Below are 133,506 nucleotides of genomic sequence, written 5' to 3'. Positions count from 1 at the left end.
TTTCCTACAGTCCCCTTGATTCCAGTGAAATATTTTCATGTTTATAGGAAGAGTTTTTCTCTCCATAGAGAAATAAATTTCTGTCCATTCCCATGAAGACTCCCTTTGTAAAGGGAGTGTGTAAAAGCACAAGAAATAGAAGCGCTTGGTCAGCCTGTGGTCTACCTTCTGCTCAGCACCCAGTGTGCTTCTGAACACTCAGGAGGCTTTGGCTATACATCCTTGTCTCTTCCAAAAGCGCTCTGCTGGAGTGGAGAGAAACTAGCCTGATGCAGGATGTGCTGAAGGTACACAAGACTGGCAAGAAATTAGTGTTGGCATTTTTATACAATTAAAGCCTGAATAGAACAGCATTCCTGGTGCTTCCAAAATGTTGTAAGTAGGAAACCACCCTGTATACGCTGGTGGCATGACCAGCATCCCCCTTCTGTGTCCTGGCTGAAGCCATCCTTGTTTCTGCATCGTGAGTTTGAAGCATGCAAGTCATTGCTGTTCATGGGTGATCTCTTTTTGGTCTGATTGATTTTTAGGAGAAGTCTATGTTGTTATAGGTATAAGGTCACTCTTAGTTCAGAAATGGTGTCTTGAACACTTTGACTTCCTGGAAGCTTGAAGTTTGAAGTGAGGTTGCAATGTAACTTGGTAACGGTACATTTGCAGAAGAAAAATGGGAGTTTTGATCAGACTAATAATTTGATGCACAAAAAAAAGGTGGAGGGCAATGTGAATGACAAAGGGATGGGAGAATTGAAGGGAAAAGTAGAAATTTTTTGGCTGCTTGGGGAGTAGCAGGGAGAGGCTGAAACATTCTATTTTAATATCCTAACAGAACTTCTGGCTTCTTCTTTGGTATTGGTTGTTTTTAATCTGACTTTAACCTTTTTGTTTAATCTCTAGATACTCAAAACAATTCACACTTATGTTGGTTCTTTTTATTATTCAAAATTACTCAAATTTAATAATTTATTCGATTTATCTAAATTTATCCAGATGTAAATCTGATTTTTTTTCCCCTAACTCAGTCTTGGCAAGGAGAGCTGCTGAGGGGTACTGCAGCAGGCTGCAGTGCAAGTAATATTCTACTTCAGAGCTGCTCACCAGATGAGACCCTCTCAGTTCTTCACATTGTTCAGCATAGCTGTGGGAAGCAGCGGTGCTCCTGGGACTAGTCATAGTCTAGCATTTAAAAATGTATGTGTTGATAACAGTGCGGTAGTCTGAACTATTTTGGGAAAGGGACCAAATGTCCTATTGCATCTCCTGCTGGGCCAGGCAAAGAAACACCTAACACACACTCTTCAGAGTGTTTCAGGTGAAGTTTTGGGAACTTAGAAGAGACACAGTAACCATAAAGGCATGTTTCTCTTGTTATCTTTCAGTCCTCAGCTCCAGACTACTGATTGCTTTGCAAAACGGTGGAGAAAACGGGTAATAAAAACATGCTGGGTGCTCCACCTGTGTCTGTGCCGGCTGGGATCTGTCCCCAGGCCTTTGTGGTCCATCCTTGGTGTGTGCTCCTTTGGGTGTGACTTTTAGCTCCTTGATTTGCACAACATGCCTTTCTACTCTGTGGGGAAAATTGTTGTCATGTTCTTAAAATGCAGGAATGGCAGACCAAGAACTGGTGATGATTTTTTAAGTGTAGTAAGAGATATTGGAGATATCTGGAGATATCTGGAGATATTCAGAACTTAAGTGCACTCAGGGACCATAAAGGATGCCAGCTGGGTCATTGTGAGAAGATATCTGCAGAAAAGGTTAAGCATGGTCTGTGTACCCAACTAAATGTGTTTCTCTGGTGCATGAAGTTCTGATGGTGTGCACAGAATTTCAGCTTTCATTGATTCACTTAAGTGTTCCTTTAGTTCCCTTGGCTTCAAAAAGCACCTAGAGTACCAAGCCTTATGTACCCAGTGAACAGGCTGAATATGCAGGTGGCCTGAAACAGCAACTCCCTGTTTCTTGCTGGCTGGCATGCCAGTCCTAAAACCTGGTGGTGTTGCTTTGTTGTCAACACTCAGTTCTTTCCCAATTGGTAAGTACTAGTATGAAAAGGGGAGATGATCAGAGTGAAATGCTGAGGTTGGGGCAGGGATAGACGTATTTCTGGGAAGTTATATTCCTCAGGGGATGAGGTAAAAAAAAAAAAAAAATCTAAGTAAGTGCCTTTATTAGTTCCTCTGTAAAGGCTGCATTGTCTCCTTGATCTTTCCACAGATCTCTTGAAGGCAGTGATAGTTGAGTGTGACATTTGCACTGTCGAAATTTCTTCTCTAGACTGAAATATGTGGTTGAATACGTTGCAGAAGCTGACTTTTTGAGAGAGTCTGTTACTGATACATCACTGATGTGTACTGGGAGGAGAGGAGAAACTGGTGGAGAGAGTAGCCAAGGCCCTGGAGTCCCATGTGAGTTACAGGCATCATTTGCTGAGGCCTCTGATAGTGAACTGCTGAAAGGAGTTTAGTATGCAATGTTGTGCCCAGGTACAGGAGCTGATGTCACTGTAACACTCAGGAGAGGAAATGACTGATTAGGCAAGGTGATCTCATGTAACTTTGAGGCCAAAGATTTGTTTTCTCCTGAGGACTGAAGATTACAGCCTTAATTGCATCTGATAAGAAATGCTCTGAACATCAAAAATAGTGCTTGCTGAGTGGAGCTCCAAGTGTCATCGCATTATAGCTGTTGAAAGATTAGAGTAGACTCTCCTGTACAAATCTTCCTTCCATTAAACTCCCCAGTTAGCTCGACTCTTTCAGTTGCAGGATTAGCACCTCCTAAGAGTGCCTGCTCTTGTTCCTCTTGTCATCCCTCTAATTGTCAGTCCTTCCTTTTGTTATCCTATCTCAGTTGCTAGAGCCAAATAAACAGTGTCATTTAAAAAATGACTTTTAATGATGTTTTGTATGATAGTGCTGTATTATCTTGAAGAGAGGGGAGGATAAGGGGGTCTCAGCTGCTGCAGCTATCTCGACTTCAATGTTTTGTATTTCTGTAGTCCAAAAGGGTTTAAAGTATGGTTTCATAGGGATCAGTTCCTGCTCACTATGTGAAGTGAGAAAAGGCTGACAGCATAAGGGAAGTGTATGTGTGTGCAAGAAATCTTCATTCATTAGCGATGTGGGGGAAACGATACTGAGCAACTGTGCAAGCACAACTCTGATGTGTACCTCTGGGGAAGTACTCAAGTGTAGCCCTGTAATCTCCTTTTAGAAATATGAATACAGCTGCAAGCGAGGAGAAGTCTTTAAACAGCTGCAGATATCTTCCCTTGCTTCCAAGATCTTGCCAAAGTGGGCCTCTAGGAGTTGTCATAGTGTTTTATATAAGTAACGGTTGCCTTTGTGTCTGAACTATCTTGTAGCATCTAGAGTGGATTTTGTGGAGTTTTGGTGTCCCTCACTCACCATTTACCATTGTGGGAAAAACAGACCTGATTTGGGGAAAATGAATTTAATTTAGTGCCAGTTGAAAGAGATTTGGAAGAGATTTGGATGGTGAAAAACGAAGGCAAAATTAAAACACCTCCCTCCCTACCCTGCCTTTTTCTCAGACTGAACTCCATTCCTGACCACCCACTGAGTGGCCTTGGGGAATGGGAGTAGTTTTCTCCTGCTCCACTGTGGGTTATTTGCAAGGGCTGCAATCTCTGTACCAATGGATAAACCTGCTCCTCCATGGGCCCACAGCTTCAGGAAAAATGCAATCTCCTCCACCGTGGTCTCTTCTCTGTGGCCGGCAGGGAAATACTGGCTCCAGCGTAGTCTCTCCAGGGTCTGCAAAGGAACCTCTGCCCTTGCGCCTCGTCCCCTTCCTCCTCGTCTCACCTTGGTGTTCACAAGGCTGTTTCTCACACTTTTTACTTCACTGCTGTGCAGTGTTTAACCCTTAAGTAGTTTTCACAGAGGCTCCATTGGCATGGCTGAGGGTCTCAGTTGTGCCCTGGGGTGGGGCCATTGGAGCCAGCTGGAACCAGCTGTGTCCAGCACAGGGCAGGCCTGGCCTCACCTCACAGAGGTGGCCCTGCAGCAGCCCCCTACAGATGCCTCACCACAGGTTCCTGTTATGTCCCCCAGGAGTATATACTAAACAAGTGCTTAGTTTCTTGGGAAAATTCATTAACCGGTTCAGTTTTGCTTTGTCTGATCTTCAGAGTGTTTCCAGCCTTGTTTTGGACTGCTGGCGCAAAGAAATCCATTGGGCACCTCATGTACACAGCGCAGCCGGTCCCAGCCTGTGGAGGAGGGTAATGTATGTCCTCTGTACACTGCTTTTTCTGTTTCCCATATGGGAAAGGACCTGTTCGTGTGGCTGGTTTGGGGTATAGGTGCACAATTTTTGAAAAAGTTTTACTGAGATTAACTCCTTTTTTTTTTGGGGGGGGTGGCTTCAAGCCACTCTCTTACAGGGAGTTGGGTATTAGGTAAAAAGGGATGGATCTGGAGCTGAAGGTCTCAAGTCTAATCATCTGACTGAAAAATAAGAAACAGCCTCCTCAACAGTTGTCCTTATCCCTTACATGACTCTAGTTTCCTGCTCATTCCTCCTTTTCCAATCAGTCCTCAAATAGCCTCTCCAAAGAGCTTAGTGTTTGTATGCTGAACCCACAAACCTTTGCTGAGTACCCTGAAACAACCTGGTTATGTATTACTGAGTTTGTCTTTATATGACTTGCTTTGCTAATTATAGTTCAAACATGAATGCATGCTTCCTCACCTCTGATGTTGGAGCATGTACCTGTTTTTGGAGTTGTTATTGTTACCTGTTAGTATTGTCTACAAAGCTGGAGGAGGTATTTATAAATAAGCTATTGATTATGGGGCTGCAAATGCATGTGAAATCAGCTCGTTGAAAATCAGACAGAGGTTTGTAAAAGGAATAAATATGCAGCTAATTTATTTGGCTTGTTTCGCAGAGGTCAGAGATGAGGGGTGCTTAGTCATGAATATGTGGATTGACAGACTGGATTGTTTTTAGGTAAACTGTTTTGTTCAGAATCCCATCTCTGACAGTCTGGACTCGATATTTTAGAGAAAGGCACAAGAGCCCTGCAGTGAGCAGACACAGTATTTCATCCTAATGGAGGGCATAAACCCAGGTGTAATCTATGCTTCATAGTGCCTTATGTGAGCCATTTGTAAATTTATGAGTTAAATAAGACTTCAGGTTGCCCAGGGGATGTGGTTTTCAGTCACACCTCTGTTCAGGTCCTTTACACTCCCTAATCCCCTCCTTGAAAATTCAGATACTCAAGGAAAAATGCAAATGAACATGGCCCTGACCTGTTGAGGCTCTTCTCTCTCTCAGTGGAGTCATCCAGACTGCAGACTCTCTTTAAATCAACATTATATAAGCTCTTATTTACACAGCTTAAAAAAAAAAAGTAATGGCCAGATGTGAAGCAGGATAAGACATTGACTCCTATTTGAAAAAAGGAGGTAGAAGACTGTGCATGGAAATATATTTAACTATTTAGTGCCATGTAAGAATCTGAATGCTTTGCAGTTTTTGGGAAGGAGACTTTGACAGTACATTAAATGTGTTGGAAAGATTTTGTGATGAGCAGGCAATGCAGCATGGTGGTACTTCCTTTTCTCTCACTCCCTTCACCAAAATACAATGGATTTGTCATATGGTCATGTTGCCTCTAATCTGGGACCCGGTCTATCATCATGTAACCTTCCTATTGCATCAAACCAAAATCCAAACAATGCAATAATGGGCTGAAAGTTGTTACTGCATACTTCCTTTGCTGCTTTCCAGCTCAATACGGTTTGTATTTATACAGCTGTCCCTCGGGAGAGGCAAGTTTCAGTTGGCTGCTGATGGACAGGCATCAATTTACTCCTTCACCTCTCTTGTTGAGATATGCAGCTGCCTGGGGCTCATTGCCTGGACCTGGCCATGAGAAGCAGTTTCCTTGTGTGCATGCTCGTGAAGGTTACAGGGAGTGGGCTGAGGTGGTGGGAGAAGCTCATGGGGGCTTGGGGGTGTGGAATTGTGGTCTCATGTTCTTCCAGAGGCTGAGGACATGGGAAACAGATGCCTTCTCCAGTGTTATCCAAGCAGTGGCAGGGCCCCTGAATATCTGTGTAGCAGGACACACAAAACCTGTGTGCAGATATGCCTTCTTCTGTAGCAAATGACTCCTTTGTCCTTGCTCTCAGGGTTACTGAATGTCCCGTGATGAAAAAACAATAGAGCAGGCTGAATCAAAGAAAGGTTTACTTATGTTTTTGCGAATCATAGAATGGCTCAGGTTGGAAGGAACCTTAAAGATCATCTAGTTCCAACTCTCCTGCCATTGGCAGGGATGCCACCCACTGGATCAGGTTGCCCAGGGCCTCATCTAACCTGGTCTTGAACACCTCCTGGGATAGGGCATCCACAACTTCTCTCTGGGCAACCTGTGCCAGTGCCTCACCACCCTCTGAGTGAAGAATTTCCTCCTAACCTCTAATCTAAATCTCCCCTCTTTTAGTTTAAAACCATTCCCCCTCGTCCTGTCATTGTCTGACTGAGCAAAGAGTCAGTCTCCTTCTTTTTCATAAGTCCCCTTTAAGTACTGAAAAGCCACAATGAGATCAGCCTGGAACCTTCTCTTCTTTAGGCTGAACAGCCCCAGGTCATGTTTGTGGCCCTCCTCTGGACCCTCTCTAAGAGGTCCACATCCTTCTTGTGCTGGGGGCCCCAGACCTGGACACACTACTCTAAGTGGGGCCTCACAAGGGCAGAGCAGAGGGGGACAATCACCTCTCTTGACCTGCTGCCCACTCCTCTGTTGATGCAGCCCAGAACGCAGTTGGCCTTCTGGGCTGCAAGCACAACTGCTGGCTCATGTCGAGCTTTTTGTCCACCAGAACCCCCAAGTCCTTCTCTGCAGGGCTGCTCTCAATGAATTCTTCTCCTAGCCTGTACTCATGTCTGGGATTGCCCTGACCCAGGTGCAGAACCTTGCACTTTAACTTGTTGAACCTCTTTCAACAAGTCCTTCTTTCTACTCTTTTTAAAAATGGGAGTGAAGTACATGATCTCGTGATATCATTGGGGAAGAGCTGTGTTGTAATCATTGCAGGAGTTCTTTGCCTGAGCTGGTTTGTTCAGAAATCACAAAGATTCAAGAATTTTAGTACAGGCAATTGCTTTCTGAAAACTCAAACTGAAATGTAGTTGTAATTCAGGGTTTGTTTTCTTTCTTTCTTTCCTTCTCTTTCTTCTTTTTTCCTATGTTGTTTACTAAGGAAGCAGAAACAATGCCGTATGACTTGGGTGCCCACTTTCACGTGAATGCAAAGGCAGCAGTGCGGTGAATTATTCCAAGAACAATTGTTCACTCATCTGAGTATTGCTTCTGTGAGGAACTTGGAAAATATTTGCTAATAATCAATTTCTATGTGAAAATCAGTATTGGTTTATAGTTAGCAAAATGAGCTATTTGTCAGCTAATTTATTCACAAGCGTTAAAAGCAAAGCTTGCTTTATAGACAAATATGTCAATATATATAGTTTTGCTGTAAGACTTGAGAGCTCAATCAGCCATTACCTGAACCAGCAGCTAAGTTAAAACTTTACTGAAGTGTCTCCTCTGTTTAAATATTAATAAGTAGTATTAAATAGGTATTGAGAGAATTATATATGTTTTTGTTTAAAAACAAAATGAGGAAATGATCAATACAGTTCTGAACTCTGGTTGCCACTGAAGGAAAGTGAGGCAACCATAGGTAGCCTTTTCCTGGAAAAGTGGCATGTGATGTGCAAAGCCTAGATGAGGTAATGTTCCTATACTTAGGTGTAGGTATATTTAATGTATAGAGCATATTTGTTTGTATTTACTGCTTTCTCTTCCCAAAAGATGTCAAGTTTTGCAGTCATGTACAAAATGTTATCTAATTTTTGACATAGTAGTGTTTCCTAGAATAATGTTTCTTACTGAATTGCTCGTCCTACTTCCTGATGCACTTCCAGATTCTCCTCCAAGAATCTTTCCAGTCTAGTTCTGCTTAATTAATGAGGTCTAACGAGCTCATAGCCTGGGGTGGAAGTGCTATGGACAAATTGCCTGCACAAGTCAAATAAATGCCAATCATAACGTGTTCAAGTGTACTGCAAAATTCTAACTAACAAATTAGAGGGCCAATAGCTGTATTTATCAGTGACAAAATGTGAATCTCTGGGAAGGACAGATGTCTAAGTCTCACAGTCTATGACAGCTGGTGTGTGTTATGGGACATGACAGAATTAACAGGGTAGATACATGCGTGACACCAGCAAATGGCTCCCTTTGTGCTGGTTTGGTGGCCTTATTGCTTAGTCTGTGCTATTAGGATGTGAGTTATAAGGGCTGTACGTCAGTGCAGCTACATAGCCACCAACCGCCTGGTTATGGATAATGAAAATAACCCCTCTACAGTCCTGAGGATTAGTCTAGAGATGGTTTGTGTCACTCAGTCTACGTGCAAGAAACAACCTATTGGGATTTGTTTTGGTTGTGACTAGTACCATGCTGCCTTTAAAGCAGAAATGCCCTGTGCGTTATGACGTACGTGGCACATACAGAAAGTACATCACATATCCATAAGGCTGAAGCAGCTGATGCCACCTTGTGTCTTTTGCTGTCTTGAAGCAAAGCAGCGGGTTGCGAATTCTGGTGTGGCTGTGAGGAGCTGCTGCCTTATTTCCCTCCATTTAAGCAAGAACACTGGCAAGATGCCTGCCCTCCCCTGAGAGCCTCATCCTCCAGGTTTGTTTGCACACTGCTTGCCAAATGCCTAAAAAAAGGAGCCAATGAGATTGCGTTTACCTAATACGTTAATGAATCTGCTTAGGTGTCTTCAAGTCCAATTTCTTAGTGAGTGGTGACAGTTTAATGCCTTGGGACTGAATTGCGGAGGAGAAGTTGAGGGGTGATGGATTGCCAGAGGAATGCTGAAACCTGAGGACTTTATCATGCCAGGTCCTTCAGCCCAGAGTTTTAAACTTCTCTGGGTACTGATGGAAGCATGTAAATAAGAACAAAGATGAAGGTAGGAGATGAAGGTAGGTCTCCCTTATTGTCATTCTTGCAGCAAGCATTTTATTTGCTTTGCAATTAATGTTGTTTGCCAAAGGAACTCAAGCTCCTTGGCAAGCTGCGTGGCAGTAGATTTTACTTATTAGTGTTTCCTTGAGTCATAGTTTCAACAATTTTTTTTTAAAGGATCCCTTGGTAAGGCGGGATTATAATAGCCTTTATTATTCCTAGCAAAATGCATGGGAAAAACAGATTCAATCCATGCTAGCTCCTTCTCTGCCTCCTGAAGTGATGTACCAATGGCTCTTTACCAGATGAGTTTTATGCGTAAGGGCTGGTATGCAAAATTCTGACGCTTCTGAAAAAGCAGTCTGTAGCTCTGACTCTCAAAGCAATGGTGTAAGGCATTTCTCTTCACCCTGGGAAGACCACTCAGCTGGATACTGAAATGAGGAGCAGTTGCCCTTTTGGCCAGCGTAAGGTGGGTGGCTGGGTCTGTCCGAGGAACACATCTGTGGTTTCACCGCAGCACGTGCAGCTGGATTTGTTTAAAATGCCCGGTGTATTGGACTTCACATCTCTGCAGCTAGCTTCTGTGTTTACCCTATTGGTGGCTGAACCCGTGGCACACTTTGGTCTATCCCGGGAAAAACTCTGTTGCTGAATGCTGTGCCGGTCTGGATTGCAGGAGTATGTACAAGTCTTCTGAGCACAGTGCCCCTTCCACAGCTCCTGTGGGGCTCTCCTTATGGCTTCTTTGGGTAACAGTGAGATCCCAGTGGGCCATTCCAGCCATCCCTTTGCTTTAAAAATAATAAAGGCTGAGAACTTCCTCTCTAAGGTTTAGATTCACTGGAAAGTTTCTAAAACTTTAGACTTCTGACAAAAGCACTGTTTTTTTTTTTGTGTGTGTTTGTTTAGTGGAAATTTAAGAAGACGAACATTTAAAATAAAAATGAGAGCTGTTTATGTTTCAGATGGTTGTATGGCTGTGTCAAATGATTTCAAACATCTCTGTTACTGTTCAGCTGGAAACTGTTTTCATCCTTTTTTTTTTTTAACCTGTTTTGTGGAAAATAAAAGATCACGACCTAAGTGTGTGTTTGGAGAAAAAAATTATTTTAATTAAAAATATATTTGTAATGGAGGTTTTTATCACATCTTTAAAAAATGCACAGACAGCAGACTGCATGAAGAAGCTTCGTTCCATGTTTTAGTCCGTGTGCTGAGGGTTTTTCCCTGACAATTAAAATCAATTACAGTTTTGCTATTAGCACTGATGAGAATGAGATAGGACCTAAACTGTCATCTCTTCTCATGGTTTCTTGTGACTCCTAGGGTTTAAAACCCAACAACAACCAACAACATGAAAAAACTTGAGCAGCCTGAATCAATCAGTCCTAGGGATGATCATAATTTCATGGCAAATGTTTGCCCCACAGACTCAAAGCTCTTTGGCAGCTCTAGAGAGGAAAATGGACATGCCTGAGTCTCCAGAGGAGCCTGTCGCAGTATTAAGCATTCCCTGAGACTCAGATTTCAAGGACACATCCTTGTTGGGATGCCTAGCTTGGTACGAGCTCCTAGGTACAAGCAGTGCAGACCTCCACTGTCTTTCAATAACTGCTCAAACCCCATCAAATTTGGCATTAAGAAATACTCTCATTGATAAGGAGCAGCACTTGATGCCCAACAGCAGAGCAAAATTTTATTCCATTTAGGAACCTCATCTTTCAGTCATCTCATTAGCTTCGGAGGCAGCATATATTTATTTTTTTTAAACAAACAAACAAAAAACAACACAAAGAAACAAAAGAACCCTCACTAAACTCTCAGAAACTGTTAACTAGACAATGGGTTTTTATTTTGGAGAAAAAAATAGTGAACTCCTGGCTTTGCTTTAAGATAATGGTACAACTTCTGACATGATCACTGCCACTCAGATGAGGAATTGAATGACACAGTGTAAGATGTATGAAGAAAGCTTTGCTTCACTAGTAGCTGAAGCTGTCATAGTGGTTTCCAAACTATCTCAGAACTGAGCTATGGGAAATCAGTGACCACCAAGGCTGAAACCCAAGTTCTGTATGTCAGTTTCTCCATGTGCAAGGAACGGATAGCCCTACATGGCTAGGTTATCAAAATTCTTTGTTTTCTGTGGCTGAATGCTTGGAATTTTTTAGAGAAAAACATGCAGTGGAGACAAAGTACATGCTTCTTAATGTCCTGAGGAAAACCCTGCAGGAAGGTTCTTTGGTGTCTGCTTCAACTAGCTTTCAGTTTACACAGGCAAGGACATCAAAAAGGTGAGAGAAAGAAGATACTATAGCAGCCAGAATGCAGAGAGGATACAATAAGGCAAATCACAGCTCTCTGTTGAGGTGCTGACCCTTGTTCTCAGTGAGGCTTTGTGGGACCTAATTTGCAGGGCCATGAGGAGCAGCTGGCTTGCAATCCACAAGCTGGTTAGCAGCCACCTGTATGCAAGTCATAGTTCCACGTGAGTTTTTCTTTCTGCCCCCAAGTTCTCCTTTTATTTTTTGGCACTGAAAAGGTCTCTTCTAGATGTACTGATTTTTCATTTACCTGCCTGCCTCCGGGTGCAGTCATGAGGCCTAATGCTGCATGGAGGCTTGAATTGCTTTGAGCTCTGCCAACATGGGATTTATGGCGTTTCAATATACTCATTGTTTGCCTCTTGTCATGACCAAACTCCAGCTCATACTGAAGGCTCCGTACACAGCTACCAGCCTGATGAAAAATGCCATCTGCTAAATGAGCTGTTCCCACCGTGCTGCTGCCACCTTGGAGCAGGCAGGGGCTGATGCCATTCATCCTTGGCTTTCCCACCAGTGCGCTAAGCCCACAAAATTCTCCCATACTTCATTTCTGGCATCTAGTATGAATGATAGCTTGGCTATTTTTCATCCTTTATTATTGTCTGCTGTAGGCTAGTGACTGGAAATCATTTTCCACCCAGGACTGACAGGGATAAAGTGATCTGGAAGAGGAATCATTTCTCAAAATGCCCATAGGCTGGGCACAGTGGCTGCTTGATTTTAGTGGGGTCACACTCAGTCCTCTAATTTCTACTTTTCTTTTTTTTTTTTTACCCCAGCAGGCTCAATGAAGGGTAAAGGAGATAGAATTGCATCCTGTACGGTTTTATTTCAAGAGCAGCTACATAAAAGAAACAGCAACAAAAAGCTACCATCCCTTTCACACACATTAAACTCAAGGTAGCCATGAAAACTATAATGGAGCCCTATAGGTACAGAGTTTGTTTGAAATAGTGACAAAGGGAACTTACTCATCTACCACAGCAGTCTCCTCCATGATTTTGTTGTGGTATGTAAATACTTAGTTTTTGTAATTATTTGAGAAAAATCTACTAGCCTGTGCCTATTTTTCCTTTCTATAGAGCTCAAGCAGCTAATTTCTGGAGCTTTAGAGAGTTTGAATGGAAAGCCATTAACAAGGAAATTGAGTCCTTTCTCATCTTGACTCAATTTGTCTCATCTGTGTGTTTATTTTGGTGATGTTCTCTGATCTGGGAGAGTTAGGGTGACTTTTAGGAAGTTTGGGTATCCTCCAGCTCACAGGACGTTCTCTGCCAAGCTCTTATCAGGGATTGATCGAAGTTGAAAGTGGTTTCAGGACCTCTTCGAAGTTGCTGGTGTGTAAAATAAGTTTCAGGCTTAATTTCTCTTCTCTTTATCTCCAGTTCAAGTCTCGGTCACCTTTATTGTGTGAATTGTTCAATAGCCTGAACAAATCTTTTTCTGCTGGTATTTCTTTTACTCATTTTCCCATCCAAATAATTCCACTGTTTCCTCTTTCAGAAATGAGTGAAACAGAGTATTTTCTTGCTGTTTATAACACTTATAGAAACAACAAAGCTTTTCTGTGTCAGTTTTCCTAAAGCGCCCTCAGGAACACCCACTTTCTGACCTGTGCTGTGTTACAGAGCATTACTGAGAACACTTAGCAGATCCTGTTTCCTGAAAATGGTTTGGTGGCTGCCAGCTGGTAAACCATGTGGAAGTAACATGGGCTCCTGCATATACCTGTTGTACACCTTCATCTCCATCTTCTTCACTGCTGTTACCAATGAATGTACCTGTTGTTTTACAGATGTTGAAGTTATGCATTCTCTGCTTGTGATCTTTGAGAGCCCTTCAAATCAGAGATGCAGTCCTGAAACCTCAGTCCTGCACCCCAAGCCGGGCAGACAGATTTTCTGCTTGGCAGATGAATGGTAGGAGGGGAAAACAGGGCTCTTAGGAAAGAAACAACTAATCTTTCTGTAGGAGCAGAGGGATTTTAAAGTCTGAGGCCTGAACTCTGCATCACTGGGGCTTGATTTCTGGTTCTTTCTAGGCTTTAATGTGACGTTGTGGAAAAGCATTTAATTTTTTGTGCAGCTTTGATGTTATTCAGCTGCCTCAGTGTGTACAGTAGCTAGCCAAAGCACATAGAAGCAAGTTATTGGGGCTTGCACGCACTGCAGCTGTACTTCAAGGCAGCAGCACAGGTATAGCAGGGCTGCAGTTAGGGTTGTGTATTGCTCTGCAATAAAGGTTTGTGGTGTGGCATTAATGGAGCTAACAGACTTTGCCCGCCTCCTTAAAGGTGCACCAACCAAGGTTTGCCTCCAACAGACAGGTACCAATGCTCTGACTCTTCAGTTCAGGATCTGGGTTCAGTTTTCAAAATGATTTATGCTAAATTCTCATAAACTTGGGGAGAGGACAGGTCTTTTTAGTCATGTCTTACCCTCAGGAAAATCAGAGGTGCATTTGCATACGCATGGTTAGCAGACTGGCTCGTGTGCCCTTCTTTTGACATAGCTGCAAAAGAATCAGGGTCATAGGGAAGTCTGCCCCCACACTTTGTTTGTGAAGGGTGACCTGAGTTGCTTTTTTCATTGTTCCCCTGTTATATAATAACCGTTCTGTTATGATAAATCGAATGCAATGCAGACTTGTGCTAGACCGCAGCTGCTGACAGCTGGTTTCCCTGCATCCCCAGATGAGGTGCAACTTCATGTGCTTGCTGACTTTTTGGGTAGCCAGAATGAACAGATGGCGAGTTGCTACATTTAGTGGTGAGTTAAAGCCTGCAATTAGCCAATATGCAGTTAGCTAGATTAGCAACATAGGGAACCGAGTGGGCTTAATTTAGGACCGTATGATCCTAAACGAATTAGGTTGGAAGGCATCATGTGTGTACAGTGCCTTGAATCACCAGAGGGTGTCTCAAGGTCTGGTCTGGAAACATGTCTTTGGTAAGGCAGGTTTTCACTCCTTAGAATTAAGGTTACTCAGAATAGAGATAAATTTATCTCCATTTTATTTGATTGAGGAATTTGAGGAAAATATCAAGCATTCATTTCTAAAACTTATTTTTTTTTCACAGAAATCATTGAAACAAACACTTTTTCACAGATCACATCAATTTTGTGGAATTGTTGTTTTCCATCAAAAGAATTTGGCAAGCTGCAGCCAAGATACTCTATCCATCAGTCTGAAAGTCCCTGATCCCCACAGGATAAATCTCTGGTAAAGCTTAGTTGGCAGCTCTTAATATAGCACCTCTGTAAATGAGACTAGTGCCCTTAAACCCTACCTTGTTTTAGTCATTTTTTAAAAATGTCTCAGCATTTTCTCCTCGAGATGACCCAATCCCAATCGTTACCCTGTCACAGACAGCTGTCACTGCATCAAGAGAAAACTTATTTTGCTGGTGTCACTGCAGTTTATTTACTCTGAGGCCATGAGTGCAGTTAGGAGTGCTCTTGCCTGCCTCAGTGTCCCCATATATTTTTACACTGCTTGAATCACCTCAAAGAGTTGAGTGCCACTTGTGGGAGCACAAACTGCTTTGGGCTCATCAGAGAGAAGTTGCAATGTAGTTATAAGACTGAAGTATTACCAAAAAATAAAAAGTCTTCATACCCAGCCATCTTTTCCCTGTGTTGGTATTTCAGCTTGCATTGATTTTTATCATTGGAAGAGGATTTGGAGCACAGCTTGTATTTGTTAGTGAAACTCAGCTCTTTCCTACCAGTTTGCAAAGCTTCATTGGCACCTCCAGTACTAAATTAATAACCTGCTTCTGCTGCTGTAGGTCATAAAATCAGAAGGTCTGTATAAACTTGCTGGCTTCTGACCTGTCTGCTGGGCTAATTAATGCCGTGGGCTTGGGCTGTTTCCCTCACCACCTCAGATGCTGAATCAGTGTTGATTGCCCATCCCCAATGCACAAATGAGGTTGCAATGGGGAAAGCCCAAGGACTCCTAAGCCAGCAGAAGCTCCTGTGAGCAAAAAAGAAGCGGTATGCATGCTGTGAGGCTGCTGCAAAGGATCACGCTGCCAAGAAAGTGCACCATGTGAAAGAAAAAAGGTGAAGAGGAATAAATAAGTAGATTTCTGATTACAGCTGCAGAACATAGCATTAATTCTATCCCTGCTCTAGATGGCAGAAAAAGCCCTGCTCAGCCTCACGCTCCTGCCTGCAGTGCCCCGAGGCTTCCCTGCTACTATAGGAAGATGTAGCTTGGGAGCAGGCAGCTGGTCAAACAGAGAGTACAGAGGTTTAACCAAATACGTCCAAGGTGTATTTGTTAAAATGGAGAGGCCATGCTTCACTTTTAGAGAAAGGGGGTTTCAAGGTTTTATTTTGTTATCCTACCCTGAGGGGTGTTTGGTTTGTTTTCTTTCAGGTGTGAACTGGTGGAGATGCTTTGGTTTGCTACAGACAGATGAGATAGAGGGTTTGATCTAGTAGCATGTTTTACCCCTTGGCTGCTTTGAGGGACAGTGTTATGACCAGGTTCGTGACCAGCTGTTACCAGGTTCATTTCCAGGGTGCCTGTGTGTCAATGGACTCTACTCCTTCCCTGTGTAACATACTGATGCATCATTACAGGGTGTGCAGGTGGCATCAGAGTGTGTCCGTGTGGGTGGTGCTGCCCCAGATGAAATGCGTCTGACACGAGGTTCAAGACGGAAGGCACTCTTTTCTCCCCATGACGGCTGCAATGTTTTTCTTCCTTTCAGGAAATATGAAATAAAACTTTGGCTTACTGTTTTTCAGGCTAAGTGTCTAGGCTTTCAGGTTTCTCATTGATTGAATCTGCCCCATCAACATCAATATTACTGAGCAAAAATAAAGGAGGAATATGTGCAGGTACTTGAGGCTGGAGACTGGACGTTAGGTGCTCCCAGCCAGTCTTAGTCTGACTGACTGACAACCTTTGCTTTACTTTTGACATTTTTGGTGATTTGATGAGGGCCACGCTTTTCATCTTTGCTAGTGCTGTTTCCCTGAAGGAGTGCTTGTTTTGAGATACACAGGAGCTTACATTTTTCACAAGAGCTGAGCTGGTAGTTCATTGCTGTCCCCTTAATTAAAGGGAACAGACAACACTGTATCAGGGAAAGTCCTTTGAAGAGCTGGTACCACTGCTATTTTACGGTATTGTCCCTAACTGACAGGTGGGCCTACTCTGTTAGATAACGCACGCCTGTAGAAAGAGACAATTCCCTGGCTTGCAGGGTTTATTGTCCTAAAAGAAAACATGGAGAGAGGTGAACAAGCAGCATTTCTGCTTTGCTTTCTTTACAAGCAGGAGCTGTAGCAGATTAAATCTTGCCTGAAGCCTGCAACACAGCTGAGGCACAACTTTCCTAGTGTCTCTGAAGGTCTAAAGCAGTGCTTGAGTCCGAGGGCAGTCCTCTGCCTCTTGTTTGTAGGAAAGGGAAGAGGCCTTTGGAGAGAATTCCCCTGTTTCAAGCAGGTAATGTCACAGCAGGAGACCCATAACTGTGGTTGGCTCATTTTCTGCCATTCTGCAATATATAGTGTTGTTATTTTCTCGTGTATCTGATTACTCAGCTTCAGAGAAGCTGAGAGACTCGCATGATTTAAGGTGACTCATTGTAAGGCCAAATCCTTTACTCCTACGTTGCTGGTACCAGTGGGGTGGCTCAGCAGTGGCAGGAAGATGCTTCTCTTTGGCTTTGCTGCTGCTTTTACCAAGTGAGGTGCCAGTCATCTCCCCAAATCACAACAGGGTGGGTATGCTGCCTGTACTATTGACAAATGATTGCTAACTCTTGCAGATATTTGGTTTTGTTTGTTTTCCTCTAAGAGCTGAATTACTGCACATTTTTCCAGCTAAAAAACTCTTTCTCTTTCCCTGTTTGCTTGCAGATTGGGCACAAGAGCTCATGAATCAAAGCTTGGAGAATTTCTTTCGTCATATCTTGTGGACACAGTCCATTCAAGTTGTTGTATAGACAGACTGAGGAGTTGTTCAACAACTTGTTATTAACAAGTTGTTACCAATAAGTGTTAACAGAGAATAGTATTGAACATTTGCTCAAAATTTCTCTCTATTTCTGTTTTTGTCCTTAAAAAAAAAAAAAAAAAAAAAAAAAAACAACAGCCAGAAGTGACTTTGTTATGGAAGATTTCAAAACTAGCCATGGAAATGTTGAAAAAAATCATTATTTTCCATTTGAAAAATAACTTCTGCTCTACATACTTCTGTGCAGCAGAGAGGTTTGAAGTATTTGCAGTGGTGGTGATGGAAAACTCCTGTTCGGTAGCAGTTAGTGGAGATTGCAGTAAGTGTGGCCATGCTGCATGAGAGAGAGCCAGTCTGAAGGAATTAGTTCTCCTCTTTTGCTAATCTTGCCCAGGTAGGATGCTTTCTGTAGGACTAGTGTGGATTTACACCAGTCTAAACAAGAGGGGTTCCAAGCTCACGTCGCCTATCCAAGCAATTTACCGCGGCAGGAAGTTGTCAAATACTTTATCCTGCAGAAAAGGGTGTGGGAAACTTCCCCTTCCTTTTAAAAGTTTCTATCAGGTGCATGCTTTGCTATTTGTTTGGGCACTGAGCAAAGCTTTAAGGATGATTCTCATGCAGCACTTGTGGGGGGGGACTCGGAGCACGCTGCATCTCAGAGGTTGTCCCTGCCTGAAGGCTCGGGTGCTGCTGAGCTCCCTGCCGCAGTGTCTAAGGAGCTGGCTGCCAGCCCTGCAGGCAGGAGATATTCCTCGCATCTCACGCTCAAGATTTCTTCAGAGGAGCGGTTGCTATGCAGCCGTGTTTATTTCTGGCATGTGACACTGGTTGCTTGTGGAGCTGTACACCTGGACGGGGGAGCCTGCTGTCCTGGAGAAGGGGGCTGGCTTGCCAAATGGCTGTCCCTGCTTTCAGCTTGGGAAATACAAGTTCTGGAGCACAAGAAATCCTCGTTTCCTCGTGGGACTCGACCTGCAGCAGGGCTTTTGCCTCGCGGGGGATTACAAGCTTAACAGCATGGAGCTAGGTTTCCGAAGTGAAGGACACGCGTGCTTGTGAAGGAGGTTGGTGAACAGCCCTGTCTTGGGTGCTGCCGCTTTTTCAGCAAGGCGGTGCTCCACTGGGGCTGGCAGGAGCTGTGCAGAGGGGCTGCTGTTACTGGGCTCTGGTGGAGGTTGCTTGATGCAAGTGTCTTTCCCAGAAGGCAATAAGCTCTGCAAGAAAGACTTGCATTTATTTTTTTATTTTTCTTTTATTATTTTTATTTTCTTTTACTTTTTTTTCTTTTTTTTTTTTTTTCAAAACATTGTTTTAGGAAACATTACAACAGCACAAGGGAAGTTTCTGCTGGGTGACTCCAGCTGTGTGCCAGATTTTGTGTGTCATTTAAAGGACAGACACCCCTGAGAGGTGTAGCAGAAGTGGGGTGACAGATGAAGGAGAGGAGGTAAGGACAGGCAGGAGATGCTGAGCACCTGGGGATTTTCTCTGGCACACCATGGGAGCAGAGCAAGAGCTCCCACCTCAGCTCAGTCACTGCCCTTGGCCTCCCAGGGTCCCTTTGTTGCTGTGCACAGGGAAAAGGACAAGTCCCTGCTCAGCTCCTGCTCACGCTCACCTTGCTCTGACTGGGTCAAAAAGCAAAAACTGCACTTTGGGTCTTTTTCTGGCTCATGCTGTTGTTTTCCTGGTAGAACCAAAGAAGATCTAAATCAAACCAACTTTCTGAATCAGCCGCTGCTGAGGTTTAGGTCAGGGTTATGTGGCTCCACCATGAGCCTGTTCATCCCTGCAGGATGGTAATCAAGTCTGCTTTTGACAGTGGTTTAAATTGCTGTGTTTCGCTAAGTTTAACCTTGGCACCCCACTCCAAATGATGTGGGGGAAAAGTAGAATTGTTTTTTATTCCAAGTAAAGAGAATCTTTGTGAGCTTACAGGCTCCCTGGTACATAAGTGCCTGGTCCCAAAGCAATATCACTCTGACAAGCAAACTTGCCTTCAGGATAGACTCTGTTTTCAGAGAGGTTTATTATAAGAAGTACAAATCTCTGAAAAATGTATCTGGAAGTGATGTAGGAGAATGAGGAGGGAAGATCCACAGTCAAATCCATTTTGAATTCTTCTTGGTGTGCGGAGATGCCAGCCTGCCACAGCTGCAGAGGGAGGACAAACCAAACTCTCTGAAGGATTGAGATTCAAGAACTATCTGCTGATTATCACAGGTGTTTGCAGGTTACTTTCTCCCTCTGCTTCTCTCTCTCTCTGGAGAGAATCTTTGCTTTTTTTTTTTTTTCCCTTTCTTTCTGGTAATATCTATGTTCCCTCATGCCCCTCAGTTCAGCAAGCTGGGGCTCTGCTGCAGGAACCACTGCCATAATGACAACAGTAACCACACTCACATTTGTGTAGTATTTGTCACCCCCAGGATCTCTGAGAGCTTTGCAAAGCTTCCAAGCATCATTCTCAATTTTCAGTTGGAGATACTGACCTATAATAAACTAAAGTTGACTTATTCAAAATCTGTGGTGTGCAGAGGTCAAGTTTATATGCTCTGGCCTTAAGATTTATGTTTTGCTGCAGGCCAGGCAGTGAATTGGCAGCAGAGCTGGTACTGCTCCGGCACAGTTTTCATGCTGTTCTTCAGCTTCGTTCACTTTCAGACCTCAGAAGTGGTGGTGCCTGGGATACGTGGTGTTTTCTGTCAGGTTATTAAGCCAGACTATTGCAGGGTTTGGTCAGCCATCTCTACTGTGTTGCATGCTCATACCTGGCAGCTCTTTTTTGTCCACATCCCTGTATGTACTGCATCCCTTTATGCTGCAGTATAGGATGATTAAAGGCCATCCTATTACTCCTTTACCTCTTGGTGGCCTCCAGCTCACCCAGGGCAGAGGCTGCCAGCAGATAGGTACTAGAAAATAGGCATTTATCTGCCTTGCATGCAGGTTGGCTCCTCTGGGCAGAATGGTGTTGGGATCCGAGCAGCAGCTCGGAGGCGAGACAGCAGCAATGTTTAGCAGGCATCAGCATGTGGAGGCTTGGCCTCTCTGGGTATTTAAATGTCCATGGGGTTAGGTGATATCTGATAGCTTAGGTGAATGGAAGCTTAAAAAAAAAATCAGTGATGCTTGAGTGGTGGACTTAGGTCCTGAACAAGACAGAGAGATGCTGAAAGGACTAGAGAATAAATTCTGAGCTGGGAACTGTTGTATTTCAAGGTTCATACTACAGTAAGAACAGCACCAGGACTAAGCAGAATAGATATAAGAGTAATAAAACGGGCAATTAATCTCATCTCATTAGAGGATATGCTCCTGCTTTTGCATGTCAGCCCTGCACTTTGTGCTCCCAACGCTTGTTACCCATAATGAAAAATTTCAATACATAACTCAGATTTCATGATGCATCTCAATGAAATTGTTGCAGACCACTGAGAATTTCTTTGTCTGGTGATTACACAGGAGCAACACAGAGCCCTTAGGATGCTCACTCAGAGTTATTTTGGATTTTTGCAGGTGTCTGTGAAAACCTGCTATAGTCAGAGTACTAGCAGTTGTTTTGTGCCTTTGTGAAAGATGCGTGGGACAGTATGTGAGGCCTCACCAGGAGAAAACTACGGGCCTGGGGGTGTTTAAGGAAAGGTTAGATGTGGCACTTATGGACGTGGTTTAGTGGGTAATATTGGTGGTAGGGGGATGGTTGGACTAGTTGGCCTTGGAGATCTTTTCTAACCTTAATGATTCTGTGATTCTGTATTGTAGAAGCCCTTCACACAGGAGCACAGGGTAGGAGAACTCTCTCCTTGGGGCAGCTGAGGGGAAGGAACTGAGGAGACAAGCCTGATATTTCTAAGGAAAATACTGTCACAAGAAACTAATGCAAAGCTCCCAGGGAGCATGTAAGCTGAAAAACCACTGTATTAATGTTTTGAGACGTGGGACGTTGGTTGGATTTGCTCTGAGTGTATGTTCAATCAAAGTGATGATCATGACTTCTGTACCCAAGACTTGAACACTGGGCATGTAGAGCCTTTCACAGAGTCCTTCGTGGAAGAAATCCTATGTGCCCTGTCAAGTCCTCCTCTTGGAAGGAGAAGCAGCAGCCGACTGTCGTGTATTTTTTCTGGTGCTAGCCCCCACAGCTGTACTGTTATCAGCTGAGTTATGTTCATACAGCATTAGTACCTTGAGGCCCATGATGGTGGGGACCCCTCTCCATGAGGTGTTCTGCAAACCCCTGCATGGGCTCAGGACCTTGCAGGTCCAGAGTTCTGTTCAAGGGGCACCCATAGGAGGAGAAAGAACCCTTTCAGTGCTTTTGGTCAAGGCAGGGTTATGCTCAAAGCAAAGGTGCGTCAGTGTACTTGGCTCCTCGTTGTCCCACTGTGTCCAGCAGCCGCAGGAGCCAGCAGAGCGATCGATCACCTGCTACTGGGGAATGAATGCCCTTGGCCACAGCTCCAACAGGGACCGTCACAGCGCTCTGTGTGCATTTGTGTACAGTACTCAAATAGCTGCGGTGTCCAGCAAAACACATCATTAGAGCTGTAATGAGGGTTTGTTCGACCCCTTTTTGAAGGGGCTGATGAGGTTTGGCATTCAGATGCGTTTATTCCTAGCTCTTGGTTTGCTGCCCTGGGTGAGCTGCTGCATGTGGTAACTCTTGTTTCATGGCTGAGCAGCCCTGTTCTTCTGAGAAGCAGCCATTGCAGGAGCTTTTCATAGAGGCATTGAACTTTAAGGTCTTTCAAATAAGAGACAAGGACAGAACTCATAAAAAGAGCGTCACATGGGTCACGTGGAATTTTTAACATGATTTCCTTTGTCTGTGTTTCTTGCCATGCACAGTCAATGTCTGAGGAAGCAAGTTTACTGATTCAAAAACTCCTCAAACCAGTAACTACAATGGTAAAAGAAAATAGATTTTGAATGTGTAATCTCAAGCGCTAATGATCGGATCATTGTGGTGAAAGAAACGGGAGCACTTCTTGTGAGCTGTACGTCTAGCTCAAGTGGTTTAGATACCAAGAACTTGAAGTGGAGGAGGAGGTGCAATCTGTAGCTCAGGGTTCTGCCTTGTCATTCTCCTACACGCCTGGGGGAACTGCTCAGTTCAACTGGTCAATGACTATCTACTCTGTGAAAACTTCATGCTACAGCTGCATTAGGGTCCTATAAGCTGAAATCCAATGGCAAAAAAAAAAAAATAAAAAAAAAAATCCTGTCATCAGTTTCATTGCATCCTCACAATCAGCCTCCAGCTGTTGAAATATTGGGTACAGCCTCCATCAGCTCCAATCCTGATGGGCTCTGTAGGGTTGTTGGTGTTGGCATTGACATCTTTCACGTAGCGATACTGTGTATTTGTTGCACTGGGAAGCCACCAGAGAAATAGCTTGTTAGTTGGGGCAGACAGTAACGATGGTATTAAATAACCTCTATTTTCATTTACTGGGTGCTAATGAGCCAGAGAAGCTGAACATCCCGGAGGATGTTTCCTTCGGATTAACCCATCAGAATGGCAAGACGTGCAGTTACTGTCTAATGAAACATCACCAGGGCCTGGAGCTGTTCATAGGCAGTTGTGTTCCTTTTCTTTTTTCTTCTTCAGAAAGCCATTTTCTAACCTTTTTTATTTTTTTTTTTTATTATTTTTTTTCCCCACAAAGCACTGAACCATTTGCACTGTTCTCCTCCGGACAGGGAATGGCACCAACTCATTTTGTGCTTCTCTCAGCAGTGGCAGGAGAAGATGAATCCTGCACACCCAACGCTTCCTATAGACTACAGGAAAATTTCTTCCCATTACCATTCCAGTCTCAGTGCGATCTTCTGTCCTTTTTCTTCCCTTAAGAGAAAGGGGTGATCCTACATAGATGTACATTTGGGGTTTTCTATACCATGTAGTTGGCCTGAATTAGGAACTCGGCCCTGAACTGAGGCAATTATACCTTTGGGGTCACGGAGATGCCATAAGTAATAGCCTTCCTAATTATGCTTTGTGGCATACTAGGACAGCCTGGCAGAAGTATAAAACTGAGGCATGGAGAGACCGGCCTTGTGTTAAGTCAGTTGCATTACAGTCAGTGGCAGAGGTAGCCTTCTGTCCTAGCTACAAGATGCACTCATTTCTGGTACTTACTGCTTCCTCTTGAACATTTTAATACCTTAAGCAACAAGGCATGCTCAGCTTCGTTTAGGAGGTGATAATTTTAACCAGCCAAAAGTGCCAGTGGCGTATTTCTTGGATATTTATCCTATGCAACAAGACCAAAGAAATTATGCCTTAATCTCTGTTTTAAGCCCTAGTCCCACTCTCAATGATATCTCTCATTCCTTGTTTTAATGTACATACTCTCAACTAGACCTACATTTGTATTTTAGGGATGTTTAGTGCCTGACTTTCACTGAAAACAGTGGGAATTAGGCTCTAAAAACCCTCTAAGCATTCATGTCTTGACTTTAACCTGTCTCTTTGAATTTATATAGACTAACAAAAAAGGGTTAAAGCCAGAAGTGGGTTAACTGCCTGAGCTAACTCCAGCCTATCTGAAATCACTTGCTTTATTCCAAATGGAGCCTTTGACAACTTTTGAGAAGAGTTAAACCTTTTTGCCAGGGGGTGGAGCTATAGGGCGTTGCTGCAATATGAACATGTTCTACTGTAATTTGCTTGAGGACACCATTTTACCTGATTGTAAGCTTGATTGATAGTAGGGTGCCTAAACTCCTTGCACAGGCATTCTTTGTTATCTGTTTTAAGCTCACAGAACACATTAATAGGTACCTGCTTTTTCTTCTCCTTCTGTAACAGTTTAACTGTATGTAATTGATCCTTCTGGCTGCACTTAGCTACCATGTGATAGTCATTCTTTTTGCAGAGCTTTATAGGTACCTATGAGTGGCTTTTCAAAAGCAATTCACATTTGCATCCTTCTGTTCCCACTGACATTTATAGGAATTTTAGTGTTGACTTACCATACTGACCTCTTATCCTGAAGTATGCTTTGCAAAAAACCCTCTTAGGCCAATACATTAAAAGAAGTCAAGGCTTTGTATGGTGACTGAAGCCTCTGTCAGAAGATGAAAAGAAATATCCAGAGTTTTGAAGTGAAAGCAACCAAATCAGTAAGGTAATAGACCACAGGGGCTGAAGCTGAAAAATGTCATGTTTTTTTAAAGCACTAAACGAGAAGGCTAAGCATAATTCTTTTTTTTTTTTTTTTTTTTTACCCTCGTATATCCTTCAGACCACTTCACTGTCCTAGTAGTCCTGTGGGCTGTGCATTCACTGGTGGGAGCATGGCAGACAGTTTCTGGATAGCTGGCATCCCTAAATATGTCATATTATAGGCTCAGGCTTTCTGAGGTGCCATAAGAGCTATAGATGGCTCAGCAACACTAAAAATGCAGACAATTTAGCTACAATAGCAGTTGTTTCAACTGCTTTTCTCTTTCCCAGCAGGTGGCAGATTTAGAAGTATTTGGCTTGTGGCTTGAATTGTGCTTCAGAATTACTCATGAATGTATCACAAAAGCTTATCTTCCCTTTTCTACAGAAAAAAAATCCTGCGCACTGGTGGAAAGTGACAAAGACAGCTTTCATTTATCAAGCCAGACAGGGGTTACAAACCAGTCTGCAGTATTGATGGCCAGGCACCCCACCTTAAATGCAGGTATGCTTGTATTAAAAAGGGGAACTATTCCACGCCTCATTTTTTTTTTTTTTTGTTCTTGGTTGTTATTGGTGTGTATCAACCTTAACACTACAGTTCCTTGTTATCAGACACGTGCAATATGCTCCTGCTGCAGCAGCAGAGATAAGTTCTGTGGAACCAGCTCCAGTGTGCTGTGCCAGGTCCAACAGCAGTGAGTGCAGTAAGAAACTTGTCTTGGCTGTTGTGCCCATCCAGCCATGGAGACAGCAGCTGCTGGGGTGGAGCTACACTTCCCCTGTTATGCAAGCCAACAGTTTTCCTTCAACATTTGGACTTTCTGGACATATTTCTGTAAAATGTGGAACATGCATAGCTTGATTGGATTTTTATGGTATTTTAACACCACCTGGCGTGAGCAGTTTCTACTACTATGTTCCACCCATGAACCTTGTGGCCAGGGCAATGCCAGGGACCTATTGCTGTCACCTGCATTAGCGGCGTTATTTTTCCATGCAGGCTCCTGATGCTGCAAGGGAACCCACCGGCAGCTGCGTCGGGCCCAGCAACGGGCAGCACAAGTAGCCTCTCATCTTGGCAGAGCCCATCATCACCCCATGGCAACAGAAGATGATTTTGCAGCAGGTAAAGGGCTGCAGCAGATCAGAGACCCCTTTACCTTTAGCACTGCAGCCAGGGCTTGTTGCAATCCTGTTCCTGCAGCCTTTGCCCAGAGGGTGTTTGCCCAGAGCAGAGATGCATGATCCCAGGAATGCTGCTTGGTTCAGGGAGGCAGAGCGTGTACAAAAGCTGCATTCAAAGCACTGATCACTCAGCCCTAGAGGTGCTGGCTCTGCTGGCAAGAGTAATTCTGTAAGAATGAGAGCCTGCATTTTCTCTTGTTCTTTAGGAGTGAGAGCTTGGCCTTGGAGGCTGGGTAATGGGAAAGATACTGGCCAGGATAAAGGACAGGGAAACATGCTGTACGTGACTTTGAATTTTCAGGAATAACTAAGATCAAAATTTTTTTCTGAGCCAGGCCATGTTTCTGTTGGGGTGTGGGAGGGTGCCTCTGCAGTAAGGAAAGCGGGGAATAAACTCCTGTAACAGTGAAACAGAACAAAGGAGAATGTTTGGATAGACAATTTGCATCCTACAGATACAGTAACCAAATAATCCCACTGAATATTGGGAATACCTAGTGCAGAGTCCAAACCTTCTCTTAGGTATAACATTTGGTGATTGTTTGTTTCCTAGTAATTTCTTTGTTGTGGATGGAAATAGAAACAACCAACAAAATTGATTGGGATTTAATGAAAACAAAAGACTTTTGAACCAGTTTTGGAAGCCACCTACTTATTAGATTATTATTATTACTACTACTTGGAGGTATTCAAAAGACATGTAGATGTGGTGTTTAGGGACATGGTTTAGTGTTAGACTTGGCAGTGCTAGGTGAGTTGTTGGACTTGATGATCTTGGAGATCTTTTCCAACTTAAATGATTCTATGATACTATGGTTATTATTAGATGCAAATTAGAATTTCCGAATTCTAGAGACCTATGCAGGTTGTCTACCCCTTGAAAGGACATGAAGAAATTCCATAGTCTTGGATAGGCAACTAGTAAAACACATGTAATTTTGCAGAGCATTCAGCTGTCAAAATGCTGGAATGTAAGTGCCTCACTAGACAGCATGGCATAAAGATACCAAGGCCTTTGAGGTCAGGGCTGTAGGTTAATACTGATGTGTTAGTCCGATACAGAATGTGGATATCTTTTTTTTTTTTTTTCCTACTCCTTTTCAAAAGCTGCAAATTTGTGTCATTTGTACTGTCTTTATTTTAAAGCTAAGTACCATGCCCCAGTTGCTGTCTACTGTGGGAGCATCACAAAAGATAAACCCAGATGCAGAGCTCTGCGAGGTGGAAGCATTGATTCAAACTTGCACCTTTGTGGCAGCAGATGGACCACTGAAGAAGAAGGTGAGGATGGAAGGGGGTTGAATACATGATGGCCTCAGCCCAAGAGAAATCTTGATATCAGGGAGAAATGGTCCTTGAAGGTCAGTCCTCATGTTGGCTCTGTGTCAGAGTAGGCAGCAGACAGAGAGATGCAGATGAACCTGCCCTCCTCCAGCGGTGTGCCTGGCATCACATCTCTTTATCATTAGTACATTATGCTTTATACTTCACCTGCGGTAGCCGAATTGCCCACCATGACAGGGACTGTGGCTTGACTAGTTATTAATTGAGCACTGTAATGAGATATGAGTTCTGTATCTATCCTTGCTATCAGTGTGTGGTCTCACCACAGGTAAATTCCAAGTGCTTTCTCTGCTTGCTCATCAGATCTGATGTTGAGGACAGGATGGTGCTGCAGAAGCACTGATAAGGTTTGCGTGCTTGCTAAGATGTCTTTCTGCTTTGCAGAAATACTGGTAGTACCATGAAGGTCTTTACTGGTAGCATTGACTGAAGCCAAGGCCTGAAATGGAAATCTTTTTCCCCCCCTTATTAGCAGGGCCTTTGGCCTGTCTCTCCTGGCTTGCTAGCTCAATGCTGTTCATAATAATTAAACTGATGCTAGTTTTATGAAAAACAACAAAATGATCTTCTGAATTATTAAAACAACAACAACAAACCTTGAATGCCTTACTCCTTAGGTAGGTTGATTGTAAAACAGTGAGGTTAACTAACTCACTTCCTTTTTTTGTCTGATTTTCAGCTTCTCTTCAGTCTATGTTAACAACCCAGATGAAGAAGCAGCAGCCTTGTTTAGAGGATGGAGATGGGGAACCTCCACAACCAAGGGCCGTCTCTTCCCCGGAGGACAGAGACAGCAAGGCTACTGTGCATGACCTCAGTGCTAGGGCTGGAGGAGTTCTCTCCCATTTTCCTCACCCAGCCTTGACACAGGACCCCCAAGACAGGGAGGTGAGCAGTGCTGCCCTGGAAACTACTCAGATCAAGGACAAGCTGAAGAAGAGAAGGATGTCTGAGGGCTTGTTAACACCACAGAGAGGTAAGACTGGAGCCTGCACACTCTTCTGCAGGAGGCAGGGTCTGTCCCAGGCTAGAGAGTTAGCACACATTCTCAGTGAACAGATACCTGCTGAATATGCCCCCCTGCAATAACCTTCCTTGCTCTGTCCCCTGCGTAGCCCTCCTGTCCCTTGTAGGGGTGTACTGCTGTGGCACAAGGACAGGAGTGGCTGTGTGTATGTGCAGGTGACTTATTCCAAGTAAACACAGGTCTGTAGGCTCCCTGCTGTCTTGATGGGAGCCCAGAGGAGCAGGGTGTTCCTCAGGTGGCTCTGTGGAAATGCATAGGTGTTGTCCACTGGCCTACTTCAAGTGGCTGCCAGCATGAACACTGTGCAGTTATTTACAAATTTCCGATAAATCTTTCAAATGCAATACCTAGTTTCAGATGCTTTGGGCTTGAAGTTCTGCTTCTCTTACACTTTGCATCCACTTTGTAGGTGTGACTGACAGCAGCGACTCCAAGGGGATTACTCTGAAGCCAGCAGTTTCCAGGTCTGCTTCCCAGAGGCTCCTGGCAACCTCCAGGCCCATGCCTCCCATCCAGAATAGACTTCCTTCCCCAGAGCCCAGCTGGACAAGCAACAGGGAGCAGGAGCATGAGGAGAATGGCACAGGATGTGGTGGCAGTGAAGGGAACCACAAGGAATTGATGTCAGAGGTAAAAGGGTGTAAAGTAAAGAAAACAAGCTAAATCATATATGGTGAGTTTTCAGTTGATTCTTGTAGGCAGACCTCTGAGATCTTTTCCCCATGGTGTGAGCCCAGGCTAGCAGCTGAGCCAAGGAAGAACTCAGCTGGATGTTGCATTTTCATCTGTCTTTGCAGTGTGCATATAGCAGGCTTTATGTCTCCAGTGTATATGAATAAGAGAATACTTCTTCAAATAGTTTCTGTGCTCTCTAAGATCTCCTGTTGTGTTTTATGACAAAGAAAAACACCAGCAACCACACAGAGCAACCAAATGCGTTTAATCTGGCCAAGCATATCCTTCCACAGTTAGTAAAATACAAGTATCTGTGAACCATCTGTGCTGTGTACATGGCTGTTACTGTTGCAGACATGCCAGTGTATTGGTGTCTTTTTATACCAGCTCTGTCTGGTCTAGACGGAAAAAAATGTTTGCTGGAGTGGACAATCATGCAAACTGAACTTTGAGGTCCAGGTACAGCCATGTCCTTCTGCACAGTTACTTCTAACAATATTTCTAGAGTTCAGTGGCCCCTGTGCAGCTTCATCGCCTTCCATGGGTCTGCCCAAGGTTAGTTGGTGGGAACTGGCAATTCAGACCAGGGGGAACGGAGTCCAGAGCCCATCCACATGGCTAGTTTTGCAGGAGGGACGGGAGTTGCAGTTGTTTTGATTTTTCCATGATGAGCAGGAGAAGGCAGCTTTTGTAAACAGGAAAACCAACAAAAGGCTAGTGCATTTTATTTCATCCCTGCAGGGTCATATGTATCCCTGACATTAACTTGGTTGGTTTCACTGGAGTTCGAACAGGTCCTGATTTGACTCTGGCTATGAAAAGAATGGTGGGATACTATGGAAAGGTGTGTGTCTGCTCTGCTCCCTCAACTGCCCTTCCTAGTCATGCTGTGGGGAACCTAAAGGGTGGCATTGCCAAGTGAAGTGATTCAGCAGGCAAAGAGACCTTACAGAGAGCAGTGGGGTAGAGAGCTCTGCTGAACCTAATAAACGCCAGTGAACCTGCAGTGATGAATTGTGTGGGAGCTGGAGAACACCAAAGATCTGGAAAGCACATCAGCATCTGGGCCAAAAGACTGATGGGGAACTGTTGAAAGGGCAGCAGTAGAAAAAATTACAGGCTTGAGAAAACCAGACTTTGACAGGGTGCAAAATGACTTTGTGAGGACTTGGCTGGGATTCAGCAATGGCTGGTAGGAGGCTTCGGACAGCGAGGGGATAGTGACCTAAACCCATTCCAATCCCATAGGAAAAGCTAGCAGAGGCAGCAGCATCCCAGAACATCCCATCTGCCAAGCAGATAGATGCCAGGTGGTAGTATGGCTGCTGCCACAGAGGTGAGCAAGGGAAGAGAGCTGTCAACAGTGTGGGACATGGTTCCTCCCTCACCACTTCACTTTCCATTGCCCATTCCAGGCCAAGTGACTCCATCAGCTTGACTTATTTTCCCACCAAGTATTAGGCAAGAGTACTGCTAAACTGCTTGTGGCATCAAGCAGGAAAGCTGCGTGCTCAGGCTGAGCACTGTACTTTCCCATTTCCAGGCTTCCCTGCAGCCCCTGTATTGCAGTGATGAGGAAGGGAAGAAGTCACTGGGGGTGGCTTTGATTCCCCCTATCCCGAGGTCAGCAAGACCATCTGATGGGGATCCTAGCAGTGCTGCAGTGCCTCTCCCAAGCTCTCAGCAGCTGGTTTCCCAAGAGTCCCTGGAGATGAGGTAAGCCAAGGTGACTGCCTCTTGGTATGCTGTTCAACTCACATGTCTCATCTCATGAGATTATTTTCCACAGTCAGCTCTCCAATATGTTTATGCAAACTTCTGTGTATTTACCAGGTTGTGTACCTATGGTGATCCAACATGATGTCAAACCCAACATCATACTCTTAAATTAAGAGTGGGGAGGGGAGGAGGAGGCACGACTTCAGAGGACCTTAAGAGCAGATACTCTGCTGGACTCTGATCCAAATTCACTCCATATTCCTTGTGGTGCCATTTAGGAACTGTATTGCATAGAGCTGAATCCAGTGTCTGGTTTTGTGCATGAACTTTGACTGCAAATATCCGTACCTGCAAGAATATTTTAGGGTGAATATTGGCTATTATATAGCTGCCTACCAAATTCATATGGCACTTTGGTAAATGTTGGTTGTATCTTCTCTGTCTGGATCTTCACTGTGGAATGAGAGCTCAAATAAATCTCTGTTTATAGATGTATAATCCTATAGATGTGTAATATTTACATCCAGTTTTAAGATCAAAGGAGCAAGGTGCTAGATAACAGTTACAGGTCTGTAACTGGAGGAATGATACTTTCTTGGATATGCAAGGGGAAATCTGTCAAAGTTGTCCTAGTTTTAACACTAAATAAGGAGTCACAGAAATACAGTTCCAATTAGAAAACTTCAGCATGGCTTTTAAAATGCAATCTGCTTATACTTATATGCCAGTTGGAAAAAAAAACTTTTCCCTCTTGAGAGAGCAGGAAGGTGTAATACTACTCTGAGGATAAAGCAGTGGTATTGCCACCTGTTACAAGATACTGTCATCAGTTTAAGTCACAACCAGGCAGTTAGGCTTCTGCAAACTGATTTAACATCTCTTGCTGGATCAGAAAGGATATCTGTAAAAGTGAGAGCCACTTAGCTCCAAAAGGGATATTGAAGGCACAAACTGAAGAATCTGACTCTTGTGCTTCAGTTGGAGCTAGAAGTTTCATCTAGAGCTGCGTGACTCTGCAAACTGAAAGTTTAATGGCAGTTAATGAGCTTTGCATATTGCTGGTTTTATGGGATGCATTTCCTTCTTCATCAGGGTGACTTTGCTAAGAAACTTTTCCTTGTTTAAAGCTACACCTTTCCTTTTTTTATCTCCTCATATATTCTTTTCTCTTTAATTTTCTTAAGACCAAGATCAGGCAGCAAAACAGAAGAGAAGACCCTTAAATCTCTGGGTAAGTACAGGGCATGGCTGTCCTAAAATGAACATTGGAATCCTGACCCGTGGGTGGCACTGTGAAAGTCATGTTGAAAACTATTCTGTAACTTTTTGCTATTCCTTGACGTGCTCAGATGGCTAGTCCAGAGCCCTGTCAATGGGAGATGTGTTCTGATGATCCAATGGAAATAACTCTAGTACAGGGTTTGAATGGCAATAGCTGGAGGAGTACCTTGGGGTCCTGGAAATACACAACAGGAAAAGAAAAGGTTCGCCCAACTCTTCCTCCTCATGTTCTTTTCTATGCTCTTTTTTTTTTTTTTTTTAATCCCCCCTGCATACTCTCTAATGGTACAAAGATTAGAGAAAAACAAGGCATTTCACATGAACTGAGAAATGCTCCCACTCATTCCTTCCATACTTGGAGGGGGAAACCTTCACTCAGAACAGTTTCTGATCCTGAACCAAACCCCCTGAGATATGAAGTAGATTCATGAACACTGTGTATTTTTACATTGGGAGAAATAGTGATAGTGAGTCCATGTGCATTTTGCATTTACAGATTAAAATAAAGGTTCCAGCCTATGCAGCAATTGTCTAAACTGAGATTTCCACCCTCTTAAAGCACAAGTCTAAACCAAATGCTGAGTAATGAATTGAGGCTTCCATTTTGCAACTAATTTACCTTAAACTACATATGCTGTGTTTATTATTACAAATACATTCCCCTACTCTATCTGCAAATGTTAGTTCTGCAGATTCAGGCTGGGGTAAGAGTTGCCTTATTTTTTTTTTCCCTTGCATTATGACTAGCAATAAAAAAATCTGCAAGACAAAATAGGGTGTCAGTTGCATCTGTGTTAGCAAATACTTTTAAGTTGAAAACCTCAATGACACCATTGCTATTTCTTTGTCATATGTGAGTTTGTAGTGATGGGAGAGAGAAGAGTTTAACAGATAATTTTGCTGATGCAGAAAAAGGGATGAGATCCACTGGTCTCTCAGCTCAGAGTTAACTCTGCCAAATAAGGAGCATATGCTGTAGCAATGATTACTTGATTGCTGATATGCAGCAGGATGCTGAATGCAACTAGGGAGAAGTATTGCTGAGTAAGTAAGGTGACATTTTTGCTGGATACATTCTGGACTAGAAATGAGCTATACCATTAAACTCTCTCTCTCTCTCATTGACCTAACTATTCAATGGGGAAAAAATCCTGATTTTAAAAGTTTTTTTTTAACTACTTGACTATCACATGATTTTATCATTCATGAAGCCCTGTAAGGAACATTTAGTTTTCTGCATTTTAACAGCTCTGCTAAAGAGCATTTCAGAATGAGCTGCACTGTACTATTCCCTTTAAGAAAACCAGCCCTTAGTGAGTCTGCCCAGAAAATGAGTTGATCTGCTACAATTTATAATGAAACTCATTTGGGAGAATGAATGCAGCTTTGAGAACATGATTCTATTTTTGGTAACGCTCTAGCAATCCTGAGCTTTTCTTCAATGCCCTTTAAAATATTCCAGCAAAGTGGAGGAAACATAGCTACATGCCTTTGTAGAGGTATCAATCAAAAAACAGGAGATATTTTAGAAAATGAGAAAAAGAGGATGCTTACTAAAATCAAAATGGCAACAGATAAGAAACTTTTGGGCAAGGGCAATCTTAATTTCTCTTCTCAGTCCAACACAGCTACTGATGCAGCTGAAAGTCAAGCTGAAGTGCCTCTACACTAATGCACACAGAATGGGAAAAAAGCAGGAGGAGCTGGAAACCACAGTGCTATTACAAAACTGTGACCAGATTGCTATCACAGAAATGTAATGGGACGAGTTCCACAGCTGGAACACTGGAATTGAGGGCTACAAGCTTTTCAGAAGAAATAGGCAGGGAAGGAGGGGTGGTAGTATAGCCCTCTATTTTAAGAAAAGGATAGATTGTGAAGAGATGCCTCTGAGAAACAGCCACACACAGGTTGAGAGCTTGTGGGTAAAAGTTGAGGACCAGTCTAATAAAGGACACCTTGTGGCTGGGGTCTACTACAGGCTGCCTGATTAAGGGGAGCCTGTTGCTGAGGCCTTCCTGTCTCAGCTACAAGAAGCATTGTGCTTGCAAGCTCTCATCCTGATTGGAATATCATCCACCTGGATGTCTGCTGGGAAAGCAGCACTGCAGGCTGTAAGCAATCCAGGGGACTCCTGGAGTGTGTCAAGGAGAACTTCCTTGTCCAGGTGTTAGACAAACCAACCAGAAGAGAAGCATTACTGGACGTGGAGCTCAACAGTGTGAACTCATTAAAGGGGTTAAGACTGGAGGCAGTCTGGGCTGCAGAGACCACTCGTGCCCTGTTTGTTTGAGTTCGTGATCTCAAGGAATATGGGCCTGGCTGGCAAAGAGCAAAGTCAGGACCCTGAACTTTAGAAGAGTGAAATTCCAGCTATTTAAAGGTCTAGTGGATGAGATCCCCTGGGACACTGTCCTTAGGAACAGAGAAACTGATCAGAGCCAGCAACTCTTTGAGGATGCTTTTCTTAGAGTACAAGAGCTCTCTATCCCCATGTGTAAGAAATCAAGCAGGGAAAGGCAGGAAACTGGCATGGCTGAGCAAGGACCTGCTGGTCAAACTGAGATGTAAGAAGGAAATGCACAGACAGTGGAAGCAGGGACATGTGGCCTGGGAAGAGTACAGGGATGCTGTCAACGTGTAGGGATGAGATCAGGAAAGCCAAGGCACGGATAGAACTGAGCTTGGCAAAGGATGCAAAAAAATAACAGGAAGGAATTCTATAGATACGTTGGTCAGAAAAGAAAGGTCAAGGAGAATGCACCCCCTCTGGTGGATGAGAAGGGAGAACTGGTAACAACAGTCATGGAGAAGTCTGAAGTACTCAACAAGTTCTCTGTCTCAGACTTCACTGCCAGTCAGGCTTCCCATGTCTCCTGAGTCCCTGAACCTCTAGGCTGTGGCTGAGGAGGCAAAGTCCTTTCCACTGTAAGCAAAGAGCAGGTTTGAGACCACCTGATGACACTGAACAGGTACAAGTCTATGGGGCTTGATGCCGTGCATCTCTGGATCCTGAGGGAGCTGGCTACTGTAGCTGAAAATCCACCTTCCATCATATTTGAAAAGTCCTGACAGTCAGGTGAAGTCCCTGGTGACTGGAAAAAGGGAAATAGCACTCCAGTTTTTAAGAAGGGTAGAAGGGAAGACTTGGTGAACTACAGACTAGCGAGCCTCACCTCTGTGCCTGGAAAGATCATGGAACAGATCTGGCAATCCTGTACATGAGTACAGGCTGGGAGAAGAACTCATTGAGAGCAGCCCTGCAGAGAAGGACTTGGGGGCTCTGATGGACAAAAAGCTTTACATGAACCAGCAGTGAGCACTTGCAGCCCCGAAGGCCAACTGCGTCCTGGGCTGCATCAAAAGAGACATGACCAGTAGGGCAAGGGAGGCGATTGTCCCCCTCTACTCTGCCCTCATGAGGCCCCACCTGGAGTACTGCATCCAGGTCTGGGGTTGCCAGCACAAGAAAGATGTGGACCCATTAGGGTCATTCAATACTTAAAGGGGACTTATAAAAAAGACGGAGAGCAACATTTTGCTAGGTCAGATAATGATAGGATAAGAGGGAATTGTTTTAAACTAAATAAGGGAAGATTTAGATTAGATATTAGGAGGAAATTCTTCACTCAGAGGGTGGTGAGGCACTGGAACAGGTTGTCCAGAGATGTTATGGCTTCCCTGTCCCTGGAAGTGTTCAAGATCAGGCTGGATTCAAGACCCTGGGCAACCTGATCTAGTGGGTGGCATCTCTGCCTATGGTAGGGGAGTTGGAGCTGGATGATCTTTAAGGTCCCTTCCAACCCAAGCCATGTTATGATTCTACTTACCAGGAGCTGAGGACTGAGGCCTTTATTATTCAGTAGACCTGAGTTTGATGGCAAACCAAGAAATGTCATTGCTGCTGCCAGAGCAATATTGTATTACTCCATGCATCTAGAGCGGCCATGTGTTATTTGCCATTCTCATACACAATGTATTCATATCTCATCAGAACTCTGGACACTGGAACCCATCTTGCCTATTCCCCATCATCACGTTGCCTGTAGTGTGAAGTCTGCTGGACATTTGTATGAACCTGTACCCACATTAACAGGTCTGCCTCTCAGCCAGGCCAAGGGGATGGATCATCTCATGAGTCCTCGCCTTCTGAGGGATGATGACTGGAAAGACAGCAATGGAAGGGTAAGGACTATGGGTAGGGGTGAGCAGGCTTCTTTTTCAGTGACCGGTCAGTGATTGCTTCAGTGACAAGATGTCACTGAATATCATAATCTTTCTCTGTTGTGGAAGGGGGAATCCATTTTCACTGTTGCAGAAGACACTGGGAGATGATGCTAAGGCTAAGTCAGAAGCATTCTTTATTTATGAAGGACAATTTAGGGCAGACCCGAATGGCCAAGTAAGTCATGAATCAGTGAACATGTGTGAAGTGTATGCTTGGAAGCAGAAATTATAATGTTGTGTGTAAGCAAGGCTGCAAAACAAAACAGGAGAGTAGCTTTTCCTTGGTATCATTGCTGCATCTCACAGCTGTCTTATTCTCCGTTTTCTAATATGTTAAGACTAGTGTTTCTTAAGCTTTTTTTCCTCATGACTCCTCTTTTGGACTCATCCATTCTTAAGGAGCAACTGAGTTCTTCAGAAACAGAGAAGGGAGAAACAGCTGCAATTACTGGCTGTGAGCATGAAGAAGTGACAAACTACCTCTTATTGCTGCTTATTGCAGATGGCTTATACTGCCCTGCCATGGCCTGTAGGAATTGAACTGTCTGTTCTCTTTGAGCACTGATACGGCCCTCTTGCTTTGAGCAGGTCTTCATGACATAGCTTGAGAAATGGTATTTTGGACCAGTGGAAGGATATGGAAATGGAGCATTATACACTGTTGGGTATAATTGTATGCTGAGATGAGGAAAATGAGGAATCGTCTTGAAGCTATTGGGATGTTTGTGGAACTGCATTAAAGACCGTGACACTCCACCACTGTATTCCTGATGAGGTGTCACGTATGTTCTTCATGTCCCTTGATGTATTTCTATTATAACCAGATCCATGTTACCATATCCAAGTCAGCTCAGGAGAAAATGCGCCAGAAGCGAATGAGAGAGATGGAGCTTTTGCGAAGAGAGATGGAGAAAGAGAGAGAGAAGTTGCAGCTCTCCACATGTAGCAGTGACCCTGGGATTACGGCCGAAGAAGGTAAGTGGTTGGTATAATTGTGAGCCTGTTTTCACTTTTCTGTGTTTACATTGTTTTGTAAATGTATATGGAATCAAACTGGAAGGCTGTTACGCTTGCATCTGAGTGGAATTTATTTCTATTTTCCAAAGAAAATTACAAAGGCATGGAGTTTCTTGCCTGCAGCCCCTAGTGAGTCAGTCACAGAACACAAATAACACCCCTCCCCCTGCCTTCTCTTACCATGTTTTGCAGACTGGATAATTCTTGCAAATAACATTTGGGATTTGGCCTCTCTCTAATTGAGAGTAGGTTATAGGAAAGGTGAATTGGTAAGTCCAAAAAATGCTTTTTAACTAAGCTGCAACCTGGAAGAACAGAAATTAAATTATTTCCAATTAAAAGATAAAAGAATATCTTTCTCGCTTGATGGAAATGATTATCCTGCCCCCACCATTCCCTGCTGAGGAGCTTGCATTGCTGAGCCATGCTGGAGCCCTTAGCAAGCACTCACATTTTACCCACATGACTTCACAGCTTTACTGACTTAATTGCAGCTGACAGGCTCTGATTGTCCTGCAGCATGCACTACCACAAGTACTGCAGCAGCAAACTGAAGAAGTCAGCACTCAACCCAAGGGTATCAGACAAGGTTATCTGCTCTTTTTCTTGTTATTATTTTGAGAAATGGTGGTATGGAGTGCTGAGGTGGGAGCCCCAGAAATGTAGCTTCCCTATCCAGTCTCTGAAACAGGAAAACAAAGGAAAGACAGTGCTGAGTTTTCCTCATTTCTTTGGGAAAACATCACTGCATTCTTTGATTAGTCCTGGGTTAGCATGTAAATGTTATGCTTGGAGTTGTTTAAAACAACAGATGATGTTACACAACTCCAGCAAAATTTCTAGATGTTTTTAAGCCTGTAGTCACCCTGTCCAGCATTCTACTTACAAGGTGCTTTTCTGTCTCTGCAGGCTTTGGCCTACTACACATCAATGGGACAGTTCCCATTTCCTGTAGCACAAGCAATGCGTGCAGATCGAGCATTGGAACCACCCTGAGGAAGCGGGTCAACAGACCTTCCTTGCCCAGCATCCCCGTTATCAGCCAGGACAGTGGCTTCCTGCGCCATTCCTCAGGTGAGCCCGCTCTGCTGCAGCCCCCTGTGCCAGCTCTTCCCTCCCACAAAGAACACAAACTGCTCCTTCCCCAAACACAGATGGGAGCTCAGGTCCAGATCCTGTCCTGTCCAGGACCGAGAGCAAGCCCACTTGGAAGCTGCTCCAGCTTGATGATACTGGAGCAGTTGGTCCTTACAGATCCACTGGGAAGTTTAACTAAATAAAGCAGCGGTAAAGTAAAGTGGTAAGCTTGTACTGATTGTCTAAAATATAACACTGGTTCTGGGTCAGGACAGTATCTTAAACAGGGAGGCAGCTGTAACTGTAGGGCTGAGCTCTGATGCAATCTGGCAGGGTGTGCCCACTGGGTAGCACTGTGACCAAGTAGCCACTCACTCTTCTGGCCCTCTGTGCTTCTACTTGGCTCTCCAGCCAGATTTTCTGCTATTGCAGCAGGGGTTGCCACTGCATGGAAATTAGCAACTTGGTGCAATTGTGCTATTTCACCTAAAAATGCTTAAAGGCTTCTAGCATCCTACCACATGCAACACGAACTGGGCATGAACAGCGCCTCTTCTGTCAACTTGCCCAAATAACTGTGGCTGTGTGTAGCAGGTGACATACAGGAGAGGCTACCTGGGGCTCCCAGGCTGCTTGCTACCTGCAATAAATATACAGCAGATGGCGAACACATGGAGATTGTCATTACTACTTTGTGGGTAGCCTGCGTTGTATTATGGTTATGAGTTAAGAAAAAGGGAGCTAGGAATGAATCTGACTAGGAATGAATCTAGCTAGGATCTGACTCTCCATTCATATTGAATGTATATATGTAGATCTATGTATTCATACAGTAACGTCGCTAATATCAGTAAGATCCAAATTTAGGCCCATTTGAGCATTTTTGTAAAAAGTGCTGCTGATCTTACAGTTCTTCCATCCTCCATATTTTGTAGAACATACAAGGTAATTTAAAAACTTTATAAAGTCCATATCAGTTCATCTAGACTCTGTGCAATATTTATACTCAACACTTTCAGACAATTCAGGTGTTTTCATCTAGACTTTACAAAATGAGCTTTTGAGTGAAAGATATGAAAATTTTGAAATAGTTTTTATAACAAATGCATTTGTCATCTAGATTTTCTTATACCTTGCATATTTATCATCAAGAGAGCGTGTTTGCCAACAATTTGCGTTTATATTTACATATTTTTATTCTCAATTCACATTTGGAAGGCTTTTTGTCATGAGTATCTAGACTGGAAATCGCATTTTTTCCATAAGAGAAAGCTTAGGCATTGCACAGTTTGCAAACAAGTACATTTGATGACAAATTTCACCTCAGCATCTTTGAAATACAGCCAGTGGGTACCACTGAAATAGGAAATACTCATAACAAACCCCATAAACTGCTACATTCCCAAAAGTATGTTAAACTGTATATACACTCAGCTGTCAGCTGTCTAGAATACTTGAAATAAATGGAACCTGAGGCACTGCCAGATTTAGAGAGTAAGGTACTGTGAGATACCACAGTTCCCCAGTGTTTGCTCCTTAGGGATTTGCCTGAGCAAAATCCTACAGGAGCTTACCCTTAGTGTTGCAAGTCCTGCTGGGTGGTGCTGGCTCCCACTGAGAGTGAGCACCACAGCATTATAAATCTGCAAGCTGGCTGTGGTACCTGTAAGGATTTGGGAGCTGGCTGCATGTGTGCAAATTTCAGGTTTACAGAAGGAGCTAGAGCCCAGCGTGGGGTGGCCCAGCGTGGGGAAAGCAATGAGCCAGACAGCAGAGAAGTCTCTGAAGGCAACGCCAGCTTGTGCTCATATGTAATCTTAGCTAGGAGCTTGGTTTGCAGTCTTCACTGTGCCTGTGGTGCTGTGCCCTGCCCAAGGGTGTGCACTGCCTGTGTCTGACCCTCTCCCTACAGCAAACTCACTGCCAGCCATTGCTCTGCGCTCCTTGGAGTGGGGAGAGGAGCCCGAGTGTGGGGACGCCTGGGAAACCAGACCCTTCTCTCACCCAGAGCAGGGGCTGCTCGATGCGCTCACATGGCTCAGCAGCAATGACTGGTAAGAAACCTCTCTCTTCTCTCCTTTTCTCCCTCTCAGTTCAAAGGTAAATTAGAAACAGTTTCTTCTAGCATCTCTGGGCCTAGGCAGCCCAGATATCCAAAGAGAACTCATGAAACCACTACAAAGTAATCATGGGGCAGTAATATGGTGTACTCCTCTCATTTGACCTGGTCTGTAGCAGTGCTACAGCCACAACAGGTCCATGCTGTCTTCTAGCTTTGCCTTCTATTCCACGTAGCTGCAAATGAAAGCTTAGGGGAAGAGAGGTTGCTGAACAAGATAATTTGCCTGCTGAAGGCATGAGCAGTCTTGAGTTTAGAGATTTGGGTGCCTCAGGATACTGACTGAGGTGAGACTGCATAAGGAGTTATCTCTGGTCCTGCTGCTGGCAGCAGCAGCAGCAGATGGGGCCTTCCTTTGACCCAGCAGTGCCTACGGGGAGTTCCTATTTCTGAAAAACAGACTGAGAAGTAGTGCAGAGTTGCTTGGCCCCTCATTTCTCCTGAGGGGCTCATGGCAGAAGAAAAGGAAAAAGAAAAAAAATCCTTTAGGAATCTTGCACTTTTAGAAATAAACTTTCCCCCTTGCTGTTTAATATGGGCCAAATGTGTTTTGTTGATAATCATAATTTATCTTGAAATTAGATGAAGACAGGAGGAGACTATGAATTTCAGGTGATATCGGGCATCTTTCTGATTTGTGGGTCTGTGTACACTCACCACGGCTCTGTTCACACCAGGATAACCATGAATAATCTTTTCAATTTTTAAAGCAACCTCCTTGCATGGTTGCTTTGCTTTGCCTCCCCCCTTCTCTGCCACATCGCACAGGTGCTCTGTAAGGTGCAGAGAGCTGCTGCAGGTGTGGTGAGACCAGGTTACACTCAGAGACTTCGGTGGGGATGGGTTCCCCATCCTGCCCTACAGCCCTCTGTGCCCCCTGGGAGGAGGCTGTTGTAGTGAACCAGTGACTCCACCATGTGCCTTCATCCAGCTCAGGTCCTTCACACAGAAAGTTATGACAGATTTTTTGAATAAAATGTTGCTGCTTTGGGTGTTACTTTAAGCAGGGATTTTCTGGGAAATCCATCGTTTTGGCCGTTCTTGCCCAGCTGTGGAAACTTTTAGGATGTACTGCTTTTTTTTTTTTTTTTTTTCTGCCCCCCCCCCCCCCCCCCCCCCTTTTCTCCTGACTGCGTTGCAGGGTACAAACTCAATTACGGAGTGGCAGTGCAGACTCTTACACCTGAACTGCCCTCTGTGGATGGGAGGGGGAGGAAATGCCCTCAGTAACCGCCAGATGGGACTGTATTGCAGGGCCAGGGTCCAGGGAGGGTGCAAGATACAGAAACATGTCACAGCCTCCAGGTTTCTGGGAAGCAGTGGCACAGGGACTTCGTGTGCCAGGGCTTTCAGGGATGCTGTCTCGTTTAATAGCCAGAAGTTAACCCATCCACTCTGAAACCATCTATTTGCCTTTTAGATTTATGTATGCTTTTCACCGCCACAGCATCCAGTGGCAGCAAGTTCCATGATTTAGTTTAGTGCCATATAAGAAACACCTCCCTTTGTTTGAGCTGACACCCCGGTAATTTCAGGGGGTGCTGCCTTCTTTTTGGGTGGTGAGAAAAATCAATCATTTTTGGTAATTGCCTTTCAGGCAGCTAAAGGGGAAAGGACTCTTCAGCATCAGACGCCTGGCTATCTGCCACTCAGAAATCCTTCTTGGTAGACTTCATGATGTTACCTTGGCAGTTACCAAAGAGGTAGGAATGTTGTTTTTAACTATGTCCCACATACATTGTGCATGGGGCATAGAGTAGATATGTACTTGTTCATTTACATGTGTGCTCAGTGTCTGCCTTCATTACTATTTTTAGATGGCATTCCTCTAATAACTATGTCACCTATCTGTGTGATCTGTCTGTATATATAGCTACATTTGCTGGTATGTAGGGTATCTGTGTCTCTCATCTTTGAGCTAGGAGTCATTATAATGCAATATACAAATGCAGAAAGTGAGGAACTCATCAGGTGATTTGCCACAAACCAAATCTCTGCCCAAGCTGTAATTAAATGCTGCAGCTTTTGCCTCTCAGCTTCCTCCTTCTTCCTCTTTTTCAGCATCTTGGTGATTGACTACAGGTATTTATTTTCCTGTGTTGCCTGATGATCTCTTCTTCTTCCTTTCTGTCTGCCTTTTGGTAATTTGCCCTTCCCATTGATCCATTACCTCCATGTGCTGGTTGAATTTTGCATTGCAGCCACAGGACGCCTGGAGCATCCCAGCTGTGTGTGTGTGCTGGGCAGTTGAACACAGGATTGCTGTCTTATCATCAAGTTCACAGAAAAGTCCCAACCTAAGCTCCTTGGAAATGTTTGTGACAGAATTTCCAACTCAGCATTTGTTTGTGGCCTTGTACTCTGTACTCTCGTACATGACTGCCAAATATATTAAATTTTCCTTTGCTTGCACAATGCAGTAAGACTTAGCTCCTTTCCATTAAAGTCCTTGTCTTCTAGCCAGTACCTAATGATGTGGAAGGCCTGAATGTCCCTTGTGTTGGACTCTTCAAACTTTTCTGTTTACATATGCAAGACTTGGATTCTTCCAGTCTGAGATCGGAGTTAGGAGAAGACCTTTCAGCTTAACTCATCTGATGGTGATGTTACTTTTATATTTCTGAGGAAATTCCCTCCTTTTTGCTGCATACACTCGTGTGCAGAGCAATTGTTCAGCTTTCATTTCACTCCAGTCTCCAGTCCCAGATTTTTGCTTTCACAAGCACTTCAAGCCCTCATGTTGTTTCCTTTTATTAGCAAGCACAACCAAGTCTGGCAGAAAGAAACACTGGGCCGGCCTCCAAAGTAGCTTTTGAATGAATCACCTGACTCCTCAGATGTTCCTTTCTTCCCCTTGTAGGAGAGCTCTTTTGAAGCAGGGGTCACTCCAGAGCAGCACTGAAAGCTAGAAAAACCTAATGAAAGCAGCTGTAATTGCATGTGATCCTTCAGGATCCTTGAGTGCCTCACGTCCAACAGCTAGGGTTCTGAGTAGACAGAGCAGATGGACTCAAGTTCCTGTTGCGAATTAGTTGACTGTAGACCTGAACCTATATTCTCCATTTCCTGGGTGGGCATTCAAATGGCTGGTGTTACATATTTGGACAGGAGGAAAGTGCTACTTTTCCTCTATCTTGTCTTTATTAATTATGCATTTGTAGTTTAAAATCAGCTCTCACATTCTTTATTTATGTATTTCCTTTCAGTAAAAGGGCTTGAAATAAAAACAGTATACATTGTGGGCAAAGTAGCATAGCTCTGTTTCACATAGAATAAAGTGTGAAACACAGAATAAACGTATTTCTTAGAACTGCAGTCTCATTGAAATTAGATTGTCAGTGGGCCTAAGCCACAGAAGATGTTGTTTTTCTGTGCTTGTGATCTTCTGCTCTTATGTTCCACCTGGATACAGGAAAAAAATTTCATAGTGTTTCCTGGAACTTCTGTCCAGAGAAATTGATTTTCTTTACAAGATGATTCTAATATTTCCCCTCATGACTTCCCTAGGTGAACAATCTCCGTTCAAAGGTGTCTCGCTTTGCAATCAACACTCTTGGAGAGCTTTTCAGGATCATGAAGAAACACATGGACCAGGAGGTGGAGGAGGTTGCTCGGGCTTTACTCCAGAAGACCGGGGACTCCAGCGAGTTCATTCAGAAAGCAGCTGATCGATCCCTTGGTATTATGGTGGGGAGTGTGACTCCTGCACGAGCAATGGCTGCTATCCTGGCTAGTGGGGTCAAGTATGTGGTTGTTCTCTTAGTGATATCCTTCACCTTAAATTGTATGGTAGGGGGAAGGGATGGGATACAGACAGAGAATGGGAAGAGGGAAGGGTTCTTTCTATTGTGTCTTCTGTGAAGTCAGTGATTTTAATGTCTGATCATCCTCATTCCCTTCCTCTTGTCATCTGCTTCTGCCATGCTATAGCCTACTTATTTTCACAGTCTGTTAACACTGTCTAGATGTGGTGAATGATGGGGAGGCAAAAGTCCCTGCAGAGGTTGGTAGTACAGTCTTGTGGCTTTGCGGGGAAAGGGACAATGGAAATTGCAGCAGTGAGTGCCCTTTGATATTTCACAATGCTAACCACAGAGGCGCTGGGAAAAAACATGCATCATCATTATGCCATTAACTTGAGAGACAGGCATGCTAATTGCTGGGACTAGGAGCACACATGGGAGGATGGGCTGGGTGCAGCACAACCTGCTCAACAAGTGCAGCTCCTGCTGAGAGGAGCTTGTTTGACCATTGCGTCCTCAGAGCTACACTTCCTATTCAAACTGATGCCGCGTGTTGGCTTTGAGATGGTGAGTCACTCCACAGGCGCCTTCACAGGCAGACTCCCATGAGATATCTGAAGCAGATGCTGCCTTAAAATATTAGTGCTGTCTCTGATAGTTTTGAATAGGCACCCTCTAGGAAAGACAACCTGGCTAAAATGACTACTACCTTCCCTTTCCTTAGCTTTTCAAAAAGCGAGGAAACGTACCTGTTGCCAAGCCTCAAAGAACGAACTGCATTGCTGCATATTCTTCAGATTCATGCTCCACAGAATTTTTTCTGTTGTTTCGAGGGTCTGTGGGTTTGGAGATAAATGGGTGGAATAAGCCCCAGTCCTACTGCAGCACTGTCTGTGATGGGAGTCCTGTGATGAGTCAACATGGATTGCCTTTCATTTTCCTCTTTCTCAGGGTCAATAATTTCAGGAAAGAAATTAATTATCAAATAGTCCAGGGAGATTGAATTCCTTCCCTGTACATAGCTTCTTTCTTTATCTGAGGGTAGTATTGTCTCCTGTTGGTAAAAATTGCAGCAAGGACACATGCCTGCTTCCACCAGCAATGACAGAGACCATGTTGTGACCAAGACCTGTATTTCTGTCCTTCCCTTTCCTTCTGCCAAATGCTTGCTCTTGTTTCCAGTCACCGGAATGTCCTGGTGCGGAAGTCTGCAGCTGAACACCTACTGACCGTGATGGAGCAAATTGGAGCTGAGAAGCTCCTGTCAGGCACACGTGACAGTACTGAGCTGCTGGTTCACATGCTCGTGAAGCTTGCTCAGGATTGTAATCAGGACACAAGGTGAGGATCTTAATTTTACCTCCTAGAAACTGAAAGCTGTATGATGTCTGGCCATGATAAAGCAGCAAAAGAGTGGAAGGTAAAATAAACATTAAGAAAGTTACTTCCTAGTGTGGATAATGGTGTTTAGGGAAACAACTGTACCAGATAACATGAGGTTGTCCAGCAAGAAAGACCACTGCCAAATTCCTGTGACTTGAATAATTCTTTATTCAGATCAGCTGAGCTCAGATTAATCAGTCAAACAACTTTGTTTGGTCAACGTGTGCTCAACGAAAAGCTGAAGCATTGGCCACTGTTCATTACGTGAGGATACCAAGTATTTTTTTCTGGTAAGGTTAAGACTCTCCTAGAAAAATTCCATTTGTCTTCAAGCAACGTGTTCAGTCTTTCTAAATCCCTTCTGCAGATCTAAATGCCTATGCTATTCACAATTTTTTCTTTCTATCTGTTGTATAATGTTGTCTGTGGCTGAACAAATTACTGATTTCTTCTTGAAGATAGCTGTAGTTTCACAGCAGGTTATAAAAATGGTAACATCAACAATACAAACAAAAAAACACCCTTACTTTGACTATGGCTCTAAATTCCAATTAATAGGCGGCAAGAACACACAAGTAACTTACTGTATACCTGTACTATAGCATAGTAAATAGTAAATGTGAGTTGATTTGTCCTAGCTTGTCTGCCAGTAAAAGGAAGGTAAATTTTTGTACGGTGGCAGCAAGACATTGCAAATTAATCGTGGCAGCAAAGCAGATGAACTCCAGTCATCCCATAGGATCCTTCGATCCCACAGAAACAATTCCACAATTTCACTGTGAAATTGTACTTTCCTGTTGCCCTGTGTCCTCCAGTACTTCTTGTGTTCAGCTGGCAGCATTGCGTAGAGGTGCCAAGTGGAGGTAAATATCTTTCTTTGCTGAGTGGATAACTTCTTATGAAAGTACTGCATGTGAGAATTCAAAATATCAGCATATTCTATTAATCCCTTTCTTTTTTTATGCACAAAATGAGGGAGAAGATAACTAATATTCTGTAGCAAAAACAGTTATTCATTTCTCTCTTCCCTGTATTAGGTTTTATGGACGGAAAATGCTGAATATATTGATGAGTCATCCAAAATTTGATGGGTATTTGAAACAGTTTCTCCCCTCACGTGACTTGCGAGATGTTATGGCAACAATTAAGCAGAAAGTAAGTGCTTGGCAGGAGAGATGTCTCCTTTATGCATGTACTGATGTTGCTAATATGAAATTTAAAATATTAAATCTTTCTTTATCTCATTCTTCTTCTGTTGTATTATTTTGCTCCTGGAAATGAACTGTTGATTCTTAGCACGTTTGTCAGCAGACAGTGAGGGAATTAGTATGGTTTGAAATAAAGTGGGTATATGCTGATATCAACAACAAACAGGAAAGGGAAATAAGAGAAAATGATTTTACCCCCCTCCATAAAAACACTCCCCCCCAAAATGCCCTGTTGCCCCTCTCCCCCCCCCCCCAAATGCAACAGATGAAAGAAGTAATTGTGCCAAGAAATTTCCCATATGTACAAAAGATACACAAAGCTATCATAATTAGTGGCTATATTATCTGTATTCTAGGAATACTGCCCTGATGTCATGCTCTCTGCAACTACCTGAAAGGAAGTTGTGGGGAGCTGGGGGTCAGCCTCTTTTCCCAGATAACCAGCGATAGGACTAGAGGGAATGGCCTTAAGTTATGCAAGGGGAGGTTTAGGTTAGAAATTAGGAGACATTTCTTCTCAGAAAGAGTGGTTAGGCATTGGAATGTGTTGCTCAGGGAGGTAGTGGAATCACTGTCCCTAGGGGTGTTCAAGGAAAGGTTGGAAGTGGTGCTTAGGAACATGCTTTAGTGGGCAACATTGGTGGTAGGGTGATTGCTGGACCAGATGATCTTGAAGGTTTTTTCTAATATATATATTTTTTCAAATAGATTTTTTCCTAAGTCTTTTTTTTTCTTAATGATCCTATTCTATTCAAAGAAGCTCCATGAATTCAGCAGCCAGTGGAAAATCATCCCCATTTTTTTTTCTATCTTCTCCACTTATATTCTAGAAAGGAATGTGTCTTTGTGCAGGAGTGGAGAGAGTGAGTGTGAACCAAATCAACTCCCAACATAATGGGCCAACCTCCAGAGAGTCCAAAAGTTTTCTGCTATTCTCTCTGAGAAGGCTTGTTCCCTATCAGTTTGCATTATTCCCATTTGTGCTTATGACTAGTGATTTTATAAGATTTTATACTGCCAGCTGTCATGGTAACACCAGAACCTGCATTAGGTTAGTAATAACAAAACCTTCAGTAGACATCTCTGAATTTCTGGCCCGTCTCTCTCTCTAAGTTATGAAATGTGTTCCTAAGCCTATTTTTGTAGCTGTGATCCTTGTTAAAATCTTTGTTTTAAACAAATGCTTTCCTATTTTATCTTTTATAAATTAATGTCCGTTTGTTTTTTAATATATGTATTTAGGGGATAGAAGACCGTATATCTGAACTTCCATCTGCCAAGGGCCGCAGGGAGTCTAGGAGCAGTGGTTTGATGGTATCCCAGGAAAATTTGCCTTCTGATGAAGGGTACTGAACACTTCTGTTTTATCTGACAAAGCATGTGGCAAGCTTTTTGTATCTCTTCCTCAGTAAAATCTTTCTGCTGGAGCTGAACTGTGCCAGAGATTTTCTAGCCCCACAAAACTTTCTACAATGAAAAATATCTGCTTCTGCAACTAGGCTGAATACAAGTTCTGTGGGGGGGTTTCCAGAAAAATTGAGAGAGGAAGAGATTACCACCAGTGGCAGCTCAGAAGAGCCGATGCAATGGCTAGGAGAAGAGTGTTAGGGAGGCTGTGAGAGAGTCATGTCTCTGCTGTTTGACTTGGGACTTATGATTTCAGTTGGGGTCTTCTTATCTGAGTGGAGTCTTTTTTTTTTTTTTTTTTTTTTTTTAATATGGGTAGTTTTGATGAGAAGTCCCAGTCTGGAATGAAGATGCCATTCCCAAAAATGGCACTTTCCATGCGTGTGGTTTAAGCTGGCTGAATCAATTGCTTTCAAACGGCATCAGCAAGACAGTTCCTGAGTGGCTCTGGAAGACAGACATCTCAATGTGGACTTTTTCTGTAGCTATTTATGCCGTTCAGACCCATGACTGGTTGGTTGATGGACAGCATGTTCTCCACCCCCACACACACTCCCCACCCCCAAATGCCGCAGATCAACATTCAAGATAGGAACTTGGTCCTTGCTGTCTCCCCAGGCTAGTGGGAAAGCTACTTGTACCTGATTTCCTCTGACTACAGAGTGGGTTTATGTAGCCCTGTTGTGCTCAGTGCTGGTAGGAAGGTGACCACACACCTCACCAGCATGGTTAGGAGTGCCCCCATGCTCATGCCAGAGAGAGGTTGATCCAAGGGAATTGTTTCCATTGAGTGTGTTAAGCTGTGAATCAGTCCCTAGGGAAGCAATAATGCAAGCACAATAGTAGGCTGTCTGGCTTAGGTTTTCATCTGTGTTACTGATCCTCTGGACCCTTTCAGATATGCCCTTTAATCTCTCTGAGGGGGATTCACCTGTTCAGATGCATCTGAGTTATTTATCCACATTCCCATACCTATTATAGGGACACTTCTCCAGGACATTTCATTTTCTTTTAGTATAGACAATTCATAACTTTAAAGTAGTGCCTATTTTTCCCCACAAAGGAATGCTAGATTAATACCTTGAAGACATTTGAAGATAAGTGAGATGAATTCCATCCTTGGTGCTTTGGTTTTCCTACTTAAGCAGTAGTTATAAATGTATTTGGAGGTTGTCTCCTAGAATGATTGTTATGAGATCAAAGTTGCTTTTCAGATCAAGATCTAGCTGAAATCACACTATTAGGAAGTCTCCTCGAGATGTTTTCCTCACAATTAACTGAAGATATTATCACCAACAGATTTTACCTTGTTTTTATTTTCCAGTTCAAGGTCCGGCTCTGATGTCCTCATCTTACCCCGTCAGACAGCCCGGCACACATCACTTCGTACTGTGGAAGAGATTGAACAACTCAAGGAGCTTAACAAGCTCCTGACAGCCAAAGAGTTTCAGGCACGAATGGAGGGAGTAGTACTCCTCGTAGATCACTGCAAAAACAACCCCCAGCTCATCTCAGCTAACATTGTCCAGGTATCTAGGATATCTCCATTGCTTTTTTCCCTTCAGTTTCCTTCCCAAGCCTGTCACAGTAAAGTTAATTTCGTGTGTCTTGGCACTACATGCTAGTCATTCAGGACAAGCTGGTCCCTTCTCACCAAAAATAATTTAATTCAACTCCAAGTTTCAAGGCAAGTAATTTCAGTCCAGATGTACTTTTCTGTCTTTTGCCTGTTGGTGTTGTTCATGAGTTGATGATGGAATTTATTGTTGCTGTAGCTTCTTACGTCTCTATTCCTCTGTTAGGTAGAAAGAAAGGAAACCCAGCCACTGAAAACTTGGCAATTACTCTTCAGAAGAAAAATGGCTTGGGATGGGGAAGAGAAGTATCAGGCTGGGTAGATTTAAAAAATAAAAAATAAAGGATTCTCTGTACACTTTATCTTGTCATGTGAAGGCAAAACTCAGCCTATTCACTTCCTTTCTCATCCCTTTCTTGATTGGGAAATCCCGTTTTCACTCTTCTTGGGCTTCTCTTTTCTCTTTGCAAAGAGAAGGAAAATGTCTGGAGACATGGCTTCCTTTTCCTCTTAGCATCTGCTTTTTTCCCCTTTTACAGAAAATGGTACCTGATAAAGTGATTGAAACTATTTCAATGAGTATTAGCATGGCATGTTAAACTTGAGAAGTCTACCTTAGAGAGATGGTTAGCTAGAGAGATGGTCTGGATCCTGGAGAGTTCATCAGAGTCCTGCTATCCTCCAGACCAAGGTTCTGAGACAGCTAGATAAAACAAAACTTGGATCTCATCCAGACTCAATTTCGGCAAGATAAAATCTACCCTCAGTCCTTGAGACAATACTATGGAAAAATGAGAATCATAAATAGCTGTTTTCATACCTCTATGTCAAAGATTTTTTTTTCCATTATCAAGGCAATTTAATGATTTAATGATATATAGGTAAAGAGAAACTCCACATAAACTCTCTCATCCTCACCACAACCTTGTAATAAAATATGAAAGTGTTTTAAACCAGCATGAGATTGTGCAAATACTACAGTGAGTAACCCACAGGAAAACAGTGAATTTGTGCTAGTAAGCACTGGCTTGACAGAAAGGATTACATTTGTTTTTTGTTTGGTTGAGAACTTGTTTCTGCGTCACTTGTAGAAACAAGGACATTTTAACCCAGCTTTTATGTTTGTTTTCTTAACAGATTTTTGATGTTTTTGTCCCGAGACTTCAGGATTCCAATAAGAAAGTGAATCAGCAGGCACTGGAGGCTCTGGCTTCAATAACACCCATCCTCAGAGACACCATACACACAGTGCTGATCTCTGTGGTAGCAGCAGTCACTGACAACCTGAACTCAAAGCACACAGGGATATACACTGCAGCTGTGAAGGTGCTGGAAGCATCCATTGCTCACCTAGGTAAAGCTGACCTTAGATTTAGACTCAAAGTGTGGACTCTCCATCTCAGAGCCAAGTGAACACAGTTTGTTGATAGCTGTTGTTGTCTGTGGAAAGATTCAGCTCTTGCAAGATGTTTATGAAGTCCTGACTGAATTCTTTCTATCCCAATCTATTGCATCTTGTGATGTGCAGCTGAATGGATACTGCTTATCATCTGGGTTGTATGATTACTAATTCAGCAGAGAGGACATTATAGGCATTATTCTAAACTCCTGCCAGAAGAGTATGAGGGAAGCAACTAGCATGTCATGTCAGTTTTCTCCCTTCCTAACGAGAAACTGCATGTGTTTTGTTCTTATTGAATTGGATTTTTAAGATGCTAATTCCAGTAAGTTTATATCCACTAAAACAAGGTGAAAGTAATGTATTTTTTTCTTTGACGCATGCTGTGAGAAGGGTGGTGGAGGCTCTTTGCCCTTGCTGGGCTTTGTTCCATACTCTGGCAGCGATGACTCTCTCAAGCAGATGTATCTGGACTTCGCTGACCTAAAGCTTTGAGCTCACTCACTCATTTTGTAGTTTTTAGGTAGTAGTTTAGCCATATACAGCCCAAATGAAAATGTCCCTTTGAAATTGAAGACTGAAACCTTGATAAGGTTGTGTTATGAAAAATCGCACAGGAGATAGATGAAGGTGGAAAGGCTTGCTGGACAGTCAGAAAGACACTGATTATACACATGGCTAGCATGTATTTCTTAAAAGTATATGGAGACACTGCCCTGATGTGGTGACTCCCCACTTCCCCTCACCTGCCACAGGTTTCATTTTGCCTTAATTTGTAGACGGTAACCTACAAATAAGAGAATCAGAAAAGCAGAAAGAAAAGGATGGGAGAGAAGTACAGGGGTCTCCACTAACATTTTTTTTTCAGCTAAGTTTTGTGTTTGATATTAATAATTTACAACAGTGAGCACAAGGATAGAAAGCTGGCTGGCACTCCAAATTAAGGAGGGGCTGTTAGGATTGGTTGCAGCCCGGGGACACAGTCTGAAACCAGCCTTAAGTCTGTAGAAAATATTCTCTGTGACTCTTAGCTTATTCTTATGTCCTTTGCTTTAGGCAGCTGGATCCCCTGGAGGATCCCTCTCCAAGGATCTGGTGGAGAGGTGTCAACATTGACTGTTTTTGTTCTTGCACACGTTTCCACCAGGGAAGGAGACCAAGACTGATCTGTGTAGTTTGCTGGGGGTGTTTATGGATTTATATCTTTTCAGTCTAGTGTTTAAAATTCAGTGAGATTCAGACCTGAATCCAAATCCAGACCTGAATTTGCCTCTTGATCTTCTAGTGTAGATTTAGAAGCACGTTGACAATACCTGTGCTACCGCTGTCATTGCTGCAATTGTGACCAGATGTTTCCAGTTCCTGGGGGCTCTTCATGTGCTATTTACTGGATCTCTGACTTATGTTGAAATGTGAGATGAGAAATGGTGTATGTGTATTTGTGCATGCAGGGAGTTTGGTGTTGGAAAGATGGATGCCGTCACTAAAAGTGTTCACTAGAAGTTTTTTTTTTCCCCCTCCACTGATTAAAATCTACTGCAGAAAAGCAGTTTCCAGATAAAGTGTTTGGCTTCCAGAGTTGATGCCAAGTTTGCAGATCACTCGTATCATCTATGCTATATATTAAAGGACCTAAATTCCTGCCAGCTGTAACTGGTAAGCTGGGTAACAAGAACCTGCCATGGTGCAGTCCTTATGCACCAATTTCCAGGCAAGCCTGAACATGTATCAGCATTTCCCCAGATTCTTGTGAGTCTTTGTCTCTGTGCTCCTTGTCTGCTTTGGTACAGAAGGAGCTGAACAATAAATCCTGGTGTTCAACTAAGCTAGAATTCAAGGACAAAGGGACTTTTGGGAGGTTGTTTGGGTCTAGTTTGATTTCCCAAATTAATTGCTTTGCTGTTGATGTGATACTGGTGCATCAGAGCTTCTGCAGAACAGCTTCCTGGAAGATTCTACATTATGGGCATTAGCTGGTCCTGTCTGCTTTCTACCTTTCTTTTTCTTTTTTTTTTTTTTTTTTTAAGGGAATTTATGGTTTGCCAAGTTCATTTCTTTAGAACAAACAGGTATAAATCCAGGTGTAAATGATGGCTTGTTCCAAATGTTGTTCTGCATGGGGCAAGATTGCTGTAGCCAGTAATTACATGGCCAAGGTCTGCTGTAAATTATCTTGCCACACGGATTTATGCCAGCTGTGAAAATGCAGCACTGGGTGAATATGCCTGAAAAATTTACTGTTGAACAGGAAGGCTTTAAAGGGGAACTAACAAATTTCTCCACAACAGCCTCTTTGTGAACCCAGTGAATTTGCTGACCTGTTACCTTCCCATGTTCTAAATATGGGGTTGTGGGGAGAAGGGTGCAAGACCTGTCCTGCTGTTGGTCCTATTGTGGTGCTTGGGAGAAGGCTGGGGAAGAGTCACAGAATCCTCCTAACAGAGGATGTGGCAACCAGATTCCTTCAAGGTTTTGTGTGGAGCCTTCTCTCATCTTTCCCCCCTCACCAATTCTGAGATATGACCTTAAATTTTCAGCACTGGCATATGTCAGAACAGGAGGAAAGCACATCTATCTCTTATCAGAAAGACTGCACAGAGACATGTTCACACAAATAAGGTGGGGTGTGTATATATATATATATATATATTTTTTTTTTTTGGATCTGGTCATTTTTTGCACAAATTCAAACAGGCAACTGAATCACAAATATTTCAGAATTCAAGGCTTAGGGCCTTAGTGGTGGAAGGAAGGCTCTACTGGCAAAATACCTGAGCTAAACCTTTCCTCATGCTTTAAAATTGTTTGCCTTTACAATTTCAAACCCCCCAACAACAGAACTCTCTAAAGGATACTGCTTCCAGTTTAGAGTCAGTAAGTGCAATGTCTTGCCCCCATTGCTCCACTGAGTTTCCTAGCTATGAGCCCTGCTATTCCGCTGAGACTGTGTTGACGTGCTGCAAATTCTGAGTTTTAGATGAGATTTCCTCATCTGTCACCTTTAATGATCCATGCAGAGATGAAAGCTGGTTATAAGGTTGCTTGATCACTCAATGTAAAACCAAACACAAACAAATAAGAACACAAGGGAGACAAGTAGTAATCCCATCCAGCCAACAACCACCACTCTTCTCCTACCCCTTAAACCAAAAATCCTATCCATAAACTAAATTGTTTCCAAATAAAACCTAAATCATTCATCTAGCTTAGCCCTGAGATCGAGATGGACGTTCCCAGCAGAAGGTCACACACAGCAGCAATTCATTAGCTGTGACCCTGGACCCTATCCACACTGGAGGGAGCCACCTTGTAGATGGGGGCAAATCAAATCTTATCACTTATGGCACCAGGACATAGATCTTGCTCTGCTCCTACATCCATCCTAATCTGTCATCTGTCATGAAAGAAAAATCCTTTAGATGGCCACTGCCAGGCAGCAGGGTGTAGAGTAAGGCCTGAGTAGCTCCCAGAGCGACCAGCCCTCCACAAAAGGGGAAGGGAAATCGCTCCCATAAGCATTATCATAGCAAAAAGGGGAACACAGTGAAGGTGAGAGCACAAAGCAGATTCTTCTTTCGCTTGTATTGCAAATGCTGGACCTGTCCTGTGGCCAACAGGTTTAGCTAATATCTAGTACCGAGAATTAAAGCTGAGTTAACAAGAAATGACCTGCCTGCTGCCTTTTTTTCATCTAACTGCCATTAAAAGCTGTTCTGTCTTTTGGTCTTTTGAGGCAGCTAAAGTAATGCTTGGGTAGATTTGTTATTGACTGGAGCTTTAGTGTTTTAAAATGCTCAGGGAATTTGAAACCCTTAAATTGAAAGGTGAATAGTGACTATACGTTTAATCTACCTATAAAAGATAAATAATTCCTCCTCATCTATCCAAAACCCAAGTGTTTCCATGAAAATCTGTGTAGATGCCCACATTATCAATTAATTAACATTTCATACTGCTTCAAAGTCTCCAGATCTGAGTGTTTTCTTCTTCTTTCTTTCTTTATTTATTTATTTTTCTTCTTTTTAAAGCAGCAGCAGTAAGGTAAATCTCTGAAGAGGAACAGCAAGTGTGAAACAGCATCTGCCGATATGGCAGGATTGTGAGGCAAAAAACTAAGTGTCTGTTTAGAAAGGTGAATGAGAAGACTGTAATTACCAAAGCAGAAAATTAGTTAGAATAACAGGATCAATTCTTCACTTCATGCTTGCAAAAAGATCATTAGGGACTTCCTTCTTATATCTCATGTAAAAACGAGCTCTTAATAGCACAGTGCTACTTAAAACCACTATGGGACTTGGTTCTGTAGTATTTCACAAAGAAGTTGTCTGCTTTGTTGGTACCACTCCTGGAGACACCATGAGGTACTGGAGCATGTCTCATGAGCATCTGTCTCCAAGAGAAGCTTTGCTCAGCTTATCAGAGTGGTAGGACTAGAGGATTACAGACCAGTCTGGACAACATTTTTAAAATTATAATAAGAACCCAAATCAACAATGGCCAGCATAGGGAAAACTTACATGTTTTAAAGCTTCCAAGTTTCTAAAACTTACAACAGTCAAGTATTGGGAAATCGGCTAGTTTTTAAGTCTCGGTGCCAAGCTCTGATTTCAGAGATGTTACAAGAGCCCCTGAGAGTACATGGTGTTAGTGATGAGCACGTAATTCTCTGTCATACAAGTAACTTGGAGTCTTGTCCATAGGTCCCCCCATGTAAATTACAGATTTAATGCCAGTTTATCTGTAAAGAGTGAATGGATGTGTGGACCTTTGAGCCTTCTCACCCTTTTTCTTCAAGGTTCATCTCTGCAAAACTCTATCATGCAAAACCTCCTCCCTACTTATGTGTGATTTAAATTTTTAGGGCCCTCATGAGAAATATGTAATACAGCTCCTTGTACAGCAGTTAACTGTGTATTTACAGGTGTGAAATGAAATCTTTTCTTTTTGAATTTTAAATCCTCCCAAGTTAAGCTGTAGTGAAAGAGCAAATGTAAGAACACAGAAGCTAATAGAAATTTATTTTACTTTACAGAATGCCATCACCTCTGCCCTTTTTTTTTTCTTTTTTTTTTTTCTTATAACCTCTAATAGTAAGCAGAAATAAATGTTTTTCTTTCAGATAACGCATTACTGCTGCAAGTGCTTGCCCACCGAGTGTGTTTCCTCAGCGGTCGAGCTATGCAGGATGTCACAGAACATCTGTCAGGTATTGGCTGCTTTAGTCAATCTCCAGGTTTAAGTCAAGCAGTCTTTCACAGGAAATGGCAAATATTTAGAGGAAATTCCTCTCAATATACAGTGCAGTAACTCATCAATCACTAGAAGATTTTGGGCTTCTCCCTCTTGCAAAATACACATAAAAGTTGTATTTGGCAGGGCTTTACCTGCATGCTTGTCAAGGCATGCAAGATGTAAAATTGGGACTCCGGTGCTGATCTCTCACTGAGGCATCTCAGGATCCACCTCCAGGAAAGAAAGGAGCTAAAAATACCCTAGCCAGCTCCTCTCATTGAAGGACAGTGCAGTAAAGGTCAAGGAAGTCTCTAAGAGGTCCCTTTCCTGAACTGAATGAACATCCTGTAGAAAAAATTATGGTAACTGGTATTTCTGAGGATCATTTTTTGTCAGCATGGGATCCTTGTCTTACTGTTGGAAACTTTTGTGGCTGAATCCTGCAGAGACTGGGGATTGTAGTGCAGGTGAAAACTCAAGACAAAATATTACAGGCAAGGACAATGTGCAAGGCAGGATTTGGGAACAGAGGGGCAGAAGTGGGCAGTTGATCCCAACCCACCGTGGCTCCCTGCCTGTGTTACAGATATAACATGACACTGACCATTTCAGACTGTATAAACAGTCTATTTCATATCAGTGGTGTCCTACACATTAAAAATGCAGCTGACAATTGATTTATAATAGTAGCTTACTATGAGTGGCGATAGCCAAGGAATGAAAAAAAAATTCAATCTCTATAAATATTAGAGAAAACTATTTATAGCCTTGCTTTAATTAGGGCTAAAGCCACTGCGAATTATGCCAGCATCTTTTAATCCAAGGTTTAATACACTTTGCTGTTTCATTATGAATCTCAAAAGGACATGTTTAGCCATAGCAAATTAAAAAGGGCCTTTAAAGATAGTTTGAATAAAGTAAATCTCCATAATAATATAATTTAATTTTACAGTTATTTTGATCCCTTTTTCAAATAAAGCATTTGAACATTAATTTGGACTATTTTGGAGAGAGCAGATGTTCTGTCTGGGACTTTGTGGGAACAGACATTCTCGTCTGAAACTCCATAGTGACTGCTGTATTTAATAGCACTTAAACTCAAATTAAATTCCATTTTAAAACAGGTGTAATAACCCTGTTCTGCTTACCAGAACTGTTCTTAGGTACTTTCAGCATCTGTTTAAATGTTGATGACTGATGCTGGATGAGCAGCTTAGAGAAAATGGTGGTCCTTCCCCTGCATAATAATAAATGGTTACTGCATAATGTTTCCACAGAACAGAAAATAAGAACTGTGTCTCCAGACCATTTCAGATTTTGATCTCTCAGCAAAATCTGCCATGCAAGGAGCCTGTTGGTAGTAAATTTTTGTTTGTATTTAATATAGTTCAGTTCAGAAAATGGGCTGAGAACAGATTTCACAGAGTAAGAGGGAATGCTTGTTTTTTAGTTCAATTTCAGCCCCCTATGAAACAGTTTCTGTCTCTATTTCCCTCTTTCAGGAAACTCTGTGTAGATAAATGCCATTAAAGTTGTCAGATGCTCAAATGCCATGGCAATGGGGTATAGGTTATTACCTTAGACATCTTGAAGCTGGAAATAGGTGTTCATTAGAGGCCACCAAGTATGAGGGAAAAAGCTCAAATCAGAACATTCTGCCAGAGATATCAGTTATTCACTGATGTTTCTAATAACACTGTCAAGCATCACACATTTTTGGGGTCTGGAGTTCTGAAATGTGGTATATTACTGCCATTTGCTGTGTGCCACTGAGCAAAAGGGAACTGCCAGATTAGACTCATGACATTTTTTATCAAAGATCACAGAAAAAGTAATCATCCTTTTTATTAGAAAATTTTCAATTATTTCTCTAAGCTGCATTTCAAAATCTTTTACAGCTTCTTTAGATGACTTCTTAATGGAAATAAAAAGAGGTTTGACATTTTTGTCATTTGTAATACACAAATAATTAATGAAACAATTTACAAAATGTATATGATGCACTTTACTAAGTCTATCTTGGACACAAAGCCATTGATTTGTAGAAATTAAGGTCCTCAGAGGTCAGTTATTCTGTTCAGTGTATGATCAGCCACTGCTGCCTGTTTCTGGATCATTGGGGCTATTTGTGCTTGCTGGTATTAACTGGAAAAGCCCTCAAAGAACCAAAAATAAAGGTAAGAACTTGTTTGCGTTAAGATGTTAAGAAACTTGTCTCTCTTGCCTGGCAGTACTCGTGGCATCTGTTTATCCCCGGAAAGCCCACATGGTTGAGCGCTACACCTTGCCCGTGCTCTGGTACTTCCTGAGCAACATGATCGGAAATGGGGTCCTGCCTGGCCGGAGCAGCAATGTCAGGGCTGCAGTCACCAAGCTTGCAAAGAGCCTCTACCAAGAGATGGGATCCAGCCTCAAGGAGCACGCCGCTGGCCAGCCTCAGCACGTGGTGAAAAACCTCTGGCATGTTTTGGATCTGGATGTCTGGTGAAGAAGGCTTGGTGCATTCCATGCAGGTGGCAGTAAGGCACTGCATGGGGCATGTGGAGAGGAGGGTGGAACCCCTGGCATTGGTTTTGTTCTGGTTTTAAAGCACCAGATTTACCCTACAGAGTTTATAGCTACAGATGTACATAGTATATTTTGATGTAAGTTTTTTTTTATTTTTATTTTTTAAAAGGAAGTATTCTTCAAAAGTTTTATTTTCTTCCCCATGAAGCTTATATAGGTATGAAAAAATAAAATCCCATGTGTAAATGCCATTTGTAACTGTAAAAAGGAAAATAATATATTTATATAAATACTTGGAAAGTAAGAGATGTGCTTATATGTATATTTACTTATAATGTAAGACATGTGCTTTGAAAACATGTGGGCTGCAGGATTAAATGTTGTAGCTGCCACTGCACCAGCAGCAAAAGAGACGTCCAGGTCAAGCTCAGACCTCCAGTGCCAGGACAAGTACTGAAGGTACCTGAGATTTCTCTCTGAAATCTTTCTAGGTTTGCTGAATTTTCCCTCCTATTTTAGGGAACACCTCTTGTCTTTAGTCCCCTTTGCTTCCCCATGCAATGGGCTGATATGGAGAGGTGACAAGTGCTGTCTGAGTGCCTCCAAGCACCTTGGGACACCCTTGGGGAGGTGCAGGAGAGGGGCCATGAAGCAGGGGGCTGTGCCCCCTTGGAGGGGGTGGCAGGTGATACACAGAGGGCAGCAAGTGGGCTGAGGGCATCCTACAGAGGTTGGAGAGAGGTAAGCTGTGGGTGGGCACTGTGGAACAAATAAAGCCAAGTTTTTCTTTTTTAATATATACATTTTCTCAATGTCTAAAAAGACAAATTAAAAAAATAATCTGTCTTTCAAGAAATTAAGGTTTGCCTCATACATATATAAGGTGTGAGGCACAACGGGGCTATGGAAGTTTACAAGAGCCTTGGCAGGCTCTTGACAGTTACAAGGACCTTGCCTGAGGTTGGGAAGCCAAAGAATACTGCAGGGAGATCTGTCCATCCCAAAAGTCTTGGGGTTTTACATTTATTTGCTGCACCTGTTTAGTATGTCTAAAGCTATACAGGACTCCAGCTGGCTAGATGATGTTGCATTGGGTCACCTCTTACAGAAACACTTTTTCTTTTCAGTACAGTACTGAAGTGGTGAAACTATTTAATTGACTCTTTTAGGGTGTTTCTTTTGCTGTTGTTTGTTGTGTTTTGTTTTTAACTCCTAACTTTTGGTAGCATGGGGTGGTCAGGAACTCATTTCTGAAGAGACGTGGCATATGATCTAGCCTAGGGACCTGGCTCTGAAACCCTGGTGTGTCTGGAGATCCTGCAGAGCCTGGTGGAAGCCACAGTTCTTGGATATATGTCAGAGTATTTTGGAGTTTGGTATTCTTAGAGTTTTTTCTAATGGTTCACCAGAGACAGGAATGACATGATAGTGCGCAGGATTTTTGCAGGTGTGTCAGGGTTCTGCAGAGTACAAGTATGCACTGAAGTGCTAGAAGTGAATGATGCATGTTAGAAGGCGGCTGAGTTTAAAAAGCAGATCTGGAACTGTGTCACTTCATTAAGCACCTGAAGTTGGCTACTGTCTGAGGTCTATTTTAAAAGGTAGTATTTTTTATTTTTAGCAGGTGATATCTCTAGGGGGCTTCCTGTTTTTGCTTTCTCTACCTCCAAAGTTGCTCTTGCAGTTTCCCTCTGCACATTTGTCCCTCTGGAGCCCTTTACATGCTGCTCTACACAGGCTGTTTTAGCTGGGCTGAATAAAAGATGTTTATTTTTACTTCAACTGTGCTTTGGCTCTTGGGGATGTGGGGAGGAGTTTCTGCACTTGGGAGAAAAAGGCTTTTACACACCTCAAATGAAGCCTCCCAGAGCCTGCTTTTTATGTGTTTTAGGTGTAGGTCTTGCAAAGTATGTTTAAGAAGTAACCCATGTAACTTTTTTCTTAACTCTCTGTTGGCCTTGAGTTTTGCTTTCATGCATGCTGTTCCCCACAGTTGATGAGAATAAAGCATTGCCTACTGGTACCTATTTTCTGTCTAAGTGTTTTTGCTTGTTTGTTTGTTTTGTTTTGTTTTGTTTTTTAACTCTCCAGCCGAGACAGTTTCCCCATGACATGGCCACTCCCACCACAGAGAAATCAGATTTAGCTGACCAAGTGACAGTGTGCAGTGAGAACAGAGGAGCAAGGGTTAATTTGTACATGTTAAGTCAGCTCAGGTGAGCTCTTCTACCACATGCTTGCACAGGTGCGCATATGGTAAGTTATTATGAAGCTATTAAGGTTTTTGGAAGGTAGGACCAAAACTCAGGGCAGTGTTAGACCTTCTTCTAGAACTAGTAAAAAATAAATAAATATATGTTTTTAACTTACTATTATTTTGTTCCAGAAATCTCACCAGAAAGGAGACTGCAAGCTGCACTTACATGGCCAGTTTAATTCATTTGATCGTTGTGTTTAATGTGCAGTGCAGCGGCTATCCCAGGTAGATTAGTACAGCAAAAGATATGTACAGCAGTTTTGTACATTAGCTTACTCTATCATACAACCTGGCAGAGCCCCAAGAAAGATGCTGGCTGTCACAGATAGTCTCCTGCTTGCTGAAGGTAAGAGTTGTTGTCATTAAGGGAAGGTGGGAGAGAAGGGGTAACGTGACTTCTACCATGAAGGACTGAAGAAAGCTCATGTTCCCCTACACACTGGGTAGATAGTGCTTTTGCAGAGATGCTGCTGTATCATGGAGTGTAACTAAGATGATTCTGGCAGAATTTGCCCTTGTAAAGGTTAAAGGTGGGCTTGGGAGCCAGCTGCCGAGTCCTTCTATCGAGTGGAGGGAGAGGGACTGCACTGAGGTGGCTATTTTCATCCTTGATAAATACTGATGGTGGGAATAAAAGCACTGGCATTGCTAACAAATCCCTGCCAGCTGACACTGAATTATGATACCGTAATAAAGCCTTTGATATAAGCAGAGGAGGGAAAACTATCTAGTTAAAATTAGAGTTGACCTGAACCTTTAAGCCTCCCCTCTGCCTTGGTATCTGTAGCTGGAAAAAAAAAAAAATGTATTGAGCCAGTGAACTGCCCCTGTGTATCCTTAAAAGCTCCCAAATAGTTTTCAAATGCAATTGGCTGTGGTAAAACAGCTTGTAAAATCTCTGTACTAATAGCTGTACTCCAGATAAATGAAGGCTGTCCTTCTCACAGCTGTTTAGCACATTTCACCTTTGCTGCATTTGGGAATGGGAAGTAAAACTCTGCTTTGGAGGCTGCCGTGAAGGCTGCAGGATGTGCAAGTTTGTCGTTATCTGCTGCTTTCCAGGACATATGTGCCAAGTGGCCATGCCCAGGTGACTGCAGTCATGCCTAGGCTCTCAGGCACAGCCTGAAATTTGATGTTGCATGTGATTTGATTGCTGCTGCTGTAGCTTCATATACAGGAGTATGCACCCTTATGCACTCATGTCTGTATGTGTTATTTTGCATGTTTCTTCTCCTCTCTGTATGCTGTTAGTGTACACAATATAGGCTATAAAGCTGCTTAGAGCTGATGTACTTTTGTCAGTGCAAATACTTGAATGGTAAGCATGTTTCAGTACAAGAAGGAAAATTGGCTATACTAATAAGATGACTTCCATATGGATATAATTGTGCCAATATTAAGATCTCTTTCTTTGGCTGCTGTCTTGTTCTGGCAGCTCTTTGTTTTCAGCATCACTCAGTGCAAACAAACAACAAGAGATGCTTTTGTTTTCTCAGGAGACAGCTGCCTTCCAGCTAAATCAGCCCAATTGCTCTGGTAAGTGCCCTTCGAGGCTGGACCTTTTGCAGGCTGCCCTTGCAGCTGTGGGATCTCATTGTGCAATCTGGCAACTGCTGGCAGGTACTGTTGTTTCATTCCCCATTGATCCTGCAACTAATAATTCCATTGAAAATAGTGGTGACAGTATGCCCATACCAGGGCTGACAGTAGTTCACATTTCACACATAGGAAGATTTTCTTTTTCAGACTCATAGTTCTTCCTTACTGCAATTCCAATAAGGAAAAAATTTGACCCACCATATTCTCTTCCTGCTGCTCCTCTCTTTCCTCTTTTGCCAAGGCTTCTTTGTGCCACCTGCTGCTGCTATATATTATTTAGTGTTCCAATGGCATCACTTTTTAATATATTTGGGACATGGTGTATGTGGAGAAAGTCCTGTATAGAATAAATTTTCTAACTGTATGTATTCTGTACTCACAGAAGGTTTGAACAAAGAAAAATTGGCCTAAATTACAAAGTTTTGTATATTCACAATTTGAGTTATTTCTGGTTCATTGCTGTCTTCTATCTTGTTTTATAATTAGGAAAATAAAATATCTTTTATAAGGAAAAGAGACACTGCTTTTCAAAAGGCATATATATGCATATTTACCTGGAACAGCAGTCAAATAGTGTTGTTTATGACTTGCTTGCAGGAGGGTGAGTTGACCATGAGGCCAACAAAGGTGAGAAGGGTTACTCAAATTTATCATAGAATAGTTTGGGTTGGAAAGGACCTTCAAAGATCATCTATTTCCAACCTCCTGCCATAGGCAGGGATGCCACCCACTAGAACAGGTTGCCCAGGGCCTCGTCCATCCTGGCCTTGAACATCTCTCATCACTGATCTCCATCTGAACATTGAGCCATTGACCTCAACTCCCTGGAGGTGGCTATCCAGCCAATTCCTTGTCCTGTGAACAGTCCACCCTTCAGATCCATCTCTCTCCAATTTGGAGACAAAGATGTTGTGTGGGACTGGATCAAAGGCCTTACAGAACTCACTCCATCATAGAAGGCTAATAGGTCAGGCATGATTTGCCTTTGCTGAAGCCATGTTGTCACCTCCCTGTCTTCCCTATGCCTTAATGTGGTTTCCAGGAGGATGTGTTCCATGATGTTCCCAGGCATGGTAGTGAGGCTGACCAGTCTGTAGTTCCTCGGGTCCTTGTTTCTACCCTTTATAAAAATGTCTGTGCTGTTTCTCTTTCTCCAGTCAACAGGGACTTCATCTGACATGAGCTATATTTATACTGAAGCCAGAGCAACCATTCAGCAGAGGGCCATGTGATAACTTATTGCCATGGGCCAGTGCTGCACAGTGTAACAAATTCCTCTGTGGCTGGAACAAGCACTTCTGGATGCAGCTCAGACTCTTGGTGGACCATGCAATTATTGATGGCACTGCCTTTTAAAAAATATTTAAGTTTCATTTCATAATCATTTGAATCTTTTAAACTTACATTTTAATTTGTAGCTGCCATTAATTCTCTGCCTGAGGGAAAAATACTTTACAGGCTAATGCAAACCCTAACATTTTGACAGCAATTTCTGCATGGTTGCCAGTTTCTGATGTTACAGAAGAAAATATATGTGTGATGTGTTAATTAGGCTTTCTGAAGGACAAAATCTCTTTTGTGTGTCCGTGTATGTTAGCTCAGCTATGGATCCAATGCAATTCCTAAGTCCAGGAAATAACTCCTTTCGGTTTTGGTGCCTTTCCTTTGTCCTCCACCTGCACAGATGGTCCCAAAATTATAGCTCCAATTTCCCTCAAGGTATTTGGTAGGGCACCTCCATTACCAGTAGCACTTTTGACAGCTGTTATATTCAAAGGTTTCAGTGAAGGAGGCACCCCCCTCAAAAGCTGCGTTTTGATAATTCTCATTACTGCTAACCTGTCTGGATTGGATCCTGTAATTAATGCATGAGCCATCCTCATAAGCCACACTCAACTAATACCTTCTTTCATTGCAGACCGTTTTCTGAGACGCTACACTAATTCGGCAAGATCTGCATATGTTGTTAGAACTGCTGCACGCAACCATCGATATAGTGTAGGTACAAGTAATATCCTGCCCATCAAGATTCTTGATATTTGTAATTGAGCATATAGGGTTTACTAAACCTTTTCCACCCATTAATAAATTTAGAATCATGGAATTATTTGGGTTGGATGGGACCTTAAATGCCGTCTAATTCCAAACCTCTGCCATGGGCAGGGACACCTCCCACTAGACTAGGTTGTTCAAAGCCTTATCTAACCTGGCCTTGAACACCTCCAGTGATGGGGCATCCACAACTTCTCTGGGCAGTACCAGAGAAGTACCTTTAGGTATTGGAAGGCTGCTGTAAGGTCTCTCCAGAGCTTTCTCTTCTCCAGGCTGAACAACCCCAAATCTCTAAGCCTAATCTTCATACTGGGTGTTCCAGCTCTCTTACCATCCTTGTGGCCCTCCTGTGGACTCGCTATAATAGGTCCATGTCTTTCTTTTATTAGGGGTCCCAAAACTTAATGCAGTAACGTCTCATGAGAGAGAGACGAGGAGAATCACCCTCTTTTTTTTGTTGTTGTTGCAGCCCAGGATACAATTGGCTTTCTGGTCTGCAAGCACACATTGCTGGCTTGTGTTGAGCTCCTCATCAACCAACACCCCCAAGTCTTTATCTTCAGAGCTGCTGTCCTGCTCTCAATCCACTCATCACTCAGCCTGTATTCACTCAACCTCCTTCTGCCTGCTCCTGCTGCTCCCTTATTTGTATGAGGGGTAGTGCTCCTACCACCTTCCTACCTTCTAAATCTGGCTCAAACTCAACCTTGGAGACAGAGGACTCTATAAGAGCACAAACTTGGGAAACTGAAACCTCACTTTTCCCATATCTGCACCTTTGTTAGCAATACACACCATCAGCTACTCTATAGTGCCTTACACTGCCTCGCCATGAGTAGTAATTATTTCTTGCACAATCACCTTTGTGTCTTGTAATATTCTGTCTTCTTCTAACTCCCTCATTTTACTCCGTAATGATACAACTTGGTCAGGAGCTCTACGACTGGTACCTAATAGCCATCCCAGTCTACCCTAGCTTGTGAGAATACTTTGATGCTGCTTTCCATGGCAATTCATGCATAGTCATCTGAGGGGTAACCACTGCCCCTGCCATCTATTTCAGGCCATTCTTCTGATAGAGTTAATGTAGCTAATAAAGTCGCCAAGGTGGTCCAGCACTCAGTACTGGGCCATCCCAGACTGCAGGGAGTCACTGTTGTGCCCCCCCCAGTTCCCAATTTTTTTGCTAGCCATGGCATGGCTGTTTCTGGATCCTGCTGACTACGCCAATGTGTGAGTCAGCACAGGCAGACAGCAGAAAATGCAGAGTATATTTATTTTTGTTACCTTGCTAACTGGGGGATCCCTGAAGTAACACTCAGGCAGAGGCACACAAGTGGGGGGATGCAGGCACTGCTAAGCTCAGTCTATGCTAGAAGATTGCTGACCTTCTGTTTACACCTGCTTTCCAAGGGTTCGCACAGGTGTGGTTTACCACCATGCTTTGATCTTCACTGTGCTTCAGCCTTCTCCGTACTAAGGAAGGTAGCTCAAGCATGTCCAATAGGGCACCTCCAAGTCTACCAAACACCTATGTTATCTCTACACAGATGTTCTACTCATCAAGCATGCAGAAGATAAATAGCAATAGGTAAGATGCATGTGTTTTCCTACATTACAACTCTCAAGGCTTTAAACATTCCTAGCTTCAAGCTCACTTGACTGTATTTACAGTCATCCTTACCAACCTTCAGTTCTCACCCCATCCTTCTTACTGATCTTCCACTTTCAATCCATTCCTCCCAACAGCAGACATACATGAGATGTATGTAAATGGGATCAGAGGGATAATGTGGTCGTGGGTCATGATCGTCTTTCCCTGCTGAATATTAACTGTCATGTCTCCTCACTAAGGAACTGTCAACATCTGAAAATAAATTCTTCTAGCTTAACAATTTGTTAATCCTTCCACATCAGATAAACTTAATGCCATCATGACTGCAGCACGTATAGATGCATGTTGCAGGCATGAACTTCAAATGGAGATTTTGCTCTTGCTGTGCAAGATACTTACAGAATCTTCACAACTGTATATTGTATTATCTGCAAATCTGGTGCAAAGATCCCAAGCAGTACCGTGGTACTGAGTACTTACTGGCTGTATCAGCACATCCATTTTTTATCATTAGTATTTTCATTATTCATCCAAAAGGGGTAGTGGGGAGAAATGCAGACTTGGGATCTTTGCACCAGATTTTCAGATAATCCAGATAGTCCACTCTTTCAGATAGTGATGATACATGACAGAGTAAGAACAAGTTACTTCCTCTCTGTGTTGTGATTTCTTTCATTCCTATAGCAAAGGGCATAATTCTCAGAATATCTTTCTTAATAATAGAACTCCATCAATGATTATAAAATGTTTTGGATGTTAAGAAGTGTGGCAGTGAAAACTCTGCAATATGTTGTTTTTATTGGTAAAATGCACAGTATTCTCAGTTATATTGCTAATATCTGGTGTATCTCTTGAAGTCAAATAAAGTAACTGGAGTCAGTGTAGTGCTTTTGGGTCACCCTCAGATACTGAGAGCATGGAATGGCAACTCCCTTAAAGGTTTCAGGTTTGAGCAGTGCCAATGGAAGCAAGGGCAACTGCCAGCTTGTTAAAGGTCTGCAGATAAAGTGTAGCACAGAACTCTTAGTTGCTGGTTTTGCAGCTTTGAATCTCTGGCTGGAAAACTGATACTGCTTCACAGTGTGCTCAGCCCTTCTGCAATAAGACTCCAAAGCACAATGTGTGCTCTGGCTTTAACCCCTAGGGATGAAACCACAACTCCACGCTCAATGTCGCTGTGTTTGTACATAGCAACTGTGAACAGAGTACAAAATTGCCTGGTAGCTCAAGCTTAAATCAGAACAAGTGAAGGTGGAAGTGCAGCTGACATCTGTTTTGCTCTGTCAGTGTCCTGGATTTTGTGGCACAGGCTGGATTTTGTGGCACAAAAATACATATTCGCTTAATGGAAACACAACTTAATTTAATTGATGTCCCAGTAAAACACAAAACAAGATAAGCTTTTACTGAGGTGGGGAGGAAGCGAGCAAATGGACTTTATATAGGAGGGGGCACTAGTTAGTGACTAAGTAAGGAATCAGTAGTATAACGTTGGTCTAAGACTTAAGGTAGCTGCATACAGAACATAAGGGAGATCAAACACAACTTGGGTATAAAAACTCCGATTTATTTACATCAGTGAAAAATAATTCTTGAAGTTGAGTATGATCTTAAAAACAACCATATTTCAGAAATTTTGGATTAATGAAAAATGGAAATGTCCAAAAAAAACTTTAGAAAAAAATAATTTCAAAGTGACCAGCTAAACTGTGATTTCCTACATTAGTTGCTCTTAACCGCATGCTTGCAACTCAAATTGAAGAATTTTGCAAGAGTCCTGTACGTTAACTGTACTGAAGAGAATCTCTTAGCTACATGTAGTCATGAGTTTGTGATGCATTCTTGTAGATTACTACTGAAGGAAGCTCTGTTTCTTGAATATAATGCTAAGTTTGCTGCAACATCCTTAGGGTAGCATTAGAATTCTTCAGCAGCTGCAGTGTTTAGGTGGGATTAGGTGATTGATTTTGTGATGAGTGTCCTGATGACATAGCCCTTAGTCAAAGCTGGGAGAGATGCTGTACGAGGATGCTGGCTGATGTGAGGCGTCTTCAGGGGAGCCTGTTTTTCAGGGAAAGTTGCTTTGGCTGACTTCATGTCCAGCCAGCACATGTGAGCAAGTTTCCAGCTTGATTGCCGAAGTGTTTTTCTGTGTGCTGATGTAGCTCTTACACCACAGAAGAATTTGGTGCTTGGGGGGTGTAAATACTTCTCAGTTACCGTCCATCATAGATGCTGAGAAATTTCACCATTTACTCATAAAGAGAGAAAACGATTGTACTAACTGAAGAGAAGCTGTCCTCCCACTCTTGTATTTTCATCTTCAAAGCTATATTTAGGCATGCAAAGTGCTGTTTTTCTGTTGTCGTGTTTCTTGTTTATTGCTATTCTGAGTGGTTACTGCCAGCACAACAGAAAAACCCAAAAAATGCATACAAAATGAATTTGTATTTTTAATGCAGATTGGATAGGACTCCATTTCTGATGAGTGGGAAGACTGGCTTGCACTTTGCCCTGCTGATGATCTTTGCCATATCTCTTGGTGATTTCCCAATTTAACAGGTGATGGCGCATCTGTCTTCGTGATTACAAGGTGGATCTGTTGAAATCTATCTGTATGCTATGGGTATGGCTACTTTGTCACCTCAAGCTTGCAACCCTCAGAGATCCAAAGCATCTATCTGCTGCAATTTACTTCTTTATATTCAATACCTCACTGTAAATACCATAATTAAGATTTTCTTGTGTGTGTGTGGCATAAAATGGCACTGAGCTTATTGAAGAAGGATGGTTGTGATTAAGGCAATACAATAAAACTCAGGAGTTCAGTATCCAAAGGGGTCCCTTGTACAGCATAAGGCAAGCCTCAGTTCCCCGATCATGGGCAGGAAGGGTTAAAAATTCTGTGTGAAGATGAAGCGCTGTCATCATGAAAACTGTGGGAAAAAACTATAACTATTCCCATCAGAACACAACTAGAAATAGCTCATTTTCTGCATCTTGTTCTATACTAAAGTTGCATATGAAAACACATCAAATTAAATTAATTAAAAAATTGCATCTTAATTCTGATGATAAACTAGTTCTGTGAGCAAGATTCAGTAAATTCTGAAACTATTTTAATGAGTGCTGTAACAGCCTAAGATTAACCAATTTTCAGTACCTTGTGTTTTCATTAGCAAGAATCTGTCTAGAAATTACAATAAATCCCTTCAAACTGCATAAATCAGAAAGAACATAAATGTCTTCCTGGGAAAACAGGATTCTCTGTGCTAGAGGAGAGGTTTCTCTCTCTCTCTCTCAACATGTCCTTAGCTGCCTCTGGATTTATAATGCTGTTTGATTGGGCTCTTACAAAACTACTCTAATCAGGATTAAGCCTTGTATCTTTGGAACCAGAGATGATGAGATTACATGATAATCAAAGGTGTTTTAGAAGATCAAAGCCTTTTTGAGGTAATAATATCCGTAATTTGATTCCTTTATTCCTTTTAAAAAAAGGGTTATTTTTTGTTTTAACTTGTATTTGACCTTTTTCTTTCCCTCCATACTCATAAATACCTAGTGTGAAGTTGTGGTTTTGCTTTCTTTGTATTTTTGCAATAGAATACAATTGGTCCAGGATTTTACCCAGGGAAAGGTCACATCAGTCACTTTTTTACACAACCAAAGCTGTGATGCCTCCTGAATAAATGACATGTCAAATCATGATCATTTCTGAAAGTTTTTAAACTCCTTTAGCTAAACGGTGAAACAAAGGACTTGGCTTCAGGTCCTGCCTTCGTGGAATCAATTTGCCTCAGACTTGCAGAACTGGAAAGTATTTCTGTTGCTAATTGTAAAACTTTGAATTAAACCCTAAAACACAATCAAAAGGAGAAGCAGCTGGCTACTGATATTTCCTCAGACTGTTGGTAGCAGTTTGTGTTTTTAGATGCAATGCTTCCTTGTGAATAAATTGTGTTTTGGAGGCTTGGGTAAAGCTGTTTCCTCTGCTTGTGCCTCTGTCTGCCCAAACATTTCTGCTGTCAGTCCCTCTGCAGCCCCTGGCCCACAATGTAGAGCTCAGGGTGGGAAGCGGATCTGTTGGACTCCTTGATTTCAGGGGCACAAGGGTTGCTCCAACAGTCACCTGCTTTTCCAGGGCTCTCCTCCACACTGCAGAAGGGAAGAGAGTTAAGTTAAGAAGCTTATGAATGGTGACTTTTTAAAACAATGATGGTAAGACTACATTAACCCATGAAGCACAAATCCTGCAAAGTACTAGGTAACTCAGTGTCTCCTTCTGTGTATGTGGTCTTTATACACACTATCCAGATGTTTTTCTCCATGTTCCCTCTTTTGTGATGCCAGATATGCTGTACTCTCCCTTCCCAAATCTCTCTTGGGAAGAAAATATTTAAGATGTTTAACGGGAGATCAGTACAAATCTGAGTTCACTTGTGGATGGAGAGAGATTTGAGTGAAAAGTCTTGTTCCAAATCCAGACTCAGCTGGAGTAAAGGTCTTAACTCTGTTATGCATCCGCTTAGTATTTTTACAGTGACATTTGAGTATGTTAACATGACAATAGGATATGTGTTCTGGTGGTATAAATCTGCCACACTGCAGACAGGAGAACTGATACACAGAAACCATGCTAAACTGAATTATCTTTTGATTATAGACAAGCTGTTAAGTTCCTGTTCTGGTTACTAGGACTTCCATGATTTGTGCTGCTGGATGAAGATATTTGTGATACATGACCAGTCATGAAACTCTAATCCAGATTCAAATGTCCCCTAAGTATAGGAGGTCTCACTTTGACTACTTGCTGTGGGCTGATTCAATTAACCAAATCCCTTGCCTTCTTGAACAATATCTTAATGGCAATAGCATTTAATCTTTTATCTCTGCTCTACCTCTTGGAAGATTAGCAGCCTCAATGAAATATTATTTTCAGTTAAACTGCATACACAGAAATCCTATTACAGATTCACAGGATTTCTATAAGCAGGATAATTTCACATGCTATGCCCCGATAATATGCTAGTAGCTGTTGACTCCTGTCAAATGACCAAGCTTAGAAAACAGCAAAATTAGGTCAGTAACTAACTTCCATAGTTAGTTCAGTAACTAACAACCATAGGCTGTCCAACTGGAACCAGCTGTTATACTTGATTTGTTCAATTAGTTGTTGAACTTAGGAATGGAAACCTTAAAATGAATCTCTTGTCCAAATACAAAAGCTGAAACTCCAGCTCTAGCTAAGGCTAGTGATGTTTTAAGTCCTGATATTCCACACAGCATAGGATGGGCAGCAGATGTACTTGGGAAAGGAGCACTTCTTGCCTTCTAGGCAGTGCACATAACAATGGCATTTAATGCCTGTCAATGCTAGCTACCAAAATGAGATAGAAGTTGCTTGTTCTTTTGGTGTTGCTGCTAAAATGGGGTGGGTGGGAAAGGGAATTCTGCTGCGTGATGACTTCCTGGAATGTTACTTTTACAAGCTCCTGGAAAACTGTATTTAGTAATCTGTTCTCAGAAAATGGATGTTTTAATTGGGCATGGAAAAAATGTAGGCAAATATCCCAGAGTTTTCAGAAGCATGGGAGAAAGTAGCTAACTCACTGATTACCAAACTCTTTTACTATGAAGTCTGACCCTATTGCAGGTTTGCATGTGTCTTCCTCCTCCTCCCCCCCCCCACCCCCACCTAGTGCTTGAAGCTGCTAATGACACACACACACACACACACACAAATAACAGACACAGAGGCTTAAACTTGGAGAGGAGAGGAAGAGCAAGAAAAGGAATGAAGGAAAAGAGACTAACAGTTGGGTGGGAATAGCTTGCAAATTTGAGACCAGATGTAAACATTGCCAGAATGAGGAGTTTTAGGAATATAACATCTAGGGAGTTACTTTTAAATTTTCCTCTGTTAGCTGAATGAATTGCAGAGCAGAGTAAGCCTTGCACAATTAATAAACCATCCAATAAACTCAAAGTATGGTGCACTAGACTTGAAATTAGCATCTGAAAGCTGACAAGCTCCAAGTTTCAAGCTATAATGTCCATACAGATCCATGCCATTATCTGTCCATCATTCTTGCCAGCTGATCTGAAATATTTTAACACAGATTTGTATTGAATAGTTGACAGGCTTAGAGGCTGATGTTAGGAAAGACACCCTGGCCTATCTTCTCATGGTTGTTTAAATATATTTATAACCTGAAGGCTATTTCATAGCTTTCAAGAATTGAAAATGGATGTCCTTAGCCCCCAAACAAAGGAAGTTCAGTAGCATGAAACCAACACCGAATTTTCTCTGGATGAAGTGTAAAGCTAGAGCAAGCTGTGGGAAGTTAACTGAAATCTGGGGCAAGATGATGTTATCTTTCTCCAGCCATCAGTTCTGTGCAGGAACAGGGAACTTTTCTGGGGTATTTCTTAACGGCAATAAATTCCCACTACTAGTTTAGAAAGCCAACGCAGTGCAATACTTCTGCTTCTTGACGTAAAGTAGAAAGTTTCTTACCTTGCTTGGTTAAGAGCAGGTTCACTGCCAGCTGTTACGGGAGCTGGAAGATAAAACCGAACCCCTGGTCTGCGGTCAGAGAAGCTTCTCCTCACAAACGGCTGAGGATTGGCAGCGCTCAGAGACAGCTTTCTGGTTCGGTCTACAGGCTGCTGGAGTAGCAGACTGCTCTTTTGGGAAGGTGGTGAAGCTTCAGGCTGTTTGGTGACTTCCACTGTGGGTTTGCTGGGTGCTGGTGGAGGTCTTGCTTCAAATAAGGAAGAAGTGGCTGGGCAAAATATTGAATGTACATTGCTGCCCTTCTTGGAGGAAGCAGGCTGGTACTCATCCCCAGCATCCAGACCAGCTTTTGATCCCCTGTAGGAGCGGGATGGGGAGGTTGGTGGGGATGGGGCAGTGAGGAATGGAATGGGGCTTGCTTCTCGGCGGTAGACTGGGGAGCCTGGCAGCCGGTGTGGTGTTGGTGAACTTTGCTTGTGCTCCGCAGGAGGGCTGAGCAGTTTCCGCTGGGCTGGTGGAGAGGGCAGCTTCTTCTGTAGGGGTGGGCTGGGCCCCCGGGGTGGGCTGGGCGCCCTGGGGCTGGCAGGGGGACTGGGTTTCCTCTGCATGGTGGGTGAGCTCAGCTGCTGGCTGCTTAAAGCCTGCAGAGCACGTCTGTGGTGTACTGGAGGGCTGAAAAGCTGTTTCTCAGTTGGTGGAGAAGAAGGGGGCGTTCTTGCTGGGGAGACCCTCCTGTTGAATGATGAACATTTTTCATTTCTCCTCAGTGAGTCGGGAGAACCATGCTTCTGATATGGCACTGAAGTAGCAGGTGAATTGGGCTCTTTGCTCTCTGAGCTACTGTCATATGGTTTTGAAACCCCACTGGGATTTTGAAGAGGAATAATTTTATGTGTTTGCTTGTACAAATCTGCAGCTTCTTTTCTCTGGGTTGCTAATATCTCCTCCTGGCTAGGGATGTGCATGTTGGTAGGGTTCAGCTCCAGAGAGTATATCTGCAGTTTCTCGTCCCTGGGTCCGCTATTCCTTGAAACTTTGTTAGCAACTGCGCTGGGGCTGATGCTTTTACTTGGTAATAAGTCAATGGACTGGAGGGAGGCTTTCATTTTCGGGGAAACTTGTGCTCTCTTAGTAGCATGAAATTCTGTTTTGGCAGGCTTTTTGGCATCTTCCAAAGAGTTTTCTCCTATTCTTGCTGTTTCTTCAGGCTCAGAGAATTCAGAAGTGTCCATTAACATTTCAGGGGGTGGTGGTGGCAGGTTCTCAGTGTCTACATCAGTTTCTGCATTTAATTCTGCAGCTGGTACAGGAGGAAAGGCATTTGGAAAGTTAGAACAAACTCCACTGGTGTTTGAAAGGCTTGTGTCTTCTACTGGTGAAATACGATGCTTAATATTTAAAGGCACCAACCCTCTCTGAAATGGAATGGAGGGTGGGATGACTGGAAGTCCAAATTTTCTGATGCACTTAATTGGCCCTAAAGATCTTAAAGGTGTGGCTTTTTCAAGATCATCAGTCGGACTGAATGTTTCAATGAGCTTTTTGACAGATTGGCGGGGGGCACAACTGCTGCCACTGAGTATTTGTGTTCCAGAAGTCTTGTCGTCTTTGCTCCCCGATGTCTCCTGGGTGGGCACAGTAGCTCTGACAGGCTTCTTGCATCTCTTTTCATCCAGCTGATTGGCAGGATTTTGATCAACCATGTACAAAGGGACTTTATCCTGGTTAGGCAGGATGCTGAAATTTTTTGAGAGGCATGCCTTAAGTTTGCTAGAGGACCTAGATGTAATTTGCTCATCCTGCAAGTAACGTGTTTTTCTCAGTTTCCGAGGCTCTTGGTTGTTATCTGTATCCATCTTTCCATAAAACATTTCTAGCCTTTTGCTGAGCTCCTTTTGAGTTCTCTGAAGCTCTAGGAGGGTTGGGTCCTCTGCCTGGCTTCTGAGGGACTCCTCCGATCTGGACCGTCGTTGTTTCCCAGAGGCCTTCTGCCTTCCCATTGCTGTACTGGGCCTTGCTGTTAGGATTGCTGTTCCGCTCTCATCCTCCACCCATTCTTTACACCCAGATTTAGCTGGGACAAACTTGATTTTTTCACTGATGGCATCTTTCATCTTCAGAATCATTTCCTCTGTCTCCGCATTCTCTGTCCTTTTGGTGGACAACTGTCTTTGTGTGTTATCAGTGACTGCAGGTGAAGACTGGGGCCTCTTTGGCAGGGCATCCTTACCCATTTCTGATAAACTTGTATTGTCATCATCCTCCCCCAGGGTGCTCCCTTCATCATCATCTGAAGGAAAATCTGTTGATTCAAAATGTTCACCTTCCTGAGTAGAATCAGACTGGAAGGAGTTACTGGAGTGGCTTTTGCTCAGGTTTGCATATTTTGCCGCGGCGGAAATACCTTCTGGTACTTCACCCTGACAAGAAGTTTCTTCTCTGCTCCATAGAGATGAATAAAATGTATCTTTAAAATGCCATTCAAGTGCACAGCCATGGGATGTGGCTGTGCCTGGTGACATTGCTCCATTATGCATGTGCTCCATTGTTCTGGTGTGGTTTTGGGACATAAGGCCATGTGCACAGGACTCACAGCTTGCTTGTGCTCCAAGCTGGCTGAAAGGACTGAAGTCTTTGAGGGACTCACTGTCCACGCCAATGCCACTATCCTCAGAATAGAGAGTCCTATCATCACCATGGGACTGAGAGCTTCCCATGCTTGAGGCTTCAAGCAGCCTTACCGCCCGAAACAGGCGCTCATCATAGCTCTGCTTTGCTTTCAGTTTTCCTTCCAAGTTGCTTGCAGCAGACTGCAGGTAGCTGCAGGTTTCCTGCAGGGCGTCGGAGGTGACAGAGGCCAGTGTTCCACTCACTAACTGCATTTTATTGATTGTGTACTGAAGTAGTTGTTGCAGAAGATCAGGGTGCTCCTTCAAATCATCTTTTCCTGATGGCCATGCCAGATATCTACCCGCATCTTTGAGAAGATTTTCCCCATCATTAGCAATTTCTTCCAAGAGCTGGTTGATTTCATCAAAGCGAAGCATGAGGAAGCTTACCATCTGTTGTAGGAAGAGCTGAGTTTGGGCAGCCTGGTTGGCCATATGAAGTATAGCTTCATACTTGGAGAGGTTTGGATTTAAGTAGGCATATGCATTCTGATGAGCCTTAACAAGCAGTTCTGGGAAATCTACCTTTTTCTCTATCTCGCATGGGGACAAAATTGATTTTTTTTTAATTTTGCTAGGTCGACCTTGCTTAGCTAATTTATGACTTTTTGGCTTCCTTCCTTTCTTTAGGATTTGCTTGGTATTGCTTTCATTCTTATTATCACAAATGGAAGCTGATGCTTCTGATTCACAAGAGCTTTGCTTTCTGATCTGTACAGCCTCAATGATGTGTTTTTGAGACTCAATGAATTTGGACATAACTTCAGCCTCTGTGGCTTTTTTCTCAATTATGTTGTCTTCCCTGGAAATGTGAGGATCTGAATGAGATTTGGAAGAAAACTGCAAATAATCACTTTTGTCCTGCTCGGACAGTTTCTCCTCAGTTTCTCTCAGGCAGCTGTTCCTCTGAATTTTGTATTGGTAGAATTCATCAATATTGTAGCAAGATGAACCTTTAACTAGCAGTGGGATTCCTTTATCTGCTGGATCAATACGCAAAATACCTTTAGGTTTATTCAAAGCCTTAAAACCATTTCTTGCAAGAGTATTAACAATCTCGCTGTGAGATGGTGTGCAGCCCATCCTTTCTCTGTCTTTGACTGTATTTCTGATTAAAAATCCAGATGAACCAGGGAAAATAAAACAAAGAATTAAACTCACTTTCTCATCCTGAACTGCAGACTGTCCTTTTCCTCACAAGTTTTCCATCACAATTCCAGTTTTGCTGTCTTTCCTTATTGTTTGCCTTGAAATTTCACGTGCTTACTGTCCAGGATCTGGTCTTGAAGCTGTGCTGTTCCATTGTATGTTTCCACTCAGGTTTTCTTCTTTGATTCAAAAAAGGAGTGTGAAAGCTCTGCTGGATTTAGAGCTAATGGATTAAGAGGACCTGAATGCCTCACTTCTGTATTGACAGATGTCCACTACAAATAAGACTTTAAGCTCATTACGGTAAGCAGGCACCAGCCAGTCAGCACCCATGTTGAAGATTTTTTTTCTGTGCTATATTGGGAGGCAAGAGGACTTGGTACCTGCCCCTCCTTTTTTCCCTTGTTGCAAAACCGTAACGTAATTGAATGTAGAGATCTAAAGAAAGAGACTGTATTTTGAAGCCTTTTTGAAGGGGAGCTACTTGAACAGGTGTGTGAATACCACTCAGTACTGCTTAACCAAGGAAAAGGTGATCTTGACGGAGTGTGTACCAGCTGGAGAATATAAGACATGGAATCAAATGGGTTAGAGATACTCGTTGTGCTTCTGCCTTGATGGTCTTCATCAATTTTCCCCTACTTGCAAGTGACAAGCTGTTTACTTCTAAGTCCTTCTAAGATTTCCAAAGATGATTTTGATTTTTTCCCCATCAGATGATCATTCTTGGAAGGTATTTTTCTCTTCAGATAGCTTCCCAACTTGAAAGCTGAACTTTCAAGGATAAGTTTTGCATATGTGGTTAAGACGGTGTCTACCTCTAGTGCATCTAAACTGTAGAATTTCAGTATTAAAAAAAAAAAAAGAAAAACAAACAAAAAAAACCTACTATCTTGTTGTCATTGTAAATGCTGTTAGTTAAACTTTCCACAGTGCTCAGCGTTCAGTTCACCTGTCTTAATTTGGGAAAGAAGTCAAATCACAGGCTGAATGGACGACTTTAGACTTTCAAAAATATGGGTTAGGGCCACAAAAAATCATCCAGTTTCCTATAAGATAACAAATCTCAAAATAACAAAAAAAAGGGTTTTCCTTTCTGAGTTTCTTGGGATAAAGTGTTAACATGTTCTTTGCAGTCAGAAAAGTGACTTGCTTGCCTTTATTTCATTGTCATCTGCCAGGGCCTAGTTCTCTTGATGGCAAGACTTCAAGTGTTAAAACTCTAAGGAAAAAAAGCTAAAAAAAAATAGACCCATTTCTAAAGAACAAAACCAAAAAGTTCTTCAAACCACTTCTACGGCCATGAAAGAATTGTTCCTTTCATTATTTCTGTTATCACTTGCTATTTCTCTTACTTGGGAAAACAAACCCCAGAATAATCCCAGTCTGAAAGAGAAATTAAAGAACTCAAAGCAGGAAATGGAATACTGTGATGAAGCAGAAGATACTTATATTTTCCAAGTATTTATTTATGAAGGGCAGTATGTGGATGGGGATGACAATAGCAATTGCCACCAAGTTCCCTCTTCGTTACTCACATTGGATGGGTTCACCTTTTGTTTTCCAGATGTAGCTTTTCTACTGAAGGTATCTGTTTCTCAGTGTCAGAAAAGGTTACAGAAAACAGTGGCTATCTTAACACTGGAGAGAAGCCTACTACTTCTCTCTAGCAATGTGATTTCTCTGTGATTGCAGGTATCTCATCCAGTTCCCCAAAATCTTTTTATGCTGCCAAGCCTATAAAATGTTTTCAGACTTGAATGACCTGCTTACATGATTCATTTGTTGGAGCTGGACTGTAGTAGCAGAATGTCTTCATGGAAAGTCATTATTCTCTGTAGCCTTGCTGTTTTCATTTGTTCTGTTCAACATGAGCAGCAAACTTACCTTGATTTACAAGGGAGAAGGCATGCCAGTGACTCCAAAGAAAATTTTTAAAATCCTATCTGTTTTCTCTACAGTATTTTTTCTGGAACACATAAATTGTACTTAATGTATGTGATGTCATGGTCATTTCCCTGTAAGCTTTTCTGGAAAACATCAGGTAATTACTTCTTGACTCCGCTTCTTGCAAGTCATGTAGCTCACGCTCCAGCTGCTTCTGCATCCCAGCATGATGTGGTTTGTACACAGTAGTCCCAGATCGCTTGCATTCCCTTTTAGGCACATATCTAATGTGTTCAGAATGGAGAAACGGGGCAGCTGTAGGCAGCTGCTTCATCCTAGTGATCCTAAAGGTCAGAACGTTGTAGCCCTCCACAATAAGTCAAGGAAATCACAATAGATCAATCAACTAGCTTTAGTATATCTCTTCTGTTTCCAGTGAGTTGAGAGACCTCTTTACATAGCTTGCTGAGTATTTGTTGTATAAAGTACTCTTGTGACTTTGAAGAGCAGCTCCAACAGTTCCATCATCTCTACTGGGAATTAGCCTCATGTGGGTTGTTGTTTTTGGAAAGGTCTTTTTCTTCACTTTTTCCTTTTTTTTTTAGCGTCATGTCGCTTTTTTTTTTTCCTAGTTATTTTCAGGCCATGTATTAACATCTGCAGGCAACATATACATAGGTCAAAAAACATAAGACACTGGTTTATGATTCTTATGTATTTATTATTTCACAATTGATATTAACATTAGTAAATATTAACTTATGTTCAGTTCATTATTTATTTATTTATTCTTGAATAGAGATCCTGGGTCCTAGAAAAAATGTTTTAACGAGGCATATGTTTTGTCCTAACTTTAATTATAGTTTGCATGTATATGGAATATAACTAATTTATGTTGTGTCAAATTTTTTAGCTTCTGTGAGAGAAGAAACTTTGCACCTATTTCCAACCACTTATGAAACTGCATTTTTGTCATTAATATTCTTGTTCCTAAATAGTTATATATTGCTTTGAAAGTTTGAGGCACTTCAAAAAAAACATGCTTTACCTCATGGATAATGCAAAAGAAAATGTTCGTTGCCTCGTGGTCATGTAACAAAAGAGATGGTAATTTAGGTAAACCAAGTAAAAACAGCAGTAGAAGAGAATATTGATAGGAGAATGACAAGCAAATATTTTGAGAGTAAAGGAATGAGACGAATTGTCATATGTTGTTTATGAAATCATATTTTGGTTTACAACGCTACTGTTTACTGAACCCATATCAAAAGGAAAACATTTCTCATGTTTGAGCCTACATTGTTATCTGTGAACTTGCTGAGTTGAACAATTTGACAAGTGTCCCAGATGAACACAAAACTGTGTTTGAGGAACAGAGCCTAGGGAAGAAGCAAGAAATTGTTTAAAAGGCTTTTGTTCTTCCTTTCATATATTTTCTTCCTACTGTTAAATCTGGCAGTATTTTCATTTTAAGCAAGCTGCCTGGTCACATAGCACTCTTGAAGGGAACAGCTTAAATATTCTTAAACCCTGCCAGAAATGTCTGGTGCGCTGGATGATAAAAAACAGACTAGTCTGAAAGTGGGAGTGGGACTAGTAGAACTGTTAAGGGCCCTACCAAAGGCAAGAATGAGGCCTGAACCTTGATGGACATGTGTGGTAGACAGGCTCCAGAGATGTTGTCAGTGTGGTAACCATGGGATGGATTTTAGGGCTGGATGATGGGAGAATTGATTGATAGAAACTCTGAAATTTCAGCATGAAGTTTCAGTGTGAAACAAGTAATGTAAGCCTAAAAATTATGGAAGCAAGCAAAAAAGACAATGTAGGGCTGCTATCCTTTGCAAGTTTGCAGGATTTAAAAGGCGAATGTGCATAATTGCTCACATCAGGTCTTAAAAAATTAAGGTTTGTATTTGTGTTTGACTTCTGAGGAAAACTGAGTTTCTGCTCATTGAGAGATTATGAAGAGCTTAAGTGATAACAACTTTAAAGAGCTCTTTTCCTCTGAAATAAACCTGATTTATTTTTTTTATATAACAGTGTCATGGTTTTGGCTGGGATAGAATTAATCACCTTTGTAAAGGCTCACACAATGCTGTGGTTTGGATTTTTAATTAAAATAGTTCATTTTTCATAGTTCACATCAGTTCTCACAAGTGGAAGCAGGTTTGTGCTTGTGGAGCAGTTCAAGGAAAGCAAGTTTCTATTTGATGAAGACTTGACAAATTGTCATTTAAGCAGCACTTTCCCTTCTCTCTTTGCCACCCATAGTCTCTTCCTGGCTACACCTCTCTAACCCAAATTTTACCTTGTGAAACAGCGTGGAGCATCAGGATTAGTTCCCTAAGTGTCTGCAGACCCAAGCTGTCTGATCTACAGTTTGATTGCCTTTAATTTTCCCCTCATTTTTCATAACTGGTGATCACTGCTCTCTTACTAGCGTTCGGTGAACACGGGCAGGTACCGAGTATTAAGCTGGTGGATAAGCTGATGGATATGTCGTCTGTGTTGCCCTGGACGGTTTCCAGGCCTATCCTCACCTAGGCCAAACAAGAGCCATGCATGTCTGTGCTAGCAAGCTACCCCTGCTCCAGTGCAGGCCGTTTCTGAGTGAGACATGACACTTGGCCCGTCATACGCGCTCTGTGACTGCTCTGTCATTACCTGAATCACCCCTGCCAGCGCCTCAGGCGGGGACCCGGGAGGCTCCCCACTGCCCGTCTCCGCGCCTCGCCTCCCGCCCGCGGACAAGCCCTGGCAGGCCCCGCCGCTGCCACTGCGCATTGTCGGCTCGGCGGGGCGGAGCGGGGCGGTGCTGAGCGGCGGGGGGGCGGTGCTGGCCGCCGGTAGGCCGAGGGCCTGAGGTGCGGGCGGGGGAGGCCGCGCAGCGCCCCGCCGGCTGCAGGTACGGTTCGGGGGGCAGCCGCGGGGAGCGGGACCGTTGGGACCGTTGGGACCGTTGGGCGGGCGCGGGGACACCTCACGGCGCTGCCCGGAGGCGGCCAGTTAACGAGTGGGGGCCGCTTTGGGGGTCGTTGCCCGCACCCCCGGGGTCCGGCACGTCGTGGTGCTTCGCCTCGCGCTGCCCCTCACGCCGGCGGGGGCCCGACCTGCTGAGGAGGCGCTGGCCGCAGCTGCCGGGAGCCGCCGCTGCCCTGCTGACAGCTCCGTGCGGCGGCGTTTGCACGGCCTCCCCGCTGCGCTTTGCCTTTGTCGGGAGGGCGCAGCAATGAGAGTTTGAAGCAGCAGCAGAGGCAACGTGACAGCTTTGAAACCAGAACTGTTCTAAACTTACAGCTTCTGAAAGTGCTGCGTTGCAAGAGAGCCCCCCGTGCACCAGCTGGAAAAACAGTCATGAGTGCATCTGTATTCGCACACGTCCTTCGCCCATAACATAAATTTTAGAGATTGATTAGTTAGCATTTGTACAAGAGCCTTGTTCTCTGGAGCAAGTTATTCTTCTTGCTTTTACATTTTTGGGCCCATAAGTAGTCCATTATATGTGGTTATTGTCAAAAACAGCATCCTGTGTGTGACAAGTCCTGCTACCAAAGTCCTGGAGCAATTGCATTGCATCACTTAAAGTACTTTAGTATTTGCAAGTATTTTATAGTTGTTGCAGAAAAACTTTCTACTAGTACTGTAAAATAAGATTGCAAATTGTCTGGAGTACACAAAAAATCTGGATCCTGTATTAATAATTTTTTTTTAATAAACCATGCATGTTTTGTGTAATGTATGGATATTGAGAAGCTTGTACTTGCTCTTCAGTCTTGCCAACGTAAAAGCATGTACATCTGATGACTCCATCAAGTTTTCTTATTTTTTTTTTCCAATGATATTTCCCTGTTTTCAGGTTGCACTTGGATTACAACAACATATGGCTGGCAAATAGTAAGTATGGTATTTTCTTTTGTGCTAAACTGCACTTAATAGTAGCGTAGCTCAGCAATACTATGAAAAAGAAAACTGGTGGTTTTTCATTTAATTTATCTAACCATTTCCTTCTGTCTCTCTGAACTTCTGATCTTATTAATGTTACCTTTTCTATAGGAACATCACTGCTTTTCTGGAAGATGTAGTTTCACCAGGACTTCCCATCTGAGTCAGTATATCTTGGATATTATTAATACCTCAATGTTGTGTTTTTCTTCAAAATGGAAGTTATTTTTAGGACAAGGTCTTTTTTGTCTTCTTCATTTCTTTGAAATTGTTTTCAAACTTTTGCTTTCCTTTTGCCTTTCCAGGTGTTTGTGTGTGTATGTATCACGCTAACCACTTGTGATGGCACTTGGGTCTTCATGTCATCTACCCAACAAGCTGGGTTGTTTTCCTGTCTGGTTTACTTTGCTTTGTTGTATATTGATTTTTTTTGCCTTGTAGACACTTTGTTTTACGTGTTCCTTCAAAGTAAACAATGACCTGGATACTTGAAAAAGCACAGATTTTACTTTGTTCAGTCTGTGTGCAATAAACGACTTTTTTTTTTCTATTAATTTGCAACTGTCTCTCCTGATCTCTTGTTACAGCAGCTTTTGTAATCACATGTTACAAATCTCGCCTCTTCCTGTTATGATCTGCTTCATCAGGTCTGACTACTTTTCACGGTGTTTCTTTTTCTTCACTGTTGTACTAAACAGTGCTGTGCAAAAAGGATATAAATCGCTTCTTGTGTGGTGTTTTTTTCTGATTTAACAGGTTCAACTGTCTTCTATACACATGCATATTACTTGTGCACTTTGTGAGAGTGTCTGATGTGCTCGCCATGAAAAACTGATGTGGGGAGACTTTCTGTTTCATAAAACTGCTTTGTTTTGATTTGTCTGCAGCCTCTGAACAAATATTAGATTGTAGCAAACTTACTTTACTGCTCCCTACAAGAGATTAAATTAGTCACTTGCATTTTAAGAGACATCTTAAGAGTCCATCGTACTGACAGCAATGACTTTCTTGTGTTAAGGATGTTTTTAAATTGACATTCAAAATGTAAAGTTTAACTTTTCCTTCCTGGATAAAAATAACAATTGAAATAACTAGTGATACTTTTGGCCTTGTTGAATCTAAGGATGCTTAAGCCAATGCAATTTGATAATGCATTAAGAATGGGAAGAAATAGTCCTGCCTGTTCCTAGTGTCCTCCTCCTTGATCTTTCCTTTGTGTGAGCACATGGATTTTTACAGCTGTACATGACTGAGGAAATGAGTTAGTTGGAGAAAAGTTTTAAGTTTTCATCTGGATACCTCTTCCAAGTTGATGACAAGGTGAACTGTACAAGATACAGAAGAAGAGAGGAGGGATTTATTTTTATTTGTCAAGGTTAGCATCTGCAACCCATTGCTAAAATGCTTTTTATATTTGAATGAAGATTGTGCAAGGTTCCCAAATAAAGTGGCAAATCTATTTGGGTGAAATATTAGAATAAATTCATACATGTGGATTGCTGTGTGTAAGATGGACAAAACAAAATAAATCTTAAAAAAAAAAATTACTCTTTTTTTTTTTTCCCACTCATTCACTTGTGTGTAGATTAAGTGTAATAAAAATAAACATGCCTTGAAGCTCTGTGAATTCTTTCTATCAGGCAAAGTGTTTAAACAAATTCCTGAGTTTAAGAGGACTGTATAGTATTCTCCAGAATGAAAAATTTAGGTTTGTTTATTGGAAGTGATACTTTTACTATACTTAGTCATGAAGATTCAAATTTCAGTTTTTCATCTGTGAGATGTAGCCTCTGGTAGTTTCTGTTTTTCTCTCAAGAATAACATTTTTCTCTATTTATTTGTGAATTTGCCTAAGTAGATGAGTTACAAGTGGTAGCCAGCTCTTATCTTAGCATGCAGGCTGTAACTAAAATGTGACTTGTCCCGGTTGTTAGAAAATGTCACTAGAATTCTGTGCGGCCGTTTTATTTTTCTTCTCTTTCCTAGGTTGCTGCGAGGCCTGAAAATTTGACTGGAAATAACACCAGGGTGGGGGTTACAACACTGTGGTAAGTATGCTATTTTAAAACACAGAGGGGAGAAGCTGGGAAAGGAGATGACAGGGAATCATGAGTCCAGGAGTGAATCACTCAGTGATGAATTGTCTGCAGCTTTATGTGGGAAGATTGAAGTCATGAGAATCTGAAAAGAGGAGAAAGCAGTAGCTGGTAGCATGTTCTTGCTCAGGTTTAAGGAGAGAAAGATGCACGCTGAGTATGAGGAAAGGTACTCTATGCCTCACCTTTTCATAAAGCTGTAAAACATACTAATCCATTCATTATTACAGTGCAGCTGCTAGTTACAGCATTATTCTTTTCATCACTGCCCAAATGGAAAAACAGGGAGAAATTTCATGTTTTCGTTAATAACATGCGAGTTTGACAATGTCCAGTCTAGAAGTTGGCTATCCTTGGCACCATACTCTACTAGCTTTTATGAATAAATAAATTTTATTGGTTTGCAAGGATGCGATAGTCGTAATAATTTGTTTGCAAAAAGGAAAGATTTTAATCTCATACATTATATTTTACTACAATAGAACTAATCCAGAGTATTTCTAACAAGGTTATTCATTCATTTTTCCCTCCTACTAAAGTGGCTTTCTAGAAGATGACTGTAGAAGATCTCCCAGAACGTTCCTTAGAAGGAGATTCTCTCACTGAAAGACGTTTTTTATTCCCAAACTCCGAAACATCTGTTACCTTTTCTGTTGCTGCTGCACCAATGCCTTCAGACTGTGGTATGTACATTAACGGAAAATGATTTTGTGGTAAGCAGAGAGTAAGTTTGAAAAATAAATGTTAAGAAGAACTACCAACTCTTTATTTATGCCCTCTTTCCACAAAAAGATTACTGCTTATTAAATGGATTCTCTGTTCTTGTAAAGAAAAATGAAAGATAAAGACCCACTCTTTCCCCATTTTTTTTTTATTGCATACATTTTTAATTATAATGTATTTTCATTTTTATTGTTTCTTCTGTACACATGATTAGATGTTTGTAGGTCTAAACAGAAAGCTGGATATTAAGATGCAAAATTTCAGTTCAAATTTTAATCTAGTTAAGCATCTACATCACATTTAAAATCTGTAGCGTTACACTTTCTCAGTGTGATTTCAGTATTTGAACTAAACTATAGGGGAATATTTCTGTTGGAAGTGTAGTTGTTTGCAGTGGTAAGGACTGTGGAACATGTTTTAACAGAAAACTAGCAAGTAGGTGATTGTCTTTTGAAATTATGTTGATTTGTCTTCACATGTATGAGTTATAATAATTTTTAAAACTGGTTATATATTAAAATGTCCCTGTGGCTAAAGGATCTTCATAAGTAGCTACAATTATAATATATTTGAAATAGCATGTATACACCTTAAAAATTATTTTTTCCCTCTCTATTTTTCCTGCTCATTAACTACAGCAATCAGTTGTTTTCAGGAAAAATAAACACACGTAAAGTAATGTTCTGTCTTTGCAGACTTGGCATTCTTGAGACACATTTGATGAGTTAGTACAGGCAGGAAATTCAAGTTTCATATGATAAATTAAGTTTTGTATGATATACGATATTATCACTAGCCCTTTTTCTTGTGGGGGATTTCAACTTACGAATGTCTGCTGGAAATGCAGTACAGCAGAGAGGAAGCAGTCTAGGAGATTCCCGGAGTGTGTGGAAGGTAACTTCTGATGCAGCTGGCGAGTGAGCCAAGTAGGGAAGGTGCCCTGCTGGAGCTTTTGCTTGTGAACAGAGAAGGGACTTGTGGGTGATGTGAAGGTTGGAGGCTGTTTTGGGCATAGTGATCATGAAATAATAGTTTTTGATTCTTGGAAAAGTAAGGAGAAGGGTTAACAGAACTGCCACCAGGAGGGCAGACTTTGTCCTGTTTGGGAAACTGGTTGACAGAATCCCTTAAGGAGTCCTGAAGGGCAAAGAAGCAGGAGCAGGCCATCCCCATGTTCTGAAAAATGAGCTGACTGGGATGAAGACTGGCCTGGCTGAACAGAGAGCTTTGGATAGAAGTTTTGAGGGGCAGGGGGGAAGAGTATATGATCTCTGGAAGAAGGGGCAGGCCACTCAGGAGGACAACAGGGATGTTGTGATGCTATGCAGGGAGAAAATTAGAAGGGCCGAAGCCCAACTGAAACTTAATCTTGCTGCTGCCATTAAAGACAATAAAAATACTTCTATAAATACGTTAGCAACAAAAGGAGGACTAGGAATCTCCATCCTTTATTGGATGTGGGGGGAAAACATAGGATGAGGAAAAGGCTGAGGTACTTAATGCCTTCTTTGCCTCAGACTTTAATAGTAAAACCAGTTGTTCTCCAGGTACCCAGCCTCAAAAGCTCAGTTTTGATTTGGTGGCTTAATTTTGGAAAATGTATGTTACCTGCATCTGCCACCAGATGTGACTGATACATTTATGACATAAAAATAATGGAGGCCACAGAATACATTCCTGATTTGTGCATGTGTGTATGTTTTGGAATGTTTTATGCAAATTATGATGGAAGAAGAAAAAGATGTTTTATAGCATATGGAAAAATCATGTACATGTTTCTTTGCTCAGCTGAGAGATCAAGAGGCTTGTCTGTGCTTGGGAACATTTTAGAATCTTCAGTCTTTGCCTAGCTTGAAGAAATAAGGGTAAGCCGTTATTAGCCTACTCATTGCCCATCTCTGTTGGTCCTTGCCTAAACTTAACATTAGCCTTTGCAGTACCATTGTATTGGTTCCTGGTTCAAAGCTTTTTCTGAAGTAGAAGCAAGACCTTAGTATAAATAGAACAGACATTAAGGAACATTTTTTTGTATTTATCATATTCTCACTTTCCAGCGTGATTATTAGTGGAGTGAATCTCTTGCATTCTTTGCATCTGTGACTGAAAAAATAGATGTATTCTTAAAGCATGTTAAAACTTACAGTTGTACGTAATTATTCCTTTTTTTTTTTTAAACAGAGTTTTCCTTCTTTGATCCCAATGATGCAGCATGTCAAGAAATACTTTTCAACCCCAAAACATCAATTTCTGAATTGTTTGCTATCTTAAGACAGTGGGTTCCACAGGTCCAGCAGAATATTGATGTTATTGGGAATGAGGTGAGGCAATCAACATCCTTGAATGCTTACAGCATTAAAGAAATATTATGGTGACATCAATTAAAACAGTTAATTCAAAAGCAGAACTAATCATAAATGCAGGTACAGGTTTTATAGGTCACAAACGATTACCAATCAGTGCCTTGTATTCCACATACCTTCAGTTTTCATTTGAATAGAAGGAGAAGACTGATTAAAAATTCAGCACATTTGGTAGATGGTAGAAATTGAATGTTTCTTCTCAAAACGGTTATTTTTTCAGAGGCCCTCTACCTTGGTGCTTCAGTTTCCTATTTAACAGTAATCATAAAACTGATACATGAAATTACAGTGAAGCTTGACCTTATGGGCAATGCTTCCAAGGCCCAGGATGAGATAGGATCTGAAATCTTTTTGGGACTCTGTAATAGTTTGCTTTCATAGGACACCTTGTTTCTTATTTCATCCTACATTCTTATTTTTATTATAGGCTTTTCTAGACAGGCGAGGAAGTATGGTAAAGATTCTTCCTACCGTAATATAACTGGGGGCTTTTTGTAAATAAATAAATAATGTTGAGAGGCCAAAGAACAGTGGGAGACTTTTCAAATGATATAGTTTTCCTATTGTTCAGTAAAGCAGTTAACTTTTCAGCATGCAAAATGTATGTTAGAAGTAATAATATAAGGAAAAAAAGATTTACAGGTTAAAATTTGTAAATAGTGAAGTTAGTGATGTTCAGATAACACTGAATTTCAGATTGTTCAAATTTATTTCATTTGTGCATGTTCCTCAGTTCAGCATTTACATTGCATTCTAGGAAGGTTCTTTGCTACTAGCCATTAAAATGAATTACAGTATTTAGTAAGTTATGGTACAGCTAAAATTTGCTTCTTTTCCTCTTGTCTCTCAGATCATTAAAAGAGGTTGCAATGTGAATGACAGAGATGGACTGACTGATATGACTCTTTTGCATTACACTTGTAAATCGGGGGCTCATGGTATTGGTGAGTAAAGAAACATCATTGCAAATGTAAAAGCCTATTTAATAAAAAAAAAGGCTACTTCCAATGAGTATTACAGAAGGTTTTCTTGAAGTAGACTTTTTTAGTGCTTAGTTTTGGCTTTTAGTGTCCGTCAGAAAGGAATATGTGGAAATGTTATGGGGTTATTGCTGTGGCAGTTAGTGGTACAGGTATTTCAAACAATAGTACTAATTTAAACATACATTTAATAACAGCAAAGGCTGTTTCAGACTGAGGTGCAAACTGTGAAGTAAGGTATTCACAGTCAGTCTTAGGTTAATAAAACCAGAACATTTAAGTGGCTGGCTGTTCATTTTTTTTTTCTTTCACTCTGATCATGTCAGAAGAAAACAGTAATCTTTCTTTGTTTACATTATGATGATCATAACTACTGGAAATAAGAGCTCTTTTAACTCTGAACTCCCCTGTTGTGTTTGTTGCTTCTGAACCCAGTTCTCCTCGGAGTTAAAAGTTTCATAGTGAGGTCTGGCAGAGGCTAGCTTTCCTGGTGGTGGAAGATCTCTTAACATAAACTTTATCATTGTGGAACGTATTTTTTCTTTCCCTATCAGATTGCTGTTCTTTATGTTGGAGATAAGCAGGTTGTGTTACATAATGTAGTAGAGATTTTGGCTCTTTTATCATAACAGGCAAAGACTCTTGCATTCTAATCCTAAAAAGAAGTGCATCTAATAGTAATTGCTCTTCTGTAAGATTTAAGAGCTTGATGTACATTTTGTTACACATAAGCACGTGCATATTTTTTGAGGTCCTGTAGATAAATCTCTAATGCATGTTTGAAAAAAAAATTGACTTGCAGGTGATGTTGAAACTGCTGTAAAATTTGCAACACAGCTTATTGATCTGGGTGCTGATAGCAGTTTACGCAGCCGCTGGACAAATATGAATGCCTTGCATTATGCTGCTTACTTTGATGTTCCAGAACTTATTAGTGTTATTTTGAAAAACGCAAAGCCAAAAGGTAGGTATTACTGTTGTTTCATATAGTTGTCAGTATTTTGTTCCTTTGTTGATCCTAAGCTGATGTGTAGTGGTCTTTAAGTGTAGGGTTTGCTTACCCATTTTACATTAAAAATTTCTAATTTCTTATTCTTCTAGTTAATTTTGTTGGTGTGTTTTCTCTTAACCTATTTTTTTTGTGTGGTTTAATGCACAGAATCCATTGCTGTGTTTTAAAGTTCATAAGCTTGAGGTTTGTACAAAATGGTAGGGAAATATCTAACGGAACTGAATGCAGCTAGGTTAATTCTAAGTTCTTGTTTGAGGAATAAGAGAATGTATGCACAAGACCAAAGATGCAACTATTCTGGCAAATTCTCAGTGTTTTTAAGTGCCTTAATCATTGAGAAGTGTGTTTGAAATATTTGGAGAATGGTAAAGGAGAAGTGGAGATTTGGCAACAGCATGTGACAAACTAGGGGCTGAAGCAGCTTTGGCATACTCATTTTTCTTCACATATGAGCTATCTGAAAGGTCATATCTAAGGAACAGTTTTACTTTAGTGTTTGGCATAAATAAATATATATTTTTAAAAAGATCACAGAATCACAGAATTGTCTAGGTTGGAAGAGACCTCCAAGATCACCTAGTCCAACCTCTGTCCTAACACTAACAAGACCTCCACTAAACCATATCGCTAAGCTCTACATCTAAACGTCTTTTAAAGACCTCCAGGGATGGTGACTCAACCACTTCCCTGGGCAGCCCATTCCAATGCCTAACAACCCTTTCAGTAAAGAAGTTCTTCCTAATATCCAACCTAAACCTCCCCTGGTGCAACTTTAGCCCATTCCCCCTTGTCCTGGCACCAGGCACGTGGGAGAATAGACCAACCCCCACCTCCCTACAGCCTCCTTTAAGGTACCTATAGAGAGCGATGAGGTCTCCCCTGAGCCTCCTCTTCTCCAGGCTAAACAACCCCAGCTCCCTCAGCCGCTCCTCGTAAGACTTGTTCTCCAGACCCCACACCAGCTTCGTTGCCCTTCTCTGGACTCTCTCGAGCACCTCCATGTCCTTCCTGTAGGACTTTTTGATAAAAAATAAAAAGATAGGGCTCCAAAAACCAATTGTAAAGCTGTTAAAATTTGGTACCTTTCATCTTTTTAAAGTCAGTCAATCTCTATGTATAAAGTTGACATGCATATACGTATTTATGATCTATGTCTGTTATATTTTGTGCCCTAAAATATTAATTCAGTATAAACATATTAGAATGTTGATACAATTGAGATAAGTTTTATTTATCAACTTGTGGAAAGGGTTAGTGGGATAGAGACTGTAACTGGAGAATGCTAGAAGACTTGTACAGCCCTGAGGTGGAAAGTTTTACATCCTTCACCAGTATTTCAAACTGGAATATTATTGCTAAATCCTTCTTGGCTTTTGGATTCTGTATGAGATCAGTGGCATTTTAAATAAATGGTTATATTCTTAATTGACTCAAATTGGCATCTCTTGTATAGTTTAGGAGAGGTGCCAAAGACTAACTTCACAGCTGATTAAAAGATATACTGGGAACAATTAATGGAAATGTGCATCATGATAAACCTCTTCTAGTCAAATGCAGTACTGTATTTTCCAAAATGTCGGTGCAAGACCCTTTTGAGTACCATTCTTTGGAAACACAGGAATTATAAAAATCAGTAGTTTTTACATAATTCTTGGCCATCACTAATAAAATTTGTGCAAAGCAGAGGTATAGTCAGTTTTCCCTTGTCCCACTACCTGTTCATAAAGGAAAACAACTGGTTGAAGTTGCATCTGATTTTAAAGTTTAAAGTCTATAAACAGTAAAATATAAATATCAGTGAAACGTTAATTTACATGCAAACCTAAAGTTACTTGTTAGTCTTAGCTCAGTGGATTGGGTATCTCAAATAGCAGTATCAAAAAATAAAGTAAATGCTCATCTTCCAGATTAGAACATGGTCTGAATAAACACATGCAAATAAGGTTAACATTCTTTGTAGAATCACTTCTCATATGCATTTAGTACATAGCTAATTGTGTCTCTGTATAAATGTTGATATAAATTATAAAAATTAATGTACTTTCATTAAAAAAAATAATGTTCTCTCAAGTAATCTGTAAAGTGAAATATTCAATTAACAGACTTGCATACCTCACATGATATTTAATTGCAGATGTAGATGCTACCTGCAGTGATTTTGATTTTGGAACAGCTTTACATATTGCTGCATTTAACCTATGTACAGGAGCCGTCAAGTGTCTACTGGAACATGGAGCAAATCCTGCCTTTAGGGTAAGGTGTTAGGTTGTATATACATCAAAAGGCTAATAATTAAATAATTTGATCATCTGGGGAAAAATATCTGGAAAAAGTAAAACAGCATGTATGGGTTTTGGTTAGCTAAAAATGTATTATGTGGAGTGATAATAGTGCTTTTGAAAAATTATTTGTAACTTGTAGTAGATGACTTTCTATGCTTTGTCATACTTCTGTGTTGAATTTTGTATTTTCATGTCTCGATGTGGTTCATTAGTTCAAATGGTGTTCAAGATGTTCTGTTTTGATGCTTTACCTTTCATTTGTTAAAACGCCTTTGTATTTTGCAACAGTTGTCATGAAAGGTGGATCTTTTCAGAAATACAGGAGTACAGTATGTGACCTCCAGCAATTCGGTATATTGCTTAGTAGTAAACTTAGTCTTAGCATGAATAACTGATAATGAAGAACAATTAGCTGCTCTTCTTACTAATCAAATAGTAGACCTCAGTTACAGTGTAAAATGTTGCTCTATGTGTGTAGCCACCCATCCTGGATTTTTTTTTTAAGTGTAGGTGGTATCTCAGTTCTCCGTTTTCAGATTCTTTTTTTACACAGATAATTGTGCTTCCACAAATTGAAATTTGGAAGACGGGTTAAGATTTGTACTAATGCCTTTGAAGGGAGGGTAGGCAGAACTTGCCATTGTAGCAGCCTGAAGGCCAAGCAGTGTATATGCTCTCTGGTCAACTGGCCTTGAGTTAAGGTTAACTCTGGCGTAGGTCAAGCATCTCATGGGACACAGAGGAATCACAGTAACTACTGTATGGACGTGGAAATTATTTGGAAAGGATTTTTAATCCTCATTTCGTTTCTCATGCAGTACTCCGTATCTAAATAAATACTTGAATAAAGTTGTTCAAGTTTATGTGACACCATTTTTTTTTTGTATATTCTACACATGCTATATGTGTTAATTTAATTATATCTTACATTTGGAATAAGCCTCACCAAGGATTAAACTGTATGCTTGGGAAAGATAAATTCTTTGAGAAGTGTTAGCTTTATAGTATTGATATTACAGACCAGAATTCTTTCTTACTTTACTGAATCTGTGTTGGGGTAAACAGATGTATCCAGGTGCTTTTTTTTCTTCTTCTTCTCCTTTCTCATGTGTCCAGAGTGCTAATAATGTTCTTAAGATTAAAAATTTTGGAAACTTAGCACTTCTGAAAATAAAACACCGTAAATGCTATCTTATTTGCCTAAGGATGTCTTGGCATCCTCATTTGAAAATGTGGATGTTCTTATTCTTGTTTATATTCTAGGAAAAATATCTAATGAAGCGGATTAAAAACTTTGTAAACTGCTCTGTTTTTTTGCCTAATCAGCTGTCACAACATTAAATTCAATAGTATGTTACATTTTTACAGAATGACAAAGGGCAGATCCCAGTGGATGTGGTTCCTGATCCAGTAGATATGCCACTGGAAATGGCAGATGCAGCAGCCAGTGCAAAAGAAATCAAGCAGATATTGCTGGATGCAGTGTCTCTGTCATGTGATGTCTCAAAAGCCGTGATTCCAAACCATAATCATGTCACAGGCAAGGCCATGCTCTTATCGCTTGGCCTGAAGCTGGGAGATCGTGTCGTTATTGCAGGACAGAAGGTATGCTGAGTAACTTGATGGGTTTGCGGATGACACCAAGCTGGGTGGTGTGGTCGACATGCTGGAGGGAAGGGATGCCATCCAGAGGGACCTGGACAGGCTTGAGAGGTGGGCCCATGCAAACCTCACAGAGTTGAACAAGGCCAAGAGCAAGGTCCTGTACATGGGCTGGGGCACTCCCAAACATGAATGTAGGCTGAGTGGTGAGTGGATCGATGAGAAGCCCTCATGAGAAGGATTTGGGGGTATTGGTGGATGAAAAACTGAATGTGAACCAGCATTGTACACTTGCAGCCTAGAGAGCCAGTTGTATCCTGAGCTGCATCAAAAGCGGTATAGCTAGCAGCCTGAGGAAGGGGATTCTCCCCTTCCATTCTGCTTGTGTGATACCCCATCTGGGGCACTGCATTCAGCTCTGGGGCCCCCAGTTTAAGAAAGGCATGGACCTGTTAGAACAGGTCCAGAGGAGAGCTACAAAGATGATCAGAGAGATGGGGAGGGACTCCTTACCAGGGTGTGAAGGGATTGGACAAGGGGAAATGGTTTTAAACTAAAAGACAAGAGATTTAGATTAGCTGTTGGGAGGAAATTCTTCACTCAGAGGGTGATGAGGCACTGGAACAGGTTGCCCAGAGAAGTTGTGGGTGCCCCATCCCTGGAGGTGCTCAAGGCTGCGTTGAATGAGGTCCTGGACAACCTTGTCTGGTGAGTGGCATCCCTGCCTGTGGCAGGGCTTGGAACTAGATGATCTGTAAGGTCCTCTCCAACTCAAAACATTCTATGATTCTGTATTATCCTTATAATTTCTGGATAGTCAATTTATGTATTCGGAGACATATTTCAAATTTGAGGCTCTAAAATGCTTTCTGAGAGGTATGAACTCTGGATGGCAGTAAGGGTATGGTTACACGAAGTAATGAGCCGAACAGTTAGGTGTTAAAGAGAGTCACTCCCATGGAAAGCTGTTTCGACAGACAACATCTGCATCCGTAAACAAAATTTTAACAGTCTCCTGTGGTACATCAGCATCATTCAGTTTGTTAACACTTTTGGTGTCACATCAAAATGATAGTAAAATTTACAGATTACTTTGTGAGTTGTCCAAGTTTCAAAGTTACCAGTATTCATTCATGAATTAACCCTGTTAGTTTCCAGAAGGCAGCAGAAAATTTATTTTCTTCAATTCTGCTTAGCCTAGAGTGACCCAGTTTCACTGGTGCAATGCAGCTAAAATCTTTGAAGCAGTGTTGTGCCAAAGGGATTGTTATATTGTTCTGTAGACGTATAAGAACATATTTAATACTGGTCCAGCTCAGATTTGAATAGCTTTTAAGAAGCTAACTTGCTAGACACTATTTTAAAAATGGATTTGAAAAATTTAACATTGTTGCAGCTAATATCCGTACCTTTTATTTGCGATAGCGAGGGCTCAGAAATGATTTAAGAGTGCTAGTATTCTTTTTACGATTTCTAATATTTTTTCTGGTAAATATTGAAGACATTTGTGAGCAAAATTTTATGTTTGAATAGTTTTGTGTTTAATAATTTTTCTAGTATTCTAGTATTTTTCTAGTATAACTTTGTAATTTGTAATTACCACAGCTGAAGTGTTTTGAAGTGGACCCCACTGAGAGTGCAAAGCTGCCTCCATCCTGCATTTTTGTGGTATATTCTTGGAATCAGGTCCGAAGAAGTTAGGGAATCACTACCTGTGCAGAAGGCATTTTAACTGAAGTATGCAGAGGAAGCTGCCTGCTCTTAAAAGACAAATAACAAATCCATGGAATTTTCTTTTACAGAAAGCTGTTGCACGGCGAAAGCAAGGGGAGATAATGTAAATGCGAATTTATAAAGGCTTTATAGCAAGAAAGGGAAGAAATTAGTACTCCTGTGTAGTTTTGAGAGAAATAAGGCCCACAGTACTTTGTACTGTAATTTTGCTTACTGTGTATGGATAAAGCTTTCCAAGTTGTTAGCATTTGTTACGGGAGCTGAAGCTGTCATATGACAGGTGGGAAGGAGGAATGTGATTGTGCTTTTCAGTTTTCCTTTTCCATGTCTGCTTTCCTCCCTTCTTTTCTCTCTGTGTGAGGAGCGCTGCTTCCCACCCACTTTCTCCGTTTGTCTGAATGGAGAAGTTGATTTCAGACCTGTCTCCCCCTGCCCATTTATACTCATAAATGTGTGTGGGATGGAGCAGAAGTGAAAACAGAGTGATGAAAATGGTACCCAATTCCTAATGTTCTCTTTGATGAGTGTTCCAGAATACAGAAGCTGGAATGAGGGCACTGGAGTGGCCATGTTTTTATGAGCAGTGTTTATACATACCTATTCTCTTTCCTGCTTCTGCAGTCTCCTAACGTGTCAGCTTCAATGCAGATGGAAGCCCGAGCATAGTAAATGGTAGAGGGGAAATGGATTCTTTGTGATTCCTGCTGCATCTGCTGTTGTAGTTGTCTTACTTGGTAGAAGCCTGTGAAAGCAAATATTTGTGTGTACGTAATTTGGGGTCCCACAGTTCTGCTGGCTCCTACTGTGTTATGTTCTCAATGGACGCTCAAGTGAAACGTGACTCCAGGGAAACCAGTAGCTGGGAGGAAACTCTTTTTCCTGCTTCTGCTGTATGTCTCATGGTCTGTGTATCCTTTGCTCCTTTCTTACTCAAGTCCTAGGGTTTGAAATGCCTGCTGGTCCCTTCCTTCTCTTGGTAAGTGGCTTTTGGCTGGTGCCCGGAGAGTGGAAGAATCTGTTAGGCCACTTAGTCAAACTTCTCCCAGTTGAATTTGATGTGTGGGTTGGTAGCTAAAAAGTTTGTGTTTAGATGTTATGTACCTGCTTATAATGATCAAGTTTAAAGACAATCTTCAGAGTAAGAGAAAAATAGTGTCTGGGTAATGTTTATTTCTTACGAAATGTTAAGAAATAATAGCCAAAAAGTTGTAGATTAGAAAAAAGATTGGTTCCTGTCTGTTTACTCTCTGAAGACTGGATTAGACAGTGAAGTCACAGTGAAAAATTAAGTAAGATTATTAAGGTCATATGAGATGATGAAAACTGAGCAACTGAAAGATGAAGGGTTTTCATTACTATACGTGATATGTATATAAATATGAAAACGAATTGAAATCAATGTTAAATACATCTCTCTTAGATATTCCTCCCCGATTTGCTGGAAGTTAGTATGCTTATAATGTGTATTTGTGTAGAGTAAACACAGGTCCAATAGCAAGACTAATATGTCTTACGTCCACGTAATATATATTAAAACAACAACAAAATATTTAAAACGTTAGTTAGATTTTTAAATTTTCTTTAATCATAAGAAGGGAATAAAAGAATTAATAATCTTTTCCAAAGAAAATATTAAGTATGTTCCGAAGGCAGTGTTTACCTTTTAACCTCTGCAATATAAATAAAAAAGTTACGGAATTTAACATCTAATATTTCCATGGAATCTTCAATTCAGCAAGCTATCAAACCGGGTTTCTGGAACTATTCTTATGGAAGGCACTGAAAGTAGAACTTCTCGTTAGGCATATACTTGTGTACCGTGATGAGTTTGAGTTCTATTGTACAATGGTGCTTACTGTTGAATTCTGGTATGTTATGAGAGCTGTCAATAGCCACTGCTTTTGTTCAAAATATACACAGAAGGAATAATAAGTTTTGGAAAATGCATTCTTTGGCACTGAAAGATAGGAATGTCAATCATCAAGAGAGATCATTATGTTTGCATTTCTCAGTTTGTTCTGATTAAAAGGTTGGCGATGATTTGCTCTCACCTTCATAATCTATACTATGCTCTTGTGAACAATGCTTTTTTAACAGTCTTTCTATGTTGATGCCTTTTGCTTAGGTTGGTACGTTAAGATTTTGTGGTACAACGAAATTTGCCAGTGGCCAGTGGGCTGGCATAGAACTGGATGAAGCAGAAGGAAAGAACAATGGAAGTATTGGAAAAGTCCAGTACTTCAAGTGTGCACCGAAATGCGGTATAACCTTTTTTTTTATACTTCATGTCCTAAGAGAATTAAAGAAAAAAAAAACACTTTTGGAAGATATAAACTTTTGGGGAGAATACAGATTCTGATGCCTTTTTTTATAGTTTTGTTTTTACTAATTCTTTTAACTGTTCCTGGCCTAGTATTTTTGCTGCAAATATTTGCAAGAACACTGAAACAAAAAATGAAAATTTATGGTATTCCTTGAAACTGAGATAATAGTATTTCTTGTTTTTACATCTATACTGCTGAAGCTATTTCTCTTGTAACAGCAATGGTCATGTTTTTTACTTGCTTTGCTTTCCTCTTTGAAAGGAGGCATGCTTGTTGTTGTTTTCAACCTGTTACAGTTTTCACTGATATTTCATGAATACTCATTAGATAGTCTTGCATTTTATAGCAGCAGAGACTGAGGGTTACCATTAGGCCAAAAAGGAGATTGTAATTGATAGTTTTAGTGACTGCCTGAATTACTTTGTTCAAGTTGCTTCATAAGCCTTTTGGTTTCGCATTCTGTTTGAGCTAGTCCTTCCTACCCTACGAGAGCTTTAACAGCATAACTAGCAATGAATGTGGCTGAAAAAATACCTAAATTAACTGATGTAAGAGAAAGACATTACATTAATATTATCTCTGGTTCTTTTTGGCCCATACAATTTTCTCTCCAGGTATCTTTGCACCTCTTTCTAAAATAAGCAAGTCTTACGATCAGAAGAAACCCGTTGTACGAAGTACTTCTATGCGATCTTCGCCTTTGGTCAAATCCAAGAAAATAGATATAACGCATGTAACTTCCAAAGTGAATTCTGGTGAGTATTTTCTTTCCTGTTGAGACAGGATATAGAGATGCTAATTTTCAAGAATTACCACCAGTCCTGTAAATCTTTGTATTAAAAAACTTGTTTGGAATTAGTTCATCACATGGGATGAGAAGGTGCTGTTCACTGCCTATTCCTGGTAGGACGTTGCATATAGCTGCTTAGTGACTATGTGCCAATAGAGGTTCTTGTCTTTAATATACTCTGTAGGAGTTCATCACAACATTTATTCTCGAGTCTTTAAAGTAATTTCTGATTGGTTGTGATGTTAATTACATGTCTAAACATAACATGATTTCATTTACTATGATCTTCCTGGGTAACTTGCAACATTAAGATTGGTGAAAATCTTGAAACTAATCTATATACAATTTTATGTATAGAAATTGAATACGTCTAATTAATTTTCTGGCAAAACAATCAAGTAACTATTTAACGAACTGTGTTTTTTCTGCTAATTACGTTATCTAGGTAAAACCAGAGGCAAATTAGAAGAGAACAGATGTAGCTATACTAAGGCCTTAGACTACTGGTTAGAGTTACAGGCTCAGTCCCTTGCACTGGTTTAGACTGTTAGTGATTTATTCAAATAAACTTATACGGAAGGATTAGTTTACGACTTGCAAAGTACAAATGATGCATCTCTTCTCATCTGTTGAGATTCCAAGGTTGAGAACAGACTCCTTCCTGCTGTGTACAGTGCCCACCATGCATAATCAGGCTCTGTGGCTGGCTGGCTGACTAATAATAATGTTATTAAATATGTTACATTAGGATGTCTTTAGTCTTTTGAATCCTGTTTAGGTGATTCATACTAAGGCAACACAGCTTCAAGGATGGAAGACTATGCATACATTTTCTATGAATTTGCTCAAGTACCCTAAAACACTCCACTCTTTACCAGTGCGGCAGGTTTATGCAGCCTATTGAAACAATATGACAGGCTGGTAAGAGGGGTCTTTTGGCAGAATTTTGGATGATTCATGTAACTGTGTGTACATTGAGGGGGAAAGTAAGCCCTAATTATGTGTATTTGCAATTAACACAAGATTTAAGCTGTTTAGAAATTGATGTCCTGCATAAAATGCATCTCTGAATAATTACTTTGTTAGCTGTATTGCTCAGGAGCAGATCTATGCTGACTTCATTAAATATTTTTTCAATGTTTGATTCAGTTTCTTGTGAACCGTTTATAACTTGTTAAACTGTAATAGGTCTGTTTCCTTTGCCACCGACAGTGTGTTCAAGACAGTTTAGTCATAAACTGTCTTCTCTGTCAAAGTTGCATGACTGTCTTTGTAAATTTAAAACATTTGATGCTTGTTTTAGGTAAAATCAGAGTGAGTTATGGCCAGCAGAACTTATATCTACTAACAGTAACCTTGAAGCTGTTACTTTTAAGATGTTCATGTTCTTGTATCGAAAGGGCCCTTAGAATGAATGTGCCTGGCTGTTTCACGGTCTGGAATGGGAGGATAAAGCTGCGTAATGCAGAACTTTGTTTTGCAGTGTTTATGTGCATCATCAGATTAAATTTCTTCTTTCCTTTAAACTTCGTCTCTACAGTTAACTGGCTTGTAATCCAGGAAAAAAATGTTGTTTGTAGATATGGTTATAAACTGCAAAGTAAAGTATGATACTGTGTAGAGATCTTCAAATTTGATTTGTTTCTGCTGGATTTGAATCATCCATCAGATTGATGATAGCACTTTTTCAAGATTTTAAAAAAAAGGATTACTTTAATCAAATTGAGAAATGTGTTATTAGTCACAGATTTTTTTTTTAATGGCTACAATATAAAATTTCTGCAAATTTTTCTGTAAACCAGTGCAGCCCCTGTAGCTGAATTAAGCTGAGAGAGATAGTTAAATAAAAAATATAGGATTTCTTCTTCATAACAGGGACAGGGCAAATCATATGAAAGCTTGTTATTTGTTGAGTTAGGTTAGAACACAGCTAGAAGTGCAATACAGTTGTTTATAGAATGTAAAAGGTGTTAATACTAGTTCATATGCATATCACAACATTGCTGCTCTAAGGGTAAGGATCTTTCCTTAAAAACAGTATTGGTATACATTATTTATAGATTGAAGATTTGATCTCAATTTTTTTCTGTAATCTTTAATGCAGAAAATATGAAATTAATAGGAGTGAACAATGTACCTTAAGTACTATGAAAGTATTCTTGTGTGTTGTTTATGTAATAGATGTGAATATTTGAAAGACTTAAGTGAAGCTCCTTTAATATAAACATGAATATTTTGCAGACCATGTTATAGTGTGGCAAGATAGTTTGGACTGTTTTAATGTGTTAAGGTGTCTAACATCCATTAAAACAATTCTGCAGTCATGTTTTACCCACTTAGCAAGAATCTAAAGAGTTTTACAGTTTTATCCATTTTATCCATGCATCCATTTATCTGCAGATCTTTCAAATTAATTTTTTACATGATTTTCCTGTAAAATTGCTGTTAATTGTTGGGATATAATTGAATTCTATAGATATTTATATATATATATATATATGTATATATTTTTATTCTAGGCCTAAATATGTCAAAAAAACCCAGTGCTTCTGAAACCAACTTAATGACTGTTAACAGGGGAAAAATGCTACCTGCAAAAGAAGGTAACTAAATTAATTTTAAATTTAAACTAATTTTATTTTTTTAACATTTTGAGAAAAAATGAGTAAAGCAGAAGAAGTATTATGACTGTTTTGCTCTGTAAAAGCCTTGCATCTGCAAGGCTTATTTCAAAAAAATAAAAACCTTGTCTATCTGTTCAATTTCCAAGCAAGTACACATTAGTGTACTAGGAGCAAGAGTAAATTATGTGAATGTTTGACTGGCATTCTATGCTGGTTTGGCAGCAACAACCTCTATCCAGATACACAGCCAAGAATACAGACAAGTCCTTAAAGCTGAAAGCTGTCTCTTAGTAAATGACATTACAGAGTACCTGCAGATGTACCTTCTTATGTTTCTAAGGGAGACCTTTTGCTCTGTGCTGCTCATTTTTTGATGATGGGTATCATGGAAGACACAATTGCAAGCTTTTTATGAAAAATGAAACTAGCTTGTTAAAAATTTCCATTTGAATATAAATCATTCTCTGCAATTACCTAGTTTCAGAATTGGATTGTGACTTTGCTGAACCTTTTTTTGTGTGTGTGCTGAACTTAAAACGTGAAGGGACCTCTCTTTCAGGAGTATTCTTAAAAAAATAAAAATCAAGTCTCCTTTGGGATTTCCTCTGTAAAACCATATTGCCATTGTTGGTAAAAACAAAAACAAAAAATACACAAAACGGTACTGTGGGAGTCTTGAAAATGATGGAGGAAAGCTGAACATAAGTCTTATTGGACGGTTTAGATATCAGGGTTTGAAAATGGTGATGAAAGTGCTTTATTTCCACTTCTTATCTTATTATATCAATTTTAATATTAACACAGTATGGAACAGAATATAGTAGGTTTTAATCCAGACAATAATTCATTCACATAGTGTCACCTTCCTTCCACTTGTCATCAAGTCTAGACAGTGTGGTGGTATGATCCCTTATTATTAAGGCTTCCATATTATAATAAATCTGCTTGGGACTGTCTAGAAAAATTTTCATGGAGTAACAAAGATGGGGCTTTTGGAGACCTCTTACAGCACTAAACTAGCACCTTATTCCCAAGGGAGGACCAGGTCTACCTGTGTTATTCATGGCATGTGTTTGCTTAACTACTACTTAAAAAAAAACACTTAATTTTGACCCTTTACTTTGCATTCTGCCCACTGTATGGAAAGCAGATAACTTCCCTCATGCAGAAGCTTTCTCTTCTGCTTAGTCCATCAGTTTCCAAATGTGATCTCTGAAGGGATATTTCCTTTTTGTCTTGTAGGTTTTCCTGGATACAGCAGCTCTTCCTCTTCTACTACCTCCTTAGAAGGCAAGCAGAATAAGAAGCGGAACTCAACTAGCAGCAATAAAAAGCCACTTACTAGAGCATCTTCTGCCTCATCTAAAATTAGTGCTGGTATGATACGTTTTATCAAGGAAGATTTTCAAGTGAGGAAGTTTACTGTTGTATTAAATACTTACCTGGAACTACCTGGGCTGTTTCAGAATATGAGATGGATAAAGAAAGGCAGATGAAAGTATTTAATTGATAAACTTAAGCTTTGCAACTTCGTAATTTTCTATAACATCTTCAAGCAGAAAAATGTTATAGTTTGGCACTGTGCCTTTCAGCTCATAGAGAAGAGGCTGTAGTCCACAATTGTCCACTGGAGCAAAGCAATACTTTGTCTAAGTAAAATTTGTGTTGCTATGTATTAAAGGTACACTGAGTTGATTGGATATTTGTATGGATATTTGACTAATCAGGTGATTTGCTATCTACTAAGATTTTCTTTGATTTTAAAGATATAACGTTAACAATTTGAAATCATATTCTTCTGTTGAACAGGGCTGTACAGTTCCTCTTCAGCTGCGAGGAAATTTCCTTTCAATGAGGGAGAAATTCAAGTTGGAGACAGAGTACTGGTGGTAGGACAGAGAACAGGCACTGTTAGATTTTGTGGGACGACAAAATTTGCACCAGGTAGTTGCAATACACCTTGTGTATGTTGTAGAACCAATTTGAAATAGCTTGCACATGAGGACAGGAAGGGAACCATTGGGGACTCCTTATTCTTAACTCCCTCCAAAATATTCTAAATTTACTGATTTGTTTCAAAGTTATCTTTCTCCTATGTTTCATTGAATATACATATGTGTATATGTGTGTGTGTGTAAATTAGGAAAAATACAAAAAACACGTTGCAGTGAATCCAGACATTTTCAAACAGATTGAGTTGACCTAAATTATGGAAACAGTTTTTTGACTACTTATTCTTTTTAAACCACATTCTGTTCCTTATGTCTGTATCTTTTAATAAGATCATAATCTTATTATTGTAAGATTGATGCATAATTGCAGTTGGTAAGTATTGGTTTAAGTACCTGGTTTAAGTAAGGACCACTTAATTGATACGTAATGAGCAATACTCTGTCTTGATATTTGGTGGCATCAACATTTTAAAAAAGAAAAAAGCATGTGAGATTGCAGTGCAAACTACATATTTCTTTAATTCTCGTCATTTCCCCCAATTTCATTTTAGACAGTCCTTGCTTAAGATACTGTATTTAACTAATTCTACACTTTTACGTGATCGCTCTTAAAATCTTGTTACTTCTTACAAAGTGAACAATGAGAAAAGTACAGGTTCCTCAATACACTCTAAGAAGTTTAAAATCAGAACGCTTTTCGACAGTTTGTACCCTCCCTTTCACATCCAAATTAAGGAAAGAATTTTTTCGGTGAAAAGCATGGTATTGCAAGAAGCTAGGATGGGAAGAGCTAGTAAAAAGAGCTTTGCAAAGCTAGTAATAACATGCATTAACAAAGCTAGCAGTAACATTTTTAAATTTCAATTTTAATGTCAAAGCTCTGTAAAGTTACCAAAACTCTATTTCCTATTCATTTTGCTGCAAAATGCAGATATTTATTTAATTCTGAAAACAGGAAGGAGAGAATTTCTGACAAACTGAGACCTTCTAATTCATAAGTTGTCATTCCTGAGTTTCACGAGCTGATTATTAGAATTACCATTTTATCCAGTGCCTTAGTACCAAGAGACTTTAATTAAATTTTTGAATCTTTTGAGATGGATATCATAAGGACTGCTACTGGAGTACAAAATTTAGCACATTTACATAATTAGCTCTCATTTATCATGGGTTATGAATGATCAGGCTTATTAACATCTTGATGCCTCCTGAGTGTTCTGTATGAGATGAATTGCTGGCAAGTTGTGATTCTTATACCCTGTTCTGAATATCATACAGTCACCCTTAATATTTGTAGTAATTGTAACTTGCTAGGTGGAGGGAAGGAATGAATTAATGTCAGAACTTAAATTTTAGCTTTGATGATCTCAGATGAGGCATAAATCATGTGGTCGGAGGACTGAAGAGGGAAACTTGAACCACCACTACTATTCTTTCATATGTCCTTTTTTGTCAAGTAGCCCCTGTTGCATTTGGTAACAATTCCATTCAACTTTAGTTTAAATATCAAAGGTTTTTACTTTGTCTGTGTTAATTAAAATGCTGTTAATTTTTTAAAAGCATGTACAATAAATCTAAAGATAATGATTCTGGTACAACTATGCAAAAACTTATTTTGTAATAAACATTTTTTTTTGTATATATGTTATTAGGTAGATAGACAAATTTTAACTGGAAACTGTTTTCTTAATATGGGTGAATATTAACTGTACCAACAATCTGGATAAAGAAATGCCTGTGGTGTTTTGTTTAAAAAAGAAATAACCATGATTTTACTGTTTTTAAATCTTGTAGGATTCTGGTGTGGAATTGAATTGGACAAGCCTCATGGTAAGAATGATGGTTCAGTAGGAGGTGTTCAGTACTTCAGGTGTCTTCCTAGATACGGTATATTTGCACCACCATCTCGTGTTCAGAGGTAAGCACTGAGGCAGGTTTAATGTTTGTATTGCCAAACACTTTCTTAATACATTTCCAGTGGAAAATGAAGTTTTGCAGCAGATATGGAAGAAATAATCTTTTTATTCTGCTAATGGAAGTTTATTACCTCCATTAAAAACTTTATGGTTTTTAGATCAGCTTTCTGAAAGCAGAATATAAATTGGAAATGCAGCTCCATTTCCATTGCTGCTACTTCAAGTATTTTCATTCAAGGGCCTCCATTTCTAGTACAGTCTGGGTCATGAAGGTTAGATTTAATGAAAACAATCCTGATGCTCCAAGCAAAATTCATTTATAAAAGGGAGTAGCCTTTGGGCTTGACTAGAAATACCGTTTCATTCCTAACTGCACGGAAGGCCCAAAACATCCACCAAGCTAATTTGTAGCCTCTCCATTTGGTTTTGGAAGAAAATCTGAGATGTACTGTGCTCTTTCCTGCTATTATGCTGTTACTCTGCCAGAGCTTCTTTCTTTTCTTTCCCTTAACCTCCTATCTGAGCTACATTGTTAAAGAACTTTGCCTCAAAATTATACATCCTCTCTGTCTGTTAATAAAAGGCTTTCCATAGTAACTTGCTTGTTGCAAATCAGTATGTTCATCTCTTACATACCAGCCTTATTACAATTAAAATGTTAGTGTCTTTTGAGAGTGGATGGGAAAGGGAAACGATAGAACTTAATCAACATTTGACAAGAAGTGCTCCAGCAGGAGTTCTGTTAAAAGTTGAGTTTAAATGACTTCTTCATTTTATTATTGCTTTTTTAGATTAACAGGTTCGCTGGATTCTCTTGCAGAGACTTCATCAAGTAAAATAAATCACAGTTTTCCAGGTAGGTGTGAAAGACACTGATTTGGTTTATGTAGCCTTCTACCATTCTTCAACTAGCACCTACTAGCACCAAAGCTAACCTCTGTGAAAGCAAAAGGGATTTTTCAAGAACCTAAATGCTAGCAAACAGTCTGACTGTTCCCATCCTAAAAATGAAGCCCGCAGTTGCTGACTGCAGAATGAAATGTGGAGTACCATGTTATTAAGCCTGTCCGTGTGGAAATAATTACATCAGAGTTAAGACTCTTGACACTTTTTCCTTATTACTGTATTGCATTCTAATCATAGTAATCATAAATTGAACCTGGTCCTTCATCCCCTGGTGAGGGGATCAGTGTAGGGAGAGGTGCATACAGTATTGCTAAAACTTCTGTGAGATACTTGAAGTAGTCATTTTTGGTTTTCCTTACCTAAGCTTTTTTGTGAAAAGGCTGCTTCAAATTACCCTTGTTTAGTTTGTTTAATTTATTTCATCTCAGAACATTTGAACATGTTACAGGCACTCATTTTCATGAGAAGGTTCATCACTTAATTTGTAAGTTGGCAGGGAGACCATGTAGCAAAGGTAGTGGAAACAGTATTAAAATAAACAGAAAAAATGAGCTCATAAACAACAACAACAACAAAAAAAACCACAAGTTCTACATAGTTTATTAACCTTTTCATTTAGGTTTTAGACGCAGCTTAAGCACAACTTCTGCATCTTCACAAAAAGAGATAAACAGAAGAAACTCCTTTGTTAGGTGAGTATTTAAGTTTAAAATGGTTGGGTGAGCTGGCTGTTAGCTTTGCTGTTTCTTGTTCAAAAGAAAATATTTGTGCTTGTGAAAACTAGATACATGTCCACTCTTTTTTCTTTGAAGCTTTTTCTTTGAAGATTAAGCAGTAGTCAACCATTTTTCTGTGGATATCCAGGATTACAGTCCTGGAACACAGAATATTGTATTCAACGTTGTATTCAAGAATACAATATTCAAGGTGGCATCAAAATGGTTTTCCAATTGTTAATCACTGCACATTCTCCAAATTCTTGTATTTTTCACACAGCTCTTTGAGTCCAGAATACTGACTGACCTTTGCACATTAAAAGTTGTTTTGGCTAACCTCTTTCAAGCCCCAAACAAAATGTGTTGTACTGCTTAATTTGCCAATATTGTCAACTGCTCTAAACATCATGAATCCAAGCATTTCAGACTACAGTGTATTCTAATATATTAAAATTATGTTTTGCTATTAACATGAGATCAAAACCATTTTTTTAAAAAAGGAGTTTGAGAGTTTTTCTTGCACTGCACTAAACTACAAATTTGCCTTGAGTGTTTTGTAGAAAGAAAACTTTCTTTTCTGCTTTTCAAACTAGGTCTAAGAGCTCTATCTCACGGCACAGCTGGAGTAATACCAGTGCAACTAACACTGAGGGACTGGTGAAGCTGCACGAAGGCTCACAGGTTCTTCTGACCAGCTCCAATGAAATGGGTACAATCAGGTATATTGGTCCTACAGACTTTGCACCAGGGATATGGCTCGGACTTGAACTCCGAAGTGCAAAGGGAAAGAATGATGGCTCTGTAGGGGAAACACGTTATTTCACCTGTAAGCTGAACCATGGGGTCTTAGTTCGACCTAGCAGAGTAACCTATCGTGGGATTAATGGGGCAAAACTTGTAGATGATATTTGCTGAGCCAAAATATGCTACAAAGTAGGAAATTAAAGCACACAAGAACCTCATCTAGATTTCCACCTTATTTTTTAAACAATTAAACCTGTATTTGTATTTTACATATATATAATATATATGTGTGTATAAAGATATATATATTGTGTGTGTATGTGTATATATATGCATATATACACATATTTAGAAGTAAACACACTGTTCTGTTTCTCTTAATGAAACAGCTCTTACCTGGGAAGGTTACTCCAAAAGCTTTTGGGTTTAAGATGCTGTATTATTTGAATCATGCTCCAGTTGGAGAATGCTAGTATGTCCAGTGTTCTCTAAAGTTGCTTTGTGATTCATATAGTACTTAAACGATTTTCTTCCATGTAGTAATGAACTGACAATGCTTCATGCATCGCTTGCTTTTGATAGAGGAGGTGGTTAATGAGTGACATTAGTGTGTTTCCTAGACACTTTGACAATTTCAATACCAGCTGCTAGCAATAATAAAAAAGCAAAAAAGACATTTTTTTCAAGCACTTGTGAAGTATTTCTATATTTTATCATCAGATCCATCCTCTTCTTTACCCCCTGGCATTATCCCCTCCTGAATATAGAAGGGCTGATAAATGCAAGTATTTGTGGCTATCCTAGTGAATGAATTAAGTAAAAAGCCTTTAAAAACACACAGACACTGCATGTAGTTGTTAAATGCACTTTTTGTTGTATGCATTTGTTGAAAGAGCTTCTTATAAGAAGCACTCTTTAAAATAATGCACTTTGCACTCTCTTGGAGAGCTTTCCCTCATTTTTAAAGGTATTTTTTTTGTTGTTTGGTTGGTGTGCTGCAGGCTATGAGTATCACAATTTTTAAGTGCAAATGAACCCAGAGTGGAACTATACATAATAGATGCAGCATAAATATTAAGTCTGTATAAATACAGCATAGTAATTCCTGCCAGTGGTGTGGGTTATACGCAGGGTTTTCAAGCAAGCTATTAACTAGCTATTTGTTTGTTACTGATGTTTGTTTTTGTTTTGTTTGGAACAGTTTCCAGTATAAGTTTATTGTAAGAGTCTTATGCTAAATTAAGGCTAATTTTAGGTATAGCACTGTAACACCATATGAGGTGACATTTGCATATCAGCTTTTTTAAAAAAATAGATAGTATTTTGCCCATGTTTTAAACATGTAATGTATTTTAATTGCTCACTATCTTATTGGATATTATTGGGGTGGTTTTGTATTCCAGAACGGTCATTTTATTCTTAAATGATCTGCCTGCTTTTATCTCCTTGAAAGAAGTGACACTATAATTACATCTTAATATACTATTTTTAGACAGAATTCTGCTGCTATTATGTTATTTTAACAATTAATGTAGCTATTTTTCCTTGGCTGTATTTAGAATACTGCATATTGTATTCTAGCTTATGGACATTTAAATTGAATATAAAAGCTGTAAATTTTTAATGTAAAAAATTAATGCTTTGTATTTGAAGATGTACTGAACGCAGTGATCTACTGAACATTATTTTGTCCAATATCTGTTTCTTGCTGGTATTATTAAAATGAAACCCTGGTGGGTGGTATAGTATGGTAAAGAGAAATTTCATTAGGTCCTTATAGAATGTACATCTTTTCTCTCACTTCTGTTCTTATGTACAAATTATGTAAACAGGATGTTGTAGTGTGCTTCGCAGTGCACAGGAGAGATCCCTTTTCAGTTAAGAGAGGAAGGAACCCGAAGTGTGTGTGGGGAAATGGAAAAGAGAGGTGTGTGCCTAAAACCTGCTCAGGAGTTTTGTTAACTAAACCAAGGTAATATCCTGCTAGGGAATAATAAGCATGTGGATAAACAAGTGAAGGAGAATAAATAACTCTATAAATGTTCGTTCTAATTTTAAGGAATGTTTCTTGAGAAAGTAGCTACCTAAGGTGTGGGAGTGGAACAGGGAGGGGAAACAAAGGGGCATTTCAGGGCAGGAACTCGCTTTTCCTATGCCTGTCATAGGACTTACCTGTGGTACTTCCCTGTATTAAGTACAGTTTATAATCAGACCTACGAAAAGTCTATTTCCAAACAAAGAAAAATGCTGTCTTAGGCTATATACATATAGGGATGGAAACACCCACCTGCTTTCTTGAACTGTGCATGTTGTTCTCTATTTCTACTAGCCATCTTCCTTTGGGTGAAAGCCAACCTTTGGTGCTTGTAATAGATGGAACAGCACCTTTCTTCTCTGTAAGAAGCTTGGTGGGTACTAGATTTACAATGCAACCAAGTCTTAAACATGCTGCTGTTAGCCAGAAAGATGGCAGTCTCTGTTTGGCACCACACCTGCTCCTTTTGCACAGGTGTACCTGGTTACTTCTATAACTGACCTGATGTTGATACAGTCATTATACAACCCAACACAGAAGAAGCCATTTACAGTCATTTTATTTGTCTTCATGCCTTTTTGGTTCACTACACTTGTTTACAATACAAATACACTATTCAATACAAAATACTCAATGACCATAGAGTAGTATTTTTCTTCATAGTATCCCTGAAGTGCATAGGCCCTTCCTTTATAAACAGTGTTGCATAAACTACTGTACATGAGAGAGACATTCCTATAATGAAGCTTTGTTACTAGAAGAAGCCAGGTGCAGACAATTCAGGCAGTTTCCTGTGATGGGTTTAACTTTGGGACAGATGCTTTGTGATGTCTTTGCAGCTGTGAAAGGCTGTTTTATGCTATTCCTATGTCAAAGTTCTTGTCCCCAAAAAGACAGGCTCAGTAAGAGGAGCAAACGTGCAAAATTTAATCCTTCATATTCTATTTCAGACCTCTTACCTCATGCACTGTCTAAACATTTGTGCCCAGTGGTGCTGCAGTTACTCTCACACTGAGCCTTTGTCCTTTTGTAAACAAACAGGGAGTGAAGTGAAGCAAGTGGACCAGTGATACTACACCACTGAAAGATGTGACTCAGCCAAATTAACGCAGATTTTGAGCTTTTAGTCTGTGGTACCTGACCTCCCTCCCCTGCTACAGCAAAGCCCCTCTCTTGCCACCACTCCTTCCACTGTTCCTTGAGGAAGCAGAACAACCCAGACTTCTCGCCTTTGCTTCATTTCCAAGCATGTGATATAGAAGCAAGGTTCAGTAGTAAAAACAAAGATGAAAGCACAACCGGAAAAGTAGATAAACAGGCATCCTAACCTACTTTACCTTCAGCAGCTTACAAATCAGCACAGAATCAGAAAATCTACCTAACATCTACAGGAAACAGATAACATCCACAAGGAAACAAGTCATTTTCAGAGTATGAGAGTGGTAGCATGGAATTTTTATATTCATTCTTTATATCCTGTAGATCATACTGCTTCCCGCTTTTCCACTGTAGCATGAGGAAGATACATAAGACTGGAATTTAAATATTGACAATGAAAAAGTTTAACTTTTTCAGTTTAAAAGCAAGTTCTGTACTTGCTTCTACATTTTACGATTTATGTTGTCTCAATAAATTGTACTAACAAAAAAACAACAGACAAAATGTTGTAAGAGATTTTAAATGACTTCGACTGTTTCTCCTACAATACTGTAAGCCTAGTGTGGAAGGGTTTAAGATGGGAATTTACACATGCTGGGGTGCTCTTTGGTCTGTAACTTAAGCCCATTCTGCTCACTGGCGCTTTCAAAACTGATTCAATGTTTGTAGTTCAAATAATTGACTGGATGAAATGCTTTTGCTGGTGGTTTACATCTAAAAGAAACAGGCTAGAGCTAAACTGGTAGAAAGTGGAATACAGACATGGACACTGACTGCTTCCAGTTATAACAGAAATGCTATAATAAATTCTGTTAGATATCTTGTACAGAAGTTAAGATACTGTCTCATCACTAACAACTATGACAAATAAATTACTCAGCTCCTTACAGGCAGACAGAGTCCATTACCTCTAAAACATCATTTGCTAGCTTTTCCCCAACTTCTGCCTGGCTTGTATTGTCTCTGGGAAAGACAATCATATTTTTTCCTGCCTCTCTGGATGAACTCCTGCTGGTAATTCTTCAACTCAGGGCATAACTGCAGGATAACTGCAGCTACCACATGTGTATTGCTATATGAAGCAGGACTTCATAGATAGTTAGATAATTCCTGTTGCAGCCCTTCGGATAATTTTGTGTGGGACAGCAATGAATAGTGAAGTGAGTGTTGTTACCATAGCAATAGAGGAAACTGGGTTTATTATTAAGGAAAGCTTTCTTTACAACATCCTAGTGGTTGATATAAATAAAGTGGTGTTTTAATACTGAAATCCTGGAATGATTTCAGCAACAGGACGTACATTCATTTGCTTGAAGTTAATGCAATCATAGAGTGACCAGGAAACTGTCATTGATGCAGCCTGCATCCAGGCAGTTAATTCACAGAAATAATTTGTCATTGATTCTAAGAAACAGGACATGCAAACTCTCCAAACTTTGTTTCTGAATATCGCGATTTGATCAGCATCAGTACTTATGGAGCAGTTTGTGCAAACTGGGGCGTGGAGCTTAGACAGCAAACTGGTATACAAAACTAAATGCTTGCTGTGGATGAGCTCAGAGATGTTACGTTCTTTTACATTAAGAAGAAGTAGAAACTGGATTTCTAAATTCCTCTGCATTTCAAGTGTTAAGTGTGTGTGGGGTAAAAACAACAACAAAAAACAACAACAACAACAAAACAAAACAAACAAGCAAAGCCAATAAACAAAAACAAACAAAAAAAAGCATTTTACTTTGGAGACACTGGAAGGAAGCTTAAAGCCAGCTGCTAGTGCAAGAACCATTCCCAGCAGGCTGGAGAATTTCAGTAGTAACTCACCATTTTGCCTGACCAGTTATCTTCCTGACATATTGCATAGGTAAGAAGCAGTAATGTGCTCCTTCATCGTTTACAATGTTCACTCTATGAGCCTATTTTGTTCAAACTTTTATGATAATGTAACTGCACAGCACAAACAGCAGTGTAGTACACATGCTATCACCATGGCTGAAGAAAGCCTTTGTTTTTCCTCTTCACTCCTTAAACATGCATCACACTTCGTTCCTTGTTCTTTTAAGCTTCTTTAGAAATGCTACATCATAATCTGGTAGGTTATCTGCATTTGTGCAGCAGCAGAGCTGCTGCCTCAGATATAAGAGTAATTTCAGCTCAAAGATCATTAACTTTCAATGTTTTTGTTTGTGTGTATTCTTTAAGAATACCTGTCAGTACACAGTTTAGATTCTGTCCTCAGTCACGCGTAAGAGGCAGGACAGCAAAAACTCAGTGTGCAAAGATGAGCTAAAGAAAACAATGGGGAGCTGCAACCCATTTGAAAATGAGAAAGCAAGAATATTTAAATGAAAATTGCTATTATATGTGAATAATGTTGTGGTGCAAGAAAATTCTCTGATAGTGCTTACCTGCTGAATTAATCAGCTTTCCTGAGACTCCACAAACCTACCTCATTGACTTTATTGAGGTAGAAAAAAGTGGCCAGTGTGACAGTAACACAGTCCTAAGCTAGACAGAATCCTTCTCCAATGGCTAGTGGCATGAATAGAACTACAAACGTAGCAACCTCACCGATCACAAATATTTTCTTAGTTCAAGCTAAAGCAGCCCACATACAGCAGCAGAACACCCAAAGGGTAACCCTAGTTATCACCACCAAGCTCATGCAACAGCGGTGCAATGGATCACTGGCAGCTCCTCACTCAAGCTTGTCAACACAAGAGCACATCTCCATTAACTGACTACCACACACAATTTGGCATTACTGCAAAGAAAAAAATAATCGTTCTGCATACTAGAGATGTAAGAAAAGCAGGTTGGGAGCGCACTCTGTGCTCCTCCCTTACCCTCAATTACTTTTTTTTACAAGGGTGGTGTCCCAAACCAAGCCCTCTGATTGCCAGCTGCATATCTCAAAGGTTAACGGTACGTAAATGCAGATACTGGTTGGTTCGCTTAAGCAGACAGAAAGCTTACCTCAATATTTGGAGCCAGGGCCAGATTCAGAATTACTTCACTGAAATGAAGAGTCTTGGCCTGAAGAACACCTTCATATTCCTTTGATGATGCTTCAGAAGACTCATTTCTATAGAAATAGACACCTTCTTTTCAGATAATTTTCATTAATGCTAAAACAGCTCCTTGCACCTGTAAGTTAAAGTTACTAATGCACATCTTTACACATGAATCATTTCCTACATCTGTGTTTTGACAATACAGTTACTGGAATATTTTTCATGCACAAGGTGTACAAATGAATCAATACAGTGTTTGTTTTTAAATCATGATCATACACGTTTTTGTTAAAGGGCTCTAAACCCTTCAAATACAGACAGTATCTGGCATCTGGATTGCGGCACAATGTCATCGGCCTTTGTGGTGTTCTTGCTTGTTCATGGTCTGTGAAAGGCTACTTTAAACCTCTGAGATATGCAGATGGCTGTCCATTTTCAGGGCACAGCTGAAGTTTCTCTCACAATCACGGTCCTTTAAAGCTTCACTTCGGTTCCACGTGACATGCACAAGTTGTGATGAAGGACATTCCTACATCTGTAGGCCAGAAGGAATTTCACAGGGTTTTACTCAGTTTTAGCGCTTAAGCACAGGAGAAAAACAAAACAACACAGAGAAAACCAACAACCGCCCCCACCAAACCACAGTGCCTCACAGCATCTCACCCGTCCTCTCTGCTTCCTGTCGTTTCTTTCAAGCAATTCAGTATGACCAGTCATTCTATTGCCCTGCCAATAGCACCATAACTACTATACATTCAAGGACTTCCAAAGACTAGGCTGTAGCTGGAGCACAACTTGGGAATGTGCCATTGTGTCACCAAAGTTGTCTCCTTTTTCACTTTGGATGAAGAATGCTCTACCCGAACCCAGTAAAACCTCTGCCAGCTGCAGGTGCTCTCCAAGCATTCCTTAGCAACAACAAGTTTGGCACAGAAAATCCCAGACATGAAACACTCAAGGCAGTGAGCTGTGGCTTTACACTTAAACAGAGAATGCACAACTAAGAAAAGCTCACAGGAAGGGCATGACAACAACCATGCGTTATGAGTTAATGTGATAGGAAGCTGGGCCTCGCAGTTAACATTTGTTTCCTTTATCTTCCCGCCCTCCCCCTTGTTTCTTTTACTGTACTGGGGCTCTGGTGATTTGAAGCCTCTTGGGTTATTTGAAATTACAACTTTGAAGGTGGCACTTTTGGAGCAAGTTGGCACAAATAGAAGGTAATGCTGTCACATCCCTTGCTTGTGGTGTACTGGGTAACAGAACATCTCCTCAAGGCTTGGGGCCACAGGTGGAAAAGTCAAGAGGGTAGAGGGCTCTCAAGGCCCATGCTGGGTTATGTGGCTCTTGTTTCTAAGGGTGGGGTCCTCGTAACTGTTAGCACAAGGTGGCGTGGATGCTTCCAAAGGTAAGCCCTGCTGTTGGTATCCATAGTTGACATTCCCACAGGGGAAGTGACGGAGCCTAAAGAGAGGCACTTCTTTAACACTTGCTGTTAGGGAAGATGGCTCTAATAGCAGGGAGGAGCCTGGTAGCCTGCCAGTCACAATGTTGGGCCCCACAGTACAGTTTCCTTCATGTCCCAAATTCTCCCTCTCAGGCGTCTCTTTCTCGAGCAGAGGATTGTTTCTGCTGGCCTGCTTCTCCGCAAACCAGGAACCATAGGTTGGATTCCAGAGGTTGGTGGGCTTGTTTCTGGAGCCCCGGCCTTTGTGTAGCTCAGAAGGGGGGTTGGACTGGGTGTAGGCCATGTTGATATGTCCCCCAGCTGAAGCTGACTGCACCTTCCCAGGGACTGGCGGTTCCAAGGCTCCCACTTTCCCTAGAGCTTTTCCAGCAGTGATGGCTGATGGCAGGGGTGGTGGAGATGGCAGAGTTTGCTTGTCATCTTTTCTGTCTTGGTGTGCAGAAACCAAGAGAGGAGGAATTCCTTCTGGGTCTTCTGGGTGTATCGCTACCTTCTCTTCCTCTTCAACTGATGGGCCATATTCTACTGGCAAAGCAGTGTTGATGACATCTGGATCCTGCAGGAGAGACAACTAAGAATTTCTCCAAGTCTGTTGCCATCATGCATACTCAGACTCAATTAAAAACCTGAGACATCTGACAACTGTCATTGATCAGAGACCACCTTTCCCAAACCATCTACAACCTACATTCCAGGTGTAGAGGAAGCTGACAAAGTGTAATTAGCTATGAGAGACAATGGGATACCCATAAAATTGGACTCTTAAAAAAAAATAGCAACCCTAGAATTTACCACAGAACAGCAGAGAGCACAAAACCAATGAAAAACATTTTTTTTTTTTTTTTATGTCCAGCCAAATTTCCTGTGGGAATGTTGTTTTGGAATCTATATTGTCTCAAAGTTCATAACATTCTCAGTTAATATTGAGAAAGTTTCAGCCATGAATGTATTGCCTCCACTCAACAAGGGAGGAGTGAGAATGCAGGCAAAAGACAGCACTGACAGACCCTTTGAAGCCCAAATCCACAAATACAAAAGTTTTGAGCTATTTAAGCAGTTGTGAAAATTAAACTGAGAGAAACATGGTGATCTGGGCAATCTAACTATTGCTAGACACCAGAGCAATCTATAGGTAACAGAAAACACTGCCTCTCAATCCCAGGATCCAAACGCTCATGAAAAACTGATCAAGCCTCCCAAAGAGTGAGGGAAAGCAAGGTGACTGAGAAGAATAATTGCATGAGGTGACACAAGAAACCCATACTGAGGCAGGCAGCAAAATGTTTTCCGAGCTATTCTGTTCCACACTAGTCAGCTAAAAATGGTGGTAAAAAAATCTGTGTCTTCATAAGCAGAAGGAGAACTATTTGGTCTACTATTTGTAGAGCTGTGTAAGCTTATGTCCTTTTGGCAGTGAAAGACAGAGGGATCAACCACCTGATGGGGCAAATGTCCCATCAGCTGGTCCCAGGCTGACATCAGTCTTCCTGGACTGCTGACTGCAGTAATGCAGTGCCACCTTCTCATCTCACACTCTGTCTTGCCTAAACTCTTCATCAACTGGAAACCTCTTCACCCATCTCATAGGAGATGAATGAACACTGATACCTGAGTGCAGTACTCGATCCTCTCCAGTATTATGGCAAAGTTTGGCCTGTCTTCAGGCTGGTGCTGCCAGCACTGGGTCATAATGCGATACCTGAAAGAGCCGAACAAGAGATCTCATAAAGGGCAAGTCCTGTTGATATTTAACAGCTAGTCACTGCAGACTAGAAACCATAAGCACATGTTGTCACTCTAATTAATAAAGAGTACTCTGCATTCCCCAGAGTCAGACACCCGATGTACTGGTAACTACTGAAATGTGGCCACCAGTAGGGTGAAATCCACAGCCCATTAGAGAAATAACCCATTCACCTGAAATCCCTTGGGCAATTATTTAAAGGTAGGCAGGGGCACAGATAATGGAACCCAGTTTTTCCTACCTGTGAACAAGCTTACACATTTGCAGTTTCACAGTCAATCTAGGACAGAAATATTGCATGACCTTTGACCAAACAAACAGTAACCTGTACTTTTCAAAGGGGTCCTGAATTCTTCTCCGAAGAAGACAGAAAAATTAACTGGTAGAGAAGTCATTGGCAATCAAGTTCAATAAGGGAGATCATCCAAGATAAGATCAATCTCAAAAGTCATTAACTTTTGACTAGAGAACAATATTCAAACTGGAAATGTATTTGCATGAATACATCAAAGTTAAAATCTCATACACAGGGCCAGGGCAGTTTTTAGGTGGATCCATCCTTCCTCCGTTGGTTACAAATTCCAGAACCTCTTGGTTACTTTTGCTAGGGTAGGGCATGTATCCCAAAGAGAATATCTCCCAGAGCAGTACACCAAAGGACCTGAATACAAAAGAGAAGGAAACCAAAATGAAGGATACAGCAATGACCATCATCATCACTGAGGGGTAACGCAGCACAGTCAGCATCGCTCCTTGCAGCCTATGCTCAATGTGTGGAAGTCACTGCTGCAGGATTTGGACATAACTAAATTCTATAGTTGTAAAGGTAGATTTTGAATCATTTTATGAATGCTAATAGTTGACTGGTAAGTGAGTTGAGTCTACAATATAAGTACGTAAATCTGGTTGTTTTGCTTTTTTACTCAGCACTGCTCAACTAGATGTAACAAATGTGAAAGACTATGCTTTTCTGAGACATCAGCCACACTGAGCAGAGCAGCAGCCTGAACACTAACAACAACCTTTTCGTCTTCTGTAAGCTCCACTTCATGAACTATGCCAGTGAATCCCCATAAGTTCCCATCTGTACCTCAGAGAGTAGGAAAGTAGGAAAACTTTCCCTAGCTAACAGCACAGTCCTGAGCTTGTGGTGTGGCTTGCAAAGTCCTGAGTCCAGAGGAGGGCCACAAAGATGATCAGAGTGCTGGAGCACCTCCTATGAAGAAAGGCTGAGAGAGCTGGGGGTGTTCAGCCTGGAGAAGAGTGGGCTCCATGGAGATCTCCTTGCGACCTTTCAATACTTAAAGGGGTCTTATAAAAAGGATGGAGAAGGACTCTTTACTCAGGTAGATAATGACAGGACAAGGAGGAATGGTCTTAAACTAAAAGAGGACAGATTTAAATTAGACATTAGGAGGAAATCCTTCACTGTGAGGGTAGTAAGGCACTAGAACAGGTTGCCCAGAGAAGTTGTGGATGCCCCATCCCTGGAGGTGTTCAAGGCCAGGCTGGATGGGGCCTTGGCAGGGGTTTGGAGTTGGACGATCTTTAAGGTCCCTTCCAACCCAAGCCATTGTAAGATTCTAAAGCAGTGCCTACATCTGCCTCACTCTTCCTTCCCTGCCTGCTTGCTTCCCTAGCAGTACCTGCCTTTGACGACCTTTCTGTTCCCTCATGTTCTCCAAGATCAGTTTTTTTTTTCTAAAGGCAAACTGAAAAGAAACGTGTTTTTTACGAAATATTCAGACTTTACAAAACAAGTTACAATAGACACACACACATGCACGCACACAGATGAAGAAGTAAAGGAAGCAAACCATGTGTCTGTTTTTGATGTAAATATCCCTTCCATGAAAGCCTCGGGAGGCATCCATTTGACAGGCAACATTGCACACCCACCCTTTCGATAGTAGCTGGCTCTGCAGAGAACAAGAAAAACAAAGAGTCAGCTGTGAATTCAGAAAATGTTATTAATTCAGGATTTGTATAACTATGAATATTAACATTATCAGCTGGAGGACAGACTAATTTAGGCAAAGCAGAATGACAGAGAAAATGCTGAAGAGGCCTGTTTCTTTTCACAAAAACAGTGGAAATGGGCAGGCCATGTAAGGACTGCTTTGCAATCTCCCTCACCTTAGGCTTGATCTAGTGAACCTGTATTATCCTTATCTATGTCCATACTCAAGTGACTTATTCACATAGTAAGTTGCTGCTGGCAAAGCTATTATCCTGCACTTTTCAGCCACAACAGGATCTCCACCTCATCTCACAAGTCGTCACCTCAAGCATCCGTATCAAAAATAAACAAAGCTTTTCCCAAATATACCCAGTCTACAGCACTGCAAGTGGAATCCAAAACCCTTATTAAGACCAACGAGCAACAAGGAGAATGTTTGGCCATTATTACCTGGGGCAGTAGATAGAAAAATCACTTCCTATGCTCCTGAGACAGAAAGTATTTCAGTTGTTTTGTGATTTTCACTTAAAACAAAACCTACAAGCCCCAAATCCTGTGCTGGTGCTTACAGCAGACTGCTCATGCAAGCCAGTATCACTGTTCATAACTATGCAGCCTGAGCATCTGAAGGGTGTTCTCAGGCACTGGAACGTGCAAACTTCAAAGGCAACTCTGAAAACTCAGCACCAAAGCATTCATCTTGACAGGTGGTTCTGCTGACTGTATGTGTGACAGATGTTACTTTTTCCCAGCAGAGTCCGATATGACAGAGGAGCAGGGTAGGGTCTCTTTGTGAAAAGGGAGGTAGGGAAAAAGAAAAAAAAAAAAAAGCAGTTCTAATACACTTGGTTTTTGAAAGTAGCACTCTGTTAGCATCACCTCGGGCTGTCATACTGGCAGACCTCAGGCTAAGCAGAGCCAGGCCTGGCTTAGTAATTGCACAGAAGAATCCCGAAGCAGGAAAAAGAGAAGCTGAAGCTCTAGAATAAACAGTGTGTGTGACTGAGTACAATGCTTTTCTTCCTCTGAGTCAGAGGCAAATCAGTTCCCCAGCAGAGCAGCACATGGTGCTGCAGTTCTAGAGGTGCTATTTAGAAGATGAGATATCAAACTGCAGCCCTGGCTGCTCATAGTCATTAAAGGCTTCCTGATGATTCTTGCAGCATCAGAGTAGTTAGCCTTGTGTCCTGGCTGAATTCCAGTTTGGGTGATTACATTTCTCTAACCTTCCTCTGCACCTTCCTCATTTACCTGCATTAAATTGTGGAGATTTACTGAAAAAAATTTTTATTTACTGATTTGATTTTTTTTTTTTTTTTTACTGATTTGATTTTTTATTTACTGATTTGATTTACTGATTTTACTGAAGACACCAAACCAAAGGGGGAGGGATAGTATCAGAGAGATTAAGCTCAGAAAGATTTGCGGCCACAAAACAGAAGGACACATTAGTCCTATTCAGCGTGGAGAAAGTACAGGCAAGAAACTGTGGATAGAGTACAAGAGGGAGGATAAAAGCCTTCCATGGCCATAAGACTTCATTACACAGAAGAAAGCTCTCAGGGAATGTGAAAAGTCTCCAAAACACAGTTCAAATACAGGTGAAGGCAAAAAACAATTAAAATATTAGGTGGGATTCACTGGGGTTGGGTGTCTCCACTCTTGTCTTTCTAGAGTTAAACAGAGCAGCATGTGAGCTTGCTCTCCTACATGAACACTGCTCATCTCTCATTTTAGTGAGCTTCCACTTGTGAATACCCTTGGCTTTAGCTGTTACCTGTATATATCCCGGGCCATGCCAAAGTCTCCGATTTTAGCCACTCTTCCAGGCCCTCGACAGGTAAGGAGGCAGTTCCTGGCAGCAATATCCCTACAAGGAAAGGCAAGAAAAGCAAGAACAAGAAAAGAATCACTTAATCATTTAACAATTTTGCAGAATAGTACCTATTTTCCTGAGGTGCAGAGACCACCTGGAAAAGTCAGTGTTTATGGGTAACTAGAGACGTCCCAAATTCTAATCTCCCCCAACAGTTTGAGCAGTTCTGCTCCTTAAAAACTTCCTCCTTAAATTTCACTTAATTTCTCCAGGGAGTTGCACGCAGTGTGGCTGATTTCAGCAATGTACCAGTCCTAGCATCAAGATGTCTCGGGAGTGATCCACTGACATGTTCCTACCATGCCAGTTCAAATGTCAAACAAGCATCATACTATCAGAGACAGGAAGAACAACAACAAGCAGGTAGTGTTTTAAAGACAGGTATCGGCCTGAATCTGTGCATGCAGGTAAAGCTCCATCTCCATCTCTGCTGAGCTGAAGTACACCCTGAAATCTGAATAACGTGGTGGCACCCCTTGTGGATAACTCAGAAAAGTGAACTACAGTCTGGCCATAGCAGCTTCACAGCCCCTTGCAAAGCCACGTGCTGGTACTGGGCTCTTCTGATGTAGGCAGAGTGGCCATGCACTTTCATCATGAATAACAGCAGTACTGGATTAGTGGGAGCCAGAGAAAAACTGGTATCTTTACCTCCCTTCTGTTCTGCAGGAGCAGGTAACAGTAGTCACAAGGTGTTGTACTTCTGTCTGTACTTGTACAGCTATTCTTCAAGAGGGAGGAGAAAAGGGTTCCAGGATGAACAAAAAGACACTAAGCAAAATTCACAACGGGGAGGGCTTTGAAGACTTCTGTCACAAGATTGTGTTTCCCTTTGCCAAGTAACCAACCTGTCTGCATAAGTGCAGGCACTGAAGAAAAGAGCTCAGGATCTTTGATAAAACTACAAACCTTTGCAACCTGATCTACAGCAGCATTTCTCTTAATTGCTTCTAGTATTCTGATTTTATCTACCTTGCTTAAAGTTGTTCAGCCACTAGAGAGCAGCAGGACATAAATATATCAAACAGGGCATTATGAGTCATTCTGGTCTGTCTGCAAGTCACGCCCTTGCTGACATAGATGCCTTTACCCACCTGTGAATGAAGTGGTTCTCCTCCAGGTACTGACACCCACAAGCAATGTCATGAGCCACATGGAGCAAGTCCAGCATGGAGAGGGAGGAAGGCTGATTCTACCAAAAGACAAAAGACAAATATGGCTTAAAAGCAAGAACACAGCATGATTGGTCGTTGATACAACACAGGATGTGCAGACATGATGTCATTCAAATCCCAGACAGAATCAGAACAGCTGGATGCAATTTCCCAGCTCCATCAGGGTTCTCCTTTAAGGATCTCCCACTGTTTTGCAAGACACAAATGGATTTCCCCCAGTTCTTATGGGAGACACTTCTGAATTTTCAGCACGATATTTTTTTTTTTTGAGGAGATATGTCACCTGAACTGGTCCTCAAACACTTTCCTTATATCATTTCCAGCTCTTCTGTAAAGTCACCTTCAACAATGAGAATGACATTTTGTATAATGGCATGAGTCACATTTACTCTTTTCCTCCTACACATCTGTGTAGGTTTTATCTTGCCCCTCAGAGCACTGACACAGGTTTGCTTAGCCAATGGCTATGGAAGATGAGGGCTGCTAACTGCTTCTGCCTCTGATGAAGTCTATGGCCTTAGCCAGCAGGGGACAGATGCTTTTGTGAAAAGGGCAGGCTGAGCAACAGCTCACATAGTGGGCTGAAGCCAAACCACCAGCTTCTGCTCCGAGGTGTTAACCAGTGATCCCTGTGGCCAATCCTGCGGGGGAGGAGGGAACTAATTCTGCCAGAGGGCATAAAACAAACAGCTGGGTGGCAGTGATATCTTATTCCACAGCAGTTATTTGCTAGTTAAGTGTTTATTTGGGGCCTTAGATATTTGACTAACAAACCTCTCCCACCCTCTCTCTCTCTGTGGACACTTACCATTCTGCCAGTGCTCAAAAGGCACACCTGTGCATGGGTCTCTCCTGCTGATGCACAAACCAGCACCAGTTCCCCAGTAATAGTGACTGCTGGACCTACCAGCCTGTCTGCTGTAGTTGTAAAGAAACACTACTCAGAATGACGTGGTGCTGAGCCACCTACTCTAAAGCACCAATAAGTGGGACTGAAAATAAGTCCATGCTCTGCAGCAAGCTCTGCAGGCAATAGTTAAATACTGGACGTTATCTAAACCTAAAGAAGTCCTCATGTTTTCTAAACAGGTTAGGAAAGACCTGGCCTCAGTGCTTGACTAATGAAATAATTGAAATATCCTGCATCTTTGTGTGAACAAAGCCTGTTTTTTCAGTGTGGTATCATAAACCAAAATGGTTTGTGACTACGCATCACCTGCCTATATGTTATTGTTTACTCAGCATACTTCATTGCATATATATACTTAAGTGATTCTTTAAAAAACTGGACTGTTATCCCCCCACCTTTCTTTATGCAGCATAACCATTTCCTAAAAACATTAAAGCCTCTCCCCCACCCATCAAACACTGTCTGGGGGAGGGGAGAATCATCTTTTTCACCTCTCTGAGTTGAAGTGATTCACCAGCTCCAACAGAGCTACAGGAACAGAGGATGCAGGTGCCTTCCCCTCCCACCCCCCCCACCCTTCAGGGAACAACCAAGGGGAAATGAATACCTCAGACTACCCATTCTCTCTACATCTGAGCAAGGCTCAAAAACCTGAAGTGAAAGCTGAGCAAAAATCCCCGTTCTTTACTGCGCAATCAACTGCAGACCTGAGCTATACTGCAAGGCAGCCTGTACCTTGAAAACACAAGCTGATTTGGACAACATAGCTTTTCTCTCTCTCTTTCTTTTTCTTTTTTTTCCTTCCTCTCTCCCTCCTCGGATGAATTCCTTCCACCTTTTATTTTGCTAAATACAGCCCTAAAACAGATGTGACTGCCCACCCAAGGATGCTTTAGCCATGTAATTTGTTTGAAAAATGAAGGGTTTGGATTCATTTTGCAAGAGATGCAGCCTTGAGACACCAAAGAATTCACTTCACAGCTGCTTAACACCTTTTGCTCCCTGGATGAATGGACAATGCTCAGAGCAGTGGGCACGCTAGAAGCACTAATGTGTCACTAATGTGACACCTTCCTTGGTGAGGCTGAATCTTGCTAAAGGTGAATGAAATTCTGTGTATTGTTCAGTGTAATCACTGCTCTGTGCAACAGGCTGCACAACACAACAGGAAACCAGGATTTATCTTCCCGAGTTGTTCTTTGATTGCTTTGCTATGAGTGAGAAAAAACAGCACTGAACTTCCTAGAATGGACAGTTCTGCAATGCTCCTATTTCAGGCATTTCTGGATCTACCAGGACTGCCTCTCTCCAGAAGAGGGGGAAGGAGATATCCTGTAATAGATATGAACTTCATTACAAATGGAATGGAGAAACCCCTCAGGGCTGGGGTTTTCTGGACCCATGGAGAAGCTTGAATCTGAAACTTACAGAGTAGGCCTGGCTGTCATAAACTGACAATTTTCCACATGAGTGAATTGTATTGTATTGGGCAAGCCATTCCAATGCCTAGCCATTCTTTCTGAGAAGAAATACCTCCTAATTTCCAACCCAAACCTCCCCTGGTGCAACTTGAGGCCATTCCCTCTAGTCCTGTCACTAGTTACCTGTGAGAAGAGGCTGACCCCCAGCTGCCCACAGCTTCCTTTCAGGCAGTTGTAGAGAGCAATAAGGTCTCCTCTGAGCCCCCTCTTCTCCAGACTAAACAACCCCAGTGCCCTCAGCCACTCCTCACAGGACTTGTGTTCCAGGCCCTTCACCAGCTTCGTAGCCCTTCTCTGGACACGCTCCAGGGCCTCGATGTCCTTCTTGTAGCGAGGGGCCCAAAACTGAACACAGCACTTGAGGTGCGGCCTCACCAGAGCAGAGTACAGGGGGACGATCACCTCCCTGGTCCTGCTGGCTATGCTATTCCTGATACAAGCCAGGATGCCGTTGCCCTTCTTGGCCACCTGGGCACACTGCCAGCTCATGTTCAGGCGAGCATCAACCAGCACCCCCAGATCCTTTTCCTCTGCACAGCTTTCCAGACACTCTGCCCCAGGGCTGTAGCACTGCATGAGGTTGTTGTGACCAAAGTGCAGGACCTGGCACTTGGCCATGGTGAACCTCATCCCATTGGCCTCTGCCCATTGACCCAACCTGTCCAGGTCCCTCTGCAGGGCCTTCCTACCCTCCGGCAGATCAACACTTCCCCCCAGCTTGGTGTCGTCTGCAAACTTGCTGAGGGTGCACTCAATTCCCTCGTCCAAATCATCAATAAAGATATTAAAGAGGATGGGCCCCAACACCAACCCCTGGGGAGTATCACAGGTGACTGGTCGACAGCTGGATTTCTCTCCGTTCACCACCACTCTCTGGGCCTGGCCGTCCAGCCAGTTTCTAACCCAGCAAAGAGTGTACCTGCCCAAGCCATGGGCTGCCAGCTTCTCTAGGAGAATACTGTGGGAGACCGTGTCAAAGGCCTTGCTGAAGTCTAGGTAGGCTACGTCAACAGGCTTTCCCTCATCCACCAGGTGGGTCACCCGGTCTTAGAAGGAGATGAGGTTGGTCAGGCAGAACTTGCCTTTCATGAACCCATGCTGGCTGGGCCTGATCCCCCAGTTGTGTTGCACATACTGTGTGATTGCACTCTGATGAGCTGTTCCACAACCTTTCCTGGCACCAAGGTCAGGCTGACAGGCCTGTAGTTCCCTGGGTCCTCCTTGCAACCCTTCTTATAGATGGGCTTCACATTAGCAAGTCTCCAGTCATCTGGGACCTTTCCGGTTGACCATGACCGCTGATAGATGATGGAAAGTGGCTCAGCAATCACATCCACAGGAAGGTAAGAGCAGAGTTTAAAATATGTATGTGTATATATATATATATATACACACACACACACACATACATATATATAAGACTTTGATTTTACTCTTTAGATAGTGTCTGCAATGCTATCTAGCAAAGTCCAGGCATGAGGCTCCTCTGTATAACCCCAACAACATTTGTTGCCTATATGACAGATACAGACTATATCCTGCCTCCAGATCAGCCCTTCTAGTAATAAAAAACTCTGACTCTCTAAAATGCTGGGAAATAGTAGCTGCATGGATCAGTCCTTTTATAGTTACCTATTTGCCTTGTGTCATCAGCTTATTAAATACAATCCAATTTTCTTACCGGTCTAGGCCGTGTCTCTCTCAGGAACGATTTCAGGTCACCTCCAGCCATAAGCTCTAGCAGGATGAAACGGGGCAGTGCCTGCAAGCTCACTCCAATACAGCGCACAATATTCTGATGATTGAACTTGCTGCGGAGACAGGGAGGCTCAATAATAGATCAGCTTTGATCCAAAAAGCACAATTATAGAAAATAATCAAAATATTTTGCTGTGGGGAATTGTGTGTTTTTTTTGTTTATTTGTTTGTGTGTTTGTTTTCAGAATAAGTAACAAATCCCAAAGGCATAGTAACTCGATAAAGGTGAAGTGCTACCCTTGCACTCCATCTGTCTGCACAGTGCAGAAATGGAGATTGGAGGAGGAGTGGATTGAAGGAGTAGCTTCCTATATTCTGCATCCTTTTTGTGCTGCAGCAAGACTTGTGGGTCATAGGAAGCAGAGAATGTCTGTTAAGAGTTTATCCCTACGTTCCCTATCCTGGGGTAGAAGCTGTTATAGGGCAAAGTTGTTCCAAATAACATACTGATACAGAGATCAGCTTATTGAAGGGATATTCCTCAAGGCCTAGTGCTAATAGTTCCTAAGTTCTCCAGGCCTTAATGTGATAGGGAACTATTTCCTTGGATTCTAGGACACAGTCACTGACATATGAAATGACAGCAGCATTGTGTCAATGGCATCTCTTCACAGTCAAACCAAAACTCCTGAAGTTTGTTTCTTCCTCATGCTCTGGTCTCTGAGAGAAATCTGGAGCCCCCAGCACAAGAATGATGTGGAGCTGTTACAGCAGGTGCAGAGGAGGGCCACAAAGATGATCAAGGGACTGGAGCACCTCTCCTATGAAGGTAGGCTGAGAGAGCTGGGGGTGTTCAGCCTAAAGAAGAGAAGGCTCCAGGGTGACCTCATTGTGGCCTTTCAGTAACTAAAGGGGGCTTATAAAAAGGAAGGAGAAGGACTCTTTCCTCAGGTAGATAATGATAGGACAAGGGGGAATGGTTTTAAACTAAAAGAGGGGAGATTTAGATTAGAGGTTAGAAGGAAATTTTTCACTCAGAGGGTGGTGAGGCACTGGAACAGGTTGCCCAGAGAGGTTGGGGATGCCCCATCTCTGTAGGTGTTGAAGACCAGGTTAGATGAGGCCCCGAGCAACCTGATCTAGTGGGTGGCATCCCTGCCTATGGCAAGGGGGCTGGAACTAGATGATCCTTGAGGTCCCTTCCAACCCAGGAAGCTATGCTTCTATGATTCTACGCTTCTATGATTCTACGCTTCTATGATTCTATGATCATATTATCAATTCTGAAAACTGGCCCTAAAGATTCTGAATTTGGATAATGAAAACTAGTGTGGACCTTTGTGAAAATGTTGCCTTTAATCATCTGGTCCTTTAGTTTCTTCATTTGTAAGAAGTATAGAATAGGATAGTAATGCCTATCCCTATTGTAAAATATTGACCACTGTGGACATCACCTCCCAAAGCACCTTTTCTTATAGTGTTGGGCTTTGCAGGCCTATATAAGTCTTTGTTCATCTTATTCATACACACCTAATAATGAGAGCTTCCATGAGGAAGTCCAGCTCATCTTGCTCCGAACACACTTCTGGCAATGTCTGAAAAAGAAAGAACAGGTTGACAAGGAGATGTTTAAACTGACAGGTGTAGAACACCTGACACAATCAAAAGCACTAACATCGTTTGCAGTGATCCTTGTTTCTCCAAAAGAAACCTCACTCTAATAATAGCTAGACCATTATAAACTAGACCGTGAAGCATGTTGAAAGATAAAGATCAGGATGCATTGTCCATCAATCACACTGTCATCCTCCTACCAGTGCAGGAAATACAACAGAGTGCAAAGGGAATAGCGCTGATATATGGGACTCTACTGTGTAGAGGAGAAGAAATGAGACCATAGCTCCTGAGCTCTCAGAAAGTTCAATACCACTACCTCCCATCAAAACTAGGAACTATAACCAGCAGTAGAATTATGCTGTTATGTAACCTCTAGGAGAAAACAAGCTAGCCAAGCTTCTGAAGGCCTGAAGTACCCTACCAGGGTCCCTTAGGATTTAGCTATGCACGCAGTGCATATCCATCCTGTAATGGAAAGACTCCTGCCCACAGCCTCTTTGATGTATATACCAGCTGCTCTTGGCCACATTAAGACTTCTGTCCCTTTGACTCAAAGGCTTTGGACAGGTTACCACACCAGGAAGAGCGTGCAGAGAATGGACAGAGGGTGGACTTATTTCTCATTCTTGTAGTCTGCTGCAGCTGTATAGGAAATCTTTGTCTACTTACTACTTACAATCAACTTATTTTTATAGAAAGTCCATATGTAACAAGCTGTACCATCATTATGATGGATGGAAGTGTTGCAATAAAACAGCAACTTTTCTAAACACATCCTTCAGTGCTACAGAAATGTTTAATCCATCTTCATTTTTATAATGCATTGGGACTCTTAGGTGGAAGGTGCATGAAACCATCATGATAACTCATACGCTGTCACTTACTTTCACAGCCACCTGCAAGGGAGTGGGGTCGCTGGGGATCCCTGCCACCTGACCTTCATATACCTCACCAAAGGCTCCGTGGCCCAAACCCCTGGACAGACCAGAGAAGACAAGAAGGTATTACTATAGAGAACACACATTATAATGCTGTGGTCACAGCTAACAGAATGGGGTCACAGTTTTCATGGCAGTGAAACAGGCAGGACTAGACGTTGGCACAGTTATTTCTGATAATTCTCCTTACACTACGCAGCAGATGGGACCTTGATGTAATCTTTCCTGGACCTACAATGTCTTTAACTGGTAGGAAAAACAATCCTCAGAAATGAACTGTCCCCTGTGAAATCAAACTGCTGGCACTACGGAGTGTAATGGGTAGCACTTTCTGCTGCTTTGGTGCCAGTGCTATAGTGATGGGTTCTCCAAAACAGGTCAATAAAGATAGGTCTTAAGCCTTGGTATTTGCACACCCTAAGCATAATAGTTCCCATGTTTACGTATCACCACTAAAGAAAACATTGAACAAGAAACTAGGAAGCACAATGGTTCTCAAAGGACCTGAATTTTAAATTAAAGATCTTTCCCTTGTTTTTTTTTTTTTTTTTGTGATTCTGGGTAAGTAAATAGTGATGACAGCACTTTGTAAAGCTCCAGGAGTTCATGCTGAGAATTGTTACCGTCACTGATTATATTATGAAACTTATAGTTTTATTTTGATTAAGGATACAGGAGAAACAAATTAAGGGGCTTTCACTAAGGCTCTCTTCTACAACAAACGCTTTCCTGGTAGTGCCAGGTCTGACCTCAGAGCTGCACTGTGTGTCCTCCAGTCTGTTGTGGACTGTGTTCGCATGGGCCGTTGCCCTCCTAGTTCAAACAGGTGCTGCTAAGAGCAATCTACTCTGTTGAGAGCAGTGAAACAGCAGTGAGGACTTGCACTGCCTGTGACTCAACCACTTCTTTAATAACATTTTGTAGGTGTCAGCTTGAGACACCATTGTCTGCTATGCCTGACCAACTTATTACAAACTAAGGATATAAGCCAGATCTCTACAGCTCATAACTCACCCACCTCCCCAAAAGCACAACTTCCCTGCCCCTATCAATTCCCAGCTGCATACTCTGCTCTCTGCAGCTTGCCACACTTCAAAAATTCTTTCAGAGCCCAAGCGACAACAGCAACAGCAACACAGGGTAAAGTTTGGGTTACACCAGAAACTTCCAGATGAAGTCTAGCAAGATCTGCAGGCAGGGGGGAGTGTGATAAGAACGTGATAAGTCTGCAATGCATTGCAGACTGCGTGGGCTACTCTGAGCATCATCTTTTTAAGCACCATAAGGTCCCCTGTCTTCCAAGCTCTACTTTCTGCTCCTACTTCTTGGATATTTGTTTAACAAACATGGTACCAGGGTAATGCCATATTCACCAGTGGTGTGCACTGTAGAGCACCAGCAAAGCAGGGTGGGCAAGAATTCTGAATTTTCAAGTCTTCTCTAGGAGACTATTTCCAACTTTCCAGAAGTTCTGACCTAGACCTGGCTATCCTGCTTGCTTTATATTGCTGTCTTTTTAATTCTGTCTTGCAGCCTCAAAACCATTGCTTTTCCTCCTACTGTATTTAAAGATGTCATTCTCTATACCAAAGATCCCAAAGAGTCGCCTACAAGCCTTAGGCTTCCCAGCATTTCATCCGTTAATGCTGGAAATTGGCCATTCATTGCAAGTCTGCAAAAGATGTGTCCAAATTACTGGTGATGACTCTTCAGTTCCTCTCATGATTCCAGAAGATTAAGACTGCACCTGCAAAAGGTTAGGGAGACAGCCAAAGTCTAATCCCCTCCACATAAACCTAACTACTGCAGATTTATTATCTTTCTAGTGAGAAGGGGCATGAGTCTAAAAGTGTGTGAGTATTTGCATGTGCCTGCATAAAAGACATGAGTTCACATCTGTGTAAGAGAGCCAGCATATGTCAGTATACAATATGGGGCATAGGGAAGGCAAAGATGAATTTACCGGATGAGGGAGATGTTTTTGCGAGGCACCTCTTTGAGGTCGCTAATGGATGTGGTCTTTCCTGCAAAGCAGTAGTTGGGATTATAGTCTGTCATAATAGTGGAGGTACGCAGTTTGCTTAGTTTATATTCTGGGCTCTGTAACTCCATCTGCATGGCTTGTAGTTCCTGGTGCTTCCGACGATACACTATATGTAGAGAACAGAGTAAACCAGACACACATTCCCTTTGGAAGACAATGGTAGCTGTGCAGCATGTCTCACTGGAATTAGATGCATGGTCAAATTCCAGCGAATCAAAACAAGCAGTGACACATTTCTGCACATCAAATAATTACAGATTGAAAATGGAATCTGAAGTTATCCAAAAACCTTTGATTTACGTATGTCATAAAGAAGCAGACTTGCTCATGAACTGCTTGGAAAAAGTAAAATGAATTTCACTTGCAGAAATCTCTGATTTCACAGATCTGAGGTTTTTCTTTTATCCTGTTTAGTTTAGGTGGACTTTCCAAATCCAATCTTGAGGGAGTCTTGCCATAATCAACTTTCCTAAATCATGTAGAAGTGACTAAAAGTCTGAAATAAATTATTGCATCACATTGTTCAAAAAGGATAGACTAAACTGTCACCTCAGAATAAAATATTATACATAAAATTTATTTATTTTGCAAAACTTCCGCTGTTTCTAAACAACAGAATTGGACTAAATTTGAAATCAGCTCAAAAGAGTTTTGTATTCCTTGAACCACTTCACTGATATCTATGAAATCTCATTGGAAATTGTTAAATCTGTATGTAGGCACACAAATAAAGAGTTTTTAGATATTAAGCACCAATAGCTCTCACAAAACCAGTGACACTTCTGTTCTGGCAGCTTTATACCACAACAAAAGCAATAATATCTCTTTAAAGATGCAATCAGTAACCAAAACCTACTCAAATTGGTCAATGTGGTTAGAAACAACTACAGATAACTGATGTTAAGGAGTGCATGGGGGAAGGTGTCATTAAATACAGCAGTAGCTAAAAACCTGAACCTTTTTTCTCCTGGGGCCCAATTAATCTTGGCTCAGATACAGTCCTCATATGAAAATACCTTTTGCAGAGCATCACTCACCTATCATGATTCCTGAAAAAGCCAAAATTAAGGCAGCAACCAATGCTGAAGTCACTACAGACAAGACCAAGGAGAGAGGGAGATGAACCACTGGTTCAGCTGTAACAGAAGCATGAGAAAAGGGAATTACATTTGAAATGATCTTTCAGTACCCACTTTTTTGCAGGCAGATTTTTCTGCTCTTCCCTCCATTTACTCATCTGCTACTCCTATAGTGTAAAAGCAACCTCTGACGTGATCAGCTCTCAGGATCTATGACCTCAAACATCTCATTATTTCACTTTTCTATTCCTGATATTAATTGATATCAATCCCTTAAAACAGATGGTTTTCTATCAAGGAATTAACACACACTCTCTGGGTATGAAAACAAGACCATAAAAGCTGGGGACAGGAGCTGGAGAGATGAACATTAAACATGGAGAGGAACATTAAATTGCCCCGTCTAGAGTGCTGCTATCAATGACAAATCAGAGCAAAAGCAGAAGGAGGACTGCAATATATCATCTCCTAAATGCGCCTAACCCAGGCAGACAAAACTGATAACATGTGCAGTACAAAGTACTCCATAGCTGCATCCTCACTTGGATCACAGGCCACTCAATGACCATCTATTAAGGTTCACTTCACTCGGCAAAATGACCACGCTTTTTACCCACTTTACAGATGGGGATGGTAAAAGTACAGAACGATTTTCCCTTACCAATGACAAAGCTGAGAGCTAGATCCTGAAACTCTGGAATCACTTGCAGTAATTGCTGGGCAAGAATATGAAGGAAACCTAGTAACTGAACTCTGAGCATTCAGTTTTTCAAGTAAAGCAAATACAGGTATGTATTTCTTCAGAGATCTCTCATGCAGAATTTCTAACAGATTCTGCACATGCACTTTATGTGTCCAAATCCACAGGAATTACACTCTCCTTTACCTTGTACTTTTTGTTGTTGTTGTTTTCCTAAGAGGACTGTCCTGGAAGTTAAGTTTAGCTGAAAAATTCCTTTAGTGAGTAAACTTTCATGATTTCAGAGCAAAATGGAAGCATCAGTGCAACCAGACATGTTGCTCTTTGTCTCTTGAAGACAAAATTTGAGTCACAACACTCAGTGCTGCCCAGTATGCCACACATATACTATAAAGCAAACCAGTGACGCTGCTGTTTGCACCATATCTCTATTCTCATGTTTCTATGTTCTAGCAAAATAACTCTTCAGCAAGTACCAGCAGGAAAGAAGGTAACATGCAACAGAAAGCCAGTTTTAAGAGAGAGACTAGATAAGACTTTCTGCATATTTACATGCAGGAAAATGTAAACTAAAAAATCTACAGATTTTTACCATTTGTTTTCTGTTTCATACCCCATTAGCCTATCCCTTACATCTACTTACCTACACAAGACACACCGTCCTCAGCCAATTCTGTGCCTGGCTCACAAAAGCAAATGACTTTTTGAGTCTCAGGATCAACACGGCACTCGTCCATCTCACAGTGACTGCAGTTAAGGTGCAGCCTAATATCAACCTCTCCATGCCCCTCTGTCACTAGGGAATGGATGAAAGAAGCCAAGTTAATTACTGTAAAGATCAGTCATATTGTTCCCATGGGAATTGACAGAAATGGAGGCATGGTGCTCACAGTTGCCAGATGTGGCAGGGTGAGCCTCAGCTAAGACACTGATTTCTCCCCGCTTTCCATGGCTGCTGTCCTTTTCTCACGTGGAAAATAATGTCCAGCTAAATGAGCCCCACTGCAGCTGAGGTGCACTGGCCCTCTTTCAGCAGGTAGTTCTACCAGGTTAATAAGGAGGCTGTTGCCAAGCCTAAGAAAAAAGGTTTTCTCTTTTCTGGTCCGTACCCCCTCTGAGATAGAACGCTGCAACATTTTCAAAACCCTTTGGCTGAATCTATCAGGCCAGAGTCCATTTGTATTTGAACATACTTCTGGCTGTTCTAAAGCAAACATTTTTTTGATTAAATATATATTTTTGTTATTTTCTGAACACACTGAAAACATATCCAACACGTAGAATTTTGGGCAAACAGGCTTAGGGAAGGCTGGAGTGGCAGTATTTGTGGGAAGCGTAAATGCTTTTCTGGACTTTGTTAAGCAATCTTTCTCCCTCGTGTTTAGAATGACACTAAGCCGTATCCAAAGGCTTTTAAAGTGTCCTACAGATGCAAACTATTCTTAACATGGAAGAAACTCACTAGAAGAGACTTCTGACCAACATGAATACCTTTAAGTGCTGGAGTGTATAAAGTACCAATT

At 41.4% G+C, this 133,506-nt stretch overlaps 4 protein-coding genes across 8 annotated transcripts; 2 read left to right on the top strand and 2 right to left on the bottom strand.

The window, feature by feature from the left end:
* Positions 1–25,603: 25,603 nt before the first annotated feature.
* On the top strand, positions 25,604–58,612 carry TOGARAM2 (TOG array regulator of axonemal microtubules 2). Its single transcript, XM_035558701.1, has 19 exons — positions 25,604–25,631; positions 26,837–26,987; positions 27,799–28,010; positions 28,471–28,691; positions 30,280–30,452; positions 31,640–31,686; positions 35,731–35,921; positions 36,788–36,938; positions 37,890–38,054; positions 39,970–40,111; positions 41,774–41,879; positions 43,684–43,919; positions 45,102–45,260; positions 46,340–46,457; positions 47,753–47,856; positions 49,248–49,446; positions 50,631–50,847; positions 56,012–56,098; positions 58,356–58,612. Exons 1-19 carry the CDS (start codon positions 25,604–25,606, stop codon positions 58,610–58,612), a joined length of 2,964 nt encoding a protein of 987 aa, XP_035414594.1.
* A 9,100-nt stretch (positions 58,613–67,712) lies between these two features.
* On the bottom strand, positions 67,713–81,187 carry PCARE (photoreceptor cilium actin regulator). Its single transcript, XM_035563663.2, has 3 exons — positions 81,051–81,187; positions 72,679–79,040; positions 67,713–70,316 (listed from the first exon to the last, which is right to left on the bottom strand). Exons 2-3 carry the CDS (start codon positions 76,428–76,430, stop codon positions 70,187–70,189), a joined length of 3,882 nt encoding a protein of 1,293 aa, XP_035419556.1. The 5' UTR covers positions 76,431–79,040; positions 81,051–81,187; the 3' UTR covers positions 67,713–70,186.
* Positions 81,188–81,203: 16 nt separating this feature from the next.
* On the top strand, positions 81,204–110,798 carry CLIP4 (CAP-Gly domain containing linker protein family member 4). Of its 5 annotated transcripts, XM_035563702.2 has the most exons (20): positions 81,230–81,291; positions 82,243–82,280; positions 82,440–82,491; positions 84,315–84,376; positions 84,964–85,107; positions 87,326–87,465; positions 88,358–88,451; positions 89,290–89,451; positions 91,634–91,752; positions 93,150–93,386; positions 97,243–97,378; positions 98,056–98,196; positions 100,751–100,834; positions 102,098–102,232; positions 102,665–102,799; positions 104,602–104,725; positions 105,515–105,579; positions 106,249–106,321; positions 106,939–107,064; positions 108,922–110,798. In XM_035563702.2, the coding sequence occupies exons 5-20, from the start codon at positions 84,978–84,980 to the stop codon at positions 108,929–108,931; spliced, it is 1,911 nt and encodes a 636-aa protein (XP_035419595.1). In that variant the 5' UTR covers positions 81,230–81,291; positions 82,243–82,280; positions 82,440–82,491; positions 84,315–84,376; positions 84,964–84,977; the 3' UTR covers positions 108,932–110,798. The 5 variants fall into 5 exon arrangements, with proteins under 5 accessions (XP_035419588.1, XP_035419579.1, XP_035419571.1 ...); XM_035563695.1 differs by lacking the exon at positions 82,440–82,491 and having other exon boundaries at positions 81,204–81,291; XM_035563686.2 differs by having other exon boundaries at positions 81,204–81,291; positions 106,939–110,798.
* Positions 110,799–114,612: 3,814 nt separating this feature from the next.
* ALK (ALK receptor tyrosine kinase) lies at positions 114,613–130,305 on the bottom strand. Its single transcript, XM_035558717.2, has 10 exons — positions 130,124–130,305; positions 128,107–128,197; positions 127,136–127,200; positions 125,589–125,718; positions 121,436–121,533; positions 120,243–120,335; positions 118,323–118,424; positions 117,032–117,166; positions 116,370–116,460; positions 114,613–115,317 (listed from the first exon to the last, which is right to left on the bottom strand). Exons 1-10 carry the CDS (start codon positions 130,276–130,278, stop codon positions 114,613–114,615), a joined length of 1,665 nt encoding a protein of 554 aa, XP_035414610.2. The 5' UTR covers positions 130,279–130,305.
* Positions 130,306–133,506: the final 3,201 nt, after the last annotated feature.

This window comes from Cygnus atratus, chromosome 3 (genome assembly GCF_013377495.2).
Source record: "Cygnus atratus isolate AKBS03 ecotype Queensland, Australia chromosome 3, CAtr_DNAZoo_HiC_assembly, whole genome shotgun sequence".
NCBI lineage: Eukaryota > Metazoa > Chordata > Aves > Anseriformes > Anatidae > Cygnus > Cygnus atratus.
This window is presented reverse-complemented; position numbering and strand designations above follow the sequence as displayed.

Coding starts and splice junctions, on each gene's coding strand:
- TOGARAM2 (XM_035558701.1), top strand. CDS start 25,604: ATGGCAACAGAAGATGATTTTGCAGCAG. Junction 25,632..26,836: donor AGAAGATGATTTTGCAGCAG/GTAAAGGGCTGC, acceptor TTTATTTTAAAG/CTAAGTACCATGCCCCAGTT. Junction 43,920..45,101: donor ATCCTGGCTAGTGGGGTCAA/GTATGTGGTTGT, acceptor TCTTGTTTCCAG/TCACCGGAATGTCCTGGTGC.
- PCARE (XM_035563663.2), bottom strand. CDS start 76,430: ATGGGCTGCACACCATCTCACAGCGAGATTGTTAATACTCTTGCAAGA. Junction 70,317..72,678: donor CCTGCTCTTAACCAAGCAAG/GTAAGAAACTTT, acceptor TCCCTTCTGCAG/TGTGGAGGAGAGCCCTGGAA.
- CLIP4 (XM_035563678.2), top strand. CDS start 84,978: ATGACTGTAGAAGATCTCCCAGAACGTTCCTTAGAAGGAGATTCTCTC. Junction 87,466..88,357: donor TTGATGTTATTGGGAATGAG/GTGAGGCAATCA, acceptor CTTGTCTCTCAG/ATCATTAAAAGAGGTTGCAA. Junction 102,800..104,601: donor GACGACAAAATTTGCACCAG/GTAGTTGCAATA, acceptor TAAATCTTGTAG/GATTCTGGTGTGGAATTGAA.
- ALK (XM_035558717.2), bottom strand. CDS start 130,278: ATGCAGATGGAGTTACAGAGCCCAGAATATAAACTAAGCAAACTGCGT. Junction 125,719..127,135: donor ATGGAAGCTCTCATTATTAG/GTGTGTATGAAT, acceptor CTGTCTCCGCAG/CAAGTTCAATCATCAGAATA. Junction 118,425..120,242: donor ATGGCCCGGGATATATACAG/GTAACAGCTAAA, acceptor TGTTCTCTGCAG/AGCCAGCTACTATCGAAAGG.